This window comes from Chrysoperla carnea, chromosome 1 (assembly GCF_905475395.1).
Source record: "Chrysoperla carnea chromosome 1, inChrCarn1.1, whole genome shotgun sequence".
Classification (NCBI taxonomy): domain Eukaryota; kingdom Metazoa; phylum Arthropoda; class Insecta; order Neuroptera; family Chrysopidae; genus Chrysoperla; species Chrysoperla carnea.
The window spans coordinates 14,636,305-14,780,483 of record NC_058337.1 but is presented as its reverse complement, the minus strand read 5'-3'; the positions used below and the strand labels follow the sequence as shown (position 1 = coordinate 14,780,483).

General features: G+C 27.4%; 1 protein-coding gene across 1 annotated transcript; it reads left to right on the top strand.

Annotated features, from left to right (window-relative positions):
* The first annotated feature begins 45,274 nt into the window (after positions 1–45,274).
* LOC123300141 (tribbles homolog 2) lies at positions 45,275–130,101 on the top strand. The gene is made up of 5 exons (XM_044882635.1): positions 45,275–45,605; positions 45,669–46,286; positions 58,490–58,779; positions 118,367–118,558; positions 129,611–130,101. The coding sequence occupies exons 2-5, from the start codon at positions 45,777–45,779 to the stop codon at positions 129,876–129,878; spliced, it is 1,260 nt and encodes a 419-aa protein (XP_044738570.1). The 5' UTR covers positions 45,275–45,605; positions 45,669–45,776; the 3' UTR covers positions 129,879–130,101.
* The last annotated feature ends 14,078 nt before the right edge of the window (positions 130,102–144,179 follow it).

Below are 144,179 nucleotides of genomic sequence, written 5' to 3'. Positions count from 1 at the left end.
ACAAAAACATTAATTTAATCCGATGTTAAAAAAATTAAATGCAGGGGGTTTTATCTGCGAGCAATGGATGTTTCCGGAGGACTGCGCCCTTTCTAAGTCCCTGACTAATATCCTCAAGACTCTTTGGAACCAGATGCAAAGGGTTTCATCAAAAAATAAGCTTGAGTGAAAACATTCCGCAATAATTATTGTTGCTATTGGATTACTGGAAAATTTTCATTGAAATATTTCTTACCGAATAGAAGTTTCTTTATTTTTTTTCTTGTCACAAATTCATATATAATTGAAAAAATTATTCATCTAAAGTATACATAGTGTCCCCCCCGATAGAGGTAACTATACTGGTAAATTTCCATATTTTGCATTTTAAGAAATAAAGTCATTGTTTATAAGAAGTTTTGCTTATTCTGAAAAGTATGAGGGTATATTTAAAACTTCTTAATAATGTACAGGGTAGCCAAAAATTTGGAATCACTATTTTTATTTTTGGTAAACTACCCTTCTTTTTTATAAGTTGGCGAAATAATACCTAAGAAAAGTTACTCGCAATTAACAATTATGACTCTATACAAAATATCAAGAAAATCCGTGTACTTTAATTATAGCATTATTTTTTATTTGAACAAAAGCTCTAGTTATAAAAAAAACGTAAGAAAGAAAATAATAATAAATCAATTAACATGTACTATCCGAGAGTGTATTTTTTTGTGGACTAGTTTAGAAAATTAAAAAGAAAATTTATTTTCTCGGATAAACATTCACTAAGAATGGAATTGTCAAAGTTGGAAAGATCTTCTTGATATTTTGTATAGAGTCATAATTGTTAATTTCGAGTAACTTTTTTTAGTAACATTTTGTCAACTTTTAAAAACGAAGGGTAGTTTACCCAAAAAAAAATAGTGGTACCAAATTTTTGGCTACCCTATACATTATTTAGAAGTTTAAAATATTCCTACATGCATTTCATAATAAGCAAAACTTCTTATAAAGAATGACTTTTTGTCTTAAAATGCAAAATAAGAAAATTTACAAGTATAGTTACCGCTCCGTTGAGGCTGTGAGCAGATCTGTTTCTGAAAAAATTGTTTTTGAATTAATCTTATAGAATGCACCTGCAAAATTCAAAAATTTTCAGTAAATTGAAAACTAAGTAGTGGTTTTTAAAACTATCCGTTGTCCAGCGTGAAAAGGCTAGTCGTATTTTCTACTAAATTGTAAAAGGAGAAAACTTAATAAAATATTTGTGATGGTATTAGATCAATATTATATACCTATACCCGCTTAAATTTGAAAATTTTCCTACTTATATTAATTTTAAAATAGAATAATTGTTCCTTGTGTTAAACTTTTATTAAAATGTGTTATTTAAGTATATAAATAAAGGGCTTGTGATAAAAAGGGGCCTTCTTTCCTGTTGTAAAATAAATTATCTTTACCTAAATGGGACAAATGATACGGCAATGCTTTTATAAGGTGTTATATTATTGAGTATAAGTTTATGGTGCAAGGGTGTCTTAGGGCGACGATTTGAAAGGTTAGATGCACTTAACGTGTTATAAAACATGACTATTATCATCGTATACGATTTTATAAATTATCCTATACAATATTCTAATACGGGACCTTTATACAGGTTACATGTTATAGTGTTATTGTACATATTTGGGGTGCTTTGAACTTGTTACACGGTTACAAGTGCTTTTACATATAAAGTACTACCTATCTAATTTTTTTTAAATTAAACACAAAATTTACATCAATTTCCTGAGACTCAAAGATGAATATTTTTGTGTTTTTATGAGCAAATTTAATTGATTTTATATTTGGTTTTTGGTAGTACATACTAGAATACAATAAATACTTAAAAAATAATTTTATTATTGGTGTATGACTACAAGTATTATTATATTAACTCAAAATTTTTCGAGCTATCGTCCATTCTCAAATTAATTTATACAAAATTTGTTTCTAATAAATATAACAAAATAATAAATACCATGTTTTTTTTTTTAATTTTCGACGGTATTCTTGATTACCTTGGAAACTGAAATGAAAATTTAAAGAAAAATATTTGAACTTTAGACTCAAAATTGGAGTTCGCAACACATTCTTTTTATCGTTACAAGTTGATTTTAATTTTTCCAAACTTCTAACCCTTCTAAAACGTTCATAATCTTCCCTTTCTCGTATATGTGAACTTTTGAAATTATCATCAAATTTATGGGCATTTAGAATGCAAAGGTCTGAAAAAGCTGTTGCGCCAATGTTTTTAGTTGAATGGATGCGCTATATTTATCTATTCTTCCTTTGAGTGCGAGGACCGATTGCCCCACATACGCAACGAGACATTTTGCACAATTAATTTGGCAAATACCTGATTTTCTTGATCTAAAGTTTTTTGTTTATTATTTACTAATTATTTTGATAACTTTAAATTATTTGAAAATATAATGTTGTAATTATATTTTGAAACGAGTCTCAATTTTCGATCCAAAACTTGTATAAGGTAGAGAGGCCCAATTGCTTTCTTTACTTGTATCTTTTATACTATCTATAATCTTGCTTCAAAACTATTTTATCTATTTTCTTTTGTACTAATTTTTCTATAATTTTAGGTTTGTATCCGTTTTTACTTGCAATAAATTTGATGACATTTAATTCTTTTTTATAATTTTGATTATCTACAGGAATGTGCAAAAGTCAGTGTACGTAACTATTAAAGGAGGACATTTTAACAGGCCATGATTGATATGATGAATTTGATATGATTTTTAAATCTAAATAGTTAATCGATTCAATTTGTTAAGAAGTTCTAAAAAGTTGGATAATTGTCTAGAGCAAATTTATTTGATTATTTTGAATTTTGAATTGTATAGATACGGAAAAAGGCAATTTAGAGACAAAGTGAGATAAAGTGAAACACGGTGCCCCATTGAATCATTCAGCTGATAAAAATTTTCCTTTTGTAACTAATCCTTTTATTTCATGTGGTCTCAAATGATAACTGTGCCAACATAGTGTTGAGAATTTCAGAGCATCACTATTTATATTTTCATTATTTTCACCACATTTTATAAAAAATCAAACTCCAATAATTTTCTTAGCATTTCTAAAATTCTTCTGACCGAAATTTGAACCGAACCAATTAAAAATTTCGTTTAGAGAAAAAATCAATTTATATTTATAAATAAACGGTACTTCAATGTAAACAAACTGGCAACCCTCTGCTTGTACACAAAACGTAGCCATTTTTTTGAGTCTATCCCTTATCCCAATTATATAATACTGAAAGGCACCAGGGCTATAATTTTTAAGGTTGTATCACAACTTTTTAAATGGAATACAATTTTTGCTTTTAAAAGCCTAAAATATTTTTTTGTTTCACTCCTCTACATTATTATTATACCGTTCTCGTGGTAGCTTTGAATTCATCGCTCGATTCTTTGGCGATGTAAGTGTACTTATGTTTCTAATTAATACTAAGTAATAGTAAGGTTTAGTAAAAGTAAATAATATTTTAACATTAAATCGATATAATTATGAAATCAAATGCAAAGTTTATTTTGGAGGTAAGACGAGGTTGAGCTTTCGAATTCTGAAAGACGGATAATTTTAGAAGCGATTTTTTCTAAACAGTAGAATTAATATTATTATGGGTAAGGTGTCTTAGGTTGATTAAATGCCCTTTATATAAGACAAGTACTTATTAGATACCTGTTATGTTTTGATACACGCTTTTATATTATTAAGTATTCTAATACGGGACCCTTTCACAGACTACTGCAGCTGTAGTGTTATTGTATATTATTAATGTTTGGGAGGTCTTGAACTTGTTGCAGGATTACAAGTGCTTTTACATTTAACCTTCCTACACTTTTTTGTGATTTGAAACAAGTTTAGTGATTTCCTGAGACCTGGGATATGTTGTAGCATTTATGTATGAATAAATTTTTCAAGTTTTCTTGACTAAAATCACTTTATTTTTAAAATTTTGGAATATATTGCCTGATAATGACTCGTTTTTCCATAAAATATATTTAAAGTGATGAAATGATTGGCAATTGTGTGTTATTTCTTCTAAAAGCGATTTCCTATAAATCTTTAGGCATCGATATTTCGAAAACTATGTGTATATCGAAAAAAATTTCTCTTAACTTTCGTTTAATTTTCTCAAGTTCTAACAAAATCCATCCATTGAAACGAAAGTTTCAAATAATTTCATACGGAATTATTTCATCACTTAGTTGAGAACGTCTCTAATGGAAAAAAAGGCAAGTATATTTTTTATTCTTAAGAAGTCATTAATATACATAAAATGTGATAGTTTCATGTAAGAAACGGTTTGAGTATAGATCGGTATTTGGCTCGAAAAAAAGGTTGAAACTCTCAAAAAACAATTCTAGTCTTGGATAATTTTCATTTCAAGAATACTTTAACTGTTTTTGGAAGAATTGGCATCGAAGGCAGTAAATTTCATACCTAAAAAAGTACTTATCATAAATTATAATGATATTACATGTGTATCTATCTGGAGGTATTTTTGTTGGCCACTAAGCGAATAAATCACAATATTCAGCGGGAAATAGTACCTACAACTTCTTTTCGTATGAATTTTAGCAAAAAATTCGATAGGTCTATTTGCCTCCTTTTTTGTCCTTTAAAAGGAAATAGTTTCTTATCAAATAAATGGATGAAGATTAAATTTTTTTTTCATCTTCGTTAAGACTCCTTTTTTTAAAATTTTTATTAAAAAGAAAATGGTCTCTTATTTTTAATTTTTTCAGATTCAAACAAAAGATTGCTTCTGTCCAAAATATTTGCGATTTTAAATCATAAGGGTCAAATACTTGCAAGTTAAATCTTGAACGAATTAGACAAAGTTAATGCAAATATCTAATTCTCATTATAAACATAAAATTAATTCAAAAAATTTAAATCCAAAAAATTTTCACACACACGAGACATAAAAGGGTTACATTAAAAAAATTTTAATTTTTTTTTTTTTAATATTATTGTTACATATAGTTGTACCCCTTTTCTAAAAATGTATAGGTAAGATGGGTATCCGCTTAATATTACAGTATGTAATGTATTACTACTGTACAGTGGCCAGCATCCATTTAGGTCACTGTAACCTGTTTCATCACATATAGATGGATCATGGATGCTTGGACCTAGCGTGACCTTTCTCACACAAATTCTACAACCCTTTTAAAACTTAATATAAATAAATCATCTTCATTCTTGTGTATGTTCTTCTATTCCTACTGGACTTGTTCAAATAGATTGCTGTTTTTAAAGTGAGGGTTTGAGGAAGTCTAATATTAAATAAGACCAGATGCTGACCGCTTCTAACTAGTATTGACCCTTTCATATCAAAAAATAGGCGGTAAAAATAGTTAAATTCGTTAAAATTATCTATGAATTCATAGTTGTATTTTTATGTTTAGATTTTCATTGGAATAGGTTTAAAATTAAGGTTGTTACTCAACTTTATTTAAATTGCTTGAATTAAAATGAAATAGAAATAGCTACAAGTGTATGATAGAATGAAATAAATTGATTTTTATCAAATTAACTATGATTTAATAGATAATTTTGGTTGATATATTTTTTATTTGTTAGCTAAGGTTCTGGCAAATAAGTTGCAAATCGAGTTTGATTTAAAAGGACTATGTCTATGTTGTATTTGAAACATGTAAAATTAAAGGACTATGACTATATAAAAAATTGATTGAGTCATACTAAACAATATGACGTGTTTTTTAGATTTAGTTTCTAGTTTTATTTGTAAAAATACTGCAATAGTCAAAGTAAACAGTAGTATCTATGCGTTGTAAAAGGTATTTTACGATTAGATAGGTCAGAATAATATAGACTAGTTAATGGTCGAAATATTTATCTATGAATCTTTAATAATGGTTACACCATATTATTATATCGCGTTCTTTTAAATTGACCTATAATTTTAACTTAAGTTCTAAATATTGTAAATATTATCGTTAATTTAAAAAAAAAAAATTAGCTTGAAAACACGAAGCAGGGGTGTTATTGAAAAAGTTGCGTTTTTTAATTGCATTAAGTATTTTTGATTATTCTAAAATCAATAAAAAATAAATGCCAAAATCAATAAAAAATAAATGCCAAAATCATTTTGTCAGACAAAAAATGCTTATGTTATTTTTTCTTATTTATCTTCTTGAATTGCACAGAAACTGAAAAATTGTTATTCATCAATTTTAAGCCAGTGACATAATTCACAAGTTGATCATTATTTTTAATCTTTATTTTAAACTACATCCAATTGTACAATTAACTTGTTGATGTGGGTGGATTCGGTTACTTCGTTTTTGTCCAGGCGACGACAGTGTGTTAAATTTACTGTCCCATTAAATATAATAATTATTGATCAGACTGTCACTGTCTGAATTCGAGCCCACAACCTCCCAGTTAGTTTTCAAACGAGTAATATCGATTGCGCTTTAACTCGCACGGCCACTGAGCCGATTAATGCTTTCGAAAATATAAACAATTGGCTTTTCACTTTTACATTGAATATGCAAGGTGTCCATAAATTGAGAAAATTCGATAGGAATGTTAATGGTCGTTTAGAAATTTAGACCATTTAGAACAGATAATAAGGGAAACGGTTCAAGAAATCACTCCCGAGATATGTAGCTGTATTTAATGAAATTTGTAAAGGCACAATTATATGTATGGAACACGATGGTGGATACGTTGAGGCAAAAACGAACTGAAGATGTGTCGCTACAAGTAATAAATTTTTAACATTTGAAAATTGTGGCTTTAGAATCAAATAATCTTTAATTACTCTTCAGAACTTTATAAAAAATTTTCAAAGATGATTTTAAGATTTTGAAAATCTAAAAAGTTAAATTTATTAGCATTAAATATCAGCTTTGAAAATATCATTTCTAGTGTTTTCTAAACATGAGCGGTGAACTTTAGGAAAAAATCACAAGCACCCTTTTTATCGTAAAATTTGGACACAAAAATTGGATCAATAGGCTTTCTGGTAACATGGCTTTTCTGAGGAAGAATCCGTTGACAAAATGCGGTCCTCTATTTTTGAACACTATACTCTATTTAGCTCCTGCTCTATAACTTAACTAAAGCTTTATTTACTATTTTACCGTTAAAAAATTTGAATAATTTTTGATTAATCAAAATTATAAATTTCCCATGGTCAAAAATTTAAAGCTCGTTTTTATTAGATTAAAAAAAATTCGTTGATGTATATTTCTACGAATCTATTTAAAAAAATATATTCACCCTTATATTTAAATTAATATATTGGTCAGTAAAATCTTATTGTTTGCCAAAAATTAATGTATAAGACATTTTAAATACCATAATAATATTTAAAGAAGAGAGGGGTTGGTCCAGTAACCATTACCAAAAAATTGTAGCATTCCTTAATATATTAGAGCAATTTGAACTTGAGAATACGGTAAGTATCCCCTTATATAACATATTTAAATAATTTGTTTTTGTCTCCCTTATTATAAAGTTTCCTTGGGAACTAAAAGCGATTCCTTTTAATTCCTGTTATAAGATCAATCCGTGTTTGAAACGTAATTTGAATCTTGGTATGCCTTGTAGTTTATTATTTAAAAAAAAAACACCCTCTGATATTAATCGTCATCTAAAACATTATATTGACAAGTTGTTTTAGTAAATATATTTCTCGTCCAACTCGGTTATGGCTTATTGTATTGTATCAATGACCTGTGTGAAATAATGTTCCTCTAAATAGAAATATTTCGAACCAATTGATTTTTTGAGTTGCCTATTGTTTTACCGCTGGGTCTTAAATGAGAACAAATATACCAGAAAATTAATTAACGAATTACCTTTCAATAAATTTTCCCCACTTTTATTCTCCCTTCTCTCACGAGAGTCTATAATTTAATCAACTTCTGATATAAATCATCTAAAACATTATATTGACAAGTTGCTTTAATAAATAAATTTCTCGCCTCAATATCTTCAGAAATATTGATTTTAGAAAGAAAAGTTAAAATTAAAAGGTTTTGTTAATTTGTAGATTTAAAAATAAAGTTATTAGCATTTTATTGTTTAAACAAATATTAGCAGAGATATCGGTGATACAATAGTATATTACACGTGTAGGAAGCAAAAGTACAGAATGTCTCAAATCTCATAGCCGAGGGTGGCAAACACGAGATCTGAGACATTTTTTATTAGCTCTCGTGGTGTGTATACTTTTTTTCTCCCCGACGAAGGCGGAGAACGGCATTTAATTTAATCGAAAGATAAATATCTATTGTGAAGTTATTTGTTAAATAGTTAATACAAAACGAGCTTTTAGCCATAATGGATTAAAATGGTGAATCCTGTTTATGAAATATATATCAAGCTACACTAATTTTAGTCCCAAGTTTGTAATGCTTAGAAATATTACAAATAATAGCGAGCTGGAAAAATGATAATACTTAATACTTACAATCGTGCTAGCTTCGTTACTATTTGCATAAAACGTATTTTTATGTGCATAATATTAAAATATATGAGTACCTTAAAGTGCAAAATATTATTTATTGGCCAATTTATGGACGTGTCAAACTAAGCGCTGCGCGCCGACCTAATGCCATTTTTTTTTTTGTTTACAATTTGTTTACAAGTTGAAAGTTCGGATTCTGCGGGTCAAATTCGTCGAAATACACCTCTTGTTCAGTAGGACCTGTAAATGCATCCGAAACCCACTCAGTGCCTACCCTATGATATTTAACTCAGCCTTTATAGTATATTTAAACATTTAACTAAAGTCGTATCCATGAAAATATATATATTAATAAAAAAAAACTTTTAACAAAAAGAAAACCGACTTCAAAAGGAAAACTTTTCCAAAATATATTAAAATGCACTAAAAAGTAAAAAAAATAACGATAATATAATGTAGTTTAAATTATCGTGATTTTTGGAGTCGGTGTCAGCCAAGCTAATGAAGAAAACTGTTCTGTCAGAGTTGTTTCCTTGGCTGACACCGACTAAAAAATCACAATAATTTAAACTACATTATATTATCGTTATTTTTTTACTTTTTAGTGCATTTTAATATATTTTGGAAAAGTTTTCCTTTTGAAGTAGGTTTTCTTTTTGTTAAAAGTTTTTTTTATTTTGTGATTTTTAGTGAATCTGAAGTACACTCACTAACTTGTCACTAAAAAAAGAAGTGATATTGAGTTATTCGTCCTCTTGTCGTGCATAATTAATGCAAATTTAAGACTTTTATGGTTTTCTCATGGATGCCGTTGTCAGAACTGTACCAAAATGAAATGGGACCAAATGGGAAGAACCAGCTTTCGAACAGATAAAGAATCATCAAAATCGGTTCACCCAGTCAAAAGTTCTAAAGTAACAAACATAAAAAAAAAAAATAAAAAATTACAGTCGAATTGATAACCTCCTCCGTTTTTGTTTGAAGTCGGTTAAAAAGAAGTAATTTTTACAAATGAAGTTGGTGATCGAACAGCCTTAACTATATTTCTTCACTGCACAATAAAGTAAAATTAATCATTCTTTAAAAGTAAAAAATAAACTTAAAAAAAAAAATGTAGGCATCCGTTACTTATCGAACATTGATGAATATTTCATATAGATTTAACTGCTTACCTCTATTTTTTTTTTTTCAATATTAAATAGCGTAAATGATGTCATTATATTATTAAAAGGTTTAAAAGGTGGATATATTATTACTAAATATCTTTTTAATGAAACATCCCAAAGGAAATAAAACTACAATAGACTTCCTTTTTTAAAAAAATAAAAAAAAAAGTTATATTTTAGGTCAAAATGTTAACAATGCATCTAGGTAATATTACTAAATCCCATATTAACTAATTCTTAATAATAATTGCAAGTAAATAGCCTTGATTTTCTGTAAGATTTATTAAATAATAACATACTCAGGCAGAAAATGATGTTACTCATACCATGATCCAAAATTAAGATTGCAATTTTATTAAAATTTCAATGCATGGCTGTTTATTAATATTCTTGCAAAATGTACATAAGTTGTAGTCGAATCATGAGCAGAGTTAACGATTTAAAACACATGATCTTTTTTGAGATATGCATCAAAAAGGTTTCATAGCATTCATTCGTTTTCAGCAACATAAATAGTAGGTACTGCAGGACTCATATAAAAAACAAATGCTTAGCCGTTCAGTTAACAGCCAAGTCTTTTTACTAAAGGGCGCCGTCCAACTAGTGGCCTGAATGATAGTTAGCCGTGGTATCGAATACAACATTTAATGAACTGTTGATGGCTTTTGATTAAACTTTCCTGGCCTACAATTACATTTTCCGAATCCCTACCACCAAAAGATGACTGACTTGCCACAGCATCTCTGAAAGAAATTGACCATTCTGAAATTCCGTTGGCATAGTTTGTATCTGAGTACTGCAACTCTTATCGTGAAAGCCATTTTTTAATAATACCTTTTAATATACTGAATTTGTGAGAAACATTATTAATATTGTTGCTTGTCGACTCCATATTGACAGAATGGGTTTAGGCACCAGGTGGCAGAAAGTGTAACTAAATTTAAATGACTAGGCTAGGCAAGTAGTTAAACGATATCGATCCAAGTCATTTGACTAGCTGCTTCATTAAATTACTGTTAATTATCATTCAGGCCGCTAGTTGAACAGCGCCGTTCAGTTTAAAACATAGGCTGTTAATTTAACGGCTAATTGAGCATACTGACTTGATTATTGACCAATTATTCTGATACATTCTGTATAAGTTTATGAAATTCAAACTATGGGCTACAGATAGCAGCGTTAAAAAGTTACAAATTAAAAAACAAAAATGAAACTTTTTTCGAAAATTTTGCTTACGTGTTTCTCATCTCGACCTGCATTAATAGGTATAGCAATAATTATAAATAAAATGTACAATTACTAAATCCATTCACTTCACTTTTTCAATTTAACAATTGAATTGAACTGACTAGTAAATTGATAATTTACTTCCAAATAAATTATAACTTTTTTGTTTTATTATTTATTATAAGAATCAAGGACTTTTCAAATTGAGTAAAATCATATTCGAAATATTTTTATGATATAATAATTTTGTAATAAATATTGTTTTCATATTTGATAACGAAACGCTATGTATTACAATAAATTTATTAATTATAGTTTGAAGGGTTTAGCAAAATTTGGCAAAATTTTAAATAACAAGCAATGCGTAACATAAAAACTTAATACGATTGTTTATCAGAAGCAGGTGGGAGTAAAGTAAATTATAAAATTTTAACCATTTTCGATACGAAGCCAGTTTATACTTAATTAGTTTGTCTCGCGATCGCAAGAATTTTTTGATTGATGATCGTTTCCGTTTTATTGACAAACTGCACTCTAGTAATTAAAATTAATCCAATTACTTTACCGAGTAAAATGGTTTTCTTACATGTCTCTAACCCTTGCAAAACGATCTGTAATCATAACTTCTTCTTGAACGATCTGCTTTGGGTTAGTACTAGATATTAAAAAATAATTGTTGAATTCTGATTTCCAAACTTAAATCTTGTAATTTTGCCATGAAGAAAAGACTGTAGCCTCATTATCGACGCAATCAATACAAAATACTTTTTATCGGAATTAAAACTGAACTATTTTTTTATATTATCATTTTTTAAGAGTCATGTATAATATACATATATGTACTACATATAAAAATATGCCGTCACATGCTGTAATTGTTGCAAAAGAAATCCTTGAGAGTAATTTTTGTTTTACAAAATTGTTGCGTAATTATTGTGTATACAGTACTCATTGACATATTCAAGCGAAAATTATGTGTTATTTTTAATAGTTTTTAACGAAATCTCTGAAACGATTTTGTTTTTTTGTTTGTTTGAAAAGAAATTTGATCGAGAGTATTCTTAACTAAGTTCGAGTTTAGGGTTCCGTACCCGATAACGAGGTGATAATCTTCAAGTGTCTGAACAGGTTTTCTTAAAACATAGCTAAGAACACTCTCGTTTTAATTTATGAGGAGCTACGATGCCAAAACGAATCGATTATATCTGACTTCGTGTTTCTTTAAATTTTTAATTTATTTGTTATCTAACTATAACCTTTCCGACCGTAGAGGTGTGCTGAAAAAATGACTAATCGGATAGATATTTACATTATTGCAAATGGGTTTGTAATATTTGATATCAATTAAAAACTAATGAAATTTATGTGGTTTAAAAACTATTGGTTTAATAACTTATATTTAGCAAAAATATAGGTATATTTACCAAAAATATAAATTCAAATTAATTAAATTGTATATAAGGCTCGAAAACACACTTTAAAGTTCAAAAGGTTGGCCTCGATAAAACAACTCAAGTATAGTTTAATCCATTAAAACTCCCTTACTTCAAGTGTTTGCTCAAGAACGGTTGACTCCAAGAAATGGTTCTGGGCAGTAGAACGAAGTACATGCTCCTTTGGGAAATTTATAAACTCTTCAGCTTTATTATATTAGTTAAGAATAAAAATTAATATAAAATGTGATATATTAGTGCAAACAAAATAAAATTTAGATACTATAAATAAAAATATTTATTAAATGTACTATAAATAAAAATATTTATTAAATGTACTATAAATAAAAATATTTATAGATATTTTTATATTTAATTAATATAATATATATGAATTCAACTTTACTCAAAGGTTTTAAAAACAAAGATATAAGAAGGATTTATTTATTGTTATGATATTAAATATGAAGTCAAATGCTGTTGTTCCAATTGCTGGGAGCTTTAGTTTGTGTAGATATTATGGGTAATATGTATTAAAGCAAAATTTCAAAACAACTCACTTTTACAAAATAATTAATACGCATTTTTATTGTTGATATTTGCTTGGCAAGATGAATCCTTATTCCCATTCATGGTGCATCATAGGTTTGCTTAATTCTTAATAAATCCTCTACAAAAGGAATCCATGAAATCGCTATGTGCATTCATTTATTTGAAATGGACATTCAAAATTTCAAAATTCTGTGATTACCAGAAAACAATAATACAGGAATCAAGAGTTTTATGAAATATGTTCATATATTTAACCTAAAAAAGTTTAGATCAAGTCAACGATCCATCAATCAGGCTGTTGAATGAAGTTATAGATGCCTAAAACCATCGAAACGGTTCTGAAGTTTTGAATATATAAATTATTCAAAAAGAAATGGAAAAAGATTACTTTTTTGAAACACACTCGCACGCGCAATTTTTTCTTTGCAGAAAAATTATTTCGAAAATTTGCATTTATGGGCACTGGGAAAAACTCTAGAAAAATTCAGAGATAGTTTAGAAATGTTGGATAACTTCATCGGATACTTTGGCAGAAACCGATCCATTTCGGTCATCGTTTCAGGCATAAATTATGCGTTTGTATATGATATACCACTTCTTGAAAATCAGGAAATTTGACATGGAATATCTCGAAAAGGGAACGTTGGCGAGATTTGTGTCCATTGAGACATTTGTTCAGAATGACAAGCAGGTTATTTTCCCAAATTCTGGCGATATTTGTCCGAAAGCCATTCTCCATACATAGTGACCCGGGGTCCTTTATATAGATAATCACTTTTTGTTGTTAGATGACTACAAATTGCTCTGCAAAAAATTGTATTATGGATATATTTAGACGAATCATTTTAGACGAAAAAAGTTTAAAGTAAAGAATTTTTTTGTACTTCAAACTTTAGGGCCAATTTTTTTTAAATGTTCTGAAAGGTGCATCGATCAAAGTCTACATCTAACTTGGTGCCGCTAGAAAGTTTCAAGTTTGGCCATTGCTATTGGCCAAATAAGTCAATTATTGACATTAATTTCTGAGGTGATTTTTGAAAATTTTAAAATTTATATAATGCTGCTGGTTTGGGCCAGTGGAGGGGGTATTACACCAGAAGGGTGTAGCATCTCGAAATTCTGATTTCAGAATTGTGATCAAAATCTCCGAAAAACTTACACGTATACTTTTCTGGCCTATATTGTAGAATATTTTCAAATTTTTAAAATTTAAAACAATGATCTCAGAAGCGGATTCCATTGCCTATTTGGCCTATAGCACTTTCTAGCGGCATCAAGTTAGATGTAGATTTTCATCTATGCAGTTTCCTGAACATTAAAAAAAACTTAGCCCGATATGTGGAGGTACAAAAAAATTTCTTTTGAAATATTAAAATGTCATGACTAATTTATGTATATATATTTTATATATAGGTACTCTAATTTTAAGGATTTTCATCCCTTATTTATCTGACTTCTCAATTGAATTGATAATGAATAGTACATTGAAATTTACTTTAAATTGGTTTCTTTTTCAAAAAATTAATTTTTGTTTTTATTTTATCAGATATCTACCTTATAAGTACCATATGTATTCCACATCCTTAACCGACACTCACTATATAATACTGATACTATCGTATCTATGGTTATCTATGATTTTCCATTAGGTTTGCACAAGCTAAATACCAGGATAGTTCCTAGCAAAATCAGTCATACTCCCCGTTCTTTCATTTTTCCTATCCTATTTTATGACATGTTCTGTACAATGAATCGAATTGAATTGAATTACTGAATTACGATAATGCCATTTAATATTGTAACTGCAAAGATAAATAAATTTTTTTATACACTTGATATAATCATTATTTTGCAACATTTTCGAAATATGCGAACGATTTGTGACTGCAATAACGTTTATTAAACTATTTTTAAAAACGGCATATGAATCAACTTACATAATATAAGTGGATGATTGAAGTGAAAAAAAAATTGATTGTGAAAATATTTAAAAAAATATTTTGCCGTAAAAGACAGTGAATGCAACGAGTGCTTAAAATGTATAAAAGATAAATTATTAAATGTAATAAATATAACAAAAAAAACAAACATGTCCGAACACACGGTAGCTTATTTATTAATATTATACTCAAAAATGTGGGTAGGCATGAGATGATTACGTAATGTCTATAATATTATATTATATTTTTGATAAATTCATTATTAAATTTTTAATAAATTTAATAAATATATATATATTATTGGTGTTGAAATTTATCAATGAAATTACAAATTTGATAGTTTAGTTTGTAAAAGTTATGTAATATTTATTATTATTATTTTATTTTAGAAAATTATTTAGCTTTACGAAACATTTTATTTAATCTCCAAAAAAGGTGTGTATATTAAAAGCAGATTTGAATAAGTTAAGTATTATATTGCTACTACTTCAGACTACAGATAATTTTTTTCTGCATTAAAATACAGGAGTAATTTTTTTATTTACATAGGTTCAGTATCACTTACTGAATGTAAATGCACAAAATCCTTACAAAAATAAGCGAGGGAAGTGCTCTATTTCAAGGAAAACCGTTTTGGGCTATATCTCCATATCCGTGCACTTTAGACCAAAAATGGTAACAGTCTTTATTGTAGATAATTCAATTTGCTATCTTTTTTGTTAAATATTTTTATACCATGCATATATGTAATATGCAAGGTATACTAAGTTTAGTCCCAAGTTTGTAACGCTTAAAAATATTGATGCCACGCACAAAATTTTGCTATAGGTGTTCATAGAATCACCATTAATTAGTCCATTTCCGGCTGTCCATCCGTCTGTCCGTCTGTGGACACGATAACTCAAAAACAGGACGTAAAAAGTGAGGTCGAGTTCGTAAATGAGCATCATAGATCAATTGGGTCTTGGGTCCGTAGGATCCATCTTGTAAACCGTTAGAGATAGAACAAAAGTTTAAATGTAAAAAATGTTCCTTATCAAAAAATAAACTCACTGTTTACCCGTGAGGGCGCCAATTAGGCGGAAATTTTATAGTATGTACCATACTTGAATTTCAGTTATGTATGTGTCACATGTATGTATATGTTATGTGATAAAGAAATCAACACTGACTATTCATGGTATTTCAACAATTAATTCAGTCAATTGTTTGTTTTCACTTTTTTTTGTATAAGATTTCAACTCCTTGAACTCCTACTTACCCAGGTTCAACTGTATTCATATTTAACAACTGTGCAATTTCATTCCAATTCAATTAACGACAAACATAAAACTCAAACTTTTTACGGCGAGTGCACAAACGAGAATACAAATAGAAAATTTGCATCCGTAATGTATTAAAATTCAAAATCTCTAATTAGCAAATTAATTTTATTCTTTCACGAAGTATACATGATTTCCTTTCAAAGTTGTCGAAAAATAAAATAGTTCCATGTAACAAGTAAGCATATATGATTAAGTAAAAATCAAGACTCTAGACTAAAGTCTTGCTGCAATACCAAAACCAAAACCTTCGAATCTTGGTCTTACAAAATGAAAGACTTTCTTTTTCATTTATTTCAAGATCATAGCTTTAGTTCTTTTGGAGTTGTGGGTGGGATACTCTTTACTGTAGATAGAGGTTGTGTTATGATCGCAGTCGCACCATAGTTTTTTAACATCTTTCATATTTATTTAAAGGGAAATGTGTAATTAAGATAAGAAAAATGTAAAAAATAAATAAATTGATAACCATATTGTGCTTATTAGTAGTAGAAAAAATATTTTTACTATAAATAAATAAATATTATTGCAATATACAAAGTCTATGTTATGAATTAAAAATCAATCACGTGATAAGAACTCATACAGGATGTTTCGTCAATACAAGTTATCCAGAAAAAATTGATAGAGCATTTCTCAATTAATATTAGAAAATTATCACTAGCAAAGTTCTTGAAAATAAAATTGACTATCATTCGAAATGTTTTTCTTTATCTTATATATTTAAACGAGCAATTCTTGTATATATATATGTATCAACGATCTTGGAAATGGCTCCAACGATTTTCATGAAAATGAGTATCTTATATATTTAAACGAGCAATTCTTGTATATATATATATATATATCAACGATCTTGGAAATGGCTCCAACGATTTTCATGAAAATGAGTATGTAGGGGTTTTTTGGGGCGATAAGTCGATCTAACAAGGTTTCATTTAAAAAAAACGTCGTTTTATTCGTTTTTTCATGAAAAACTGAAACATACATCGCAAAATATGACTCTTCCTGACATCTATTGGTGTATATCGTAGTTAATGATTCAAATTGGTATTTGTGTGGAGGCATTTAAAACGGTCTTCTATTAGTGATAAAATTTGTGTCTTTTTAAGAATACCGAGCAAAGCTCGGTCATCCAGATATTTTTATATTATTATAGATATTTACGTATAATGTTCTAAAATACAAAATAAAATAAATAAAGTTCCAAAAATAAAACCCCGACAATTACAGAATCGCGCTCGACTGTAATGACAATTTTACTTATCATAACAATTTCAAATATTTTCTTGTTTTCATACTTTTAAGAACGCGATAATGTAATTGTCGGGGTTTTAGTTTTCGAACTTTATTTTATTTAAACAATTTTGGAGCTAAACCAATTTCGTGAGAAAGTATAACAACATATATATATGTGCTATCATAGCTTTATGTCCCTAGAGGGCGCCATATTTAATTTAATGTGCCTGATAACTAGTGTAGCCTATAACCAGTGGACGACCAAGATGTTTCTAACGATACCTCATTAGTCAAATTATGAGAAGTAGTTTAGAAGCTAGGTGGGAAAAGATGAACATACATAGATATAGGTCAAACACATAATCCTCGCCATTGTATAGTCGGGGTAATTACCATATAACATCTTGAAAACAAATGAAAATGGGATAAAAATATATGCTATTTCTACCCGACTGTTAATAGTGTAGGCGCTGGGTGGGTTTCATATGTATTTACAGGTCACACAGAACAAGGAAAGTATTTCGACGTATTTTGACCCACTGAATCTGAATTATCAACTTGCTTATCTTTCAGAATGGGGGAAAATTTGTTATAAACAAATTAATTCTTTATACAGCCATCCAGCTCCTAAACTCTTGAAAATTTTACGAGACAATTTTTTACGATAAAATGATTTGTTTTGAATTTAAAGAAATTAGTTTCAATCTTTTAGTTCAGCTAATTACAAAAGTGTATTTTTTAGTTGTTTAGACTATTATTTATTTATCAAAAATTCTGTAAAACTATGGAGGAGCGCAAATAAATATATATATGTATTTTCAGATATGGAAATCGTTGTTCCTGAAAATCCTGATAAACAAGATAATGAAATAAACTTATTGAATATTGAATTGTCATTGATCCTTGATAAGTGTGCCAAATTTCGAGTTAATCCAACGTTTTGAAGAGGTCAAAATCATTTTCAAATTTTCCGGTACATGCTAACATACTAACATACCAACATACTTACATACGTATGAAGCTAATAAAAGCGTGGTGAGGGGACTAATAAAAGGGAGGTGAAGGCTTTAACACGATGGTCTTTACCAATCTTTACTTTTATACCCACGCTAGTATAATATAAACCGCTTTTTTCTGCAGTATTTAAGCACAATAATTCTTAGTATCTACAATGTTTGAAGCTTAATAAATAAATTCTCATTAACATATTGTAATGATATTATAAAGGATTATTTTTATCAACTTGCAAACTAAACGTTTGACTAGCAACTGATACATGAATTATTTTGATCATCATTGGTATTGCATCAGAATATAGACAATTAAATATTCATCATAATTCGATACATTCAATATGATAATTGTTAACATGTCCAATATCAAGTTATTGATATCACCCCGAAATCGACATATGTGTATGTAAGAGCGTTTGCGTGTATGTGGGTGTGTAGTCTAGGGATGGGCGATTTACATCGATATTTTGACTATCGATGTTTTTTGGGGAAACATCGATGTTGATGGTCGATTTCTTTAAAAGTCGAAACATCGAAGGTCGATAGAATTTAATGAAGAAGTCATCGACATCGTCGAGCCGAAATTAACATCGTTGGCATAAATTACCATCTTTAATATAAATTATTTAATTTTTTTATTTGATTTTAACCACTGATTTGTAGTTATACTGCCTCGTACAGTGGTGGCGCTGGAATTTATATGTGAAATATCAACCAATAGCAATATATCATCAAAAAAATTCAATGTCTGCTACTGACAATATCATTAATTTTCAACAATAATAATTCGAAATTAAGAATTCTGGTTTAGATTTTTCTTTTCACATTGGTTATAACTATGGTTTTTCAAATTTTCGCGCTTATTCTTACCACTTATATCAACAATCGATGTTACGATGTTTTTTTTAAACATGTCCGTGGTATGAAATTGAATCAATCGATGGTACGATGTCGATGTTTCTTACCCACTAATGTCTAGTGTAGTCCAATGGTTTTGTCATGTCGTGTCGCTCAATAAAGGTTCGATCAATTTGAAATTTTGGCTGGTGGAGATTAAGATTGACACTTAAATTGAAGGCAAGAAAAGAGGGTGTTTGAGTGTGAAATGCACAAAATTTCTTGGTTTATATTTAAAAAATAAAGATATTAAGCAATCTTTAAACATTTAGTGCGTTCGGCACTAAATGAGTGCGGAGTTTCATAAATTTAATGAAAAAATTTTACCTTTTTTAACAGCAAATATGAATTACAAATATTTAATTATATTAATAGAAACATTAACATTAAATACTAATAAATAAAGCACAATCCTTCGACTTCAATATAAAAAATATCCTCAATAAATTGCACAAACACAGTAAACGTAAATTGAATAACACGGTAAATCGAGAGCAACAACAATAATAACATGCATCCGTAAGAGCAGGTAGATTGCGGCTTACAAAACAGGCGGGGGCGAGGTTAAGGTAGCTCAAGTGCCCTGTTTGTGATGGAGTGGTTATCTAACTACACCAAAAAACAACTTTCAATTCAAAACAAAAGAGTTGAGTTTTCTGACTTTTGTCCGCAAATAAATACCTAGGGGAAACAACAGCACTAACTTTAGGGGAAAAAATAATAATTTGAATTTAGTTTCCTTAGCAACAATAATATGGTTATTATTAGCTTTAATGTGTAGCTAATTAAATATTTGAATGATTATTTGTAAATTACCTATTAGAGAATAATAGAAAATAAAACCGAAATATTTATCATAAATTATATTAAATAAATTTCTACAAAAATGTATCAGTGAAAACAATAATTTAGCGAATAAGAAAGGTATTGGTTTGGTCCCAAAGTCCTTATTCATAATGGCTTGTTTTAACTGTAATTTTGTCTCAAGTTCTCTACTTAATCAATTACAAATTCTACAAGCAGACAGACAAAAGTTATTTTCATAAGGATGCCATAAAATAAATAAAATAATGTATACATTTATTATTACAATGCATATCCTCAATGCGTTTTATACACTCAATATTTTTGTAAATATCGTGTTTTTTTTTATCAAAAAAAAATTATTATTATTATTGATTTTCGTTTATTTTTAAATTTTTTTACAAACCAAATTAAGTAAACTTTTGAAATTGAATTGGAGTTGACAGTTTTAATGTACTAGCATGAACCTTTTAAAAGGATTTAGGAAAAAATATACTCGGAAAAAATTAATTGTGACAGGGTCACATTTTTGAACGCAAGGGCTAAAAACTTCAGAACCAAACAAACTCCTCTATAGTTGACAAACTCAACCCAACCAACTCTCAACTATATAAGGATTTAATCTTTAATCTTTTGAAATGCAATAATGAGATATTTTTAAGTCGCATTTTCCTCCGAAGCTAACATTTTTCGAAAAAATTTATTTAAACAAAAAATATTAGTCTATCTCTTACTCTCTAGGATCTAAGTTCAATCAGAACATGATGTCCGCCATCAAACTCTGCAATATACACTTTAAAAAAAATTTTCCCATTTTTTTGTCTTAAAAGTTAGTTAAGTCTAAAAAATGTCATCTAAGCTATCGAAACCGTTTTTTAATCGTTCATTTAATAAAAAATGTAATATTAAAGTTCAAATTTTGCAAGGTAATATAAACATTTGTTATGAATGGTTTTGAATCCAAAGAGTTTATATACATAGAGAACGCGATGGATCTGCTAACCTGTAAGTGGATGCGATATGATGAATGAGAGAGAAGACAGCCAGTGAGTTCCACTGTGTCCCTGTCATAGTCATATGTCATAATCATATGATGCATAGAGATTTTGTGCCTGCTATTATATTTGTTTTGTACAAAGAGGCTATACACAGTTTTGTATTATTTTTTTCTGAAAATTGAAAGTGTTTAATATGCAGACAAAGAGGTACACAATATACTAATGTACACAATTTGTTTAAAAAAAAAAATTGGTATATGATTGGTAGATGATTTAAGTGCCCTTAAATTTAAATAATAATTAAGCTCAATAAATACCAATAATGTACACAATATGTAGCCAATGACATATAGATTTGACAAGGACGTGGGAAGTTCAAAAAGTGCCACAGAAATTCGCAAATCCTTTATAAACAAATTAGTTAATTTGTTTAAACAATTGCAAAATACGTGAAATATAATTGCAAAAAAAAAAACTGCGTATTCAGTGAGCAAAACACAACATTTTGATAAAAATAAAATGTCCATAAGACCTTTTGTTGAGCAGAAAAACATTCAGAAAGAAATTGTTCCTTTTCGACCCTTGAACGGTCAAAGGTAAAAGATCGGTCAAGTTTTAAACGACGTATTTTCTTAAAATTTTAAGTTTTTGGCCCTTAACTTTTTGTCACTATTGTATTAAGGGTATTTTTTTTACATAAAAATAGTAAATAAACTGGCCTCAATAGTAAATTTCTGACGGATTTGACTTCAATACGACTCAGTGTGAAATTAAAAATTTACTATTTTAAGTCATAATGTTAAAACATGACCATTTAAAACAACGAATATTTAACGATATAATAATAAACTTTTGTATAATCAATTAAAGGGTTTTTTTCTTGCGTTTATAAATAAATATACATTACAAATATATTAATCAGTAAACATTTACACTTGTAGAATAGTATCGATAAGATAAAGTAATTTACAATTTTTTTCTTTAAATTTTTCATATACATCATTCTAATCACGCCTAAAGACTATAGACATTTTATGAAAAAATACTAAATTTTGCAACAGCAACGTGATCATTCAAAAATATTTTTAACAGAATTTTAACAAAAAAAGAAGTAAATTTTGAGTTAAAATACCGATTATTTGAGATAACGACAGATGGAATATTTCTTAATCGTAGATGGCGTGATGCGCTTGTCGCTCTTTCGAAAACTATTTTAATCGAAATTGGCGTTCTCTGAGTAATATTCGTCAGCATTACAAGTAAACGTAAAAGTGACCTTTTAATCCAGCGCCACTTGCTACTGGACTTGCTACAGCACCAATTACAGACTATTTTTTTACAATTTTGTCGCTTTGTATAAAGATATTTGATTTTGTATAATTTCAGTGACCGAGCGATATAAAATAAGTTGACTCTACTGGCAACCCTGGTGTAATGTGACAGAGTAATCAACACTGACAATACATGGTATTTCAACAATTAACTCAGTCAATTGTTTGTTTTCAATTGTTTCAAATCGGTTAAAAAAAATCAAGGAAAATATTTCCAAAGTTCTAAACGCCCACTAATCAAACAATGAATTATTTATGTACAATTTATTGACGATAATTCTTGTTGGGTTAAATTTGGATAAAGGCGTAAATAATTAAAATCAATAATTAGTGTATAATTGTTTTTGTTTTTTGATTTATTACATTTTAGAATATTACGGTTTTTGGTGTGCTAATTATTGATATGAGTTTAAATATAAAATAGCTACGCGTATGATTTCGAGCTTCCCAACCTGAATTTATTACCTGGTTTCAAACGACGTGCTAATTGAACCACTAGTCCATAATAAAGCGAACTTTCCATGACTATTTTTGTGTCACCACCCTTATATGACCACCCCTGCGCGATATAAAAGTAACTTTTTGGTTGTAATAGTCTTCAAATTATAGTAAATCAAATTAACAGAAATGGACTAATTTAGTGATTTTATTCGTTGCTAACTTCCCACTATAGGAAGTTATTATTGTGGGTCCGATCTTCGAAATCGAAATTTTCAACATATCTTTACATATCTTTCTTGTGTATTTTTTACATATCTTTCTTGTGTATGTGTGTGCACGTACGTATATGCGCACGTACGTACGTCCGTAGACATATTTTTCGTCGTCAATATCGCGCGAACAAAAAATGATATCGACTTCGTTGAGGTGTCGATCGATTCGTATTAAAGGCAATATTATCCGAAAAGAATTTCAAAATACTCGGTCGAGTCATTTCGAGTCGATCGAGTTTTTATTTTTTTATTTTTATTTTTATAACTTTTATATAACTTTTATACCTTTTTATTATGCTGGAAACTTTATTCGTGAGGACCTCAAGAGTTGCACCACACACTTGACTCCACGGCTTGTTTTATTATTTTTAAACGTTAAAAATTGTTCACTGTTGGATAGACGACGACACGTGATTCATGTCGAGACGATCGACAGGCAACAACAGTCATCTTGTAGCATACGGCAAAGAGACGTATTTTTTATCGCATTGTGTTTTTTCTATTGAAAGAATGCCGCATGCTACATATTGCCTAAAAGTTGTCTCGTCTTTAGTATACAGTCAATGTCCTGAAAGACCCATTTAAATTATTAAATAATTAGACAGATTATAATCTGGCTAAAATTAGAACCCGGTAATGAAATACATATCTACGCTAAAATTTCCAATGGTGTTAAAAAAAATAGTTTATAGAGATAACTTTATCTGTTTTTGAGCTTAAAGTTTTACAAAATGAATTATATGAGCTTGAGGTTATGGTTTTACAGCTTAACTAATAATATCCTAAACCCTCAAATGAGCTTTTTACAATTAGGGAAAAATTGGTTCTTAATTTGTTATCCGGTTCACTATATGAATAAAATAAGATATTAAGTAATTTTAAAAATATGAAATAATATATTATTTATATTATTTCATATAAAATATTTACATATTATTATAAAATAACAATATTTGAAGGTTATCAACAAATAGTTTGAACTTCAAATTTTTTTTTTTTGGAAAATCATGTAACATATATACTTAAAAGTTTATCTACTTACATGAGTATATGCTCTAGAAAATTGAAATATTGCATCATTAGAAATGAACGTAAAATTCCACTTATTTAGATATCGTTAGATAGGAGGTGTGGACAAATTGATGATTGATCGAGCTGAAGCCAAATGAAAGTTCGATATTTTCATACCCCGTATGCAGGGTGACTTAATTTTTAGGTTGACATATACTTGCAATTCGAAAAATAATTTTTATCGATAAAAATGCTTCAAGCCATTTTGCATATCTTACGTAGACATTAAACTTGACCTAGGTTTTCAAAAACAATGAACAACAGCTCTTTCTACTTCATAATTGGTAATCGATAACACTTTAAATTAGAAAGTTGTTGTTAATTAAAAGGGTAACATTTTTTGTTCGAAAAATGTTTCCACAAAACGTACAGTTTTGAAAAAAACGGACTGAATTGTAATTTCGTATAATAGTTTCTGACAAATCTATACACTCTTCGAAAGAAATTTTCCAATAAATCCAACAAAAGTGGGTTGTTTTTCTTTAAAGACCATTTTTGTTCAAATTGAATGAACAAACGCAGAAAAAAATAGATGTTTGCTATCAATAATTTTCTAACAAAAGCGTTCATCTAATGTTTGTCTGTTATGAGTGTGGTTTTAATTGAGCTTGAAAACTTCGAATCGAGGCCGGTATAATATGTGTGCCTTTGAAACAAGCATTTTTCGTTTTGAGCATTTCCTCGACTACATTTATTTATCGAGTTTCAACCATATGTCAACTTAAAAAAGCCACCCTGTACATATATGAAATATATATCAAAGTATAATAATTTTTTCCCAAATTTGTAACGCTTAAAAATATCGATATTACGAACAAAATTTTGGTAAAAGTGTTCATAAAAATACCTTATTAGTCTATTTCCGTCTGTCTGTAAACACGATATCTCAAAAACGAAAAGAGATATCAAGCTGAAATTTGTATAACGTGCTCAGGACATAAAACTGAGCAACATAGGTCAATTGAGTCTCGGGTTTGTAGAACTTATCTTGTAAACCATTAGAGATAGAAAAAAGTAAAAGAGATGTAAAAAATTTCCCTTATAAAAAAAAAAAATACAAAAAATACAACAAAATTTTTGTTTTATCCGTTAGGGCGCAAATTAGGACATAATATTGGTAACATTTACTCCAAAACCATGGAAAATAGGGAGTTTATAATTTGCAAGTAGCTTTAACTATTGGTCTTGTGAAACTTTCTAGAAAAACGACAAAAAATGCTAGAAAATATTGACGAATGAAACCAATTAAATGACGGCCGAAAAGGCCGCCATAATAATTTTTTTTAAACTTTTCTAATTTATAAAAAAAATAATGCAAGCACTGACATACAACACTTTGTATACAGGCTATTTCAACAATTAATTCAGTCAATTCTACTTTTTCAACAGGTAACCCAAAAGAATGGGATATACATTTATTATTAATATTGAAAAAATTATTATTAAAAAAAAAATATTCTTCTAATAAATCATTGAATAAAACAAAACACAACATGAATAATTGAAAAAGCCAAATGGTGAGGTCACATTTTAAAGATTCATGAGTTCATCACTATCCATTACAATAATTTGTTTTTTTTATTCAATAAAGCAGATAGATATTATGATGACCCAAGACAATGTGTTGAAATGGACAGATACAAATATCACGTCATTCTTTTTTTTCAATAGATTCGGTATATTACGAAAAACTATAGACACATTAATATTTTACAAGAATTATTCCATTATTTGATCCAAAGACCAAAGAGGGAGGGCACTGGAATTATTGGTTTAGAGTGGTGTAAAGGACCTCATACGATTAGATAGGAAAATGGCTTTCTATAAAACCTTTTCTAATCTTCCTCAAATTATTCTTCGGATCGTTCTAATCAAAAGCTCTCACGCTTACAAATTTTTTTATGGGTAATTTTCAAGCAACGGGTGATCACAGCTACTGGAACATTATAGTTAGAGTACATGACTACCGTCTTAATAATGATACATCGTACAACACACCAACTAACAACACAATATAATACAATTTGACACAAACAGTAGGTATAACAGTGATATAGTAATACGCACATACCACACACGGTAGTCATATACTATAATTATAAAATATGTGTAGCTTTGATCGCCCATAGCTCGAAAACTGCTAGGTTAAGAGGTTTAGCCATTTTCCTGTCTAAACGTGCGGGGTCCCTTATGGCCCAACAATTTCATAAATTCGACAGAATTTTAAACACATATTAGTCAACGAAATCAATAGAAAATCCTGGTCCGAGGAGGGGCAGCTACCCTAACCCCCTCCCATTAGCTTATCAAAATAAGCTAATGATCCGCTAGATGTACGAGAGAATTCGTGCACAATGGCTTCATTGAGGACTTAATACCAGTCAAAGACATCTTCTTACCTGCGGTTTTGTACTTCTCATTCGGTAAATATGAATTCATAAAGATAGGTAGCGATATGAAATTCACAGTTTTTTGTAAAAATTTTGCGCGAGTAGCAGAGAGGTCGCCTAATTTGTTCATGTTTTGCGATGTACTCATATTGAAAAATCGTACTCGGAGTTATTTAAATTTTCAGAATTCGAGTTCGCAAAATTTTAATAACTCGAATCTCCGGAACTAGGGTTTCTAGGGAGACTTCCGAAATGTTGTAGTTTCTCCCCACTCCCGATATCAAATTATCCAGAAGTAAGTAAGAAAAAGTATTTTTTGAGTTTTTGTTTAAGGTAAGATCTCTGACAATGAGTAAAAAAAGTTTTTTATTATTTTTATTTTTTATACCATGTATATATGAAATATACATAGTATATTAAGTTTAGTCCCAAAGTTGTAACGCTTAAAAATAATGATGCTAGGAAAAAAATTTTGTCATAGGTGTTCATAAAATCACCTAATTAGTCCATTTCCGGTTGTCCGTCCGTCCGTCCGTCCGTCCGTCTGTGGACACGATAACTCAAAAACGAAAAAAGATATCGAGCTGAAATTTTTACAGTGTACTCAGGACGTAAATAGTGAGGTCAAGTTCGTCAATTAACTCAGTCAATTGTTTGTTTTCACTTGTTTTATTTATATATTCAGGTAAATTAGACCATTCTGAGCAGCATTTAATTTAAATTTCTTGAAATATTATTTATTTAAATATTTGATTATGGAAAAACTAAGCACTCAAAGCATCAAAAATCTATCTCTGGACTTTCTGGACTATCTCTGGACTTTCTGGTTTATCTAGCGACTTCGCGGAACTATCTTGAGGTGGTAACCCTATCCGGAGCTTTAATATCTATATTCCGGGCTGGAAAATATAAGTTAATGATTTTAACATTGAATCTCGTATGTTTGTTCTAAGTTTATTATATATCTTAAAAAAAGGACATTTAAATACGTGATGTATTAACAAAATTAATAATTTATTCATAGGTCATTTTACTACACATTGTAAACAAATGTCCATAATAAAATGAAATTTGAAATACATTTATTATGATTTTTGATTGAATTTTATCAACAAAATATAATAAAAATTGTTCATTTTTATACCATGTATATATGTATATGTAATATATATCAAGGTATGCTTAGTTTAGTCACAAGTTTGTAACGCTTAAAAATATTGATGCTACGAGCAAAATTTTTCTATAGGTGTTTATAAATCACATCATTAGTCCACTTCCGGATGTCCGTCTGTCTGTCTGTCCGTCTGCCATCACAATAACTCAAAATGAAAAGAGATATCAAGTTGGAATTTTTATCGCGTGATCAGCACATAAAAAGTGAGGCCGAGTTCGTAAATGAGAAACATAGGTCAATTGGGTCTTGAATCCGTAGGACCCATCTTGTAAACCGATTGGGATAGAATAAAAGTTTATGTATAAAAATTTCCTCATTAAAAAATAAACAACTTTTGTTTGAAACATTTTTTCGTAAACATCACTGTTTATCCGTGAGAACGCAAATTTTATAGTATGTATTATATGGGAATATCAGTTATGTATGTGTGACATATATGTATGTGTAATCTGACAGTGTAAATAACACTGCCTTTACATCATTTGCATGGTATTTCAACAATTAGTCAACAATTAGTCAATTGTTTGTTTTAACTTGTCTTGGTTACCTCTTGGTTATCATTTTAATGTAACTGCATTTTGAATGACTTTCGTTTAACATAAACAGAAGACAAAATAATCGTTGAATTTAATGTATCCCAATCACTAATCAGTACCTCCTATATTTTAAATAATTAAAATCCTGAAGATCATATGCCATTCGATTGACACAAAAAATCTGTTAGTCGAAAACGGGACAAAGAATTGTGCGTTACTTTAGCTAATTTTTCTTGAATGCTAATTTTTCGGTATTTAAGGGTTATTATATATATTTTAGGATACTAAACAAATTTTGGAAAAGTTGATGGGAGGCTTATACAATGTTTTCAAAATCTCACACATTTCTGTCCACAGCTGACTGGCAACCATATACAGCAGGCTGTCTACTACGCTCATTAGAAATCGGATTAATCGCTTGAAGATTACCAGCCCTTATTATTAGTGGTATAAGGATGGGATGTTTGATAAAAATATGAAAATTTGATAAAATTATTATCTTGTAGATTGACATGATTGACACAATTTTTTTAATCAAAAAAGTAATTTTTCACTATGCCAATGCAACATATTGTAGAATTATACATTCTTTAAATCAACAATTTTCACACTTGTCTAATAACTAATGACTACAAGTCGATAACGATAGTAACCATAAACTATTAATAACTGTTATTAATGACTATTTCTAAAAAAGATATTTTTACATGTGAGTGTTTATCAATATTGATAAAAATAGTTTCATAAATTATTCAATATTTATAAAATAATGCACGCAAACAAAAATATTTTAAAATAGGGGTACGCAGAATTCAAACTAAACATAAAGCCGAAGAAACACATGCCATACAAAAGCATTAAACTATTTTATGTAGGTATCATAAAATAATTTTTTTGCATAGCATGTGTTTCTTCGGCTGTTTACAAGTATACATATCAAAATAGGTAATCAAATTCTCAGAGCAGCACATATTTGCCTTATCAAAATATTGATTAATGAAAGACATATGCTCAGATTTAATATGAAAGTTGTATTTAAAGTGAAAAGTACTTTTGACAGCATAGGTTCGTCTATAGTATTTTGCCGGACAATCATTGATTAATAGTGCTTTTGACTGTAAATTTGCGATCAAAAGCGGTCTCACGATTATCATCAAAACTAGTTTTAATCGCTAGAAAGGAACCGTCATGAATAACTCTGGTCAAAACATTTAATGATTACAACTCCGGTAAATACAAGTCGACACAAAAAGTACCCGGTGCCAAAACAACTCCGATCAAAACAACTCGGTAAAAAAGCAACTCCCGTTAACCCCGTTAACCCTGCGTTCACAGATTGATCCACACGTTGACTTTGCCTTAAATGAAGTTGAGTTAGCACGAGTCTGCGGGTTTCATGACCCTTGTGGTAATCTTGTGACTGCATCCAATCAGAGATTCGCGGGTTGGCCTTGCCTTTGATGGGGTTGAATTAGCATGGGTCTGCGTGTTTCTAGTTCTTGTGGTAAACCTGTGATTGCGTTCATTTATTGATCCAAGGGGTCGGCCATGCCTTTAATGGAGTCGAGGTAGCACGGGTCTATGGATTTTTTAGCTATTTGGTTAACCCTATTTTTAAAGTTAGCCCTATGATTGCGATCATTCACTGATCCACGCGAGAGTCGTTTTTTGTACCGAGTTGTTTTGGTATCAATTAGTCTAAACTACTTTTCGCCAGTTTCAATGGTCAATAGTATTTTGACTGTAATTTCGGTCCAAAACACTATTGTCGAAAGCCTGCGGTCAAAAATACTTTTGACTGAATTTACGTCTTAAAAGTACTTTTGACCGGTTAAGAGTTTTGATTATAAATTAAATAATAATTGGTGAAAATTTGGACAGTAATAATCAAGAAAGTATTCCAATTTGAGACTTACCAAAACTAAAATCAGGGAACTTCAATTTCCTCTTAAGGTAACTGTTAACTTACAGCATGTGTATGCTTAATCAAACGTTTACTAAAAACATGTCATCTTAAAACTGGTAGTCCATTACAACCTTCTTTAAACAAAACAAAAAATAGAAAAAAACATTTCTATAAATTGGACTGCAACTGACTTTTTTTTTAATTACATCCCGCTGTGTTTATTTTAAATTAGTGTAACAAATTTTTATGTCATAATATATTTTGACATTTTACAAGTATTTTGAACAATTTTTTTTATGAACAAATATGTACATATTTATATAGTTTATGTCCATTTTTTATACCAACAAAAATATCGAAAAACCACATGATACTATTCAAGAAAAGGTCTTAATTAAAGAATGTTTGTTTCGCTTTTTGTGCAAATATTTATTGAAAAAATGAATATGGTCTTTCATTTATTTATATTCAGAAAAACAATATTTCTATTATTGACCATAAAAAAACAATTTTTTTCAAGTACTTACCTTAGTTTGTACCTACAGATCTTAGAATGATAATATTGAAAAAAAACTTTTTATGTAACCAAAATTTGACTTTGTATGTCATAATAATTACAATTAGTTTCTGAGAAATATAAACACAAAAATCTTAACTAGATATTATTCAAAAAACAAATTGAATTCACAACAATTTTGCTTGAGAATGAGTAATAAATTATTTCAAAAAATATTTTACATAAAATAATTGCATCTCTTTGTAGCTTCTTAGAATCTATAGTGCCTATCCTAAGCTTTACGTATAATACATCATCTTATTAAATAAATACATCCAAATATACCAACATTTAACATCGTTTCTTAAATGGAGAAATCTTATACAAAAAACCATTGATATCAAAACTTAAACTAAGTTGGACGGGTAAGCCGTCCCTACAATTTGGATTACATCTAATCAGTTGTAATTGACCCAGGTCGTTGGCCCAGTTCGTTAATTTTCAGGAAAGGATTTTTGCGGGATGTTTGGAAATAGGATTTCGGAATGGTTTGGATGAAAGCTCGGATTTTGAGGTGCCCAGGTTCTCTGTGGAGAAATACAGCTCGATGTCAAGTTAGGGCAGCATACGTGAGTTCGGGCCGAATACATGACTTGTAAAGTCAATGTCTCATTCATTCTTCCAACCTACTCCTAATGTTGAGAGCTACAAACCGTTCGTTATATATTCTGGAGAATCCAGATTTTTCGATTCTTTTGAAAATAATATACTTTTCTATCCCGAGAAATTAATATTTATTTATATTGCTCTGAAAATGGCTTAGGTAGGCCTGATAGTTTCAAACTTCTAGAGTTAAGCGTTTTTGATGTGCAGATTACATATGTTTAAAGGCTGAGAAATACCAGACTCACTGACTGATTGACTGGCATCAATCAAAATTTAGAGCCGCTTTTCGACCAGGTAGAAAGTTGAAATTTGGTAGAATAATAGGTCATTATGTAAACGTGAAGGTAAATAGCAAAAACCATCAAAAGTTTTCCTACGCCCTGTTCACAAATTGATTTTAGTAATACCTGTGATAATTTCTTTGATTTTATATCTAAGGTGGAACAACAGTCATTACTAAAAGCTAATAAAAAAAGCTTGAAATATGATTTTAATAAAAAAATTAAGCAAAGTTGCTTTGTATTTATAGATCAAATAAATTAATGAATAAATTCGGAGGAATAAATTGTCAAATTATTTTGAATTATTTTTAAATACCCACGACAAAGGGCCACTTTTATTAGTATTTACATGTTTGTATAAATATCTCCAAATTAACTAGAACAATGTCGATAATTTCTCAAATTTTGATTTGGAAACCCTATCTCCTTGCGAAGAGTACATTTTATCCAATTTAAGAAGCAACTTTAAAAAGTTTGGAAACGACGGACAAAAGTAGCATCTACAATTTTATATTTTGAATTTTTCGGAGACAAAAGTTTCTTTATTTTACATGTTTTATTTATCTTCTATGTATGTGACAGGATTGACAAACATAACAATTTTTGAGGTGTCTTTTTTTCGTAAAATTTGTTTTAAGAACACATTCTACCTTTACTACCCAAAACGTCTTTTTAAAACAAGTTTACCTTAATGAGAAATTAAAATCTATCGAATTATTTTTTGCAAAATAATCGATGATTGGTTTATTACTTTTCAACTGAATATTAATGATCAAATATTTATTTTAATGGAACCTAATTTCAAATTGATCAAATCCTAGAAAAATAAATTCCATTTTAATATTACCATGCTATTTTTTCGGGTACCCCAAAAAATAATATAAGCTGTGAAAAATCAAAAAATACCAATTTGACTCAAATTCTTCAATTTTCTATACCTACAGAACCATATTTTAGGTGACAAGCAAGCACCTGGCTAGTATCTATTTTTTAATATCTGCACTTCGCTATAATTTTTAAACCTGCACTGTTTGTTCGTCTTTGCAATAAATAATGAAAAGAAATGATATGAATGACAGCCATCGATGCACATATGCTTCTTACAAGGCCACACTGTTATTATATCACATGTGTATAGAAGAAGGTGGAGAAATGGCACAAGTAGCACAAAATAATTGTCTTACAAGGATATATCATTCTGATTGTTGCAAAAAATAAAAAGATATTCAATGCATTATAGAAACAGCTGTACAAAATTCAAAGGTTCCTATAGGTACGCAAGCTGCACGTCACATCCAAAAATATTTATTTTAAAAAATAACAATAATGATCAATAGACCAGGGCTTTACAAATTCATACATTGTAGTAGTTTTTTTAGAGACTTTAAGTTTAAAATTTTTAAAAAATTGGATTTGTGGTTTAATAAGAGGCAGAGAATAAATTCTAAAACATGTATTTATGGTGCGTCACCCACCAATGGTGACACGGCGAATTTATTTTTACCTGACGGTCGAAGAATAGTTATGTTTTTAGCCCCCGAACTAAAAAAAGGGTGTTATAAGTTTGACCGTTATGTGTGTGTGTCTGTCTGCCTGTGGCATCGTAGCGCCTAAACGGATGGTTGGTTTTGTTTGAAAGGTCATCTAATGGAGAGTGTTCTTTGTAATACTTCAGGTGAGAATTTAAGGTTTCGTACCCGAAAAAAACTAAAAAATCGTCTTAATTTGAAAAAGGTTTTAAGGAAAAAGGCAATTTAATGGAAAGTTTTCTTAGATATGTTTCAAGCGCGAGTTAGGGTTCCGTACCCGAAAAATTTGTCTGGGGTTTTTTAAATTTTGTAAATTTCACTTGTATATGTTTGTTAGTAAAGTTTTTTCTTACCACGTATCTTCCAAACGGCTCAATGAATTTCGCCTGTTAAGGTATCCTTTTATTCGTCTTAAAAACTGTGTTAAGTGTTCTTAGATAGGTGCTTGAAAAAAAAATCGGGTTTATAGAGCGAAATATTAATACGTTGACAAAAAAAAAAAAATTGACCAAACCTATCGAGTGTGATATCAAAATAAGGAAATTAAAAGGGGATTAAAAATATATGTTTAAATATAAATTGGTTTAAAAAGTTTTAATATATAATATTATAACAGATTTATTTTAGTTCCGGGACACTAAAAAGTCTAAAATAAAATAAATAAATAAAAAAAAAACGCGACCGCGATAAATAAAATCTGAAAAGAAAGAAACAAGTCCAGTTGTTAACGCAGCAATTTTAACAGACGAGGCCCATTATTGGAAAGACTTGAGCTACTCTACACTTGAATAGGCTCCTTAAAATTGCTATGTAAATAACCGGACTTGTTACTTTCTTTTCAGATTTCAGAAATTCATTATTCTATTTCATTCATTGTGTTCAACAAATCCATGAATGAAATTAATTGGGTTTAGTTTGATTCATTTCTGTAAGTTATTTAGAGCTTCCAGAAAAAAGTTACATTGAATACGAAAATTTAATCAAAATTTACTTTTTGTGTTTTATGTGAGAAATAAAATGCAAATCATTGTTGACTAAATTTCGACAGCCTCGGTTACAATTATGTAGAACAATTATATAGTTTCTTCATAGCTAATAATTCTCTGACGGTGTTGACATACCGTCTGACAAACGCAGTAATTAACAAGTAAAATTTTCAAAATTTAAAAAAACCCGATAATTTTTTCGGATACGGAACCCTAAACTCGTACTTGAAACATATCTAAGAACATTATCCATTAAATTACCTTTCAAACGAAACAAAAAAAATCACAATCGATTCATTCTTTTAAGTGCTACGATGCCACAGGCAGACAGACAGACAAACACACATATAGCGGTAAAATTATAATAACACCCTTTTTTGGGTTCGGAGGTTAAAAAAAACTTTTTTAGATTAAAAAAATATTTAAAAAACATACTTATGACTTCCAAGCAGGAACGTTTATAAAATTATTAGTACTTTTGTCCTAGAAAAAAACAACTCGTATCTATCATATGATTTCCCGAATTATCGAAAAAATTTTTATTCATATTGGTAATACTCCCCTCTTAGAAGGTAGAAGATATGAAACAAAAGTGACAATTTTTTTCCCATATAAAATTAAAAAACTTGAAATTTGTGTACAAGGCCGTCAAGGGCGTCATCTAGTTTCTTATAAAAATTAATAAAAAAACAAGTGAAAATAAACAATGAACTGAGTTAATTGTTCAAATATGCATAAATAGTGTTGATTACTCTATCACATTACACATACATATACAATTTATGTAATACATACTAAACAATTTACGCCTAATTTGCGCCCTCACGGGTAAACAGTGATATTTACGAATAAATGTTTCAAATAAAAGTTGTTTATTTTTTGATAAGGAACATTTTTTACATTTAAACTTTTGTTCTATCTCTAACGGTTTACAAGATGGGTCCTTCGGACCCATAGGTCAAGACCCGATTGACCTATGTTGCTCATTTACGAGCTCGACCTCACTTTTTACGTCCTGAGTACGCTGTAAAAATTTCAGCTTCATATATTTTTTTCGTTTTTGAGTTATCGTGTCCATAGACGGACGGACGGACAACCGGAAATGGACTAATTAGGTGATTTTATGAACACCTATACCAAAATTTTGTTGGTAGCATCAATATTTTTAAGCGTTACGAACTTGGGACTAAACTTAGTATACCTTGCATATTACATATATGCATGGTATAATTAATTTAAAAATTGTGCGTAATATTGTGAAATTAAATAAATTACTCATGCATGTATTATTCTTATTAGTACCACTAATTCTAATTGTCACTGTATAATTTTAAACTTTATTTAATCGCCGCAATGAATAATGCGTAAGAAATTGCTAGCATTACACTGCGTAATCCGGATCTCATGACCCATTAAATAAAAGTCAAACGAATTCATAATATCAAGAATATGTGATATTGGATATAGAATTATAGATAATCACATACTTACATTGTTTAGATTGTATCACAGAAAAGGTACAACGGTTAAAAAAATCGCTCAGTGCATATTAATCAAGTAAGCAAACGCCGATAAAAATTTAAATAAAAAATTTAATATATAATTGAATATTTATCTACACCAATATACGAAAGTAAAATAACCCATGTATCTTCAATTTTGCGTCCGGAATTTATAGTTTCTGGCATAAAAAAAGCTTTTTAATGTGTAAATAAACTCAATACGGCGTGGTATGGCTAGTTGAGAAGGGGAAATTCCGACTTTTATTTTGGGTTAAAAATGGGATTTTCGATATCAATTAGAAAGTTTAATTTTTTTTTGTGATCGAAATATTTATTTTGGATTAAGCTTACAGAACCTTAAAAGGTGCCTTTTTATACCCTGTATATATGAAATATATATCAAGGTAGATATACTAAGTTTAGTCCCAGGTTTGTTACGCTTAGAAATATTGATGATGTGAAAACAATTTTAGTATAGGTGTTCATAAAATCATCTAATTAGTCCATTTCCGTTTAAACTATAATATACTTATTAATTTTATCATTGAATTCAATCGTCTTTTAAATTTTAGTTATTTTTTAAATTTTGGCATCCCCCAAATGATGCTACCCTAGACCCAGCCCTCAAGAGCTTAAGCCTAAATCCAGTTCTGTCATTAAACACCAATGAAGCTGTGTTTCAAATTTTGCTGGAATTATATTAATCACACAAGTAATCAAAAACTAATCTTTCAATTAAAAAGTTTTTATACCTCACACACAAATTGTTCTTATCCGATTGTTCTTAAACCTTCTTATCCGATTGTCAAGGTTTGTCTTGTTTGTAAATTTCTTATTACCTACCTCGTATCTTCCAAACGGCTCGATGAACATTTAAGGTATCGTTATATTTGTCTCAAAAACCGAAGTGACCTGAGATAGGTGTTTGAAAAAACAACGCAACAAGAGTCGCGTAAAAGTAATACGTTAATAAAAAAATTAACCAAATCTTTCGAGTATGGCATCAAAATAAAGGAAATTAAAAGTTTATTACAAAAATATGTATACGTTATATACTAAAATTTAATTTGGAATAATAAATTGATTTAAAAAGTTTTAATGTAGTATAATAAGAGGTTTTTTTAGTGCTGGAATTGTAAAAAGTTTAAAATAAAAATTATTAAAATCAAAAACCAGACTGCGTTAAATAAAATCTGAAGAGAAGAAAACAAATCCAGTCGTTACATAGCGATTTTAACGGGCGATGTCCATCGTTGGAAATATTTGAGCCGGTCTAGATTTTACTTTAGGATCCCGACTGTTCAAGTCGCTGTGTAAACTACTTTAATTATTTACTTCATCTATAAAGTTAATGTATTTACTTTCTATGTATACTTGTGAACAAAAAAATGCGACACTTTGCTGTCATCATATATATTTGGTGGCATTAAAACACATATTAATTAATGTATATTTTTCAACCACCAAATATATCTGATGTACAGCAAAGTGTCGCATTTTTTTGTCATATTGCCATACATATATAACACAAATAAGCAATTACGAATTTCAGTTGACACTCGGTATATAGATATATCAAAAACCTTACTCCATGAGTAAGGTATTTAATTGAATTTCACAATATTATTCACAAAATTTTCCAAGTTTGAAATTAAAACATCATGTTCCAATCTCTAATAAGAACTCATTAACCGTGTGTGTACGTGCAGAAGTCTAATATTGCACAACTTGTTTATTGTCTTTGTAATGTTCCGTTCTTTGTAAACAATTGATTGGAAGATTAATTACTTTTAATACTTACGCTGCTTTAGATAAAGATAAAAAGAATTTATAGGTCATTTTTGTGAATGTAATTACAGCAAAAGTTACTTAATTCCAATAATCATCTCTTAATAACAATTATAGGTAAGCTCCAAATTTATAACGTTAAATTCAACATTTGTTTTGTAAACAGCGAATTCTAAAGAATAATTTCAGGGGACCAATTGAAAACAAACAATTGGTTGAGGTAATTGTTGAAATACTATGTATAGACAGTGGCAGATTACGCAATTGTTTGTTTTTTACGCCATGTAAGTAAAGACTCCCCTTAAATTATTTTCTACTTTTTAGTTCATCTAGTTACAAAAGCGTGTTTTTTACTCTTTGTAAACTTTTATTTAATTTCTACTTTCTAGTTTAACTAGCCATACAAAAACGTGCTTTTTAATTTTTTAATTTATTACTGGTTAAGGTAGAAAGAGGACCAAGGCAAGTTTAGATTTTGGTTGAAATTTTTGTTTTATCTTCATGATTGTAGACGAAAAATAAGAATGCAATATTTTTCTATATCTGCCTTGGTTCACGAAATATCGAAATAAATAATCAAACAGGTATTTATGATTATATTTTATAAATTGTCGATATTTTGAAAATTACCCCAGGTGTCGAAAAATTGTATTCTTACTTTTGTCTTATACTGTCAAGTTATAACATAATCCACCACCAAAATTGAAAATGTATATACTTTTTTTAATTTGTGTCCCCACTACCGTGCTTATACATCCTTCATAAGTCGGACGCAACGGATTTTTATACCATGTATATATGAAATATACATAGTATATTAAGTTTGGTCCCAAGTTTGTAACGCTTAAAAATAATGATGCTAGGAAAAAAATTTTGTCATAGGTGTTCATAAAATCACCTAATTAGTCCATTTTCAGTTGTCCGTCCGTCCGTCCGTCCGTCCGTCCGTCTGTGGACACGATAACTCAAAAACGAAGAAAGATACCGAGCTGAAATTTTTACAGCGTACTCAGGACGTAAAAAGTGAGGTCAAGTTCGTAAATGAGCATCATAGGTCAATTGGGTCTTGGGTTCGTAGGACCCATCTTGTAAACTGTTACAAAATAAAAGTACAAAATGTTCCTTATCAAAAATTAAACAACTTTTGTTTGAAACATTTTTTCGTAAACATCACTGTTTACCCGTGAGGGCGCCAATTAGGCGGAAATTTTATAATATTATGTACTTTACTTGATTATCAGATATGTATGTGTCACATGTTTGTATGTGTAATGTGATAAAGAAATCAACACTGACTATGCATGATATTTCAACAATTAACTCAGTCAATTGTTTATTTTCACTTGTTATACCATGCATATATGAAATATACATAGTATATTAAGTTTAGTCCCAAGTTTGTAACGCTTAAAAATAATGATGCTAGGAAAAAAATTTTGTCATAGGTGTTCATAGAATCACCTAATTAGTCCATTTCCGGTTGTCCGTCCGTCCGTCCGTCCGTCTGTGGACACGATAACTCAAAAACGAAAAAAGATATCGAGCTGAAATTTTTACAGCGTACTCAGGACGTAAAAAGTGAGGTCAAGTTCGTAAATGAGCATCATAGGTCAATTGGGTCTTGGTTCCGTAGGACCCATCTTATAAACCGTTAGAGATAGAACAAAAGTTTAAATGTAAAAAATGTTCCTTATCAAAAATTAAAAAACTTTTGTTTGAAACATTTTTTCGTAAACATCACTGTTTACCCGTGAGGGCGCCAATTAGGCGGAAATTTTTTAATATGTACTATACTTGATTATCAGTTATGTATGTGTCACATGTTTGTATGTGTAATGTGATAAAGAAATCAACACTGACTATGCATGGTATGTCAACAATTAACTCAGTCAATTGTTTGTTTTCACTTATTTTTGCTTTGGTTTTTAATAACTTATTATGATTTTAACTTTAATTTAAATAATTTTTTTTTAAATTTCCACCAACTATTTTTGGAGAAATCTATGAAAACGTATCATCCATCTGCCGCTTTCCCATAAGACCAATGTTAAATACGCCTAATTTTAAGCCATCTATTTATTTAAATAATCGGACAACTCCCTCTTCCCCTACCTGAAATTTTCAGAAATGATTTCAAGCCTTTTATCCAAAATTTCGCTGGCTTAATTAAAGATTTGTTAGTTAATCGTTGTTAAATTATTGTATTATCATCGGTCCTTGATAAGCGTGCGAGGTTTAAATTCAATCCGGCATTTTAAACTGGTTGATGTTACATAGATACATAGGAAAAATATGCCAAGCTAATAAAAGTGTGTTCATCCTCCGAACGCGCAATAAAGAACATAGTTTCAAAAAATAATTTAAATGCTTTCGATTCCATGTTGTCATATATTAGTTCATGCTTTTTATCGATGGGTATTTTAATACATTAACCGGAGAGGGAATCTTGTCTCTAAACACTAGAACTGGTCTAAGCACTCCCCTACCGCCTAATATCGTATACATTTCTTTATATACAATTTTTTTTTTCAAATATATTGTACAATCCTGTTTACGTTCAATAATAATAATCCTTATATAATACAACAACAGGAGGATAATTTACGTATAGTACAAGATGATGTAACGCGTAGGATAAGCGTATGAATTGAAATTGTGCAATCGTATAAAAGAATATATAAATACATAATACCTGTACAGAGTGGACCATTTTCATCTATTAGGTTAAATAGCTTATTTTGCGGTTAATCAATCGAAAAATTTCTTCAACATAAGTTGCAGAATTTGTTGGGGAATATCAAGTACTGACATCAGATTGGACCTAATTGTCCGGGTTGCTTTAACAGTCAATTTAAATCCTAAAAAGTAAGAGATAAACTAACATTTTAAATTAAAATGTTGATCCTCATAAAAAAAACATTTCTTATGTCAAACATTTTTTCGAAAATCGATGAATTTCGGAAAAATATGTTATTATTGCATTTAATCGAGAGAAAGATCTAGCTATATTTTTCGGTAGCTTTTAACCAAAAGTTGTCAAAGGCAATAGAAGTCCTTCGCCTGTATCCATGGCTTTGACCTGAAATTTTAGTTTCAAGTTCATTTTGACATTTATCTTCAAATGATCTTGATAATTTACGCAAACTTAAAAGTTATTAAGATAGACGAATGACTTTTATTGTCCTTGACAACTTTTGTCTGTAAAATTTTTCGATTTTCTTTCGATTAAATACAATAATGGCATTTTATGAAAATGTTAGTTTTTCATAGAGATCAATTTTCTAATTTAAAGTGTTATTCTACCTCTTATAGTACAAGAGACGATATAAGGTCGTTTTTCACCCACCATATGGGACATATTTTTATGAAATTTTGTTGATTTATATACCTACACGTGATGTACATACGATGGTAACTTGCCTGTCGAAAGTGTTCATGGCTATTTTTAATGAAATTAAATTTTTAAATTATCTTTCTTCTGATACCAATTTCGATTGGTTGACAGATCGGTGTAGATCTGTTCATACCATATGAATAGGTAAGTCCGATCGATTAACCAATAGAAATTTGATCCGAAAGAAAGATAATTCAAAAAACCGTTCATGGAAAATAGTGATTAACATTAATTTAATTAAAAAGTGAAAACAAACAATCGGCTGAGTTAATTGTTGAAATACCCTTTATAGAAAGGGTTGAATATGAGTGCTTGCAATCAACACAATAATGGCGACCTTTCAGTCGCCATTTATTAGCGACTTTCTAAACTTTTTTTTTCGTTTTTCAAGAATGATTCACAAGACCACCATTTGAAGCTACCTGCAAATTTTCAACTCTCTATCTTTAATAGTTTTGGAGAAAATGGACACCATAGTTTTATCCTTCAGGGATGAACAGTGACGTTTACAAAAAAATGTTGAAGACAAAAGTTGTTTATTTTTTTATAAGGAAAAGTTTTTATATTTAAACTTTTGCTCTATCTCTAACAGTTTACAAGATGGACCCAAGCCCCAATTGACCAATATTGCTAATTTACGAACTTTTTACGTCCAGGCTATAACAATTTCAGCTTGATATCTCTTTTCTAATTTTTTTTCTAATTAGGTGATTTTATACCAATACCAAAACTTTGTTCGTAGCATCAATATTTTTGGCCGTTACAAACTTGGGACTAATCTTAGTATATCTTGATAAATATTACATATATATACAGGGTATAAAAATAGCCATGAACACTTTTTGATAGGCTTGTAAATCAATCAATAAATTTTCATAAAAAATATGTCCCATTTGTTTATCAGATAGAGGAAGATCGGCCTTATACCGTCTCTCAGATCATTTGATACCTTTCAGGATATAAATGGATTATTAAAGCAATCCAGAGAACTAAGTCCAATCTGATGGCAGAACATGATGTCCCCCAGCAAATTCTGTAACTTTTGTCTTAGTTAATTTTTTGATTGGTTAACTACAAAACGGGTTATTAACAATAGCATATTAAAATGGTCCACCCTATATATCTATCTTTTACTTAATAAAAAAATACAGAAACCAGGTGATATAAGAAAAAAAATAAAATGTATAAGGATAATAGGAGTAAAACAGCTGCTCCTTAATATCATATACTTACTATAGAAGTATAGATAGGCTGCAATGTATGCGTTTTGTATTTTAATATGTCCTTTGTGTTCACAAGTTTTTTTTTTCTATATATGATATTTTCAGTTTGCTTAGTAAATAAGTTTGCAGGCTCTATAATATGATGTATGTAGGAGTTTGAAAGGTGTATGTTTTTGATGCAGGTTTTTCAATACTCAGGTATATACATAAGAAGGATAATCATTTTGATCCTTTTTCATCTTTTATCTTTTTTTTTGTGTGTATATAGACTTTATTGTAGACCAAAAACGAGAACCTGTGTTATCACCGGGCTTGTTCTACTAAAATATATGGCTTAATTTTTGATAGATACAAAATATTTTAATAAGCGTAAAAGAAAATACGCTTTAAATTACTTATCAAAAATTGCTGAGTTTGATGGGGGCTATCATTTTCTGACATCAAATTCGACCTAGTTCTCCGGAGTTTCTTTAACAGTAAATTGAGATTCTAAAAGGTAAAAGATAGAATAACATTTTATATTAAAAAGTTAACCTTCATAAAAAAATTTACATTTTTTATTCAAAACATTTTTTCGAAAATCGTTAGCTTTCGGAGGAAATGCGACTTAAAAATATGTCATTATTAAATTTAATCGAAAAAAAAGACTTAGACAAAAATTATCAAGGGCAGTAAAGGTTGCTCATCTATGTTAATAACTTTTAAGCCCAAGTAAATTTTCAAGATCATTTAGAGATCAACTAGAATTTAAGGACAAAGTCATGGACAAAGGCGAATGTATTCTATTGCCCATGACAACTTTTGACAAAAGCATTTTTCTGCAGCTACCGTATTTTCTTTCCATTAAATACAATAATGACATACTTTTCAGTCGCATTTCCTCCGAAAGCTAACTATTTTCGAAAAAAAATTTTAAATAAAGAATTATTTTTTTATTAGGATCAATTTTCCAACTATTGTCAACTGGAACTAAGTGTCAGTTTATCTTTTAGCTTTTAAGATAAAATTGACTATTAAAACAACTCAAAGAAGAAGTTGTACCTTGTTATATTTTAAGAATACCTTGTTATAATTTAGCCAAATTAATAATATTTTTTACATTAGTACGGTGCCATTTGTTTAAAGATAGGAATAAATTAATTCAATTTTCTAAATATGTATGCGTCCACCATATTCAGTTAAAAATAAATAAATATATAACAAGCTTGGGAGAGAGTCGATCATTTAAGCTAGATTATAAATAAGAATAAGTCCTCAATTTTTTTAAAGCTTTATCTAATTACGGATAATCAGAATTTTTTGTTCTGGTTTTGACATTAATAAATAATATTTTGTTTTAACAAACAAGTAATAAATAATCTTTTATTTTGCTAAGCCTTATTTACTATCCGAACCTATGAAGTAGTTATTGTTCAGCGTTTGACGATTACATATTATTTGTAAGTAAATATTGCACCATTCTTATGTGTTTCATTTATTTAAAATGAACGTTAAGAATATCATTTCTTTTAAAAATTAAAATTGAATGGAAAATAAATGAAAAGTTTTCTTCATTAAAAATTTCTCAAAAAATAAAAATTTTTGTTACTCATTAATAAATAAGCCATTTCTTAAAACTAAACAATAAGCATTGAAAAAAACAAAATAACAAAACAACAAAAATTACACAATAATGTGCAAAATATCGATTAACAATCGTTGCCTAATTCTAATGAAAGTTGATGATATATCATTATTACCCAAAATGACACAACTCTATTTAATTTTTAAACGAGCAAATTCCCAAATTAAATCTTTTTAAATTAAAAAAAATTGAATCAGTTATAGATTTAAAAAGGCATTACGTGACATAATTTTCAAAATTGAGGTCGATGCCTTACAACTTTGAACTGGAGTGTTTTTCCCTAAAATGTATTTTAATTTTTGAATGAATTCTAAAAAACTGCGAAAAAACGCGGAAAATTTTCTGTAAATATCGATTTTTCCAAAAATTGCGAAAGATTGGCAACAAGCAAAATATACAGATCGGTTGGAAATTTTTTGCTGAACAACTTTTATACAAAGTACTTTTTTCTTAAAATGCACAGATTTTACGAAAAAAGTACAATTCGATCGGAAATTTTACAACCGATAACTTTGAACTGATTTATTTTTCTCTAAAATGCATAGTTTTCCAGTAAATTCGAGTAAAATGTGGAAAAACTGCACAAATGAAAATTTTCCTTCTACAGGTAAAAGCTAAAAATTGGCTTTGATACGCTCTAAACTTCAGTTGATCAAAAGAAAATACATCTAATTTGATGGGAAATATATTGCATTATAACTTATAACCTATAAAGCAAGGTCTATTCATTAAAATTTAAAAAAAAATCTAAAATAAATTTCTTGGTACCAGATCCCTTTTTACATCTACCAATTACGCAATATTGCAATGTGAAAATGTCCATTAACAAACGTTGCCCAACTCTGATAAATCAGTATTATTCAAAATGGCGCAACCCTGTTTAATTATTTATTCGACTTAATAAAGTCATTAAGTATGATGCAATATGAGCAATGAAAATGAAATTTACCTCTAAATCAAGTGATAAATTCGTAATTAATTCTTTATTAGACAAATTATTCTAACCAATTAGCATTTATTTCTGAAACAAGTGCACATCCCAACAACCTTCAAGAGCAAAAGTTAAGTTTTTAGAATAATTAAGCCAAATCAGAATTTTATACCTTTAATATCTACTAAATCTTTATTTTTAACCGCTTTCAGAAATTATCGTGTTATCGAAATCAGATATGATAAACAAAAATTAAAGGTTCTTATTTTTTATCTACAATTTATAATTAACACGAAAAAAAATTTCAATGCAATTAAATTCATTGTCAAAACATTTAAAAAAGAATTACCTGTGTGTGTGTGTGTGTGTGTTGTTTATTGAAGAACCTAGAAGCAATATTTTAAGCAACACGCAAATGTGACGCATATCTGAGTCTGCGCAAATTAATGTTATTGTGTATGTGTATTTTACTATGAGTCGTCCACCGTGTCATCTACACACACATACACATACATTCAGCAATATGTATACTACTAACATAACCTAATAGTACGTACTATACTTTACCCCCACTCCTGATTAATTCCAGCAGTAATAGTATAGAGAAATACACGGATCCAAGTATACACAATATTCTTTGCGATAATGTTTGTCAGTAGCGCTATGGCGTGCTTGGTGTATTGTTAGGTTATATGATACATATCACTTGTATAAAAAATCTCTCAATACCCTTCATCATCAATATTATACAAATAATAATTATTCATTTATAACATATAAATTTAATTATTTAACCTAGTTTAAAAAAATGTATTAATTAATGAAAATCAATTATTAATTTAATTGAGCGGGGACACCGGTCCAAAAATTGACACCGCCGATTTTCTTTTATTTTTCTTTCACATTACACAATTCATTTGTTTTTTTGTTTTTTTGACGGTCCATTTTTTGGCACGATTATCCTGCTCAAATTAAAATAATCTTTTTGGTGTGTATACCAAAAATATTTCATTAATTCATAATTAAAAATTAATATTTTTTTCTTTTACAGATTGTAATTCAACATTTATAATTTTTACAACAATTGGATTATATACAAAATAGTGTGTGACTTTTTTATACCGAGTGTTTTAAGTGTTTTTAAGTTGAGTGTACCATAATGAATCAACAAGAGTCGACGACTATGTCAACAATGTTAGTACGTGTTAAAGAGGACAACAATGGACAATTATTAACAACAAGTGTTCCACAGATGTCTCCTCCATCGTCACAACAAGGATTATTAGTGCGACATTCAAATAGTGAAATAATTAGCGAGAAAAAAGTGACACAATTTAGTGGTTGTACAAATAGCAACACCCCATCACCTCCAGCATGTAGTGCACCGGGTTTAATACCGTGTCGTTTACATAGATCAATTACAGTGCCAACTAGTGCTACATCAAACAATAGTGATAATAATAATCCTAGTTCCTCGAGTAATAACGATAATTGTAGTGTTGTACCATCTACACGAAGCGATTATGATTTACATGAACAATCCGATGAAAGTTATCGAGTTCAACCATCGAAATTATTGGGTGAAAAATATTTGTTGTTAAATGTTGTCGAAGGAAGTTCTTTGTATCGATGCGTTAATGTTCATACGCACCAAGAGATGGTTTGTAAGGTAAGAAATAGTCAAAATTAACTTTTTAAAAGATACGATTTTCACGCCTTTTTAATGCGGTACCTGCATATTTAAATAAATAAACAAGTGTAGTCGTCGGTGCTTCCAATAAAACAATTTTATAGTAAACAACAGGTATATATTGCATCAATTAGCATTATCCCTAAAAGTAGACGATGTGATATTATTAGCATATTTCTATTGATTCTTTTACCTGAGTTTTGGCATAGACATACCTTCTTTATCGTTTTTTTTTATTGTTTAAAAGAAATTTAAGTCATGGTGTATATGACCCTTAGAAAGTTATTGTTTCTTGATTGTATGATACCAAAATTAATTTTACTCATACCATAATTAATTTTCTACAAATAAGATTTTGATTAATTTTTTCATTTTAATATAATTAATGGCCCTTTTACACTAAAACAGACCTTAAACTTTTCGAAAATTATTCTCCGGGTCGAACTCGTGAATGGATACACACCTTGAATTGCATATTTTGTATCACAGATCAATAAAATCGTAATTATTTTAAATTTTATAACAATTTATTTTTTGCAACTTACAATAAATATCTTAGTTTATTTTAATTATTAATCGACGAATCTCAAAAGATGATTTTCTGTCACATTAACGTGACAAAATTGGCTCAAAAGCGTAAATATACACACATGCACATATATGGGTGATACCATGAAAAATTGCACCGCGAATGGGAAAAAACTATTACCTATTGTTTTTGATAATAAACACACATTTTGGGTCCAAATTAGTATCAGTCACCCGTGGAATCACCCATATATTTTATTTGAAACCGGAGAAAAATTTGATACATGATAAAAAATAAATATATCATAAAAATTTTGTTTTTGATTTTCCAGACTAATAATATAGTTTTCGATCAGGCAATTAAAAATCTGCTTTTAAAATTATGATGCATTTGGTTGTAGTTTAGCCCCAGACTATTTTCTAAGAATAAATCATCAGAGTTTTGAATCAAATCTCACGCAATTTTTAAAATTACTATAAAAAGGCTTTATTACTACCCATACAGATACAGTTAGGTTTATATTTACCTGATTCGTTGAGGTTTAATAGCTTTTTTTTCTCATATTTTTGAGGGATGATTTGGATTGATAGGTCATTAACACCATATGATGTCTTATTGCCTATAATTTTAAACACATGTGGTATGTACTTTGCTTGTAAAAAAAGGGATTAAAATATTCAAATTTTTACAATATCATAAAAATTTTAGAGATTTATCTTATTACTAGCTGTAACCCACCCGCTTTGCTAGAAAATTATTTATTGTAAAATTTTTTTATTATTTTTAATATGAAAGCCTGGATATAACACTTGTGAGAGGAAAGGAGATTTATCAATTTTAAGTTACTTTCTTAAATTTTTGCTATCGTTTGGCTTGTGATATTGGTCCAGATAACCCCTAAAAAATAGAAATATAATTTGAATTTACAATATTAAGATTAAGTAAATATAGAACCCCTTATTTCAAGTCATCACTTAACCGGTTCTTAATAAAAAAGCATTACTCATAAAATATTAAATGACGCACACGGACCAAATTTTATTTTAAAGTCGTCATATCTCCTCTCGCTATTTCAGAAGTACAATTAAATAAAAACTTCTTTTTTTTTTTTTAAATAAGTTTGTTCAAGTCTAGACAAATTTATTTGCTTTTAAATGTTGCTACAAAAATAGTGTGTGTAGTATATGTTTGTGTGTTATATCAGTAATAAAAGATCGCAAAGACCTTGTTGATGTCGTTTTAACTCGCTTAGTAATAACATAAAAATCTCATAAAAATATTGGCTATACTTTGGTACTGTTTTTATCTATCTTTGTTTAATATATGCCAATATTAAATAGCATGGCGTCTTTATAAAATATTCAATTTAATCAAACCACTATTATAAAAAATTTATTCAATTAATTATTTGCGTTCTACCTAAATTCAGAATAAAATAAACAATTGACTGAGTAAATTGCTGAAATACTCAATTCTTTAGAATATTTTTAATAGATTAAGAGAGTTGAAAAAACCAACACAATTATGGCGACTTTTCGGACATTATTTGTTTTGGTTTTCGAAAATTTTCGAAAGTATTTTTTAGAATTTTTTCTAACTAACAACTAGTTGAAGCTATCTACAAATTTTTAAATCCCTATCTTTTATAGTTTTGGAGAAAATGGACACCAAAGTTTTGTCCTAAATTGCATCCACACGTGTAAGCAATGATGTTTACGAAAAAATGTTTCAAATAAAAAAGTTGTTAAATTTTTTAAAGGAACATTTGTTACATTCAAGTTTTTGTTCTATCTCTTAACTTTTTACGTCCTAAGCACGCTATACAAATTTCAACTTGATATCTCTTTTCTTTTTTAAATTCTCTTGTTTACGGACGGACAGATTAACCGATAAACGGAAATGGACTAATTAGGTGTTAAATCAAAATTTTGTTTGTATCATCAATATTTCAAAGAGTTACAAGCCTGGGAATAAAATTAGTATACCTTGTTATATATTTCTTATATACAGAGTATAATTACCGTTTTTTATTTTGTATTGTGAGGCTCCTGATTTTTTTTATGTCTATTCGACACAAGGACGATGTCAAAATTAATAACGTCTCGGACGCATTTTAAATTTTAAATTAATTTGTTTTTAATATAATTATATATATGATGTTTACTGTGAAATTATTTTCAATGTCATGCAAAAATTAAGAAATATTTTTTTAAGAATAATAGCTTCTGTACTTTTTTGAGACATGAAATACCATTTAATCTTGAGCAATATCTCTATAATTTTCAAAAGAGTATAATTATTAGTAATCGAAAAATGAAATGCGTCTCAAATTAAAATTAGTTTATATTATTGCAAAAATGATTTTTTGTGTAATCGAGTTTTGACTAAATTAAGCTAATAATAAAAATAAAATTTTGTATCGAATTGAATTACATTTTTTACATACCACAAGTGACATTAATTTCGATATTAAATTATAAACACGGTTTTAATTGCAAAATTGTAAATTGAATTCATAAAAAAATTATCATTTAACTAATATTTCGCCATACTTTATTCATTAAGTTTATTTGAATGTTTATATTTCAGGGTTGAATTTTATCTAAACAACCTATACACTCATGGATTATAATTACATTCAAAAAATAGCATTGAAAATTATTTAAGAAGTATAAATTCGAATGGAAAACCGTTTTAACACGCAAACAATATCTATTGAATATTTCTAATAACAAACGAATTTTTTATTTTAAACTAGCTAATAAAAAAACTACTAAAAACCGGAAATATGTACTCGTAACTAAACAGAAAGAAATAAAATTATTGACCTTAATTGGATGTCCATCTCAAAAGCATATTTACACATAAACAGGGTAGTAAAATTATATTTATATAGGGGGAAACTATAATGATTTTTCAACCCTCTAAAGAAATGTACAATAAAAAAAAAAATTATGCGTAATACAAAAAAACCTGATTTGTGTATCGGAATTTTACGTTTTTATAATTCATTATTCAAACCTGCTGCTACACACGACATTATTTATAGGGACAGAAATAATAATCACAACATAACAACATCTATCAGCTTCGTATCATTCATATTCTATCAGCTTCGTAAAAAATCATAAATTCTTTCGTTATCTTAAATATATGTACAGTTTTCAATTTTTTTAAAAGTTTAAAATAATCATAATTCATTGAGTATATCAGTAAAGATGGCCATGAATACATTTAAATTCATGAAGAATTATATTAAATTTAAAAAAAAATGTATTTTTAAAAATTATAGCCCATGTGTTATTCTGATGTATGAGCTATATTGTTCTACAGTTTTATTCAAATCCATTCCGTAGTTTTTACGCGAAAGCGTAACAAACAAACATTTATAGGGAAACATATAAATTATATAGGGATAGCAATTGGTTCGGATTGGTTAGAATGATTTATACAACCCGTTAAATTATGTATAGAGGCAAGCATAGCCAGTATATAATCGGGATTTTAAGAATATAGTTCAGAATTTGAAGAAAGAAATAGCCCAATTATTTTGACATATCCTGTATGTTTAAAATATACAACTGAGCACTTATAATTAGTTTGATACCTTCAATCATCTTCACAAAATTTCACATTTATAATATATTAGGATTGGCGAAAAACAAAATACCTTTGTTTTTCATCTTGAATTGTTTATAAACTTCAGCAAATTTTAATATGCTTAAAAATGCTTCTAGCTTATTTTTCTAAACATTCTTCCGAATCTAACAAGCTATCACACGTATTTTTTTAAGACCATTATTTCTATATTTCACCAGTTGGAACTTGTTAACTAGACTAGTGATTAATCCTAACAAATTATACCGTGTGTACTATTAGCAGATTTAACTTCTTTCACGTGTATATGTTCAAAGAATTATATTATATTAAATCACTGCTGATGATTGAATACGTAAAGAAAACAATCGACATGAGGCAACTATAAAGCAAGGCTTTTACTCATTGTCAGTGGAAACATGCTTGTGGCTACGTTGTTTTTTTATAATATGTATAAAATATGCTATAAATATATACGTACTTAAGGTACCTCTCTCTATATAGTTAGTCTATATATTGTTAAAATAATGCAGTGTGTACGCTTTTAAATAATCATTTCTCTTTAATGTTTATTCATTTGTGAGTTGTATGTTCAACTTCAAAAAGAATTATCGTGCACTTTTTTATTTAATTATTATTATTTGCATATTATTTTTTGTTTGTTTAACTCTCTAAGGCCATATTTAAAAGGAATCCAATTGTTTCTTTCATATTGTTACACAAAAATTTGACATTTAATATTACTATATTTATGGGTAATTTTTATTTTCTTTTATATTACACCATAATTTGTAATTTTTTTTAATATATTCTTAAAACAGTGTATTTATTCTTAAGGCCATACTTTTTTTGCATTTATGTTTAAAACATTACTTATTTTTTCCTGTGTTAATTCTTAGAAGTGTATTATTATTTTGAAGTTTACTTATTTTTGATTCATCGAATTTGAAAATTAAGAGTAAAATTATTCGATTTATACCATAGTTTTTTAAATATTAATGCCTAAAGATTTAGAGAATAAATATATTAGATATTTATGTTTAATGATTATAAGAACTGATACGAAACATCCGATGATGTGTCCAATTTTATTTCAATGAATTTTTCAACGGGTGTTACTCATAATATGGTATAATTACAAGATAACAAATTAACAAACTTTATAAAAATTTTTAAATTACAACAATTTTCATTATAAAATTAAGGTAATTCTCGTACTTTCTGACGTTACTATAGTAAAATAACCTGTAAATTTATTTTGTGAAACTTCAAATAATAATAATTATCCTGTTAACATTTCACGTACTTTTTTCCGAGTAATTTTTAAGAAATCGCTTTATATTGACCATGAATAACCAAGATTTTTATCATTTTTGTTCGAATACAGTTTTTAAAAAAAATTACCTAGGATCTCCTTAATTTATTGTATAATATTAATAATATTAATAATAATAATATAAAAATTATCAAAAATTGATCATATACGGGATTTAAGCGAAAATTACACAGATGTGAAGATGTGTGTATACCCACACCTTAATTAAATATTAAAAAACCCGGACGATTATAAAAATTAACACATGTTTTTTATTTCATTATTTTTTTATCAGCCATTTAAAATCACTTTATTTAACGTCATAACAAAACAATTATTTTTATAAATTATTAATGACAATTTATTAAAACATCCGTACTTAATATCAACTCCAGAAAGTCTGCCATCAATATGTTGTTATATAAAAAAAAAACCACTAATGCCGATGTTCATATGTGAAAGTATGACGCAATTAAAATGTTTTAATCCGGGTTGAACAAGACAGAATTACTCTGATGTTAATAAACGAATGATGAGTCATTTCCCATAATATCGTAATGGCTTAAATTTTTGAACAATGTGGTACCGTACGTACATACATTTTTCTGTTTATGTAATTAAAATTGATGTAATTGTATTTTATTTATTATTGATAATACACACAATTAGAAACAGCTCTGTAGCTATCTCGCTTGTGTAATGATACAAAAAAAAAGTTGATTACGTGATTGAATTATAAAGAAATTATTTATTGTGTGTACAATTTTTATTGAACGTTGGACAATAAAAAAGTGTTAAGTCTGCATTCGTTGTATTAATATACTTATCATAAATTTGGATGTGTCTTGATTTTTTAAAATTATTTCTTTGATTTATTTCGTGTCTGCTATTTATTATTTCTTCTTTAAGAGTAACAAATGAATTTAAATTTTTAAAAAGGGAACAGTTTCTAGTTTTTAGATTATCCGTGGGACAAATTTGTTAAATGATTAATACATACTTGAAACTTCGTGAGTCGCTTCCTTTTCATGAATCTTCCAAACTTCATCTAGGGTTTTTTTCCCAAAGTGTTGCGTTTTAAAATGAGTATGAGAACGGTTTATTTATAAGCTATTATTTATAGTTATCATGCTCATTTGAAAACGCATCACTTTTGGAAAAAGCCGTAAAGAGAAAGTTTGGTAGACTCGCCAAAAAGAAGCCACTCGCGAAGTGTCAAGTATGTATGATTCTCCTTCAAATTATTTTGTTACTAAACAGTTTATTGATTATTTTAACTTTTTTTTAATGATAAAACCCAAATAACTGAAAAATTGGAATCGATAAATATTTCTTCTAAATGTTTATTGAAAGCAGTCGTATTAAAATAATTTTACTATATCAAGAATGAGTAATGAGTTCTTTTGTAATTCCTAAAATGGTATTAATTAAAAAATTATTAAATCATATTAATTTGTTCATAGCAAATAATAATTTGCAATATTTATTGCAGCTATTATACCTATATTTCTTACATTGCAAGAATATTTTGTAGTATTGGTGCCAATTTCAAGGTAGTCATATATTTTTTATATTTTACAATGTTCTGCTTTTGTTTTTTTTATTCTGTTAAGTGATGGAATAGTAACTGTACATAAAAAGAAATGTCCTGAATAAAAATTATATGCAATTAGACAAAGACAGATGGTATTTTATGTTTTTGTAATTTTATTTTTTTGTAACTACTGTTACCGTTTTTGTTTACTCATTATAAGTAATATTTTTTTCTTGAAGCAATGAGGGGTGTGTAATGTTGCTAAAATCTTAACACAGAAATTTTAATCCCCCAAGTGGATTATTATACAATATATTCATAAGTTATTACAATCAATTATATAATAAGAAATTTTGGGGTTGTTTGTTATTGGTTAAATACCCTTAAAAGTGGCCTTTAGTATTTATCCACTATGCTTAAATTTACCTTTCATTTTAGTTCAGTAAATCAACCTTTTCATTCATTTGAGAAAATCATTTTTAAACAGACAATTAACTGAGTTAATTGTTTAAATACCCTGTATAGAAAGTGTTGAATATCAGTGCTTGCAATATTTTTAATGAATTAGAAACTTTTAAAAAAACAACACAATTATGGCAATCGAAAGGCTGCCATTTGTTTTGGTTTTCGAAAAAATCAAACCGTGGTGCCTCCTTTTGCATAGGATAATATAATATACCTTAGGCCGGGAGCGCCTGCTTCACTTACCCTACCCTTGGTCCGGCTCTGCTCACACCCATACTGCATTGACTTGTGTGCCATAACTATTGCTAATATTCCCTCAATTATCAAATAAGTATGGCGTTCACATCGATACTGACATAGTGATATCCACAAAAAATTTCTTACCGTGTACCAACACAGTAAATCTGGTAGCATATTCGATACAATCAAATATTTCAACACACAAGTAATATAATCGCTTGTAATCGCACACACAAAAAATACAAAAAATAAACAAATAAATTTGTTCAACCTTCGTATTTACCCAATAAAACAAAAACAACGAATTCAATGTAATAACAAGATTCCACGTGTTTGAATTGTATCTCAAGTTGATCTAGTTAGCATACACACACACACACACACACACACATTTATAAAAAGATGCTGTAATAATAATAATAATTTTAAAGTAATATTGTTTTGCGCTGTTCACCTTGTTTATTTTACTTGTATGTCTGTCTCTGTGTGTAATCTTATCTCTCACTTATTTACATATAAATTATATATATATTCGAGTGAAAGATAAAATAATTTTTTATTAAAATTGTTAGTCATCATATAATAGTACAGTTAAAGAAGTTACTAATAAAGGAAAATGAAAGAAACCGCTTTGCATTTTGATAAAACCTTATGGAATGAGTTTCTTAAGGTGTCAAATATCATTAGTAACGCATGATTCTATTTGTTTATAAACAATAAATTGTTAATTCAATGAAACGGTTAAAATTGACTTACAAAATGAATAAATAGGCAACTTGAATTACGTATACGTTATACATGTATAATAGTTTTCGATTATTTGACAAACACTTAACATTTACGTCATAAAAGTTGCCTATTTACTAATTTTTTAAGTGAACTTCAACATTGAACATTTCATTGAGCTAACAATTTATTGTTTATTAACAAATAGAAACATTTGGGCCACTTACTCATGCGTTACTAATGATATTTGACACCTAAAATGCAAAATGCGAGTGGTTCCATTCATTTTCCTTTTTAGCCGATTTTTGTAACATTTTTGACTGTACTATAAAGTATGTTTGTGTATGTATGTTTGTGGTTTATTCAAGTGTATTAGTTTTAATGTATTTAACAAACAACAGATATTATGCAATTTTGCATATAATGATTCTGTCAGAACTACGTATATAATGCAATCATTTTATTATTAAAATATAACAGTACTTTAATATGGTAGTAGCTTGTAATGTGTATTTAAATGGATGGATGATGCCTGCTTACAAACACAACAAAAAAAACACTACCAATGATAACATAAAATTTTATTATTATATTTGTATTCCAAACTTGGAGGATGTACGAGCGTCATGGAAATATTGGATAAAAGGCTTGATTTTTTAATCAATAATTTCAGGGGACGGGGTTGCAAGGTCTAGACTCTAGAGACTCCAGACCTTTGTTAAAGGTCGAGTCCGTCGTCCGTCTGTCTAATCATCAGGATCTCTTCTGTACACTTCGAGAAACAAGTACATACCAAGAAAACCAGAAGAAAAAAGATAGTTACATAGTTGTTCGGTATTGTATCCTAAAAGAAAAAAGAAATAAAAAAATAAATTGAATAAACGTTGTTTTATGTAAATATACTTATAAAATAATTTAATGATAATTATTTTTTTGTTTTGGAAATTTTTTTTTAAGTAATGAATGTTATTGATAAAATTTTCCATAATTAGTAGGAAATCTCTTAAACAAGACATAAGAGGGCTATTTATTTTGTAATATTAATTTTAATTTCATAATGTTTTGTAATTTTATTGCACCACTGTGCTTTTATTCGACTGCTTGCATACCACGTGATATTTAAAACATGTGTTTTCATAATACAATCATTTATATTCTAATTTAAGCTTTCATACAACTTTAATTTTCCGTTTTATTAGGATATAACCACATTGTTAGTACAGTAGACAGGTTAGTAGAAAGGGGGCGCATATTTAACGAGGATGATATGATGGTGGCGCATGTGTTCCAAACAGCTTACAGTCCAGTCACATGTGTTCCACACTAACTACCATAGAGATAATTCCATAGAGCAACAAAATCGCCAAAAAACGGTTGATCGCGGTAGAGATAAAACGGATAAAATTGGTGCGTAGAGGTGTCTTCGTCTCTTTTATACACCTACAATTTCTGTCTCTGTTTACCTCTCTCACTGCGGTCAACAATTCATTATGTCTATACAGCTCTATGGTATTATAACAATGATCCCTACTCTATACGTACTATTGCGATTTTAATCAGAAGCGAATTCATTAATTAATCACACCAAGTTTTAATTTTCTGGGTTTTTTTTCGATAATTTTGATTAAAGGAAAATTTAAAGAATAAAGAAAGGACAAAGAAAATTTGTATGAAATTCAAAAATGAAATGTTTGTATTAAAAAAAAATAAAATATTTATTTAAACAAAATAACACAATTTTCTGAAATAATTACAAAATCTTGTTTAAAGTACTTGATAAAAGAGTTTCTCTGTTGAAATAATACTGTAGTAAAATTCAATGAAATTTTTAAATAAAACAAAACTTGTTTGTACATTTCCACTTGCTACAATGACGAAATTTCATCATTAAAATTATAATATTCAAATCATTTTTTATTATTAGGTCATTAGATTATTCAGTAAAAATTTTAAAATCACAGCTTTAGTAATTCTTGGTAGTTGATACATGAAAAATGGAAAATTTCATGAGTTTCAAACAACAATTCAAGTAGATTTTCCTTTTAAACTTTTTACCTGTATACTTTAAGTTTCTGTATTGGAAATATACAGGGTAGAAATAAAATTCATAGTATCATCTTATTAATTTATTTCTATGCCTGTCTTTTAACACAACTAAATTTTTGCAACATATTTTAGCGATTTGAGTGACATCCAGTTCCTGAAATTAACTGAGTAGTGAGTAGACAACTTCATGGACTCAAAAAACCAATCTTTGAAACCGTAAAATATGAAATAGAGTTTGAAGTCAAAAAATGTAAAAAAATAAATAATTTGTACTTGAAACATTTGTTTCTGTAACTCATAATCTCTATATATTATAAATGCGAAAGTAAGCATGTTTGTTTGTTTGTTACGCTTTCACGCTTAAACTAGCGAATGGTTTTTAATGAAACTGTACAGCAATATAGCTTATATATCAGAATAACACATGAACTATAATTTATAAAAATTTAAAAAAAAAATAAAAATAAAAAATTAAATTTAATTTGATATTTGAAATTACCATAAATTACAGATTTCTGTAAAAATAGTCAATATTAAATATTTCAAGGCCACCTTCTCTGATAAACTCAATGAATAATTACTATTATACATTTAAAAAAATAGAAAACCATACATATATTTTACCTGTGTAAAACAATATCCTTACCATTATTTCGAGTGTTATAGAAAGGGAATAAGCGAGAACAATCTTTGTCAATCTTTACTTTTAAACCCAGCGAAGCGGGTGGGTATAACTCTAGTTTGTAATATTTTTGGGTTAAATTATAATCCTTGATACAATTAATAATGTCCCTAATTTGAATAAAAATTCAGCTATATGTGTTTAATTATTATTAAAAATTAAAGATTAATAAATAAACAGTTTTTTTCTTCTTAAAATTGTATGCCCTTGATAACATGTTATAATAATTAATAATTAATATTTGCATCCATAATATAAGCAATTTTTTAAACAGATAATTGCATAAAAATATAAAATTAATTATTGCTTAATCAATTTTTTTTATACCTATAGCTATCTATAAATTGACACGTTAATATTATATTATTATCTGACAAGTTTTTTTATTTTAAATATGTGAATTAGTTTTCTATGCCAAGAATAAATTAAGGTCATGGTTTCATCTTCATAAATATTTATTAATAATAAAAAAAAGTTAATATTCACACTTTTTATTAATTCTCTGTGTAATATTACATCATATTTTTCATTGCAACATTCTCTAGTCGATTAAAAATTTTTGTTTTAAAGGACTTTAAAAAAATGTACTGGTTTGAAGTATCTGTCAACTCTATTCATGTTTATAGGTACTCTCTCGTATTGATGTTAATTGTATAAAAATTAATCGATGATTGAGTTTCATGTTTTCATCATGAAGAAAAATTATATCACAGATTCTTTTTATGCAAAAAAAAAGCAATACCTTATGGCGCTTTCCAAAAAGAAAACAGTTTAAAAGTAAAAAACTAGTCAAATTGACGTATAAATCTTATCGTTTACGATATTTTTAAAGCATTAAAAAACATTTACGTGATACAAATATTATTTTTATTCTTATTAATTACTAACTTGACAAATCATATGACGGCCGAATTACTTTAATGACGTTGTTTAAGGATTTAAAAACTAAAGAATGATTAAAACTTTAAAATATTTATATCCCTATCATTATAATTTTAATGGCATTTTTTGAAATTAAAATTAATTTAATGTTGTTTTGTTTTTGCAGATAGTGACACGTGACAGTAGCAGCTTATTATCAGCACACTATCGTTTAGATGGTGTGCCACACATGAACCCACTACATGAAGTATTAGTTGGTGAACGTTATCTATATTTAGTATTTCCAAAATCTCATGGTGATTTACATTCGCATGTGCGTGTACGACGTCGGTTACGTGAAGCTGAGGCACGTCGATTGTTTCGGCAAATGGCTGAAACGGTGAAAACATGCCATGAAAATGGTATTGTTTTACGTGATTTAAAATTACGAAAATTTGTTTTTGCTGATCCCCAAAGGTACGTGTGTTTAATTATTTTTAATTATAATTAATAATTGAAATTGTTGTTATTTATAGTTTTATGTTCGTACTGTGTTTAATTGATCACACACACACACACACACACACGAAAATTGAAATTTATTAATATTCAAACGATATATTATTATGATATTTTTATCAAATTGAAAAATTTATTTTAGAAATATTTAATTTCATATATAAAATGTTTTATGTGTGATTTTAATGAAAAATCGTAGGTAGTCATGGAAATTTTATTGATATTATTTACAATCAAAGACACGTTTTCCAAATTTTTCAATTCAATTCAACACACGTGTGTTTCGAGATTATTTTCTATTTTTATACTTGACTAAAAAAAAAAAAACATTAAAACTGAGAATAGTAATGGGGAGGGGGGGGGGTATAAAGAAGAAAGGTTTTAATAATTGTAATATTTTTGTTGAAATATTTAAAGTAGGAATCTTTATAAAAAATAAGTTTACTATCTTATAATCCCGTTAATACAACAAAAATTCTTAGCTATAATAAAGATTTTTATCATTTCACGATTTTACTACTTTTAAAAATGTTTACAGTAAAATCTCTTCATTTGCATACTTGTTTTTTCGCATATTCTATTCCAGATTTTTTTTTTTCTTATTTAAATTAATGTATTATAGAATTGACCTTATAAATCTGTCTGTCTGTGGCATCGTAGCGCCTAAATGGATGAACCAATTTTAATTTTTTTGTTTCGTTTGAATTGTAATTTTGTGAAGAGTGCTCTTAGCGATTCCGAACCCGAAAAAACTAAAAAATTGGCGATGATCTTCAAAATCGGCTCAATTTGGAAAAGGTTTTAAGGAAAAAAGTAATTTAATGGAGAGTGTTCTAAGATATATTCCAAGTACGAGTTTAGGGTTCCGTACCCGAAAATGTTGGCAGGAGTTTTTTAAATTTTGTAAATTTCTCTTGTTAAATGGTATCATTACCGAAGTATATATTGATTAAAATCCATAACAATATGATACACTATTTCGAAGATCAACTTTTTTTTTAAATGAAACGAAGATAAAATGAAACCAAATATGGAGGAAATATAGTTAATAAATAAAACCATTTAAAATTTTTAAAGGTTATTGTATGGGTCCACTCTGTAGCTTAATGCCATGCCACATGTAAATAAAATTATTAGTTGCAATAAAATTTTAATAACAGTACCCATCAAATTAATTAAAAAAATGAATAAAAACTAATAAAAATACTTATTTGAATGAAGCAAACAAAATATATAGTCTAGGCGCCCGGCAACTTTCTGTACCCGATTGATACCATGACTGCAAGAAAGTTTTTTTAATCAAATTTTACTTCCTCAATTCATTTTTCGAAGGTGATTTTTTACTTTAATTTTATAACCAAAAATTTGTTAGAAACAAAAAAAAAAACATTGTTTTGGCTTATTTCAAATAAAAAAGGGCCTGCTAATTTTGAGTTTGAGAAAAAAAAAAAGAAAAATATAAAAACTTTTAGCACTAAATTTAGAGTTAAGTATCTTCGAAAATTTAATTCTACGCAAAATTTGGGTGCAACCATGATTATCCAACTAGATATAGCTTTGCGCCTAGAGTAAGATTGTAAGTACCCTTTTTAATTTAACAACAAAACAAAAATAATTATTTTAATATCACAAAAAAAAAAAAAAATATAATTAAAAAATTCAAATAATAAAAGTTAAATACACAACAATTTAAACAAAGGTAATATTTAATAATTATTATTCAATAAACATACCTCTCTCGTATAGTCAATTTAATTTTTAAAATATGCTTCTAAATTGCATTTAAACCTTATTTCCATCCTTGTTCTATACAGTGTAAATAAAAGAAGATAAAAATATAATAAATGTAAATAAAATTCATTGATTTATTTTAGATGAGGTAGACAGTGAAATGAAATGAAGCAGCAGCTTGCTTGTCTGCCTTGTATTTTAAACCAGGCCATTTGTTGTACAATAAAGCCTTTTTTTTTATTATTAATTAAACATTACTGGGTGAACATCTATTGTATGTTAATTATTTTTAAAAAAAAGTTTATAATTACTTATTTTTAAGGACCTTTTTTTCATCACAAAATATGTTTTATTGAGAAATGTTTTTTTTATAGCAGTTGTACACAATAAAGTTAAACACAATGTTGCTATGCTAAAGCCTACTTAGGTGGTTGAATACTTAGTTGATGGATGAAGAGACGTGAGAAATATTTATGTTACAATTTTATTACTTGTAATATATGTTTTCAAGTACTTGCGATTATAATAATTGTTATATTTTTTTATGTTCAAGTGCCTAGCTAGAGCTAAGGCATTATTGTTGTGTTTCTGACACATATTTTGTTAAGATTAACGTAGGTATTTATAATTTATTTTAAGCAGCTTTAGGATTATGCTGTCTTAATGATTATTTTTCAGTTCATTTTAAAAATATTCCATAAACCTCTTTGTATGTAATGAAAAATATTTCTTAGGGTTGACAAGATTGTTTTAATTAACGAAACTTTTATAAAAGAGATATACAAATTTATCCGGCTTTATTTAATTTAAAAATATTCAATAATTGGGAATTTTTGTAAAACATCTTTAGCGCCGGATTAGACCGATTGTTGCCGTGGCGACGCATGGCAACGTTTTCAATGTTTGCTATGATGTCAATGTTTGTAAGGTTTTTTTTTAATTTCGTGTTATAATATTTACAAAAGAAAATTCAAAATATTCTTCTCACAAGCAGTATGTTAAGAATGTTACTTTATAATACGAAAATCTGAAATTAAATATAATCGTTGCAAGAATAATTCGAAACAATGGCCGTAAAATTACTAGCTGATCAGTCAGTCAGCCACAGTTTCAATGTTTCACATTTACTAGGTGTCCCGCGTACAGATATTTATTTCCTGATCAGATTGAGAAATGAAAATTTCAGAACATGCTTCAATCGGATAACAGTAAATTGTTTTTTTCCATTGCTTTCACCATATTTTATGGTTAGTTCAGAACAAAAAATTATGTTTTACTTTTAACTACAATAAAAGCTTATTACTTTGACTTTATTTGTATGAAAATTAAATTTTTTTAAAAACATATTAAAATGAAAATTTGCAATAAGACCGTACCTAACTATATTTCCTCATATACATATTTATGACCATTTAAAAATATTACTATTCTTTTAAAATAATTTTATTTTTAATTTCAATATTGCATAAAAAAATAATAATTATCGTTAACTAACTATACACGCAATAAAAATTATATTTCAATTAAATAAAATTAATTGATTACATAATTAAAAACAAAAATCTATTGAGTAAAAATTAAAACAGTTTGTTTACGTATGTACCTCTAACTAATGAAATAATACATGTGTGGTAATTTAAAAATAATAAAACACTTGATTCAAATTAAATGTTGATTTCTTGCGGCATTGCTGAGTACTTTTTAAACACATGGTGCTGCTGTAAGCTGTAACAGTATTCTATGTATTCATATTTTAAAACAATCTTGAAATAGTTACTAAAATTTTTTGGTGGATGAAGTAATATCTCTACATATAATATCATAAATTCAATGGAAATGATTTCTTAAATATACTATTTATTACCTATAGTCTCTAGTTTTTGGGTTATTTTTATAGATAACTATTTAATCTGTAACTTTAAAGCACTTGGACTGGAGCATTTCAGAGAATTATAATTATTCTTCTCACAAGCAGTATGTTCTCTATAACTCGAAAATCTGAAACCACATTTAATCGTTGTAAGAAAAATTCCACAGAGAGAGATGGTCAACTGACTTCAAATTTTTATGGTTATAGGCCTTTGTCCTGATATCGATCTCAATGTATCTTTCGTTAAAATTTGAAAATGTGCGAGAATAGATGACAAAATCGCAAATTAAATCTTATTGTAAAAAATTTTTGAAATGTAGTCTCAATGATAAAAGCAGGTTGTGACGTCACCAAGTGTTATCTTTTTTTTTCTATTTGTACATTTAAATCCTTCATATTTTCGTAGTTATTGATGTTATCCAAAAATTGATTTCACACGATGTTTGCACACGGTTTTAAAGCAATAAAATTTGAAATTTTTCTGAAACTATGTCCATAGCGAGACAACAACCTTAAGTAACAGAAGTATCAAAGCGCGCATACACACACACACATCTCGTAATAATTATATTTAAAATTATGATAGAGATTAAGTAATGACCACGAAATCAGTAATGATTTCATCAACATTTGTTTTAAAAAAAAAACTAATTTCGACAGTACCTATTATATTTTGTGTGTTGTTAGATCGTGGCAATGGATTTATTATATGAGAGTGGTAATATTATTATAATTCCCCACCTGCTGCTGTTGTAGTTGTCCTCCTATAAACAACATTAACGTATACATAGAGTTGACGATGGTGTTGCTATAGTAGTGCTATGCCGCCGCGGCCACGCTGTTATAAATGTATTAGTTAACATTTTAGCTTAGATAGCGGCCGGTATTTGATGCAATTGCCCTCCATACGAGTATACCTACTATTATAATATCGTGGACCGATTTGCTTATACACATCAAGACTATATTGGATTGAATATGAGGACGTATGTACACTTGTTTCTGTGTAACTATGTGCACACATAAATAAATGTATATTTATTTAGCCAAGCTAAAAAGGTGTATTTCTGACATGATTTCATCATTTTTGAAAATAATATTTTATAATTTATTTAAATCATTTTATTAACAAATATCTTGACAAGATTCAAATCAAAATGTGCCAATGCTACTGATACAAGAAACCGATTTTTTGTAATCCTGGGTTTTTCCAGTATAAATAATCATTTTCCTTGGAAACTTTTTTATTTCTTGTTATGATTTTCATACAGATAATTTATGACTAATATTAATTAGTGGTCAGGCAGGTAATTGCTTGCATATTGGACTAAACGAAAGCAATTATAATTAAAAAAGAACGAGGGGTGTCATAGGACACTTGGTAGGAACGATCTTCTTTACGTATATTATAAATGTAGCGCTTACTTTTTTATTTAGAAGATATTTTTCTGAAAATTTATTGTATTACTTTTAGAAGTCAAATACTTGTTTTATTCTTTAGTGAATTTAATTTTATAGCTATTTTTACCTGTATGAATTAGTTGTAATATTAGTTTAAAAAAACCTAGTTATGAATCGTCGTTCTTTTGTTACATTTTGTTTTTCGGTTTTACCTCCCAACCAGCAAACAAATTAGAACCATGGCGTATGATAAGGAACATAATTCCGATAATGCGTGATCTTTATGGCAACTGGTATTCAAATCTCTTGGATATTCACTGGAGATATGAAGTGTCACTGTTTAAACATAGGTAATTAATTTTATTCTCTTTTAGGAGCATCCTGCGTGATCTTCACCTTAAAAGCTAAACTTTAAATTCATCGTTCGAGGCGATAGTCTGAAATGAAATTAATTTTAGAATTCGCTTCTCCGATATTCTAAAATTAAGGCCTGATTCGATTTCCGTGATTTTGGTATGGCCAAATGGTCGTATTACCTTGAGTGACTGTTTTAACATTTAAAAATTTCAATCGGTTTTCCGAAAAACTTGTTGGTAATTGTTGTCGGTAATAGTTATAATTAAGAAGTTTTATAAAGCTCAATACTTTCAGTAACAGACTGTGCCACGCACTTACGAAGCCATTAAACTATAAATATTATCAAGTGTCGTGTGATTTGGTCTTTATATAGAAATACAAACACCAGCTTACACACACACAAAGGTGACCTTTTAATTTAATATTCTTTGTGTTTCCAAGTAAATTTATAGCTGGTAATGTTTTATTCTTTTCACCTTCGTTCGCATCATATCATCCGTCGTTTACCATTTATTAAAAAACAAAAAAAAACACTCCCACTGTTCTATTTATTATTGTATTACAAAACTTATTGTAAAGACGTAATTCAGTAGCAAACACACCAACTTTACAAAAATATTAATATAAAAAAAAAACCATAATAATTAATGATGATATTCGCCAGAGCAAAGATTTATCTATTTAATTTTAAAAAACCATCAAAATAAAAAATAAAAATAAAAGAATTTTGCTAAGTTGTAAAACAAGTTTTATAAGAAACTAAATAAACAAAAATAAATCGCAGTTTAATCCAATAATAAAAATACGTACACAAAAAAAATAAAACAAAAAAACTGCAGCAAAAAAGATCCTCTTACACAAAACCTATAAATTAAAACAGTTATATTCGGCCATACCCACTTCAAGCGTATATAAATTCACGAATACGTATAACATTGTAAAGGTTTTACGTAAAACGATTGCATACATCTGAATCAAGTACCCATAAAATTTTTTTTAATCGTACATTTTTTTTTAAAGTGATAGTCTTTTAAGGTTCTATAACCAGCGGTGAACTTTTGGCAATATACAAAATAAGAATATAAAAAACAAAAAACATTTATATGTAGTAAAATGGTTGGGCCAAAGAAACCACAATCAAGTAACAAGTAAATATTCCGTGCACATTTTATATCTTTGTCTGTGCAGAATGTGTATCGTGTCGTCAACTCTAGGAGGCAGCGAAAAAAAAAACCCGTTATGATAGTCGCATTTCGCTTCTGACCATTTGATTGTCCAATACATATTTAAGTATATTTATACCTATAAACATTTTATGTGCAAAATTTTGTATTCAGTCCAAGAAGTCTTGTTCAAAAATATTCTTTCAAGTCCTTTACGCCATCGCTTAATTCGTAAATTACAAAAAAGTATTTTCATAGACTCGAAAATCAAACTTTTTCTTGGCTGTTTCTCGATGTGTAATTCGAAATCGAATGGAAACTTAATATTTTCATAAATCACAGGTATTGTACTGAATTAGACACTCACAAAATGTGTCAAATTTATTCCTATTTAAACATCCTACAAAAAATACTTTCCGTTTGTTACCAATCATACTGAATATCTATTCAATTGTTAAGTTCGATGGTGCTGTTTTCATGTGATAAATATATGAAATAGGTTACTCTAGGTTATGTATAATAAATCTGAATGAAAATGACGTGTAAGATCTTTTTACTATCTTTTACTATACTATAAAACATTTTGATATTATACAAAATATAAAAAAGAAACTTGCCAAAAGTTTTTAGTATTTCTATTTCTTTGTCTACTGCCAACATACTAAACATAGTAAATTCAATCAGGTTAGAAAAGGATATAAAATATCTTAAAGGTTTTTTTTCTTTTTGCAAAAAACAAACTAACCAAAAAGTTGTTCTATGTAGACAAGCAACAATTTAAGGTTATTGTCTTCTATTGTATTAGTTCATCATAATATTAGTTTGACTTTGAATTAATTTACCTATCCAGATTTAATTAAATTTAAAATTAAAATCTTTCAACATGGCACTATATTTTATCAATTATTTTATGGTTTTCAATTAAAAATAGAAATCGATGTATCCATAACTATAATTTGACTCTTCTGTATTTAAAGCAAAAAATTCTGGTTTAGTATCTTGCACATGAAACAGAATGCGGTCTTGGGACCTCCGTTAAAAACGAAGTTTCTTACGAAACCAATACAAAAACAAATGAAAACGTTGAATAATTACTTGTATACAATTTTATTCTCTTACTTTTCTAAATCTGCATTATACATATAATCTCACATCTTTTGATAACTCACCTAAATAAAGATATGAAATAATAATTTATTAGTTGTTCGTTTGAAAGCTAACACAATAATGTAGTAATGAATTTGGTTGATGTCAAGTTGATTAACATATAGTGATTGCCATGGATATGGCACACACACATATACATAGATATCTCACATGCTTACGTGACGATTATGGTGACCAGTTTGCGCACCATAATAAACCGCGTTAAGGAAACTTCCGAAAAAAAATGTCACAAACATGAAAAGAAATATTTCACCATAAGCTATTTTTTCGGGGGCATATGTCTCTGCTTGCTTATTTTAAATTTTTAACGAGTGCAGCAAAAAAGCACTGTTGTTATCAATCAACTTTCGTAAAAAGCAATTTACAATTTTTATTACGATAGCAAATCATTCGTTATCAATAACTTTTTCAATTCTATTACAAAATAGCTATATAGCGTTTTGAAACAATATTTTTTTTACATGGAAATTGGAAATTTTGTAGGTTTGTGGACAAATTGAATTTCACGCCAATTAACATAGTTAGTTACTTTTTTTGTTATATTTGATCAGTAACAAAATTTTGTACAATTTCAACATACCAAAATTCTTTTGTGTACATATTCTGCAATAATAATAAAATTGATTAAAATCTTTCAAAAATTCCATTTAAATAAAAAGAAAAATGAAATGACGTTTATATTTTTCATTTTAGCAGCCAGACAAAATGCAATTATGATATTACTAAGAAGAGAATCAAAACATAGCATACGGTAAAAAAATAAAAATTAATGTCAACCCAAACAAAGAATATTTAAATATGTGGGTGTATTTATATTTTTATTTCTGTTTACATTTTATTTTAAAACACGAAAATATATTTTAAAATCATGTTCCAATTTTTGTGTCTTGCTATTAAATATACGAATTTTTATATGAATATAAGAAAGAAGATACCGCGACCTTGTTCGTTTATAAATTATATTTAATTTATAGTCTTATGCGAAATTATAAAATTTTTTTTTTTTGTTATCTATAAAAAATACGAAGCACTTAATTTATTATCATCGTCTTGATTCGACATTCACGTTTTTAAATTCTGTCATAAATTTTTGACTTGACCCTAATTTGATTGATACTAAGTCCACGCGAAAACCACGCAGTTAATCCATAATCTTGTATCATTATTTTATTATTATTAAATTAAAAATAGTTTGAAATTAAACCAGGAATTAGTATGCAATTAAAATAAAAATTTAAGATTTGTTGAAGAATTTTCTGGATTAGAGGATTAATACATTCTTGAAACTTCGTGAGTGGCGAGTCTACCAAACTTTCTCTCTACGATTTTTATCAAAAAAGGTCTTAGTCCGATAAATTTCCAGCTGCGGTTTCTCAGACCCATAGCTTCAATATGACGTTATCTTGCTCATTTGGAAATGCAGAACTTTCGAAAAAGTCGTAGAGAAAAGGAAACCACTCTCGAAATTTCAAGTATGTATTGATCATTTAACAAAAAGAGTGCTGTACCGCAGACTAAAATGCTTCTGCGTGTGTGATCAATAAAATTGGATTTGGAATAACAATCCGAAAAGAAAAATTTAGTATTTACTGAATTTTATACCATGCATATATGTAATATTCAAGGTATATTAAGCTTAGTCCCAAGTTTGTAACGCTTAAAAATATTGATGCTACGAACAAATTTTGTTATGGGTCTTCATAAAATCACCTAATTAGTCCATTTCTGGTTGTCCGTCGTCCGTCCGTTCGTCCGTCTGTGGACACGATAACTCAAAAACGAAAAAAGATATCAAGCTGAAATTTTTACAGGGTACTTAGGACGTAAATGAGCAACATAGGTCAATTGGGTCTTGTAAACCGTTAGAAATAGAACAAAAGTTTAAATGTAAAAAATGTTCCTTATCAAAAATAAACAACTTTTGTTTGAAACATTTTTTCGTAAACATCACTGTTTACCCGTGAGGGCGCCAACTAGGTGTAAATTGTATAGTTTGTATTATATGAGAATATCAGTTATGTATGTGTGACATGTATGTATGTGTATGTGATTGAGTAATCAACACTGTTATTTCAACAATTAACTCAGTCAATTGTTTGTTTTCACTTGTTTTTTATACATTGTGTGACATATTCTTTACAAAGCTTTATTTATATCATAAAAGTAATATTCTATTTTCATACAAAAATAAACAACCACGCAATTTTTTTTTTGTAAGATGTAACTTTTATCCAAGATTGTGTACTCAAATTGTACTTATGCATTTTTTTTTTCTTTATATTTTATATTATATGAAATGTCAAACAATAAATCTTATTTTTATCAACAATAGCCATTTGTGACTGAGCTGTGGTAATTTTTAAAATGACCAGACAAACATTTTACCATTATATATATAAATAATTTTTAATCTTCGTTCTTGGTTACAATGTTGCAAAAAAAGAAAAGAAAAACAGATTATAATAAAGTGGACAAAAAGATTTATTAAATTTCTTTTTTTATTTACAAAAAAAAAAGCAATTTATGTTGACGAGGTGTAAAAATCTAACAAAAATTTGTTTTCAAACACATCCGGATTATTATTACTATAAACGATCATGTATATATCTTTTTAAAGGAAGTATTATAATTATAATTTTTGGAAGGTAAATCTTATTACCTGGTGAATATTTTTTTTTTTGGTTAGTTGTGTTCATCGATGATTGTGTCAATGACTAATACTTATTTCCTTTCATAACTTTTTTGTTTGTTCGATTTAATGAATGGTATTGTTTACATCCGGCATGATGTATCTATGAATAATTTTTTTTGTATGTATACTTTAATATATAGTAGTTTCACTTTTAAAGCATTGATCTTAAATCAATTATTTGATATTTATTCCGATTGTTTATTTTGCCTACATTTATAAAGCAAAATATAGGCAATATAGTTATTTACATAAGAGAATATATTGTGGGGGGGGGTGCTTTGGGGGAACACGGAGCACAGTGGAACAACCGTAACATGTTATTCCAAGAAGTTATTAAAAGTATTAAAAAAAATTAACTAAAATTATTCATCAAAAATAGCAAGATAAATGGTATATATGGTTGGAACTTTTTCTACCTTCGTATTTTCAAATTTATGAATTTTCCAATTTTTCAACCTATTTACAGTTTTTACAAATTTTTTGTTTTCAAGTTCAGAAATTGGGAGAATTTCTCTCATCACCAGAGTAAAGGTGTAAAAAAATATTAACTTCGGAAATTTTCGGGATTGTTCGTGTTTTTTTCGTTAGTTCAATTTAAGTACTCGGTAAGTTAAAAAAACTTGTGATTGAAATATGGCGAAATAAGTTAAAACAAGTTTAATTATTTAGATTATTTCCCTGCTATAATATTTTCACTCTCAAATTATGAAGAGGTTATGTTTTAAAAAGTTAAAGAAATAATATTTAATTCGCGAAATTTTTGACGCATGGGCAGAACTTGTGAGCCAATCTCCCATTACGCGAGTAAAGATTACCGAACGCTTCACGCGAGAGCTGAAGGGATAAAAATTTGCTTATCTTATAATTAATCGTACTATAAAGCCATAAATATTACTGCGAGCTAGGTTATGTGTAGAATTTTATGCGGTATTTGTTAAATTTTCTCAACCTCTGAATTCCGACCTCCCCTAGGTATTACGAACCGATTAAAAAACCACTTTAAGAGATGACTAACCTTAAGAAATAACTTGTAGAGTATAAAGAGTAATGTAGTTTATGAACTTATTTTTTCGAGCTGAATATTTGCCATGAATATACCTACATACTACATATACACATATATGTACATATATTCAATAACCATTTAATACATTATTTTACACAGTAAAAACCTGTTTCAAGGTAGCCAAAGAGTCGCATATATTATTTAAAATTTTTAATTTAAACTTTTTTTTTACATAAAATGTATTTACAGATACATCGTAAAATTTTAACCATATATTTATAAATACAAAAATTCATTTATTTCGTTTATGTTAAACGATTTTTCAAATAAAGTTTTATTAATACCTTTACCGAAAGTTTAATTTTCGTGCCTGGTATAGTTTTGGCAAACTAATCAATTACTGACGAGTACAACTTATGAATATAATATATCGTATATGCTCGTGTATTCTTTGTTATTTTTATACTCATTTTAACGCAAAGTAAGCGTGTCGTAAATTTCATTTCATCAGAAAAACTAAACTTTTTACACTGGTTATAGAAACTACTTACTATTGTTTTTGTAAATATTATAAAATTTAAAAGTAATTTAAAAATGTTCCTATTAGAATCAATTTAATATAATTGTAAACATATATATTATATAAAGTTTTTTATGTATTGATTATAATTTTACTATTAAATTGTACTTATCGTTATAGTAAGTATTATATTACGTCCTATAATATCATAAAACTATTATGATAAGCAAAATATAATGACCAATAGTTCTCCTATAATGGTTTAAAAAGCAAACAACTTTTTGAAAAATTATTAAACTAATAAATGTCTGGAATACAAACTAGTTTTTTCGTCTATATATGCACAAATGGAGCAGGCAGATACATTTTCTTTTTAAAATAATAAAAACCGATATAATTAGAAAAAGAAAAGGGAGTGATAGTGGGACACCCGTTAGGAACTATGCCCCTTTCGATGAATGTAGCGCTTAATTTTTTATAATTACAAGATATTTTTCTGCAAATTTAAGGTATTAATTTTAGAAGTCAAATACTTGTTTTGTTCCTTAAAGAATTTAATTTTATAGCTTTTTTTAGTTTTTACTGTATGAAATAATTATAATATTAGTTTAAAAAAAGACATGTTTTTGATTTAGTAGTCAACCCAATATGTGCGTACATCACCTATATTTAGTTTGATCAGGATATTTATTATGACATATCATAAAATTTCCTCGTACTTACTTTAAATTATCTCTATTATCTTTAATTAACTTCTCATAACTCATTTTTCCAACTCATTTTAATGAAAAAACATAAAATTTTGACAAAAATATAAAATTATTAATATAAATTGACAAATTATAAAAATATATTTGGATATTCTCAAAATTCATGTAAGCTATATTGCTTGAAAGTGTCGTTGTTTTGTTTCACTTTTTTTGTTATTTTACTTCTCAACCAGCAAACAAATAAGAACGATAACGGGCGATAAGGAACATAAGCTATACATTAAATGATTTTTGAGGTCGATACATTCAAAATTCTAAGTCAGATTACTCATCTGAGACGGATATCGTGGTTATAATCAACCATTTCTTTGTTGGTTTTTCCAATTATCCTTCATTACCTATTATGTCGTAACAATATTCTGGGCTGTATATGTTCTAAGCTGGCTAACATCAGATTTTTATTATTTTTCGTTTTTGTGATTAAACAAGTTTAAAACCCCACACGTGTGCTATTCAAAATTATTAAGGGTCCATTAAAATTAACATTAAAACAAAACAAAAAAAAAAACCTTTTGAATCACACACCGGTAACGCTTGTGGTTTTTGACTATTCAACTCATTTTGTATGCATCACATTTTTTTTATGTTCAAAATAAACATGATTTCAGTCTTTTTAGAAGATTGTTGTTAACATACAAAAAAAAAAAAAAATTATATCGAGATATGAAAGACTTTATTTCAAAGTCGTGAGTCGTGTGCCAAGAGAACTAAACGCATTAGTATACAATTCAATAATGCCCCTAAGATGACGAATCACGTTCTTTTTTAAATTGAACAATCGATTGTATTTATAGTCCATGTACAAAAAAGTGTGTATTCCATAGGAATTTACATAAAATAGTTTGGAGATCAGTTTCAATTAATTGGAAAATTGGAAAACCTCAAATAAACTTTGTTTCAAATAAATTTTTAAGGGCGTTATTTTCAAAAGATTTCCTTGTATAATCAAATGCATATGTTTGTGTATGCATTTTCCACCTTTTTCATTTTTTCTTGAACATAATACTACAGAATCTTCTTATTTTCCATTTTGTAATTATTCTAAGATTCGCAGTAAAGGAAAACCCAAGCTTATTAGAAAATTAAAAAAAATTAACGCAAGATTATGAAATCAAAAACTTTTATTTCGTTGACTATCTTCATGATAATGGTAAATAAATCGCAGTTGAATAATATTAGTCCCCTCTATTTTATTCTATACATATACACAATCATAAAATCCCGTTTATAGTAGATTCCCGGATATATATTATTCACCCAAAAAGGAAGAAGGAGCGTGCAAAAGACAGGAAATTACAATATATATACAAGCTACTAACTAAATTATAACGCGTATTTCAATTTATTACATTAAAACCATAATAAATGATCGAAAGAATTTTGGATAAAGAAACGAGACTATTTACAAAATTTTCCGTCGAAAATTTACAAAAAAGTTGTAACAATTATTCCTTAATGAAATAATTCAATTCAATTTTTCTATACATTCGTAAATTATTCTTAAAACTACAAACGAAAAAAAAATTTTACCGGAAATTTTGTGTTTAGTTGCTGTATTACGTCATGATTCAAATTTTTGTTAAATAATTAATATAATCAAAATTTTACATTTTATTTTTGGTATTTCGAAATTGCACGAATAAGCTTGATTTTTATTAGGTTATCTAATAAACGTGCCAATATTAGAAAATAAATTATGTAATCAACCTAATCAAATTTCTTACAAATATTTGCTATTTATAAAAAAAAATTTTCAATAAAATATATGACGCAATCAAAAAGAAAATTATTAAAATTTTACTGAAAAAATTTTAATTTTCCACACACATTTTACATAAAATTATTCATAGTCTATTCTTAAAAACATTAAAATTTCGCTGACGTCATTATAATAATTTTAAATAAACCTTGATATTGTGTATATTATGTCCATTTGGTCACATAACTTAAAGGAAGAGCTATTCAACTTTTGTGACTAATAATATGTTTTTTTAATGCGGTGACCATTTATAGAAATCCTCCTTTGCAAAATAACAACAATATATTTATAAGATCATCAACGTACTGCGTCGCGCAGTTATCACCGAGTACGTGAACCTTCTCGTGTTTGTTTGATATTTGTGTGGTATATCTCGACATTTATGGAAACAGGAAAATAGAAATTACATCATTATATATTTTTTCAAGTTGTTTTAGAAATCATACTCAAATGTTTTATTGATTTTATTATTTTATAAAAATAATATAAAGTAAAACCGCGATATTATTTGATTATAGTTCTTACTAACATGCGAAACTCGAGTCCAAGTTATACATTTTTATATTCACCAATTAACAAACCGCTATAACTTTCATGTGTTAATTACTTAAGTATTGTAGCTTCTTGACTTGTAAAATCATCACTAATTTCTTTCACTTTTTAATAGCGCAAGTATAAGTAACATTTAATGAAATCCAAAAACTTTGTTAATCTTACCAAACAAACTTTTATCAATCCTTCAAAAGGTAATTTAAAAAACTTTTCGTTTCATAACGAACTCCCTGTCAATTACCAAATTGTATAGATTTTTCTTTTTATTTTTAAAGAATTTTTCTGTTTCTCACGAACAATTTTTTTGCAAGATCGATTGTAAAAATTAGACTCCTTAACCTGAATATATATCCAGTTATTGTCAGTTATAATAAATTATTGCAACAAATTTTTGGCGTCTTTATATTTTAGCCGTTCCAACGCTCCAAGGGGTATATCATTTTGTAAATTTCTTACCTCTGGTGTGTAATTACATTCCTCGATTCCAGTTCTTTAAACTTTTTACCATTTCCTGTCCTAGAAGATTGCACAATACAAGAAAAAAAATGTTATTGTCATATTAAAAGGTGTAGAAAAATATCTCTTATATCTTTCTAATGGATATATTTTCTCATGAAAACAAAACGAAATTTTTGCATATGATAAAACCATACAAAAAACAGGATGCATATGGAAGAGTATAAAAATAGGGATCAGCAGGAAAGAGGTGGAGATTTATTAGACAACCCTAAAGACATTGACAAGAATATATTAAAGGGGTTGCAGTTATATCTCTTATATAAAAAATGGGTGCGGTTCTATATGATTCTTCAACAAGGGTTCTCTTCATTCGAAAAAAACAAACAGACATGATAAGTGTGTCTTGTAAAAAGAAATATGAAACTTAAATTAAAAATTGATAATGAATAATGTTAATTATTATGAAACTTATGATTGACTGAAATAAAGGCGGGTGAAATTTGATTTTTTTTTTTTGAATTGTGTAATCAACAAATTTCTAACATTTGTTTGTTATGTCAATTATAGAGATATTCTATAATTTAATAGATAAAAACATATTGTGATGGATTTGACATTTAACTAAACAACACTTAATTAGTATCTATTATTATTTTTAAAGACCTCCCAATATTATATTTAAATACATTAAACTTTCCATTCATTAACAACAAATTGATACGTGTAAGGTCTACTTTAAAATTACTTGTAAACATGTCTGGTTTTTTGTTGTCTAGAGGTAAAATAAAAATTCAGACTACACACAGTAGCGTGTTAATTTAATAACATACTTTTAACTTAAGTATAGTTTTTTACATAATTGTTCTTAAGTTAAGAATATAATTAACATTGATTTAATTTTTTTTTTAAATATCTTGGTATAATTTCATACAATTATAACATTTATGCCCATAAGTTACCATAAAACTCCCTAGTTAGGATTCACACGAGCGTTAAATTTTTCATGCATATTCATGTGTATTACACGGAAAGAATAATACTAAAAATAGAATCTTACACTGTAAGAAAAAGTCAAGTACATTATTATTAAAATTATTTTCATTGATTTTTATAAAAAACAAAATAAATTAAATTAAATTTGTAATACCACTCCGCCCCCCTTCCATTAATTCTTGAGATTTAATACAACGGATATACAAAAACAAACATTCTTATAAAAAGAAACAAAGATACAAATAATCTTATAATATTGATCAATATTACAAATTTATTTACAAATTATGTACTATTAGTCCATGTATACTTACATCACTCTTACCCACATGCTAGTTAAATAATGTTTAAAAAAAAAGAGTGCGATCGTGGGACCACCGGTAAGAACGAATTTCCTTACGAAATCTGGACAAAAATAAATGTAAACGTTAAATAAAAACTTAATTTTCTAAATCTGTATTATACGTATAATCTGTTTTTGATTGCTCACCTAAATAAGGGTATAAACTAATTGATTATAATAATTTATTAAATAATTAACGTTTATAAATTGTTGTTCGTTTGACAGCTAACAGAATAGTAATGAATTTGGTTAGTGTCAAGTAGGTAAATATATGTTACATTACATATATATGTAATGGATACGACGCACACACATGGCATACCTAACACGGTTACGTGACGACTTATACCTGTTAGCTCACCATGGCAAGCCGCGTTAAAGATTATCGTTCCAATTCGTCCAAAAAGAGGGGTTTTATAAGCTTGACCTCTATCTTAGTCTGTCTGTTTGTGGCATTGTAGTTCTTAAACGAATGAACCGATTTTGAATTTTTTTTAATAGATAATTATCGAACGGTTCTTAGCGATGTTTCAAGAAAATCGATTCAGTTTGGGGAGAGTTATTAGACCTACCCATTTGTCGGGGATTTTTTAATTTTGTAGCTTTTACTTGTTGATTATGAGCGATTAAACACTTTACGGTTTAATGAATTACATTGAATAAAAAAGGTAACAAACATTTGATAAGTAATAGACCCATTCAAAACGTATATAATCCAAAATATTTATAAACATTTTGTAAAAATAACAACAGCTTAGTTGTTGTTATCGTTTCAAAACAGTGTTTTTTTTTTCTTTTTCAAAAAATAAATAATGTTTATGATAAAAATATTGTATAGTTGTTACTAACGCTTGCATAATATTATTGTAATATTGACATAATATCCTGTGTTTTCGATATCACCTCTATATATGGTTTCACATATACAATTGTTATCGTTATCACGTCACATGTATATTATTATATTAAATATGATTGTCTCATATTCATATACAGTTAATCATATTCTGAGTAATATTATTGGGCGGAAATTACAATCTAAACAATACCAAAAAAAATAAAATAATAAATAAAAAAAATTGTATTTTAATGTTATCTACACTTTGTCAAAATGCTTGATGCCATTAATCTTAAAATTGTGATTTATTTACATATAAAACATACCACTCATTCGAATAGGTAAATTCGATAACAATATGAGTGTATTACAGTGTTTGCCATCCAAAATGATACATGCGTTTGGAAATATTAAGGATGTATGAGCATGATGACAATACTTGATTTAAAGGCTCAAAATTTGTATATAATAGACTTTTATTCAAATAATATGTGGTTAAAATTTGAGCTTAGGTATCCATGCAAATTTTTAAGAAAAAAATCATTGAAAATTGATATAACATACTTAGTCTTTATGGAGAAATATAAATAAACGATATATCTTGAAAGTTTTTGATAATTTCCCCTTGGAACGAATGAAAAAAAAATTAAAAAAACTTTTTAATAGAAAGTAAACATATTAGCAATGACATAGAAAAGAAAAAAATCAAGTTTCTCCATTCATATAAGAGATGTACGAGCAGGGTTTTAGGGTTGAAATTATTTTTATCTTATTTTCAACTTTGATGGTGAATTTTATTATAACGTCATGAATGTAGACGAAAAATAAGAATAAAATTTTTCGATATCTGCTTTGGTTTTCGAAATATTGAAAAGTGAATAATTAAAGAAAATTATCTCTTTTCAATATTTTGAAAATTACGATAGATACCGAAAAATTTTCATCTTATATCGTCAAGTTATAACATAATTCACTATGAAAATTGAAAAAATAAATTTTTTTGAATTAGTTTAGTTGGAGGTGATTAGTGTTTGCTTCTTTTGATATTAAACTCATATTTGTCAATCTGCGATTACGAAACACGAAGAAAATTAAGTTTTAATGAAACTTATTTTTTTTAATTAAAAAATATTTAATAGTTATAAAAACTAAAAGATTCTCAATAATTAAACAAAATATCTACTAAATTGTATATAATTATTTTAATTGATTTATTAAAATTAGAAGAAAAGAAAACTCAATTATGTATAATAATAATATAATTTGTATGTTAAATATATATATAGTCATGTGATGTGGGCACTAATTGGACACTACTTAAAAATAAAGTGAACTGTGCCCATTTTACGCCAACACACGCATAACGAACAAACATTATTGTATTTTGTGAGTGTGTGTGCAGTCATTCGCTTCGTTCAATATAATTATCGAGGTATTCTCATAAATCATTTTTAATTAATGTCCAAATATATTTTAGAATGTAGGGGATCATATGCCATCATATTTCGAAATAATAAATTCAATTTTTGAAAAAACTTTATGGAATTATTAATTCTAAACGAATTCATAACCAACAGCTTATTGGCCTTCCATTACAGATTTATGGAAAAGTATTGTAGGTATTTCCGAATCAACTATATGTATTATAATATATTGCAACAAAAAAGTCGATATAAATATTATCAAAATAATCTTATCAGTAAATTATTTTTTTGAATGTGCGATAAGAGAGAAGGACCCATCCATAATAACACGTCTCAAATAAAAAAATCACATGTTAAATTATTTTGACATTGAAATTTAATAGTACAAATATCACGTAGTATTATTATACACACATGACAAAAAAAAAACTGATGATGAAATAAATCCAGCTAAATAAAAAGCTGAATAATATAATATCCGTCTATAGTTCGTGTTAATACCATTAGTTACGAAGATATTATTATTTTTCATATGGTGAATGACACATTATCGAAAAAAAATTGAATTGTATTTACATTTAGAAGTCATGTATATATCATTTTGTTGTTTATCCTATGTGCTGCAATGCCCTTTCATATCCCAACACACTGTCCTCTAAATATTGCAATCAAAGCGAAATAGCGAATAATCATATTGTAATTTCTGGCGGACATAAACTTGAAATTTTGGCATAACATTGTCAGTTTAAACCAAGTATATTTAATGATGATTTTTTCAACGAGTTTCCCAAGTTCGTATATTCATATTTACGATGTAAGTAACATCATATGCTACGTGTAATTGTGTAAAAATATTCAAATTTGTTCCACATTAAAATATTATTAATATAATTACAATATTTTTTGTCACGGAAAAATTAACTCTGATACGCTTTTTTAAACAATAAAAAATTATTTACATAAACATCGCTTATTTTTTTAACTTCACTTATTTTATACTTAACGAGGTAATCTTTTGAAATAAGCGTTACTTCCGCGACGAAATTTTAACTGCCGATTAACTGTTTCATCAAATTCGTAAATACATTCCAAAAATTAATAAATATAAGATCCAAAAATTAATTGGTCCTAAATATCTAAAAAGTAAATCACACACATATTTACAATAATGTTCACATAACTGTGATTTTAAGTCTTGATAAGGTCTCCTCTTCCGTGCTGCACGTTACGCAAAGACCATGACGATTATTACACTGTTAATTTTCAATGGCGTCTTTTTAAATTTAAAATATGTTATTCATTTAATTCTTTTGTTATTAAATAAAAAGATTAAAAGTATAAGCAGTAATATAATAATACCAAATATTACAAAAGTATGGACCGTTTTTATTCTATTTTTTTTATTGGATAATCAGTTTGTTCCTAATTGAAATAGAGAATCATACTTCCTGATTGTAACTTAAGACGAATTATTCAAATGTGAATTACAGAAAATGTATAATTATTTCATAATAGGCGTAAATTTTCATAGATGTAAGGTACAAATTGAGGAAAATTTCTATGGTTATTGTATTCGGCCATGTTCTTTACAAATTTTTGGATACGGAACCCTAAACTCGCTACAAAAAACATATCTAAAAACACTCTCCATTAAATTACTTGTTTTCCTTAGGAGTTCTCCAAACTATTCCGATTTTGAGGATCATGACTTATTTTTTAGTTGTCCCGGGGACGGGCCCTAAACTCGCACTTGAAACATAGCTAAGAACACTCTTCATTAAATGACCTTTCAAACGAACCAAAAAAAATCGAAATCGGTTCATCCGTTTAGGCGCTTCTGCTGCCACAGACATACAGACAGATACACACACACACATGGTGGTCAAACTTATAACATCCCGTTTTTTTTTTCGTTCGGTGATTAAAAAGTAAAAGATGTCTTGGGGAAAAATTCATTTTCAAACCTAAATAAAATAAAGATTAATAATTTTTGTTTCTAATTAAATTTTTGAATACTTTGTGTTAAAAAAATGAATTTTTGATTAAAATACAAAATTTTCTATGTGGTATTTTTTGGAATATTCAAAGAAATTCATGTGAGATACATTGTTTATTTTAATTAACATTAAGAATTAAAAAAAAAAAATTAAAACTGATAATCAGTCAACTCAAAATCCGCAAATCACTGTGGTGTATAAAATCTTTCTCAAGAGAACTTACAAATTTCAAGGTTTTTCTAATCATAAAAGGTTAATAAACCTAAATATAAAAAAAAAACTTATAATTTCGTTCCAAATAAATAATTTTTGTATTTTTTTAAATAAATAAACTACAATTGATTTTACCACGCAGAGTATACAAAATAAAATAAAACACTTTCAATTTTTATTTAATAAAATAAAAATAATACTAAAAAAGCCGGTTTTTTTTTATGAAGTATTATGATTTATTTTTTCTTTTTTTGAATGTCTGCTGGTGATGTTGTGTTCGATTGATAGTAATATTAAGTGGTCCAAACATTCAAGTACTTATTGTCGGATTGTCCATCATATCCACAGTAGCATCTTATCTGACCTAACTCTCTTTTTGTATCATGTATAGAACACAGATCGGCTCGGCTCGTGCTATAAGTGGAATGGAGTTCTGTAATTAAATACTATGTTTTCATATTAAATTACATACTTTTAAGTAAGGATAAAAAAACTGGATTTTTTTAATTTCATTAATTATTTTTAAATGAACAACCCTCTTTGATTCTCAATCGATTCTTAATAATATGTAATAGACCTTCGTAATTACACAGTAGGCAAATATTATTTTGATTTATGAAACCAAAGAAAAAAAATCGAAAAATACAAACTAACATATGATTAGTTAAATATCTTGTATATACTAAAATCTATTTTAAAAGTTTCTTTTTTGTCCTCTCTCAACGACAAGTAAAATTTACAACATTTAAAAAAACCCGGCAAATGCGATATATATTCCTTGTAAACCCATTTTTGGAAACTTTGCTATAAAATTTTCTCAATCGAATTGGTTCGACCGTTTAGGGGCTACCATGCCATTGGAAACACACAGACGCACAGATAAACACTTTAAACTTATAACACTCCTTCTTAAATCAAAATCAAAGTGATGGTCAAGGACATCAGATGAGATGGAAAGGATACTTAGAGCTATCATTTTTTGGGACAAATTTTTGGAAATATTTTAATTGAAATTGAAATATTTGAATTGACTTTGTTCTATTTTACCATTTCACTTTTTGAAATGAATTGAACCAGATGAATTATTTATGTCATGTCATGGCTTTTCCAAACTGAATCGATTTTGAAAATCATCGCCAATTTTTTAGTTTTATCGGGTACGGAAACCTAAGCTCGCACTTGAAAGAACTCTCTCTGTTAAATTGCCTTTTAAACGAAAATAAAAAAATTATAATCGGTTCGTTCGTTCAGGCGCTACGATGCCACAGACAGACACACACACATAGCGGTCACACTTATAAGACCCGTTTTTTTAGTTCGGGGGTTAAAAATCAATTTTTTGGGAAAAAATTGCATTGTAACAGTGATTAAACTTTAGAAATCTTTCTTTGTGGAAATTTTTCATTTCTATCTGTTTACAAAAATCGAGTTTTTAGATTTAACGACATTCAATGATGATAAAGCAGCTAATCTGGTATTTTTAGATATTGCTAATCAACGTTAAAATTTTATATATACAAAAAAATTTTAACTGAAAAATATACAATATAGGAATATTTTTTTGTACGTTACAAAAATATGTGTAAATTAAAAAATTTTTGTCAAGGATCTTTTAATTTAAAGGTCAGCCACCGCGCGCGCAAATTAAAAGAAGCGCGGGCGGTTTTTAATGTTTATAAAATGATGATTAAATAAGTATTATTCATATCTAATAAAAGAAATTTCGTTAAAAATTTTTAGTTAAATGACCGATGTTTGAATTCAATGACTTTTTATGGTCGTATACCCTTGTTTAACATTTAACACGGAATATCAAGTGATAAAAAATCGTTACAATTAGTCATCATCACACTATTAGAAACAATTTCTCTTCAATTTTTTTACTTTTTTTTTTTAAACATTTATGAGATCATTCCTACCAGACGTAAATAATACTGCGATTAAAATTTAAAATATTTTTTTTTCAATTGAATTCTTAAACATCAGTAATATTTATTTTAATCGCCTCTATAATAAATCGCGCTAAAAATTATCTATAAATTCAGACATTTTATTCTACAACCTAAAATGTGGAATTTCCCGGTAGTATTCAATTCTAATGAATGAAAATTCTTAAAACAAATGCGCAGTTAAATTCTTTTGATAAAATTTTTAAAAATATTTCCCCCAATGTCAAGGTCTTTTTTTTATTAATTTATTTTTCTACGTATTTTTTTTTTACTTTCATTTTTTTTAAATATACAATTAAATTTTTTATCGTTTATTTTTGAAAACAGTAAAACTTGATTGTGTTGAATTAATTTTGCTGTACGGCGTAGAATTCTTAGAATGAAACTCATTATTTTGTAGGATTTTAACATATTTGATACTAAAAATTTCCAATGAGAGAAATTCAAATTTCTAAAGCGGAAATTCAAATTTTAAAACGGACGTGCCGTCATAGTATGTGGCTTGTCAGACTTGTTGATGTACTGTATGGAATTAATTACTTATATTTTGTATGGTATAACCATGGATATATACTATAATTACTACATTCGTGGATATTACACCTTTATTAATACGTCATGAACAGAGAGCGTCAAAAGGACTGCGTTTAAACATCTCAAAATTATTCTCTATTTTAAAAATTTTTTTACACTCAATTACAGCATTTTTAAAAAGTATTTATATTTTTTACTATAGTATAACGGTGTAAACAATGAATTAAAAATATTGAATATTTCCTATTGTTCTGATTTGAAACTACCGATCTTATACCATTTCGATGACGAAACTATCTTATTATTATAAATGTAGCATTTCAACATAATTGAATGATTTTAAAGGAAATTCAAATCATAAAAATAAAAATCTTTCACAAGAGATAAGCACTAAAATTTCATATAAATATGACCTTTTTGACAGCAGTATTGCTTCAAGATACATGACAGAATGAAATGATAATTTGATTGTAATGTCAACAAAAATTTTATTTTATCTTTTCAAACATATTATTATAATAAAAGATGAATTCATTTAATATTAATATATTGTTTATAATATAATGATTTTTTATTGCTTCATAGATTTTGATAAGTTTGATTTTGTAATATGATATTATTTTATATATTTTAATATTGAGTGATTACAAAAAAATATATAATTTTATGCTCAATATAACACGAGATTTTTAAAAATCTTCACTCACTAGAGTGCTGTGATTTACACAATTTCTTTATACTTACACTGTAAAGAGTAAAATTTTTCTGTTACAAAACTACAACACTCTTTTTAAAAAGTACCTAAAAGTATTGTAAATATTGTTAGCCTCCAAACATTTTTTATATAACTGAAATATAAATTTTTGAGTCTGTGTTCAAATTGATTATGATACTCAAAATTTTCACCGCCGAATTATGAAAACCTTTTTGTAAAATAACAAAAGTATAATATTTCAAAATTTGTTTGTAGTAAAAAAATTCAAATCTTTTGTAAATATAAGCGCAAACGAAATTATTTTATTGCATAGATTTCATTATGTAGGCGCAATTTGAAGATTAAATCCAAACCGTATCATCTACATTAAAAAATAAATTTAAATAAACACCAAAATTAAATTTATTTTGTTTAACGTCACGAAATTTTATCCAACATTCAATTAAGCTTAAAAGAATACATGGGTTTCTTTTTATAAACATTTTACTGATATTTCTGAATGGAAAATATTTACGAATCATTTTATGGAAATATTAGTCAACTTTTTATTGCTACAATCAATACTTGAACAAAAAGGAATGTCTACGCAATATTTAAATTATTTAGAATTTAAAGGCTAACTCATATCAGATCTTTTTAAACAAAATTAAGAATTTATGAGAAAATGTTTCAAAGAAAACTTTTTTGTGTTTTAATTTTTCTTATAACTATTTCTATTTGAGGTCGCTATGTCTTTTGGTTACAATTTTTAAACGAATAGCAGTGAGGACATGGTCTTGTTGCTATGGTGTCCGCCTCTCATGCAGTAGGCCGTCCATCCACGTCAAAAGATTTTTTTAATTCTACTTTGTTAAACAACAACTGTTTCCGATCTTTGGTAACTTCTGATTACTGTCCATACATGGCTTTTGATAAACATCTTTTCTTTGGCATTTTGTTTGGATTTTTTTTTACTTACTGAGGATTGCGACTTAACACTGAATACATATTTTTATAAACTTAACGAAAACTTGAAAAGAATAATTAAAATACAATTTTATTACCATTCCTTCATCGTGCTTGTCATTAAATTATACATAATTTATAACATTAGGAACATAGTTCCATCCGGGTGTCCCACGACATCTCTCGTTTTTTTTTATACAGATTTGACTAAATACGGTCAAAAGATTTTTTAATTTCAAAATAAATAAACAAAAAAGTAACCTAAGGCTATAGAATATTAAAAAATCTCGATTTAAAAATTAAAAAAATATGAACATGCAAATCTGGCATTATATTTTGAGTAATATCAAACACTCACACACACACACACATAGCAACGCAGCACAAATTTTATTTATATGGTGTAATAGTTGATTGTATACATTTTATTATTGTGTATTTAGAAACAATTCTGTCGCAATAAATTTTATAAGAGATAGATTGATTTAAAACCTAAACAACAAATTGTCCGTCATCGCACCGTCACAAATATACCGTGCTTGGCTTGAGTTGTCAGTCTGTATTGACTTTCAGAGATCCATTACTGCATGTATACGAAATGGATTTTTATTAGAAACATTTATTTTAAAAGTATTTTTATACTAAGATTGCTTTTTTTATATATGGTGTGCAGACATTGTAGAAATTACACTTGTAACGTTTGAGATTGAGGTGATTCAGTACTATTCAATGATTTTCATTAATGTAAACTCTAAAAGTCAAAATAAACGCTAATGTTGAAACATTCTAAGTGATATTACTATAACAGTACATGTAATTCGCATGAACTGTTGTAGCTATCGCGTTTTCCTTCGTTAAAATCCAATAATCACATATTTTTAAGTTCTATTTGCTCCGAAAGCTAACAATTTTCGAAAACTTATTTCAAATAAATAATGTTCGTTTTTTTTATAAGAATAAACATTAAACATAAATTTAAAGTATTATTCTATCTCTTACCTTTTAGGATCTAAACTGGTGAACTAGGTTCAATCAGATGCCAACTATGATGTCCCTCCGTCAAACTCTACAACTTTTGTTTCAGTTGTTGGTCCACCCTGTATACCTACTCTTGATTACTTACATGACCTAGCTTGGTGTTCCAATCGAAAATAAGTTTTTCGGTATCTTTTATCACAAAATGTTTTTCTTTTGTAATCATGTGGGAGATACAAAACTATAAAAATTGGACTTAAAGGTACTGAAACTCCTTAACTATCAATAATATGTTGTTGTGTTTATTGTATTACTTTTAAAACGTAATTGAGAATATTAACAAAATGATGTATTAGGAAATCATCATCAGTATAATTATTATACTTAGCCGTCAAGTTCACCGAACTTTTGAGAAGTTCTTTTTCAATTGTATGGTTTAAAAAAACTAAAAAGAATCGTACACAAATCATATTCAAAGACATGTCGATGAGGTATCATTGTACTTTAGTCTATCATGATACGTCATCTTGATTTTGCAATAACCAAAAAAATAATAAAATGAATCTTTATTTCATTTAATCGACAAATGCGGTTCCAAGAGAAAACCATCTGAAATATACAGTGTGTCGTATTTAAGATGGAGATACCATCATATTTTCGTTATTTATAGGAATATCGATTTGAAATTTTGAACAGTCATATAAGGCGTTGGGTCACATTTTTTAAGGTATTTAACCGAAATATTAACACTATGTAAATTGTGTAAATAAAATTTCTGGCCAATAAAAAATTTTTATGTTTAAACATGGTATTCAAGTCGAATACTGGCTTAAAATGAGTACTTTATTTCTGCTGAAGAAGCATACAAATTTTGATAAGAATTATTCAAAATCTCATTAAATAAAAATATCGTTTAAAATAATTTTTTTTTTAAATCTTACTAAAACCATTTAAAAGATTTGAGTAATTGAAATATGTAGATCTAATTTTTACATCACATATGCAGGAAATGTTGAAATCATCACAGTCTATCGTTGAATATAATAGGCCGACAATAAGATAAACAATCAAGTCAAATATCAAATTACTATGTAAATAAATAATAATAATAATAATGTCCTCTCAACTCAAACTTTTCAAAATAAATGGACTCAATTTCAAAAACTATATTTCTTGTGCACACTTGAGTAAATTTTCATAATCATACTGTTTTGAAAGAATCAGATTAGTATATAATTATTTTATATTTTGAAATACAAAACCTTTGAACAGATAAGTAATATGTAATGTCACTCACTTATGTTTTTAGGTGACACGTGCCTTAATTTTTTTTGCATATAGAAAAATAAAAACATGTCCGCCTGCCTATAAATATCATATATTTATAATTTGTTTTATTTTTGTTTCAGGTAAATTTTCTTTGAATTATTTTTGCAAGATTTTTTATTTGTAAGTATCTCTTTATCAGTTATTTAAGATAGCACATAATTTCCAGAAGTTAATGAAGTATTAGAAAACTCCAAAATTTTTTTCAAGTGCAAACTATGCATAGGGGAAGCGGGTTCGATTCCCGCCGTCACAACAAAAATTAATTTAGTTAATAGTTATGATGGGCTTAGTTGGGAATAATTGGTAAAAGACATGTATGCCATCACAATGGGCTCTATAGCCTAAGCATGTGTTTCGTGGACAGCCAATGTAACCTTATCTTACCTAAACTTTGTAACGATGAGATCAAATATATTGATAGCATTTTCATAACAAAATGAAAAAAATCAAAAAATTTAAAATTGCTTTTCAAGTTAAAATAAATACCCTTCATTTTTAACCTATTTATGATCATTCCAAAATGTGTACTGCTTAGAATTATCAAACAAAAACTACTATTATTATTTTTTATTTGAGTCCAATATCGCGTAAACTGCTTAATTTTCGTGAAAAATTCCTTTAGAAATTTTCAATTCGCAGACCAAATTAATGATTTTATTGAATTTGCCTAAGAACTAAGTAATAGAGTTACAGCGATCACTTTTCGGTTAGGTGACATGCATTTATATAATTCGATAACTCGATTTTGGTTCATTAGATAAATTTCTCTTTGAATAAATCATAAACTCAAAAAGTGATTTATAACATTATTTGATAATTAAAACAATTAAATAAATTCAATAAAAAGTTTAACCCATGCGCTCTCTCTCTGAAACCGTTTTATGTTCTTTTAAAAACAGAGAAGATAATTAAATTACTATTATAGTACGAGAAATGTATGAAATATTTACATGAGCCCTGACATTTTATCTAAGATATTTAAAATAAAAATGTTTCAGGGTCACTGCACTAATATAAACACATACTATTATAATAATTTATATGTCGAATTTCAAAATTTTATATTATATTTATTACCAAATAAATCTAAACAAATTAAAACTATTACATAAAATTAAAAAAAAAAAAAAATGTTAGAAAATTATCTTTATGTACAAAGTGTTTTAGGGTAAAAGTATTTACGTATACAAAAAAATTTCGATTCGAAAATTTGCCATCGTGTTACTCCAGAAACTTAATGTGTATTTTTCGTAACTCATAAATATCTGTATTAGACTTTTAATTTTTATGATTAACTTAAAATTTTTGAAATTTCAAATAAATTAAAGAAAGTATCTGTATTATTTGAATGATTGCACAATATTATGTATTTTTCTTAATAAAATGATTATCACGTGAAAATTAAATACTCATTATTTGGTATATTAGTGTACAATTTTATAATTGCCATTAACAAATAATACAGTGGATAACATTGTTTGATTCTATCTTTCAATTTTATGGCCTTTGTTTAAATAATACAACAAATGGAAATTTTTTTTATAATTACTCGTTTTTGTATCGACTGAACAGTCATAAAGTTTTTACAGAATAAAATTGAGTTAAAAAAAATTTAATTTATTGAAAAAAAAAAAAAAAAATAGAAATCGATACGTGAAATGCTGTCTCAAAAAATAGCATAATATTTTTTCAATTAGACAAATTGTTTTATACAATTAATCGATTTTGAACCAGAAATCTCTATATATTATAAATGCGAAAGTAAGCATGTTTGTTTGAATAACACATAAGATATAATCTATAAAGATATATTAATAAAAAAAAAAATTAATTTAATTTGACATTACCATAAATTACAGATTTCTATAAAAGTAGTCATTTGACATTATTATAAATTACAGATTTCTGTAAAAATAGTCACTATAAAATATTTCACGGCCATCTTCTCTGATGTACTCAATGAATAATTACTATTATACATTTAAAAAAATAGAAAACCATACATATATTTTACCTGTGTAAAACAATCCTTACCATTATTTCGAGTGTTATAGATAGGGTTTAAGCGAGAGCAATCTTTATCAATCTTTAATTTTAAACCCAGCGAAGCGGGTGGGTATCACTCTAGTTTAATATATTTGGTGCTTTAAAAGTATCAATTTTAGGGAAAAAAGTGACTGAACAGTTAGTTTTAACTCAAAATTGTTAGGTAATTACAGTCATATACTTTCAAATATTTATTGATGACAAAAAAATTACTTTTGTATAATTTTAAACGAAATAATGACAGCTGATAATAAATTGTTTTGCCCAAATTTTTAAATCCACCTACAAAAAATACGAACTTTATTCTTATTTTTCATGTATCTGTTTTTATTTGAATTGGTAACAAAACATTTTAGTTACACTGCGTTGGTTGATTGTTTGCTTTTTGCCATTCAGGACTTTTTTTTTTTGGACGATACAAAATCTTTTATTTACCAAAACTTACAAAATATAATAAAAGTTTTATATTTTATGTATATATTTCATTACTATTGAAATATATTTGTTTTGTTGAAATGTAGTTCTATAGCGTACAAAAATCAACTTTTGGGTTCTTTTTATTCTAGAGCTAACATCTGTGTATTTAATTTACCTGAGTTACACTTAAATAACGAATATTGCATCAACTTTTTTTAAATTTAATTTTTGTCGTTCCAAAATTAAATTTAATCTAATGCTATCTAATTAATCGCTCAGTTGTTTAAGGCGTCACCAATTCCGTCCGCGGTATACTTAGGGTAGCGGATTCGATTCCCGCAATGCAACAAAATTAATTTATTTAATAATTGTGATGGGCTGGTGTAGTGCTGGCTATATGCATGAAGGAGGTGCACTCAGCCTCTGAAATTGAGGAGCTGGTAATGAAATTATCAGCGGAAAGGTGGTAAAACACATATATGGTATCACAATGGGTTCTATAGCCTAAGTGTGCCCTTCGTGGACAGCCAATATAACCTAACCTAACCTATCAAATTAATTCATTTGAATTTACAAGTTACAAGTTACATTTACTTAAGATTTTTAATTCTAGTGCCAAAAATTAAATAATTTTCTAATTATTGACGTACACTATCAGTCGTCCAATACTCTTTTTCTTGCGTTTGACACATCGTCGAATTAAAGTGAAAAAAAAAATAAAATTTTAACAGAAAAGCAATTTTTTATTTTCTTTATTTCTATAACGCTTTTGTGATAAGACTAAAAGAATTTGTTTTTCTTCATAGACATAAATTTAATTTGAAAAGCAAGATTGTATATACATATATGCCGTAGTATGTATACCTTACATATTATGTACATATGTATCTACTTCATAAAATAAGTATTATTCCAACATCTATGTAAAATTGTATTTCAAAAAGGTAGTAACAATAAAAAATTGTAATTTTATATTTTTATACATTACAATAAAAATTTTCAACAACAATTGCCAATAGTAATGAAATAATAATACCAACTGTGTATTATTGTATTTGGAATACAGTATGTGTAACGAATCATTGCTGTTTACTTGGTTCTACTCAAAACTTTCTTAAAATACGACACCTTTTCGTGGTATAATAGTGATTTTCCAAATGTCATCAGTAACTGTCTGCTGTTTGTCTTAAGGTAGTTCACTTGTTGTAGTTAAGTCCATAAAAATATGCTCTTATAATCGTGCACTATTCGTGACCACAAAGTGCACTACTAAGACGTTTTATCTATACATATACTCAATAAACACACACAACTGCTAATATACAAGTTTTTTTTGCTAACCTTGTCAACAAATCGAGCAAATGTTTTTGAAAAAAATCATAAGCACTGTTTTATATATTTTTATAGGTTCTAAATATCTCATTCCACAGTCGGTGGAAAATTTCTTTTTTTTTAACAGAATACTTATTAATCTTATATTTCAATTTTATTAAATTCCTAAGAAAAGGCATTTCACGAGTGAACTATTTTAAACTTATCATATTCTACTAACAGTTTTGAAATCGAATTGTATAAGAAGTTATCAAACGTAAGGAGCTAAACTTCTAAAACACACCTTGTATTTAAAAAAAAATACAATATATGTAGTATGGTAATAAATTAAAACGATTGCCATATAGTGAACTGTGAATCCACTTGAGTTATGAATAGAAACTTGTAAATCATTATTACTTGTTCTATAACTTTTAAGACCTTGAATCCGAGCAAACAATGAAATGGAAAATATTTCATTCTTTTCTTTAAAATCGTAAAAATGTTATGAGATGAGTTCTAATTTTTTTTTTGTCGTAAAAAATATGTTTTATTTATGCATAAAACTATTTAAATTTATTTTAAATGATAAATCATCTGAATATAATTATTATGTATATACCATTGTTTTTTCATAAATAAGTTCGCTACCGCTTATTTTCTTATGGTTCCGTTTCAATGTTTCATTAATTAATTAAAAAGTTTTTATGATGCTAGTTCTCTCTCACGATGAAGTTAAAAAAAGTTTTTAATATCCGGTTTAATAATTATTCTCACGATTACTTTGACTATTAAGCTTTTTTTTAATGTAACCGTTTTTAATTTAAAAAAATCAAATAATATTTTTTTTATTTGTTTTTTAAACCCAGGTGAAACACGATTTTTATACTTTTTATTTGTCTTATGCAACCACACAATATGTCGCTTCCTTAAGTACTTGCATACAAAAAAATCATTATCCATCTGACATCTGTTGAATATATTTTGTGGGGCGTTATTTATTGAACATGAAGACTTTGTACTTTGTCTAAAGATATTATAATGTCGAGAAAGTCTAACATCATTATTTTGATTTATCAAACCGTTTATAATTCATTTATAAATTGGACACAGAGGAAGAAATTAAGGATAAATCAACTCATTTTATTTTTAAAATCAAATAACTAAAACTTAAATGGATTTTATCCTCATTACTTCCATATTTTTATTTGGGTGTTTAGATAAGCAATTTAAACAAATGTTTTTGTTCCTAAAAAGTTGATAATACTAATGCATAAAATATTTGATAAGATAGTTTAATCGTCAATATATGCGTAATTATGCGTCATTTGATGATACCACTCATTAATTAGTACTTATTTTTCATTTATAAAAATTTACGAGCCATGAAATGAATTTAATTTAAAAAAATCAGTGTTTCTATGTTTCGAACAATATATTTATTTATCTAATATGTCACCTTAAAAACGAATTTTCCCTTTTTTTCAAATTTTAAATATTTTGAAATTTAGTTTCCAAAATGATTGTCAATTGTTGAGGTGGGAGGAAATAATACTTTAATGAATCAAAAAATAGTAATAAAAGCAAACAAACCTTTAACAAGACTTGCCGCTATTTGTTAAATTTTATAAAAATTAAATCCAAAAACATTGACAGCCAAGTCCTTTTGTTGTCAAAATGGTAAACTTAAGTATTCTGAGGGGCATCCCTTATCTATATTTCAAGCTCGAAACTTTTACTATAATGTTTCATACCCAGCAATAATTAATAATGATATTATTTAGTTTCACCTGTCCCGGTGCCTGTAATGAAATCTTGCAAGTATTTGACCTACTCCTCGATTTCCGATTGAGCTGAAATTTTGTATGCATATAAGCATCGCCTGATTTGCAAATATCTTCCACCTAAGTTGATATACATACGTTCTTTTATTTTTAAATTTAAAATTTCAATAGAAAAAGAACGAGAAATGTCTTGGGCACCAGGTAGGAACTATGTTCTTTTTTATATACAGATTTTACAAATAGTCATGTATTAATGACTCATAGAAAAAAATATTTTAAGCGCATAAAGACCTTGTACGTCAAAAAGGAGTAAAGAATAATGATAGAAGTAAATTATGATGTATTGTAACACAATTTTATATTTCGAATCCCACACTTAGGATGAATATAGAATGATATAACACTCATACATATTTATCCTTGTTAATATACCAAATCTCCTTCCTCAATCATGATGTAAAAAAGGATTTATGAAAGATAATTATAATTTTTTTTACCTGAATCATATAAAATTTTAAATAATGTCGATATAACAAACATTACGATGGATGCGGATAGCGTGTAGTGGTTTCCGACCTATTTTATATGGTGGTTGTACACTTCGTTCGCTATCATGATTCTGTTGTATCCACGTATCCACCCTCCACTCTTATCTTACAATGCTATATTTTGATGTATAGGCGGAATAAAACATCTGCTACATTTTTAGTCAGCATCTTCTATTCAGATAAAGAATAAAAGATCCTTTTTATTATGTTTTTTTTTAAAGGTTTTGCTCTGACTGGTTGGTGGTTGGGTCATATTTTTTTTAATACCTCTACTTCACATCTGTTGCCACGCGTCCTTTTTTTTTGGTTATTAATTGTAGTCTTTTCAAGGTTAAAGTTGTAAGTTAATTTTTATAAAACTTAAAAAACAAGCATATGTCCAAATTGGTGTAAGATATTTTTTAAATCATAATGAAAGTTAGTTGACAAAAAGGTTACTTAAAAAATATTTAATGTGGACATCGCATGGCATTCCACATACGGCAGAGAAAGGGAAGATCACAAATATGGTACAATTGTCCTAAAAATCTAGGATCCAACATTCTACGGTTAAGGATGTATGAGCATGACAATAATGTTTGATTTAAAGGCTCCAAATTTTTTCTGTAGTAAGATTTTAATCGAATATGCGGTTAAAATTTCAGATTAGGTATCATTGAAAATCGACATAAAATACATTGATCTTATGGAGAAATTTCGAAATGTTTTGAAAGTTTTTGATAGTTTTCACTTTAACAGGGTAGATTTAGAGTCGAAATATCGAAAGCTGAATAATTGAAAAAAAATTTCAATATTTTGAAAATTACGCCAAATAACGAAAAATTGTATTCTTACTTTTCGTCTTATATCGTCAAGTTATAATTCACCATCAAAATTGAAAAAAATATATTTTTTAAATTTGTGTCTCCACTACCGTGCTTATATATCCTTAATCATTTTTTAGTTTTCTTGAAATTTTAACACCGTATTTTTCTGCGATGGTAAGTCATCCTTTTATTTATACAAGGAAATAAAAATAGCCATATGTCACTGTCATGATTTATTTTCTTTGCAATAACTGTTTGTATAATGTTTTTGAATAATCTTGTAAATTTATTTATTCTAAATTCTGCAAGTTATAACTTGTAAAATGACTGTTAGTATTAAATATTGTTAATAGATACAAAGACTTGAGGTCACAGAAGTCCATTTGCATTGATATTTAAATTGTAAAATCAATATGTAAAGAATTAAAACAACGGCTTTAAAACAATCCACCGTTTAGTGACAGGCATTTTTGTAGTATATACTTTTTGTCTTTTCGGTTTTTAAACTCGGACAAGAAAAAGGAAGTTTCGTAAGCTTGATTACTCTGCCATCTGATTGGATAAACTTATTTCGATGCGCTTTTAGGCTTTTTAGATATGTTTGATGAAAGTTTTATCCGAAGATAATCAACACTTTTTCTAAGTAAAGGGGCAACTATTTGAATTTCTATATTGTGCATTTTAAATTCCATGCGCTTTCATAATAAAAATGCAATAATTTTTAACATAGTTCGCAAACTTTACCTTAAGAGAATTAGAACTATAACAGGAAATCTGAAATTCTTAAAGTAGGCTAGTTATACTTTGTAAAAAAAATATAGCCCTAAATTTATTGATAAGTACCGTTTTACCATAAACTATTGACCTAAAATTTTTTTCGCATCCCATTAAAATTTTTATTTAATAATTAAAAAGTAATAAATAAATCAGATTATTTTTAAAATATATTTAAATAGGTAATAAAAAATAATATAAAAAAATTGAACATAGACCAACTATATTATAATAATTTTAGACCTTCACTATATTAAAATTAAAATAAAAATTGTGCCGGAACTATGACCATGACATCAATAATAAATAATAACTAATAAATGATTTTTGTTAAAATAGATATTTTACAATATTTTTTTGTTTTTTGCATTCAAATTTATTTTTTATTCATTTAAATAAATGAATATTGTTTTGTAAACAATTAATAAATTAATTATTTCATTATTTGCAAATAAATATAAAACAAATTAAATCTAATAAATACTAAATGAAAATTGGCTAATAACTGATGCGATGATGTATTAATTATTGTTTAGCTGTCAATAGTATTAATATAGTACAGTATTACTAGTATGGTAATATATTGCAGATGTGTGTATTGTAGGTATATTGTTTCAAGGATGTAACTCAATATTATTCTGTTTGGAAGTAGAGCACAAAGTATTTAGTTATTTTTTATAAGGTTATTGCAGATATAAAAATATATTTAATTAATTGTATTATTTCTTATGCATTTTTAATGTATACTAAAATTGGAAAATTGTTTATTAAAATTAACCAATATTTTTGTGAAAATAGTAAAAAATTAACTAATAAAAAAGTGCGGTCGTCGGACCATCGCTAGAAACGAAGTTTCTTACGAAACCTGTACCGACAAAAACAAATGTAAACGTTAATTAAATAAACAATTTTATTAACTTACTTTTCTAAATCTGTATTATACATATAATCTGTTTTCCATTGCTCACCTAAATAATGATATCAACTAATTAATTATAATAATTTATTAAATAATTAACGTTTATAAATTGTTGTTCGTTTGAGACAGCTAAAACAGAATAGTAATGAATTTGGTATCAAGTAGGTGAACATATAGTGGTTGTCATGGATATGATGACAAACACACAGAGCGTACCTCACACTGTTACGTGACGATTTCCACCAGCTAACTCTCCATGGCAAGCTGCGCTAAAGAATTTCTTTTCAAAAATAAAAGTTTTACCCAAATTAATTATTGGAAAACAGAAATTGTTATTTATACTTATAATAAAACATTCGTTTCGTTTTAACATAGCTCGGGGTAAATTTTGAGTAACCAAAGTTTACAAATGCAGAAATACTTACCGCAAAAGATACATTTAAAGAATATTAAATGACGATCATAAAAAATCATGATTGAAGAGATTGCCATTAATAATTTGCTCTATTCAAAAATGAAAAATATGACCCATCCGACAATCCACACGACAAGATGCATTTTTTTTACAAATTTACACTAGGTGGTACATTTATTTAATGGGAGGTTCAACATCCTATTTTAAATATAAAGTTTTTTCGAAACAGGGTATAATATTTTGATTAATTTAATATAAAATTAAAGAGTTATATCAATCTTTCAAATTTATCAGGTAACTTTTTTTTATAATTTAATAAATACGGAAGTTAAAGTCATGGTTGGTCTCTTATGAGATTTATTTCCAAATCATATTCACAGCCACCTGTGGATATTGATAAATTTGTCATAAATAAGGGATTAAATTTCTCACCCTTATGTACAGAGTCAAACTGCGATACTTGTCATACCACCATGTCATATCATGTGCACCTTAGGGGCCAAGAGTAAATGTTAACAAAACCACACAATGTGCGAATGTAAAAAAAAAAAAATTATTTTGGAACTTTAAAAAAAAAAAAAAAAAAAAAAAATGAAAAAGAAAGTAAATTTAGAAATTAAATAAATAAAATTTGCAAACACATTGTTGGCATTGAAATGAAAGGAATTGCTTAAATTAGGACATCATTGCTTAAAATACGGTCAAGTTTTAAATTAACCTTTTGATTAATTTGTAAAACAAATTATATTTACTAAAAGAATTAAAAACATAAGTTACAAAACTCTAAAACAATTTGTAACTTCACATAAAATTTAGTAACTTCTTTGTTTAGTGTATTTATATATAAAGAAAAAAATTTTTTATTGTTTTACATTCAAACAAATGATAATTGTTTTAAACATATATTCAAGGAACTATCGATTAAGTGTACAAAATAATGGAATATATTTTTATGGGGATGAATATCAAGAATAGCACAGTTAGTAAATGATTGTTTGAAATTATAACGAAATTTTACAAATTTTCTACTGAAAACAAAATTAAAATAATGACAACCACATCCCGAAGTTGGCCGTTTCATATTGAACTAAAGTAAAAATACGTTCAAACAATTTTCTAATGATTAGAACTAGTACAGCTAAATATTTGTATTTACAATAGAATAGGATTGAATTTAAAATATGAATTCATTGATACAAAATCACTGAAGTTAAATAAACAAAATCATTACTTCTATGAAAGAGATTGATTTTAGTTTAAAGTCATGCATTTTATTGATGGAAAATAAAATTGTATTTGGTTGAAATATATAATCGTGTTAATAAAGCGATCCGATGAATTAAAAGAAAATTTCTTTGCGTTTACTCTAAATAGAGGTTTTGGTTATGATGATCGCATATCTATCATGTCCAGTCTATATATGATTGAGTCAACTACATGAGGATTGTTGTTACTAACTTACAGAAAGTTTGAAATAAACATAATTGATCATTTTATAATATATACCATTTTTTTTCTCAAAAATTTGCAAGAGCACTTTTTTGCTGAAATTTGGCCAAAGTATCTATAATGATTATAATTTTCCGAGTCCAATTGTGAATCTAAACCATTTTCAAAGATATTTTGCACATTTTTTCTTAAAAAGAGTATCGTAAATATAGTTTCTTTAAATTTCCTGTAAGAAGTCATTCTAAATAAATACAACACATTCTGTTGTTTATTTATTTATTTATTGGTACTGCATCCTAAATGTAGGTGTAGATATCTTATACATTTGTAAACACCATTATATTATTGTGATGTCTAAATAAAATACCATAACAATATTTTTTACAAAATTGATAATAAATAATTTTTAAATATGTTGACTTCTTATATATTTTTGAAAAGATAATAATTAAGTACCCCATTTACTTCGTAATTTTTGGAATTTTTATTTTTTTGAAAATGAATAATAAGCAATAATAATAATGAATTTTTAAATATTTATTTCAACAAACAAACAAAAAATTAACAGTAAAATCTAATAAGTGGGTAATAATCATAATTTTGTCTAGACATATTAAAAGCTTTTGTTCATGATTATTGTTTTTAGAGAAATAACAATTCTATCAAATAATAATTTTGAAATGGGATCAATTTTGAAACAGATCATCATGACGTATGCAAGTATACATTGTTTTGCGCATATAACTTTATTTTGATTGATTTAGTTTCATACACTATTAAAAATTTATTTGGTGATTTTAAAGCTATATAGGGTGTCCCGTAAATACCGTGCGCTTTTGTTGTATCCGGGAGAAAATAAAATTCTAAGCCGAAATGTCATCTTCCTTATTTTGATCCGATGCTTGACTCGGGCGGTTTTAATTTTTAGTTACAATGCTTCTGATTGGCTGCTTATTTTAATTAATAGCTAACTGCCCGTCTATTGGATTAAAAAATGAAAGAGGACTTTTCATTTTAGAATTTTATTTTCTACCGAATGCAACAAAAGCGTGTAGTACTTACGGAACACTCTGTATATTTGAAGTTATTATATCTGAATCACACAACCATTTAGAAATAAATCTAGGAAACTTTGTTAAATCATATTAAATTAAATCTTTAGATTAACAACCACTCTTTCACTAATCGCCAGAGGCGATTATGTCTTAACTATTCAAATCACATAGAATTTTGTAAATTTTTAAAGTTACAAAACATTTGAGAACTTTTATAATAGTACAAAAAATGAATTTGAAATTAAAATTGATATATTTTGTTTTTGAAGTGTCCCGTGTTGAAATTGTTTAAATAGGTTTGGATATAAAATAAACAGCGATTGATAAAAGTGAAAATAATTCATTAAAAGCTAATTATAAATCAAAAGACAATAATAATAATAATAATAATTCATTTGTTTTTGATGTTTGTATTTGTAATAATAATAATAATAATATTCTATTGACAAACATTAAATAAATCTAATAAATATAAAATAGTTACTTACTATAAGTACAGTAAAATAACGGGACTAGGTGTGTGCTCAAGCAGAGTAATCGCAAAGTATGTTAAGAGACATTATTATTACATACTAGGTAACATATTTATCTAGTTATCTAGTCTTGTGTGCGACTAGCGACTACCACTACGAGCGAGTTTGTAGCTTTTTAAACAACATCTAGTTAGAGTTACTTACTTAGCTAACGTAAGCATCTTTCTACATCTTAAAGAGACGCTATTATTTACTAGGAAACTAATAAAAGTAATACTTGAAATGCTGCGCTTGTTAAATTTATTGTTTTCTTTTTATACAAAAAATTATACTCATCGTTTAGATCTGTTGTTTTTTTTATTTAATAATATACAAGGTGATCTAAAAGTCAACGTACAAATAATTTTAAATAATCAGATGTAAAGGTAGATGTATTGTCCAGCCGAAAAATTATTAATTTTTTAAAAACTTTATGTTTTAAGCCCCCCTCCTGCTTTCAAAGATATATATAATTCGTATCCGTTTTTCTTTTTAATTTAATGAGTATATAATTTTTTGGTCATTCTGTATTTAATAATGAAACGAGATAGAAACAATGCAAATTATAATCAATTTATTTGTGTAAGTTCTTGCATCATTAAGAGTCTCATTTTTTTTTAAAATCTAATTACAAATGAATTATTATTGTTGGTAATATGGTTCAATGATGTCATGTTATAATTAATTTAATTAGTTTTATTAAAATGTAATTGAAATTTAAGTTCAATTATATCAAGCAAAATTAGGATCTGATTTCACAAATACCCATGAATTTAAGAATAAATTACGGAAAAAACACAATTTGTCACCCAATTAAAGTGTGAATATACAGTTAAACTAAATATTTAAGAACAAAATTTTTAATTCAACCTTCAAAAAAGCCATTACAGTATGAGAATTGGGGTTTCCTCATATAGCTTTTTAACTAGTATCATCATTAGAATTATCAAAAACTATCTTTGTATTTCGCAGCCCTTGTAATTTGATATGTCACGTGAATCTATCATAATTCCGCGTTTTCTTCGAATAACAAACTGTATAGTTAAGTAAAATTATATTTGCGTTTAATTTTTAGTAATAAGAAACAAATTTTTATTTCAATATCACAAAGTTCGTAATAATATTTAACTAAGTATCTACAATGACGTAGGTACAATTATCTAAGAATAGTGATGATATAATTTTGTTCATACGATTAAATTTATAATCAATAAAATAATATTTCTCTCATCGACATTCGACAAGAGATTTGACAAATAATAATAAAATTACATAAAAAAGTCGTAAGTTTTCCTACTAAACAAGTTGGTCATCGCAATGGTATTGGTTTAAAATGTTTAAATAATGAAAAATGTATATTTGAACACAAAAACTAATAATTTTTATAACAAAAATATTCATAAAATATTATATGTTTCAAAGCAGGTATAATACATATAAGTTTTATCTAAGTAGGTTAACAAATTCAATTTCGAATGGTGATAAGAATACTGCATAATATATAGTAGAAAAGCTAATTAATTTATATAATCAAGATAATCAATTGCGAGGTCCAAACAACATCAATATATAAAATGCATAAAGCAAATAAATTAGATCAGTGACACACTTTTGTGTTCATATCAATATTAGTGCAGCCGTTGAAGGCTATTCTTCTATATTTATTCATATCACACCAAAAATCCAATAATTTTTAATGATTTTTTGCCTTTCTGGATGAGAAAATTTTATTTCGATTTATAATAATCACTTTAATTCGATTTTGGATGACAAGGATCATGATTAATGCAACAAAATTTAATGTTAGGTTCATTCAATAAAATTGAAAACAAACGCTCATTGAAACCTATGGTCAGTGTAGTTGAAAAAGTCTGTATTGTTAGTGTCTGCTTAAAAAAAATTATTTTGAAGAAAAAAAATTGCATTGTCCTAATAAATTGGTGTATTGTAGCGCCTGCGCTATAACATGTTATTATAATCAATAAATAATGAAACATTTTTTGATAACGAGTCCATACAATATATATATCTTATAATTCTTTTTAATATCCCAGTAACCCAGCTTTATAATTTATTTTTTATTGATAACAAAAATACTACCTCAATTTTTTTAGTTTAATATTTATAATCAATTGTATCAAGCTATGGTTTGTTTTTATTTAAAAGTTACAGTAAATGTTTGTTTTACTGAACTATTTAAAGATGACGTACCTTATTGAGGCTTTTTACTATGTAGCCTATGTAGGTATAACAAAAGATTTAAGTAAAGTTATCAGGAAGTACACATAATTATTATCAGATTAGAATTTTGTAAATTTTATACTATTTTGTTTAATTTTGTAAATTATGTGTCATTTACATTACGTCATCATTAGTAACTACTTAAAAGAAATAGAATTTTGTTGTGAAGGGGATTGGTTTATCTATTTGAGACACATTAAAAACATTTTTAAGGAGTTTGATAAGGTTCCGAGTCATTTTAAATGGAGAAATGTGTTCATCTTCAAAAATAAAGTGAATAAAAAGTGAATACACCTCTCCTGATAAATAATAAGGATAAACCAATACTTTTTATATATTTTAAATTTAATCATTAAAAAAACTATGAATTTAAACGTCTCCAATAATTAATTAATTCAGGTAAATTGATTTCAAACTGATTGTTATCAAGATTTTATTATAACCATCAATCAAAATATACCTTTAATAGAAAATAATTGGAAAAGTTTTGTTTAACATTGACCGCAAAAAAGTAAAAATAAAGTTCCTTTATAATGACATTGAAAGGAAATAGATAATCAGGTCATATTAAGCGGATGCCAAACTTGTGAAATAAAATAAACTATTATATCGTATTGTACTATTTTTATTATATAAATACTAAACATTTTCTTTAAAACCGTAAAAAATGCACAAATTTATTATTTTAAACTTTGAACGTTAATTAAGAGTAGTAAAATAAAAATTTATTTTGTACAACTATGCTTGTAAATAAAAAGTGTATCAAATTGAAAAACTACTCTGAACTAAATGCAGTTATTAAGGAAATTATCCTTCGTATACTATCAAACCTCTCAAACAAAATCGAAAAAATTTCGTAAGAAATAGGTTAATTTTTTAAATAAAATATTGTCTAAGTTTGATGTTAAAACTGTTTGAACACCAATTTTTATAATAATTACTAAACACTATATATTTGCAAGAAATTGATTAACAAATATTGAAAAAGTGTATATACACAAATAATTAATAAATTATTATGATTTCAATATATCTAATAATTTTATTTATTATTTCTTTATGATTACAAAATAGGAAAATGATTACACAAAATTTTTGTAATTGTAAAACATTATTACAATAAAAATTATGATTTACAAATCATATTTATTTTATATATATATTCAAACACACGTTATTATGCAAAAATAAATATTAAAAAAATGTTTCATCCTACATAAAAATTAACAATTCAATTTGTTTTTGTTTAAAACAATTTAACTTTTCAAGAGGTGTTAAATTGTCATGCCCGCTATCAAATTTATAATGGAGTAGTTTTCTACTTTTAATAACTAAATTATTTTAATATACGCTTGTTTAACACTATGTTTTAAAAATAGTATATGACAATTTAAAAAAAAAAATAAAATAACTTTATATTTATTATTATTTATATCAAATGGCGTTTATTCTGTATAAATCATAGTATTTTTTTATTACAAAGGGATTATTTTAAATGACATTTACAACATATTAAAATATATAAAATGGTATTTATACCGTGTGTTAATATAAATAAATTTTATAAAAAAATTACAATAGGGTACTTTCGATAGTGAAAAATGAATTATAAAATTTGATAAAAATTAAAATTTATGTAGAAATATACTTAAATATTCTGATTTTGAGTCATAAAAGCACAAAATTCTTTTATTATAATAAAATTAAAAATAACTGTATATCATGTGACCTAAAACACGAACGAGCTCTGATGTGATGTCATATAGGCAAAGACTGTCAGGCAAAAGTATTGATACAGTGACAAGTGTGGTAGAAGATTTTTTGACAAAGTAAAAAAAAAAGAAAAATTACCAATGTCAATACTTATAACAATGAAAATGATTTTGCTTGCAAAAAAAATTAATATGCTGTCATTACACTACCTAATGTTTAGTAAAAAATGATTGATTGTAATCAATTTTTGAAACAAATAGCACATTTTTTTAATGACATAAATATTAGAAATGCCGAAAAAGAGATCAAGAATCAACAGAGAAGTGGATTATGGTACGAGTTCCGCTATGGGAAGAATTACTGCTTCGAAATGTTTTGAAATAATGACTATTGATTTTACCAATATTACGTCATCAAAATAGATGAAAGCGTTTTTGACAGAATAAAAATGGTTTAAAATTAAATTTAATTTTATGGCAAGAAAGCGTGTTAATTTTGCCAGATTTATTCGGAAAATCAACATTTTGAAGTACTTTTTAAAACATAGTAGAATACCCTATTCAACTGTGATAGATACTTTGTTCATCATTGATATACACAGGGTATATCGACGAATAGAATCATAATGAATTGTCGTGTAAGAACACCTTTATGTAATAATTACATACTTAAGTGAACTATTACATATTATTAAATGCGAATATAAATAGTAAAAATAAAAATGTTAGAAGCGCGCTTTAAATAAAACTATAATAATCTATCTTATGGCTTATTTTTATCATTTATTATTGCCTTACCTATTTGTAATGTACATGTAATCATAATATAAATGTACAGTAATTCGCGCAATAGGTTATTATTACTTTAATGTACTTTTTTATTTTATTTTTGCAAAACATTAAGCAATTTTACCATTTGTATAATTTTGCAAATATTTCAAGGTGGGGTATTTAATTGAACAAAATTAAAATCTTTTTCTATTTGGGCTTGGCGTGACATTTTTTCATATAAGTGTATCACAGAAAATTGCATTTAAAATTTCCTTTTTGTTTTTTTCTTTCATTAAAATAGACGCCAAATTGTCGGCTCAAACAAAATAATTATAATAGTGGGCAGGTAGCGCGTGTGCAGTTTGTTGCGACAAAAATATTTGTATGTAATTTGAATTTAATGCATTTTACATTTTAAAGGCTATTGATATGGCGCCTACAGGTAAATTTTCGACACTTATTACAAAAATTGATGTCAGATGTTTTGCAATTACGTATCAAATATTTTAAGTAATCAATTTAATGCTATCCAGTTGGTATTTCGATTGTGATAGTGGGGGATTTATAAATTAAATCAACCACCAACGTGAAAATGCAATTTATATAATAAAATTATGGTAGCAGAGCGTTGGATACTGCAATTTTGTTCCAAATGTATAAGTATGCCATATTAATTTACATGAACTCTCACTTATATCTCAAGATCGCTGAATTACTAAGAGAATCAATTCATTAGAAAATGTAGATTTCAAAAGATGTAGCAAAAACAGTTAAAGTCAAATTTTGATTATGCTCGACGCTTCGGACTGGAGTCTTTTAAAGCTTTTAAAAGAATATGTTCCGATTTAATTCTTCAAAAAAAATATACTATAAGAATACATTTTATGAAATTTTTGATACAGTTTCAAAAATCATAGAAGGTACGCCTATGTTTTAAGAATTTATCACATCGTATGTGTGATTACATCCGGTATTGTTTTATATATAAAACAGATATGATGAACTTGTTTATGAGCCAAAAACTAACGATTCTGTAATAAAATTTTGCAATTCATAGCAGAAAATTTGTTTTAGTTTTAAAATAAATATACTTACAACAGTTCAGTTCATAATATTTATAAAATAGTGTTGAATTGAAATATTTCGATTCGCTTGATTCAATTTCATAATTATCCCTATTTAAATACAAAAAGTTTCACAAGACAAATAGAATTAGTTCTTTGAATCATTTTGGGTGAAATCACTCACTATTTATAACTGGGAGTTGCAACCCACCAACTGGCGATAATAATTCGAACTAATTAAGACAGGAAACCCGTTTTCAGTAGTTCTAGTTTAAACTACCTGATGCCAATACTTGTACTTACCATTTTTAAAGGCCAATCAAAAAATTAAAATTAAAATAAGATAAATGCCGCCATCTGGCGATAAAAATTCTACTAATTTAAACAATATGTGGACCGCTTTTTTAGTATTTTCAATTTGGACCACCTGATTACTTACCATTTGTTAAACTTACGTTTATCACTTCTCTATATTCTCCAAAAATAATCATACACTTTTCGTTTCATTATAATCTCGTAACTTTATTAAATCAGTCTAAAAAACTGACCTCTACTTGTTAAATATTTGCCACTGTTTTTTCGGACTGTTTATATTTATAAGAAATTTATTTTTACTAATTTACTTTTATAACTTCCTGGATCTGCAGTAACATTATAATTAATGTTTGTAAACTAATACTGCACTGCAATTTCTCTGAACTCGGTATGTGAATGACATAATAGTATCTCCTTATGAAGTTTTATAACAAATTATTTAAACAGAGGTTTATAAAATATGTACATAATATAACTTATGTTATTTTTTATTGTAAATTATTTTCATAAATATTATTTTTATTATTTTGTTTCATGTAAGAAAATTAGATAAAGCCTACTCAGGTCCTACGTGCTAAATTATTTATTGATTTAAAATTTTAATAATTACCACTGAATGGAAGAAGTAAAATATACAAATTAAAACGTAAACAGAGAAACAGAATACATTTTAATTTTAAAAAGAAAGTAAGTAATTGAAATAAATGCAAATGAATTAATTTAATACTAACAAGCTATTGATAATGCAGGAAATGTTTTTCTGAACCACAAAGAAAGTTTGCAAAATACAATTCAACCTACTACTACTTCTTAAAAGTATTATTATTATTATTATAAATATGTTGATTGGTGAATTTATTCATACAATACTTGGGTCGTTGACTTATAAAATTGAAATTTTATATAAATTATCTATACATTTTAAAATTGCAAGTTGCACCTTTATTATTGCGTAAAACTATAGGATTGTTCTTGCTCTTAAATATTTTTTATTTTTACACGAGGGTATCGAAAAATTTATTAAAATAATTGACTGAGCCCAGGGATGATTTATAGATATGTGCTACCCATTAAGAACAAAAAGAAACTCAGTTGGCTAAGGCGTAACCAATTCCGTCCGCGGTATGCTTAGGGTAGCGGGTTCTATTCCCACCGTCGCAACAAAATTAATTTAATTAATAGTTGTGATGTGCATGGTATATGCATGAAGGAGGTGCACTCAACCTCTGAAATTGAGGAGCTGATAAATGAAATTATCAGTGGAAAGGTGGTAAAACACATATATGGTATCACAACGGGCTCTATAGCCTAAGTGTGTTCTTCGTGGATAGCCAATATAACCTAACCTAACCTAAGCATAATCAAAACTTTGATAATTACAATACGATAATTGATAATCGTATTGCCTTTTTACCAAATTAAAAATAAAATCACTTATAGATTTGTATTAAATCAACTACATGTTATCGTTTAAATCACACTACCCTTTGGCATTTTGATGTCATTTTTACAAGATTCTTAAATAAAATGTATTTACTTATATTTATTAAAAAAATCTAAACTTCCGCATTTATAATAAATATTTTTAGAGACATAAATTAATAAAAATATTAAAGCATTATAATTATAATCCATTTTGTCATATAAAAATATATTTATTATTGTTCAGTGGGTTTATTATTCTATTTAAAGAATAATAAATTGTTTAATTGAGCATATAATTAAATTATCATTGCTGACATCTATACTTGCATTTTTATACTCATGTATGTTAAGTATATTTATTATGTAGGGCTTCCGTAAGATATGTGTTTAAATTATAACTAAAGGCGAAGATATTTGAGATATTTAGGTCAAAAATATTATGATATTATAGTATTACATAATCATCTTATTTTTAAAACTTAAACATGCAAAAAGGTGTTTTTTTTTTTTAATAATTATTTTATGAGTCATTAGAAATTTTCAAAATTAGAAATTTTTTATTCTCGATTAAAATTTAAACCATTTCTACTTAAAGCAGTCAAATTTACTTGTTTGCGCAACTCCCTTACTCCTCAGACTTTAAAATTCTTTCAAAACAATATTTTGTAACTCAATTTAATTTAATGATTAAAATTTAATTGAATTGAAACTTGTAAAATAGCAGCCATATCTATTTAAAAATCGCAATCTTTTATACGTAAGCCTATTTGCCGTTATCCATTCATTCCTCTTCAACTTTCTCCCATAGCACATTGATTGCTATGTTATCTGCTATCTGCTATCTTTTAGCTGATTTTATTTCGTTACAATATAATTTTATTTGCACTTATTTATTTGAGTAGCATAAAGTACCTATTACTTTATTAATTTCTTTTTTTTTAACTAATAAATTTTAATGTACAGTTAAAATAACATGAAAAAGTTACATTTAAAATTATAATGTAAACAGTATATCTAACCTCAATTTAATGAGGAAATAATAATATAATAGTAACTGTAAACAAAAAAAAAGTCTCTTTTATTGGCAAATTTCCTGAAACAAAATGTAGTTATTGTGATTGTATTTGTTATGATGATAGAAGTTCTCAAAAATTTCTTAAAATGTTTCAATTCTGAACGTTGATTTGAAATAAAATGATGAAAATATTAAAAATCTTTGCAACTATATTTGGTGTCTAGCTTAGGTGGTTACATATGAAAAACTTTTTTATTTTAAGGTTTACGAAAAAAATTCATTCTTTATAAAAAGCTCTGCTTTCTAAAATATTAACATTCAGGTATTCACTTTTGACTTCGAATATACAGGGGTTCACAAATTGAGAAAGCTCGATAGGAATTTTAATGGTCTTTTAGAATTGAAGACCATTTTGAACAGATAAAAAGGGAACTGGTTCAAGAAATCTCTCCCAATATATATGGAAATGTATTTAAAGAATTTTGTAAAAGACCAATTACATGTATGGAACGTGAAGGTGGATACGTTAAGGAAAAAACTGTTTGATGAATTCAAAATAAGCATAACTTTCCAAAAAAAAATTGTAGTTGCAGCTAATAAAGGATAATCTATTTCTCTATAATAAGACTGTTCTTGTCTATCTATACTTAGTAAAGTACATCATGGCAAAAGATCATGTCCAAAAATAAGTCTTACTTCAAATATCCAACATTACTTTATCAAATGATTGTATTTCCAATCCGTGTGTTTGTTGGTATCAAAATCAACCATGCGCATCTGGAATAAAGTTAAATAAAGTTCTATGAACTATTTTGTACAATTTTTTACACTTGTATTATCAATTTAACACGATTCTAAATCAAGAATGTTTCATTACAAAAAAGAAACCGTTATAATCATAAAATAATTGCTAAATTAAAAAAAAACGCATATTACCGCTAAGTCATCATTACAAAAAAGAAAAGAATATTATTATGAATGAGGAATGTACGCCATCGCACTCAACAATAATAGCGCTGTTTAACAGGAGGCTTATGACGATGAAGATGAAGATGACTGTGTAATAGTTGTACTTACACACATAAAGCCTGCACATCTCATAATAATATGGCATCTTCATCAACAAAACGTAAGGCGATCACGACTGACATGTCGTAGGTATACCTATACATATATACCTAAGAATAAGAACGCGGCACGGTATTACTTTTAGAGCGATTTAAAGTTGTTTGTTAATAATAATAACCCACAGCATCAAACAAACACATCAAATCATCATCATATACAATGTTTTGATGGATTATTATTATTATATTTATGAAAGTACCACATCATATACAGTACAAGCGAGACTCCGTTGTCACGTGACACGGAAATATATTTTTAAAAACATCCACTTTATATACATGTGTAGGTTTTGACGTATACCTTTATTCAAATACACACACACAAAATTTATACATATTGTAATGATAAATTTTATATTTATTGAATTAAATTGACATCAATAATTGAATGACTGGCGTATACCGAATGTGTTTCGACTCGATGCGAAATATTAACGAGAGTATTTTGTGGACAATTTTCCAAAGTCCAAAATACCATATACAGTTTTCAAAACTTTATAGTTTAGAAGTGATTATTACGGTTTAAGGATGTACGAGTGCCAGGGCAATTTTGGATAAAAGGCTTGATTTTTTTGTATATATAGTTGGACTAAGTCTAAATCAATTGTGAAAATTTTAGGGAAGGTTGCCCGATTATTTAAATAAATGACTTCGGAACCGTAAACTCGCACTTGAAGCATATCTAATAACACGCTCCATTAAATTTTCTATTTCCTTAGAGCCTTCTCCAAACTGTACCGGTTTTGAGGATCATTGTTTATTTTTTACTTGTTTCGGGTACGGAATTCTAAACTCGCACTTGAAACAGAGCACTCTCCATAAAATTAGCTTTTAAACGAAAGAAAAAAATCAAAATCGACCCATCCATTTAGACGCTACGATGCCACAGACAGACATAAACACAGAAATAGCGGTCAAACTTATAACACCCCTTTTTGTTTCGGGGGGTTAAAACGGTGGATGATATGTTTTCACAGATTTCTCCAAAAGTTTTATTCTTATTTTTCGTCTATGTTCATGAAGTTATAACAAAATTCATCATCAAAGTTTACAAAATAATTTACAAATAATTTCAATCCTAAGTCTAAAATTGCCTTATTGGCGCTTGTACTAGCTTAAAAAATATCAGAACTTTAACAAATATAAACGAATTAAACTGATGTCACAAGTCAGTAATGCCAACTTTACCAACTTTTAGGTATCTTTTTCAAATCTACTAACTCGCAAGGAAAATCTACCAACTTTTTAAATTTATACAAAATTAAAATTTTTGTCTCATTATATTATGTTTCTTTACTTTTTATCGACGATTCTATTGTCCTTTCATTAATTAAATACTTACCGAAGAACAATTCTAAATTGTTTAATCAAAATATGAAGTGAAGAATCTAGTTTTGGTACAGGACGACAAAATGCCACTAAAGTGGTTTACGAAGAAAAAAGGAAGGCTCAGATTTGTCAATTTTTAAGCAAGATTTGGAAAATTACCTACTTTTTAAATCATATCTAATTTACAGTAAATCATTATTTATGATTTCGTCATACAGGGAAATGATTTCTTCTTGTGAGAGAGTAATTAAAAAAAAATATTAACTATTATTAAGTAGATACTTAGACAACTATTCTTATATAATTTAGAGTGAGTGCATTATAATTTAATATTAGAAATTTTATTAACTTTCTTTCTTTCAATCAACAAATATAATGCAATTATTTTAATATAATGTCTTGGATATTAACTAACTAACAATGGTAGGCGATCTTTTATACAATAGGTACTTTTTTTTAAATTTATTTATAAATAATTATTTATGACTTTCTAATTAGTGAAAATAAATGTAAAAAAAACTATTTCTTTTCATTTAAAAAGAAATGTAATGTATACATAAAGAATTTTATATCATACTATGCAATGTTGCTTATATATATTTGTTTAAGTAAAAAGGCTATTGACTGCTGATAGATCAAAACTTTTTAAGTATAGAGAAGATGTTGCTTATAAAGTGTTTTTAATTCTTACATAAAATTGCTTGAAGCTATTTTACAAAACAAAAAAATCGCGTAACATCACATTTTTGACATCTTTTTAATAAACCAGGTTGTACCAATCTTCAACATTTTTATACCATGTATATATGAAATATATCATTGTATATTAAGTTAAGTTCCGAGTTTGTAACGCTTAAAAATATTGATGCTACGAACAAAATTCTAGTAGGACAGGTGTTCATAGAATCACCAAAATAGCCCATTTCCAGTTATCTGCCTGTCTGTCAACACTATAACTCAAAAAAGAAAAGAGATGTCAAGCTGAAATTTTATAGCGTGCTTAGCATGTAAAAAGTGCCATAGATCATCAATAGATCAATTGGGCCTTGTAAACCATTAGAGCAAGAACAAAAGTTTAAATATAAAAAATATACAACTTTTGTTTGAAACATTTTTTTGTAAACATCACTCTTGTATTAGGTACAAGTTGTATAGTATGTATTATATGGGAGTATCAGTTATGAATGTATCTATCTAAGAATGCATATCTTTCTGTACTTACGTGACGTCAAAAAACAAACCATTACGTAATCATAACTGTCTATACCTGGTATTTCAACAATTAACTCAGTCAACTGTTTGTTTTCACTTGTTTAAATAAATGTTAAGTACAAAGACATATTATACACCTAAGGTGTAATAAAAAATTCGACCTCCAGATGGATGAATGGTATAGAGCTATTAAAAATTAATGCATTGAATTTTTAGTTTATTTTCAAGTTAATTACGTATTGTTAATTGCGTTCATAAATTTTGTGGGTTCAATTCTAGTTTAAGTGTCTGAGGTTAAATAGAATAACAAACAATTATTATGAAAAAAATCGCGGAAGCGTTGGCTAACTAAATTTAGATTTTTCTTCCCGCTTCCACCATAGTTTGATATGTATAAGCGCTTCATTTGAATGATTTATGAAGATCGTGATGCTGAAACTTATACTAAAAGTATTTTTTACTTAAATATTTTTTATTCCTTTAATTTGAAATTATTTATCTGTATATCATATCATATTTTCCCTTATAATGTCAATATTGTATAGATGATATCTTGTTAAAAATTTTTATATAAAAATATATTTACACATGACAAAATTTTAAAATAAAATATTCCTTCACACGAAAAAAAAAACATTGTTCAATGAATTGTCAAATTAATATTCAATACACACCAACAACATGCAAAAAAAGGTGAATAATCTTTCCAAAAACCAAACTATCACGCCACCTCTATCGAACAATCAAAACAAAAATTAAAAAATACACCTTTTGTTTTTTTTTGGAATTTATGTACAATCAAAATTGACTATCAATTCGTATAGAACAGGCGCTGGATGGAGTTGAGTGTGCAATTTTAGAGCTTATCAAAATTCTAAAATAATGTTTGAACATCCTTTATGAAGTTCTGAAGAGAAATTACAGATTCTTTAATTCTAAAGCCTCAACTTTTAATTCTTTAAAGATGTTATAATTCTTATTAATAACAGTGTGTAAGACTGAGATATTTTGTATCTCTGTTTTACTCATCTATAAATATATAGGAGACTTTCTATAGATATAGTAGATAGATAGATAGATAGATAGTCACTCATCACGATATCTCTGTAACTATAAGACCTAGAGACTTGAAATTTGGGAGGAATATTCCTTTTGCCAAGTAGAGGTCAGCTAAGAACGGATTTTACGAAATTCCACCCACAAGGGGAGTTGCGGGGGTGTTCATGAATAAAAAATTCATATTTTTCAATTATGGCTTTTAATAGTTCAAAACTTGGTCAGAATGTTTTAAATTACATTTAGAAATTTTTGTAACCTTCGGAAGGTAGAAAGATGTAGCGAGAAAGTGTTAAGGAAATATCGAATATTTACAAATATATCTAAGTGGGGTATCAAATAAAAGAGCATGACGTGTACATTACAAAAATGTTATCCAACGCAAGGAAATGTGGGGGGAGGGGTGCAAGTGGGGATGTTGCCCAGCAAAGCGGGCGGGTAACAGCTAGTTGTTAATAATGGGAATTAAACATCAATAGGGTTTCTGACAAGAATCAATTGACAAAATGCGGTACTCATCTTTTGCACATTCAACTCCAGCCAGAGCCGCCTGTTCTAGTATATGTATTTTATTTTTGAATAAACTATGTAATAAATTTATCACATTTTCTATCTAATAAACATAATTTTTTTTACAAACGATTGTAAAAGAAAATACGTGCCGATGAATAAATTATTTGAAATTGATATCTCGATGTATTTTCAATAATTATTTAAAGATTTTTTAATTATTATAGCTGCTGAATAATAGACGTGTATAGTATTGTAACTTGTATTATATTATCTCATTAATAGTAACTTGGATACCTATTAAATTGTAATAAAATATTACTTTATAAATTATACCTGTTGTTGTGTTGTTATTAGATATTATACCGATATATTTATATATTTTGCAATCAATTTACTTATTTTATTTATAAAAGTTAGGTACCTACTACTTAACTTTTAAAAAGATTGTCTCATAATGTTAGAATTTATTGTTTAATGTACATTTCACTTTCTTTAGAAACTTTTTAAGTGCCTTCATTTTAATAAAGATATAAATGAAGTTGTACAAATATTGCTATAGAATAAACAAATGATAGGAGACAAAAGAAACTAACCTATTTAATTGTTTATATACTTTATATGTACTGAAATCTGTTGAGTTTATGAAAAAAAACTTTACTGGTTGGATATCTTTTTAATTACTTAAAATTAATTAATAAAAGTACAAATTCAGTGAGAGAAATTCAAATATTCTAAACGGAAGTTCAAATTTTAAAACGGATATGACGTCATAGTACGTGGCTTGTCAGACTTGTTGATATACTGTATGGTATTAACTACTTATATTTTGTATGGTATTACCATAAATATATACTATAATTACTACATACGTGGTAATTACACATGTAATAAACAGTACATTGAACTGTCACCAACAGACAGACCACATATTAATACGTCATCAACAGAGAGCGTCAAAAGGACTGCATTTAAACACGGTGTAAACAATGAATTAAAAATATAAAAAAAATACATTAATATTCCCTATTAATAAACAAAATGGAATTGTTAATGTTAAATAAAAATTACGGATACTTAAGATGAATTTTTCTTTCATTTATATATGAATTGGTGGCCAAAAATATTAATACATTTTCTCTATTACTTTTTATTAAATTAAATTTTTTAATTGTAATTAATTATAATTTATTATTAAAACTACAAATTCTCATTTATTTTCTTGCAAATTAACGATATTGAATTTATATACAGTAAATTAATGTGAATGTTTGGGCAGCATATTTCTTTATCAATTTTCAGTCGAAAATACTTAGGCTTTTCTTTAAAAGAAGTATGAGCAATATTTAATTTAACAGTAATTATATCTAGTTGGTTGTTTAATTTAATAAATAATGCTGATTTTAAATATCAACGATATCTTATTTGCCGTAACTCATAAAACTAGTATTTTGTTTTGAACAAAAGTTTATAAGGTGTTTTTGGGCTTAAAATATAATCAAAGAATACACGCTAAATGTTTACGTATATTTATTTATTGGCGAACATTCTGTGTATTATAAACTGTAAATGTTTTGAAGTAATAAACAGTAAAGTTTATTTAGACAAGAATACAATTTTTAAGATAATTCGAATTATAAGATAAAATATAATGATAAAACAAATAATTTTACAATAATTATTATATTATACAAATAAAATAAACGACTTTTAAAATCAAATTGACTTATAAGTCGTCAACAATTGCAACAACTTTTATTTTTTTGTTTGTTTCTTGTAAATTAATAAATCATATGTATTATGTATATATAGGTATGGTTTAGTTTTAAAATATATACTAGATACGTTGAGTTAAATAAAGTTAAAATTGAAACATAATAAAATTATACCTACATTAATATTGTAAGTTGTAGGTAATGATTTCAAAATATATAAAATACTACACAATCTTTTCAAAATATTTGTATTTACTTAAGATATATGGAAATATTGCATCAAATTTATTAATGCAATCATTTTTCTTTCTTATGGTTTTATAAAATAACTTACAAACATTTTATTTCATTTAATACAATCTAATTCGTATTTTTTATTTTATTTTAGCGAATCTAAATCACTTAACACATACATATGAATAATTCAATTAATAAAATTTATCCTGAAATATAAATATTATTATCTACTTTAGAACAAAGAAGGGAATCGGATTAAACTTTTTTTGTCACTTCAGAATTCTTACTTCACGAAAAGAAAATTGAAGTTGGTTGTTTAAAAATCTTCACTACTATGCAAGATATGAACGTTTAAAATTCCTAATTAAACAAAGAGGAAGATACCCGCCGTAGTGACGCTTCTACATAGAGATTACATATAACACTTTGTCTTGTTAAAATTAGATGGGTAATTTTTGAATGCAATCTTTGATTGCTTATAACTTCTTCGTTTTTTAATCAATATTAATTTCACTTTCAAATTTTGTCATGGTATCAAATCTAGTTTTACATTGTTATGGGTAATATGGCCAATTCGACATCAGGAATATCCCCCATTATTAGGTTATAGATTAAATTAGATAAAACACCAAACATAGTTAACTATTTGAAAATACTGTTAAATAAAAATTTATGAAGTTCTCGAATAAATGCATATTGTTTTTCCTTTTAAAAAACTTTAAAGAACGCTGATAGGAAGGCGAAGACGAATATTTTGCTCGGGTCCCCCTACATGATTAAGATCGAGCTGGATATTGAATTATTCTAATTTAACTGTGGTTTAAAAATATTACTCCACGCTCTAAGAACTCCCACTATCAATTAGAACTTGAAATGAAACACTTTCAAAATTCAAGTTTATCCAAAAAAATACTAACTTTTCGTACTAATCAAAAATAGTTCAATAATTTGTTACAATGTTGTGTTAGTTAGTGCAACGCCCATATACGTAAAGTGACTGACTGAGAACAAATTATACATAAATAATATTTTTCAACAATGTATAATATTATGATGAAATACATACAATTGCAACTTTATTTGTTCTCGTAAAAGTTGTCGTAAGATTATTATTAATTTAAAATATAAAAAATCGAAATACATAATAATAATAATAATAATAATAAAATATAATCGTAATCACACTTTATAATATGTTATAGGTAATATTTTTATGATTAAGTAATAAAAATTTTTAAGGTGTAGCTTTTTGAAAAATTCAATTCATTTCTTATTTCTTATAAATAATATTATATTGATTACACAATTATTTCATATCATATAGTATTAATCATGTATATACATATATACAGAATGATTTTGTTAAAGTTTCCACGTTTAAAAGAAACGGAAAACACGTTGCTGCTCATTTTTTGGAGGAATAAAAATGCATTATTTAGTTATTTTTATTTGGAGACGTCTTCATGGCCAAAGAGAAATCAGCTTCGTTTATTTTAAATGGAACACATACATTATAGGAGGAGGATTTTTAAAGAAGTATAAAAATTTTTTATTGGATTTGGTCTAATTATCCCACTTTTTATATTTTTATTTTGAGAAAATAATAATAATTGTGAGTAAACATTATACCATTGGACGTAAACGCCTTTTGTCGCATGGTTTGTTTGTTTACGTAAAATAATTTAATGGTTTCTCACAATAATTTAATAAAAATACAAAAAGTGGGGTAATTTGACCAAATCCAATTAAATAATTTTATACTTTTTGAAAATCCCTTCCATTATTAAGTGAAATTTACTAATATCTACTGATTATCATTGGCTACTGGTTATCGAATGATAGTCAGTGAATGAACAAATTTATCAATTTTTGCCAAACCCGTATCTCCCAAATTAGGCCTCAAATCCAAATTTGGAAAATATTTTTTTTGTTGCTCTTGATGAGCTTATTTTGGTAAGCTGGGTTTCTGCAGTCAATAACGGAACATGGTGTAGAATAACTTGCATCTGCTGCATTGAATGTTCGCAACTTTAGTAGCGTAATTAATAATAGTCACCAATGAAGAAAAAGATAGAACTTTACAAAATTGAAATTGGTTGTGTTAATGTATGCTATTCTATAAGTGTATGTTCATACAAATATCGTAATATATTTGAGAAACTTTTAAAATACACTTGTTGTAGGTATTTGTTATAATATTGTTATAGTATTTCATATAAAATAAATAAATAAAATATTGTACAATAATTTTATATAAAATTTTTTTATTTTTAAATTGTCTTTAAACTAAATATTATCAATAGACTTACAAAATGCATATGATTTCATTTCATCCACATCATTTAAAGTTATCTTTAATTGTACGTAATTATAAATTTTAATTGTTGAAAAACAATTGAAGGATAAATTGTCAATGTAAACCATTTATTCAAACCATAAACTTATGTGGTCATTCAATCATAGACTTATATGTCCATAAAAATTATATTAATAAAGTAGTTTATCGTTACCATGGAAACGCCTGAAATAAAAAACATGCAGGGTGTGAATACTCAGGATTATTAACGTACGCTTAAAACGAATTGGGCAGTCGCAGAAATACGTTAATAATTTTGACAGTAGATAATTTGGAGTGTGGTCATGAGTTCATTACGACACTAGGGCGGTAATGAACTATTTTTCCCACGCATATATAGTGAGAAATGTAGTTTTTATCTCACGAGCGTAGATAAAGAACATAAGTAATATGTAATCTTTGGTTTGCTATAAATTTTATAAGTTTATGGGTATTTAAGAATAATTTCTAGAGTGAAGTTGATGTACATTGAATCATTGGTACATTATGATTATTATATTATGTACACTTAAAGTTCACAATCATATAACATTACTTAATATTTAATTCTTGCACTAAACAACACACAAATCTATCTATCTCTCTCATAAGTACCTTACTAGTTACCATACCTAGGTACACTCAAACACTGGCTTTGTAATTGGTATGGCTATATCATGTTTATGTATTAATATTAAATACGATATGATACCTTTATGGTAGTTTTATTTTTCGTAATTTTTTGTAATATCCAGGTGTGGCTTTCTTCAATATATTACACTACACCTTACATATGTGTAATCAGTTATAAAATTCTCACATCAATTTTTTTTTTTTAATTTCGAAAATATGAAATTTTGTAACTTTTAAAATTACGTAAATGTTTTTTTTTTTTTAGTATTTCAAATAAATACAATTTTTGTTTTTAAAAATATTTCCGGCAATTTTTGTTTTAAAAAACAAATTATTTAAAATAAACAATAATAAAATTTTGTTTATATGCATTATTTCCTAACAATGCAATGGATGGGCAAACTCAATAAAAGTACCCAACTTAAAAAAAGTAAAAAATACTTAAAAAATAATTGGCAGTCATAGGGATTGTCGACAGAATTGAAAACTTAAAACTTTGGAATAACTGTGTTTTTTTGTCGTTACTAGTTCGAAATGTAATTAGATGACAACATAAATGAAACACTTTTTTTCAAGGGCAGGTGTATTTTTCATTTTATCTCTTAAACAATGTGCAATATATTGCAATGTTAATTGGCCAACAGTATATCGTGTGTCTTACATGCGCTGTTATAAACAGTGGTATGTGTATAAGCCATACATACAAGGACAAGTATATTCTTGAAAATTGCCTCTCAATTTTTTTTCACCTATTACCTTCACACACAAAAATCTGTATTATTCTAAAAGAGTGTTGTATCTAGTTTCAGAAAAATCTTATAAGTGGCGAAATTTATCGAAAGTTATTCAAAAATAATTAGATAATAAAAATAACCCACGATATGGAGAATAATTTCTTCATACATAATTGACACAATGCGGTCTAATATAATTAATTTGAAAGGTCGACCTCTTTCAATCAACAAAAATTAAAAATAATATTTAAGACACCCACTTCAGTCAATATTTTTTTACACTTACATTTAAATTTGGAAGGTTTTCAATTTTTAAAATTTCTTGTTAATAACTAAGGACCCTATTAAAACAATTCCTTTTTATTTATTTTTACAGATCCGAATTAAAATTAGAATCATTAGAAGATGCCGTTGTATTGGAAGATCCAGAAGATGATATATTACATGATAAACGTGGATGTCCTGCTTATGTTAGTCCTGAAATATTACGCGCTGGCGCTCATTATTCGGGTAAAGCAGCGGATATGTGGTCGTTAGGTGTTATTTTATATACCATGCTTGTTGGAAGGTTAGTATTATTATTGTTCTTATTAATTTTGCATATTCATTTAAAAAAAAAAAAGGTCAATGACGTAATTTAAGTTTGGTCATGGTTGTATGCGCATGAGTACACATTGAATATGGATGGAATTAAATGCAGTTAGATACGTATTGTTTACTGCATTTGGACTAAGTGTGAGATATCTGTTTATGTGTACAGTTAACCTTGTAACAGTTATTTTTTTTAATGAAAGATAGGGATGCTTTAATTTGCCACCAATCAAGTGTCAAGATTTTATTTCCATTTAACTCATATGTACGTATAGAAACAACAATGTTTCAATAAAGAAGTCAAATTAAAAACTAAATAAGTAGCCACAGAAAGAAAATACAAAAAACAGTCAAAGTTCGGAAAATTTGAACAGTAAATCGGGTTTGAATGCGGTTTTCGGCATTCGATTCGTTAGAGCGTCATTTTGTGAAATAAATAGATTTTTAACAAGGTAAAAATATGCAATTTGCATAAATAATATGCATTTTATAACTGCATTTTAAATTATAAATATACTAAAATCACAATTCGATTAATCGTGATGAAAATGACTCCAAACTTGTTACTCGGGGATCAGAATTTATTTCCGAGATACCTGGTGCCCAGGGCAAACGGTATACCGAGTTTTCGGAAAATTCGTTATATAATCGGTTCAAACTCGTTACTCGGGGTTTTTTTGGGTCGCTTAACACAAATGTGACTTATTATTCAAATTTTTCGAACTTCATTACATTGTTTCTGCGACTAAAGTACAAGTCTTACATTGTCAAGTTATAACAAAATTAAAATTGAAAAAATATATAATTTTTAATTGCTTCATAAATACGCTCTTATTTCCTTAAATACAAAAAATGCAGACAAATTTTCAAGTGATATTATCAATTTAATACTTTTCAAAAGTTGAGACGAGAACTTACTATTCCTTATTATATATTTTATTAAAATGCATCATAACTTTTTATACGAAGTACGTGATTTATTAATAACGCCTTAAGTGTATCACATACGAGAGTATAAAGCCCAACAACAGTAGCCACAAATGCAATACAGAGTTCACAAGTAGGCGTTTTATATTCAGCAATACAACTTGTATTTTTTTTATTTTATTTTTTATACATTTTACATTTTGGTTTAAATGTCTACGATATTTCATCTTTGTTTAATTGTAGTTTGCATTCTTTTTGCATTTGTCTTGAGGAGTTCATTGTCAAAGACGCGACGTAAACTTTGAAAAGAGAGTTCACGTTTCTTCTTATATACAATCTCGATAAGTGAATGGACTCATAAAAAAAATATCGCATTTACAAGAAGTAGTCGATGGTTGTGGTAGGGGTCGCGGGGGTGTGTGTGTCCAGAGGATTATTACGATCGAGAAAGTATTCAGGCATATAATACGATTTAAAAAATAATGATGGTAAAAATCACATTTATTTTTACGATACGAAATCTACAGGGTGGCTTTCTTTTTTTTAAGTTGACATATCCTTGAAACTCGAAACATAATAATTGTTATTGATAAAAATGCTTCATGCAAAACATATTGGGTGTATAGGCGCACATCTTGCGATGACATTAAAGTTGATTTAAGTTTTCAAGCTCACTCTACTCCATATTGAAAGTAATCACTAGACGAACACTTTAAATTAGGAAGTTGTTATTGATTATAAAAGTTACATTTTTTGTTCGAAACATTTGTCAGCAAACCGTACAGTTGAGGCAAAAACGGACTGAAATTTTTTATTCAAAATCACTCTTTCAATATCCAATAAATCCAATAAAAATGGTTTGTTTTTCTGTTTTTGTTCAAACGCAGAAAAAACTAGATTTTTGGTATCAATTTCTGTCTCAATTATTCACTTTACAAACAAATGTTTCATACAAGAAATATTTGTGTAATTATAAAGAACAACTTTCATATTTAAAGCGTCCATCTAATCTTTGTCAGTTATGAATCAGAGTTTGGTTCTAATTTAACCTAAAAACTTAGATCGAATTCAATGCTGGTATAAGATGTGTGCCTTTGTAACTAACATTTTTCTTTTAAAGCATTTTGCTATATATATATATAAATCAACCTGTATATATATATATCTATAACAATGTTTAAAAATAAATGTATTTATTACTGGTTTTACCACAAATAAATTACTTCTTAAAAACGTTTCAAAGAAAATAAATTGTTTTTCTTATCATCTTGAAAACATATATAAACAGAATTCCTTAAAAGGTTTTCCAAATTAATTTAGCAGAAAAAAATATTCTGTAATAATCCAAAAATTCCAATTAATGATTAATCGGTATTTATTCTCCCCACCAACGTTTCTATGTCAGTTGCAAAAAGGATTTTAACTTCATTATTAATCATTGGTAGCAATTTTTTCGGAAAAATGAATTTATGAAATTTTTTCAGATATTCTAATTCAAATAATTTTACTTGAAGTGTACAAATTCCAAATTCCAAAGCTTGTCGGATGTAACGCCTTAAATTTTGAACAACCCTGTGTGCATACAAATAAAAAAATTTAATATTGAAAAAAAAATTTCAGCGAATAATTTTTACAGAAATGGTTTGGTTCATAAACTGTATGTATAAAATAAATTCAAAAATAATCGCTGTCGTTATAAATATTTAAAATTTATGATCGTATTACATAAAGCGGACAGACAAACATATACCTTCGAAACAGTAACTACCTACAAAATAAATATATAAGAGATAACGCGTAAAATTATTTTTATTTTTTTTTTAAAACAAAGGTTCGTTTAAAGATTGTGCATTTTGCACCTGTATCGAAATTTAAAATAGGCTCAACAAACCAGTTATATGATTTTTTGTGATTATACAAACCGTGAATGTAACCTTTAGAGGCTAGATCCATAAATTTATGATAGAATGAAATTATTGCTAATATTTGAATTTAACTGGTAACGCGTATCAAGATATTCTAAATTTAATATTTTAATATTGATAAATTTGTATAATAATTTATTTTCCAAAACTTAGACTATGATAAATATTTCAATTTTGTTGAGAAAATGTAAAATTTAATCTGATTATTTAGCTACTGTAAAAATTTTCAAAAAAACATTTTTTTAAAATATCTTAAAAAATGATATTTTGATTTTCGAGATGAATAAAATAACTTTTTATCAAAATATAAAAAAAGTATGCCTACCTGCGTTAAAAAAATCGTCAGTGTTTTTTTAAGAAGGTTGATTCCACCAACCTAGCGATTTATTTAAATTGTATGTAATCAAGTTAAATAGTTTTAGTTAACTAAATATTACGAAGCAACTGCCATCTGCCCTAAAGTAATTTTTTTTAGTTTTTAATTTATAGCCTTTGATAATTTTTAATTTTTTTTCAAAAATTTGATATGGGGATGACATTTTTCTTCATGTAATTATTCTTTTTTATTGCTACTAAACGAATTTTTATTCGATTTCTTTATGAAATTAGTTCGATTTCTTTTATGATCAATTTTTTAAAAATAGATTCAAGTTCTTTGGTTTTCATATTAAATTTTTTTGTGTATGAATTAATTATTCATTCAAAATACTTTTTAAAGGGTTTAAAAAAAATTATTGATCGAAATAGATTAACATTTATAGGCCCTTAAGATAATTAAAAATTCACCTGTTTGTTGCATTGGTGAATTATAAAAAATAGTCAAGTCATGTATTATACGAGATCAAACAAGGTTCCATACAATTTTTATAATTAAAAAACTATTTAAGCCATCTTTAATGATTTGACCAAATATTTCGGCTCAAAAAATGTTTTAAAAATGAAAACTTTGGTTCAAAAATTATTATCCGATTTTTGAAATCCGATTATCCGTTTCAAGGTTGGAACAAGGCATTAACACCAATTTGGAGAAGAAATATCTGTGTGTATGAAATTTGATATCTACTTCATTGAGGTGACGATCGAAACGTATTAACGGCAATATGATCCGAAAATAATTTCATAGCCTTCCGTCGAGTCGTTTCGAGTCGGTCGAGTTTTTTATTTATTATTTTTATTATAACTCTTTATAATACTGGGAAATTATTCGATTGGGCCTCAAGAGTCGCACCAGTCACACCATATGGTTTAATTTAGAAATAATCATCAACTACTATAAATCTCTTGGAATAATTTGTCTAAAAACTTCCATTCTAGTAATTTAACTTCTTCAATACTTATTTTGACTAAAATTTTGAAAATTAACCTTGTCTTTCTAACTTTTTACTTGATATATCTTTTAAAATAAGGAATACTCTATCTTAAGATACTCTAAAAAGATGTTGAACCAACGAATTTCCAAAACGGGATCCTTCCTGACTTTGATAAATCTTTTCAAATAAGGAATACTTGATTTTGATCTAAAGATACTTTCAAAAGTTGTTGAACCAGAGAATCTCCAAAAGGAGATCCTTCCTGACTTTGATGTATCTTATAAAATAAGGAATACTCGATTTTGATCTTAAGATCCTTCCAAAAATATAATAATACTTTGAAAATATCGTGTAGGGCTAAAAAAAAAAAGATACAAAAAAAACTAAGATATAAAAAAACAGGTAACAAATTATTTTGTAACCAATGTTCGTGTATTACACCGTCAAATTTATATTGCATTCTGCACCTGCCCAACATCTGTGCAGACTGCGTTGTGCTGATGATGATTGGAGAAAAGGGTTAATCAACAAAAAATAAAATTATTACTTAGGGTGGTATTATCATTGTGGTGGATCCCATCAAAATGATGCACCTTAAATTAATAACAACCAAGCCATCTATATTCTATATATGTACGTTCAAATTCACCTGCTCTCGGTTGGACATATAAAAAAAGCAATAATCTGGTAGCACAATCAAATTTTATATCAAATCTTTTTTTAATATTTTTATTTAAATCTTTGACAATAAATTAATAAGGTTTTTTAATAGGAGATTTAGTGTCATGTTTCAAGTATGTGTTGAAATTCGATTCTCTAAAACCCTAAGAACAATAATCTTAAATTGATTAGAAAAATGAAACTTTTTTGTAAATCAAGTTTTTTTTATATCCAGAGATATTTTTAAATCGACGGGAATAAAGAAACCCAAGATTTCAATTATGCCAAGTTAAGGATGTATGAACATGACAACAATGTTTGATTAAAAGGCCCAAAATTTTTATTGGTCGACTTTAACTCAAATAGTAGGTGATTAAAATTTCAGCTAAAGTATCCATGCAAATTTTTAAGAAAATGGTCATTGAAAATCGATATAAAATGCATTTTTCTTAAGAAAATATCTTAAAAAAAGTACATATTTTGAAAGTTTTTGATAATTTTCACTTGGAGCGAATGGAAACAAATAAAAAAATTACTTTTTAATGGAAAAAAAAATCCCCCGACAAATTTTTAAGATACCTTTAGAATTCTCAACTCGCATTTGAAACATATCTATAAACACTTTCCATTAAATTACCTTTTTCCTTATAGTTTTTTCTAAACTGAGCCGATTTTGAAGTTTTTTCAGGTACGAAACCTTTAATTTGCATTTTAAACATAGTTTAGAACACTCTCCATTAAATTACCTTTCAAACGAAACAAAAAAATAAAAATCGGTTCATGTATTTAGGCACTACGATGCCACAGACAGACAGGCTCACACACATAGCGGTCAAATTTATAATACTCCATTCTTCGTTCGGGGGTTAAAAACCAAGTGTCTCCATCCATATAAGGGATGTACGAGCAGGGATATTTAGAGTTAATTATTTTTATCTTATTGTCACTTGAAATTTCTTGATTATACATCCTTAACACATTAAATCAGCCTCTTTTCAAAGCTGATGGGTGCATCATATTTAGTATTTTTATGTGCTGAAGTCAATATTTGAAAGTCTTGCTTGACTTGTATAGCAAAAGCTATTAATTTTTTTAGGTGGAAATTCCTGAAGAGTATTTACAAATTATTTCATTTTAAAGCTTTATTTGTTTAAAAACCTCGTTGATAGTAGATTTATTAAAACAAGACGTTATTGAAATTATTATAAACGGCTTTTCGAACATGATAACTATAAAGAAAAGTTAAGTTTTTGAATAAATATGTTGTTTTAATAAAATACTTAAAACGTGGTTTGTTATTTTATGTAACTAATGATGCACAACTGTTTCTTTAAATTGTTCAGTTAGATTCGATAACAATAGTATAGGTAATATTATAATTAAAATATGATTACAATTCACCTGTTACAACGTCCACGCTATAAGAATTATTTCTCAAACAACTTACAAAAAATAATAACATGTGGTAAATTCGTTACAAGATGGAAAAAATAAACACTTGTGTCTTGTATATGTTTTTTTCTTATGATAAGAGGGTTATATGCAACGCGCAATGGAATAACAGAGAATCTTCTTTGCATATTTAAATATTCTTGTTCGGAACATCAAACCACGCTGTTTGTTCGTTTTTTTTTCTTACTTCTAAAAAAAAATTAAAGGGGTTGTGATCGTGAGAATTTTTAGGGCAGGAAATTCATCAACCTGTTCCCATATTCTTAATCATTTAATTTTAAGGGTTTTATTATAATTTCTATATTTTTAGGGTGTCTTATTTTTTTTTTTATAAATTCACGAAGAATATTTAACGATGCGATTAAATGTGTTGTATGCAAAATGAATATGGAATTGTAACATATTTTTACAATTTAAGGACGCTTCCAAAAAAATGAGTCTAAGAAAATATTTTAGACTTACATTTCAAACTTTGAGGGTGAATTCTGTTAGAACTTGAAAGAGTTTTTGAAATATTGAAGACTAAAGATTTTGAGAAAATCACTTATAGAAGAAATAACACATAAATGCCATTCATTTTATCACTTTAAATGTATTTTATGGATAAACGTGTGTCCCCTCCCCCCTGGCTGGTTATACCTTTCTTTATAGGGAAATATTTGTCATGCTTTTAACCATTGAATATTAGTTTTCCAAATTAATCGCCTTGTTACATAATAAAGCATACTTTTAAAAACACTTCAATATAGGATTTATATGTTAAAAACGCAAAAACAGCTTTAATCTGTAAATTTAACACCGTAAGCGAAAAAATTAACCTGCTTATAATTATGGCATTAATGAGAATACATATACATGATTTAAAGATGATCCTAAGAAAACAAATTTTTTGTGAACGTCCTTAAAGATAATTACTTCATCTGACACTCTTGTTTCAGATAAAAATTAAAACTCCAATGTATTTTTTAACAGAAAATAATGTTTTTTAATATGAAAACTAGAACATAGCACTTTTGAGAGGGGACAAAATTTAATTTGTTTAAATTATGCTAATGAATGCCTGTTTTTTATCGATAATACTGAGTTTTACCGAAATCAATCTCCAAAAACGGTAACTTTTTCTTGATAACTTAAAACTTTTAATAATAATATAGGTGGTACTGGCATAATTTGAACAATTGCAATATAATAAAAAAAAATTTATCTTAAATTAAAACAACACGAGAACGAATTAAATTAACAAACAAAAGAATCCATAATTATTTATACTTAAAAAACAATTAAAATGAATTATAAAAATAACGTAACATAATTTTATTTAGCTGTTCTTGAACTAAAAAAACACTTAGAAAATTTTGTAGGTCAAATTTATTATAATTGAAATGATTTTTCTAAAAAAAAAAATAATAAAAATATACAAAAATATTGAAGTAAGTAATTTTTGTATTACAAAAACAAAATTACCACTATAATAAAATCAAGTAAATTTTTTTTTTAGTTCAGTATTAAAATCGTTTTATTTAAACTTGTTGTCCTTGTTGGTTTTTATTTAAAAATAACATACAAAAATTGCAATTTTAAATGAATGTTATTATTAAATCAAAAAGGATTATTTATTTTATCTCTGTATGCTATGCTCTCTGTATTATTAACATTTGAAAAAGTCTTTTTTTTTTTGTTCATTTGACGTCAGATAACTTAATGTGTTGTTTTTATTTTACAAGTTTTAATCATTCGTCCAATTTTTTTACTGAATAACTAATAGGAAACAAATTATTGTTATTGCGTAATTTCAATCTTTTCGAAATATAATAAGACATATTATGTAATCATTTTTGTAAATATTCATATCATAAAAATATGATTAATTATTACTGATAATTAATTTTTTCGCATGTCTGAAATGAATGAAACTGCTCACATTTTGCAAAAAACCTGATGGAATGTGTTTCTTAAGTGTCAAATATCATGGGTAAGGCATGAGTTAGTTGCACAAATGTTTTTATTTGTTAATAAACAATAAACATTTAATTCAATCAAACGATCAATGTTAAAGTTCACTTAGTAAATAGGCAACTTGTATGACATAAATGTGAATTGTTTGTCAAATAGTCGAAAACTATTATACATGTATAACGTATACGTAATTCAAGTTGCCTATTTTTTAATTTTGTAAGTCAACTTTAACATTAACCGTTCCATTGAATTAACAATTTGTTGTTTATTAACAAAAAGAAATATTTGCGCCACTAACTCATGCCATACTAATGATATTTGACACCTAAGAAACACATTCCATGAGATTTTAGCAAAATGCAGGCGATTTCTTTCATTTTTCTTGATTTGTAATCATATTGGCCGTAGACTAAGCCTCCTTTCTTAAAGAAATAACACATCATAATTTTAATAAAAAACTGTTTCTTTGAAATACAACTTAAGCTTGAAACTATTTTGTTTTATTCAATTTCCTTTTTATTTAATTAAGTTTAACTTTAATTAATAATGTTTTAATGGCTTCTTTACCATACTGCATTGACAAAAAATTTCTTACCGTGTACAAGTCGTATAACACACAATAGATTAAATGCAAGTATGTAATTTCAAACGCTTATTTCATCATTTATAAATAAAAATTTTACGCATTTCAATTGCAATATGTGCTATGCTGTCGTGTACAGTTTTAAAAATAAAAATTAATTGTCAGAAACATACCGCAAGTCTTACTCACACACATTATAAAATAGAATTATTATGAGACGAAACAAATAAAAAATAAAGTAAAAATATTTTGAATGAGAATTTTTTTTAAATAAAAGTTATCTTTTATTAAACATTTGTCGTCAATAGACGATTGTGCGCGAAACACATACAAGAATTAAAAATGGAATTTTGAGTCAAAAAACCAATGTGTATATGTTTTCTTGAAGACAAGTTTACAATAAACTTGTATGCGTGTTATTATTGCTTGCGTTACTAGACGATGATACATACTACATACACATACCTACATTCAATACAGTTTTGTTTTTTAAATAGAACGAACGTCTTTCTGATCATTGAAAAAACAAACGGTCTGGTTTTCCATATAAAGAAATTTAAAACTATATATGCTATAAAAACTTTTAATATCTATTTATAAGTTGTTTCATTTTATTGTTGTTTTAATTGAAAAAAATCAACGTACTTGAAGAGTTTCTGTCTCTGATTTCAGTTCTTTTTAGAGTTGTATAGTTTTAAAACAAACATTAAATTTCGAGAAATTCGACACTATTCAATAACAAATTATAGAAACTGGCAGAAATTATTGATGAATCTGTAATATACAAACAACATGACGATATATTCATTCAACACTAGAATTCTAGACAATTTTTAAAAGAAAAAAACAATATCGTTTTATATTACTTAAACAGAGATAGAAAACATACACAAGTAAAATATATGCAATAGAACATACGTGACAGTTTTAGAATTTGAATCACCCATTTAGTATCATTGACTAGTAAAAGAACCTCCTTAATATTGACGACAAAAATAACAAGATAAATATGAATGCTGAGAATATTCGCAAAACAACAGACCTTAACAGTTAAAATAAAAAGATTATTAGATTTTAATAAGGGTCGTATTATTTATATAATTTTGAAGTAAATATATTATTATTGTTATTATTGTAAAAAATAAACCACCATATGGTAAATGCTGTTAAGTTAAGCACTACTTAAAAAAAATAAAATTCTTTTAATATTTTATTTATTTCCTTGACGAACATTGAATGCAGGTGCACAATACAAACCGCTACTAAAAACATTAGATAATCATTGTCTTTTTAAAAAAATGAATAATAAATGAATACCCACTTGAAATTAAATTATTGATAATGGAGGTTATTCCTTGCAAAAAAACTATACACATACTTAACTCACACTTACCATATGACGTTTTTTATTTTATTTTCGCGGTTTTACATGATTAACTATTGTTGTTATTCGACCGTTAAATAATTTTATTAATCAAATTAACGATTGATGTAAATATTACAATAGAAGTTTTTGATTTTTAATCAATTTTTTTAGATTTTAAGGGATTTGTAGCATAGCTCATTTTACGATAAGGAAAATTTTTAATAACAACAATAATAACAATAATAATCGGGTTTAACCTTCATTTTTCATACCACACCTATAACAGAAGCCACTCACATCATTATTTGTAATCTTTATTTATTTCTTAGGCTACTTTACTTTACTTTCTTAGAGAATTTACCGCTCCATTAACTTTTTTTTTTACATTACCGCTGGCTGAATTCGAACCCCCAACCTCCTAGTCAGTATTCAAAGCAAGTTAAGACGCCTCAACAAGCCCGGCTACTAACCGGCTTTTTTTTTAATTGTGTACTACTTTGTTAATGAATACAATCGAGAAATTACAACTCGAGCTTGAAACATGTCTAAGAACACTTTCCAATATATTATCTTTTTCCTTTAAGCCTTCTCCAAATTGAACCGATTTTGAAGATCATCACTTATTTTTTAGTTGTTTCGGGTACGAAACGCTAAACTCGCACTTGAAACATAGCTAAAAACACTTCATTAAATTACCTTTCAATATTGTACTCAACTCTATCGCATATCAACTAATATTGTTATTGTAACTTAAATAATCTCATTGGCTAATAAATACTTATATAAAAATGTTAATTTATTTTAATTTGTATGAATGATTAATTAATAACATTTTCTTTAATTGTTACAGATATCCATTCAACGATTCAGAGCACGCATCATTATTTGCAAAAATATCACGTGGCCATTTTGTGATACCTGAATGTTTATCATCACGTGCAAAATGTTTAATACGATCGTTACTACGGCGTGAACCATCAGAGAGGATAGCATCTGAAGATGTTCTCTTACATCCATGGCTAGTACGAGAAGATCGTGATACTTATATGAGTAGTAGTAATAGTCGAAATAATGATCAACAAGTTCCCGATATTTATTTTGATGAAGAAGATGATTAAACAAATTTACCACAAGAATATATTAATTAAAAAAAATTATTTAAAAAAAATATACAATATTAGACTGTGATAATTCCTTCCTTACATTATTCCTCCCTTCCATTCTCTTACTCCTATTACCTATTTTTTCAAAATGTCATGAATTTAGATGTAAAAAATTGTTTGGTGTGAGACTTAAGGAAATAGGACAGAAAAAATTAATGAAATTGGCCGTGTTTTTTTAGAGAAGAATTTGTTTTTGAAAAGACAAAAGTTTTTGTTTTTGTTAAAATTTGTTTTTAAGATTTTCGGGCATCAAATCCATCGGAATAGAAAAATTTTAAAAGGAGTACAATAATTTAGTTGCCTGTAATTTATAGAGCTACTATTTTTACGTATTTATTTATTTAAAATGATCTCAAATCAATTCAATGTATCATTTTGTAATTTTATACAATTAATTTTCTTAATTTATTTTCAAAATTATTTATGTGAACAAATTTTAATATATTCAATTATTAAAATTAATTTATTTTGTTAAGTTTGTATTTTGTTAAATTAAAAAAATGATACTAAATATTATTCCGATGGGTTAAATAGGTTATTTAAAAAAAAAAGTTAAAAAAAATTCCTACCGATTAAATAATAAGTTTAAATTATTAATTTTTTTTTTTTTGAGTATATATTTTTGTAAAGAGTTAAAAAAAACGCATCACAATTTCGACAAAAAATATTGTATCCAATTTATTATTTTTTTTCAAGTGCCAAGTTTATTTTATTTTTTTCATATTTTATGTTTTAAGTTGCAATATTAAAAGAAAAATATTTTAAAAAATGTTTCTATGTTATGAGATGATGCAAGAAGAAGAAAGACTGAAGAAAAATTTGAAATTTTTGTGATCCACCTAAATATATTATGTAAATTAATTAATATTTAAATTATTTATTATCGTTTCTTTTTTATCCAAAAATTTCAAATTCATTTTTCTTATCATTAATTTAAATAATTGTGATGCTTTCTCAAAACAACCAATCTCCTATAGATGACGTGTGAAGTTATGTAAATGTACAAAAAAAATTAAAAATAATTTAGATTAGGTGATTTAAATCCTAATTCGTCGAAAAGAATTCGCATTTAATTTTTTTGCTGGAATTACTTTGTCGGTAGATACTGAGAATGGAAAATCCAAGTCGAAAATGATCTTCATTAAGGATGTATAAGCATGACACAATGTTTGATTTAAAGCCTCAAAACTTTTTTATAAGTAGACTTTTCCTCAAAGAATATGTGGTTAAAATTTCAGATAAGATATTCGTGGAAATTTTTAACAAAAAAATTATTGAAAATCGATATAAAATACATTGCTCTTATGGAGAAATATTAAAAAACAACATATTTTGAAAGTTTTTGATAATTTTCACTTGGAACGAATGAAAACAAATTAAAAAGAAAAAACTTTATAATAAAAAGTAAACATATTAGCAATGGCATATTTAGGGTTGAAATTATTTTTATCTTATTTTCATCTTTGATGATGAATTTTGTTATAACTTAATGAATGTAGACGAAAATTATGAATACAATTTTTCGATATCAGCCTGGGTTGTCCAAATATCAAAAGCTGAATACTTAAATTTTCAATATTTTAAAAATTATACCATATATCGAAAGATTTAATTCGTCAAGTTATAACATAATTAACTATCAAAAATGAAAATATATTTTCTTTTAAATTTGTTTTCCTCAAATTACTTGATTATTCACGCTCATACATCCTTAATTAATTAAAAGTTGGTATTTTTTTAAGTTAAAAATTTTTATGATAGTTTTATCAATCAGTTGAAAATTTTATTAATAATAATAACAATGGAAAAATCAAAATCTATTTAAATACTCTAAAAGAGTTTGTTTGTCTGCTAACATAAATTTTTATAATCAGTACCTTCTGAACTGACTGATTCCAGTAAAAAAAATACAGCGTCTACATCACCTAGTCTAAATTAAAAAAAAGAGTTACTTTTTAAAAGAAAAATATGTACAAAAAAAATTATGAAATAAACAAATAATATTTATTTTCATATCTCACACATTCACAGGCATTTGTTTAAAGTTTTCACTGCCAAAAATAATAACAAAAAAGTCTATGGGCCAAAGTTTGTGATTAAAAACGAAAAAACGTTTTACATATAAAAAGTTTGTATTTATTTCAAATACACAAATAATAAATATAATTTGCTGTTTTTAATATTTTTGTGAGTTGTAAATGTATATTTAACAAAAATATTCATGATTGAATCGGGAATAAAATTTATTCCCGGTTAATCTAACATCTATTTAAATAAACTCATGCAAAATGTTAAGTGTAACTTATAAACTAAATGTTTAAACATGAAAAAATTATTTAATTTTTTATTATTTGTTAAATATTGTACATAATTTTTTTTTTCATTTATTCAATTTTTTCTTCCAACATTAATGTGTAAAAAAAATTCATCGTCGTTATCGAAAATATACTATTTAATTATAAAACATAATATCTGAGTTTTTATTTTTATTTCCATCAGATTTTTTTTCAGATTTAATGGTTGCCACTTGCGTATTAATTGAGTGAAAACTATTGAAGGTAGGTAATGAACTATGACACAGAGTGTTCAATAACACTGAAAGATATAATTTTCGAAGAAGTATTCAAAATGAATTATGGAATATATACAGAATGCTTTACAAAGTGTTCTCTGTCAGATATTGATAACTGGGAGTTGTAACTCGCCAACTGACGATAATAATTCGTACTAATTAAAATCAGGAGAAGCCCCCGAACTTAGTAATTACAATTTCAACTACCAGATAAAATATTCAAATTCAAGTCAGAAAAATCCCGCTAACTGGCGATACAAATTTGTACTATTAAACAGGAAGTGGACCGCTTTTTCAGTAATTCCAATTTAGACCACCTGATTACTTACCATTTATCAATCGTATAGTTCAAAATAACTCAAATATTTTTTAACTATTCTGGCCTTAGTACCAAGTTTTGTCGTTTGGAAGCTAGGAGGTCCTAAAATTTACTTTTTTGTAACTCCAAACGTGATATACCAATTTGCTAAACTTGGGTATATTGACATTGTTTTATGGATCAAAAAAGTCCACATAAATTTATCACCAATCCATTGGAGTAGAAAGTGGAGCTTTTAAGTATTAATTAATCACTCCCTCCCTGTATTTCTACAATTATGGAAACAAAAGATTGAAAGTATCAAATTTGGATTCAGTAAACTTGTTACTGCAAAACAGGTACTCTTGGTAAGAATCGTTTATCATCACGTCTTACTCGAAATTTGCAATTTTAATCATTCAAAGCCGTTTCATAAGAAAAAAAAAACTACGTTCAATTGTTCCAGATGTTTGAGTTTCCATACAATAAGCACCTAGTTCAAAATCTCTTATATCACGATTCTGAAATTCACCAAGGCTGCTGCAGCTGCATACGCATTGTCAACATTCTATCTTTCACAGTTTCGGAGAAATTTTAAGAAATCGAAGAATCTCGTTGAAACTTTAAGTTATTGGTTTATTGTGCCTAATTTCATACCAACTTCATCATAAATTTTTTTAGATTTATCAGATATTTTGAAAAGTACATGCTTCGAATTCGAAACCAATTTTGGCATACCAATTTTGTTCTAAAAGCGAAGTTCGAAATTTTTATTTTAAGTTTTTTTTTCTTGTTAATTAAGATCAAAATACTTTTTTTTAAAGTTGTTTTTTTTACAGCCTTTCCAAAATCGTTATTTGCTCTACCCCTTCTTTATATTGAAAGTAACTTCAGTACAAGTAACCATGTCAGATATTCACGATAATAGCCGGTGTCGTATTACTACAATTTATCAGTTTTACACTCGAAATGACAAAGCAAAAAAATTATTATTTCATGCTAATTAAAAATTCAGTAATATTTCTATCACAAAGAAATTTCAATCGTAGGTATATTGTTTATGAATTCTTGAAATAATTTTGGCTCACATAATGCAGCTAAAGTGTTCGTAAAAGTTAAATATAGGCACTATAACATGCATGAGTAATGTTTCATAAATGCGGATATTTTTAATTAAGATAGCTATTTTTATAATCGAAATTTAGCGATGAGACACAATCTATTTGTTGGGAACAAATGGATCGTTTACTCTTTATGGGATATAGAGATAAATATAATAGATAAGTAATGACAGAAATAACACATTACACATAATTATGAGTGGCATATAAATAATGGGAGGTCTCAAAATATTTCCAAGTGTAACAAAGTTTTCAGGACCAAAAAATTTATTAAGTGATATTTGTTTGACCTTTAAATGGCCATTAGTCAACTTTAAGGTTAATTTCAAAGGGAAACCCCCGCTTTTTATTTTTTGTTTTACATATTCGAAAATCCTACTAAGGAACATTCTACTCTGCCTAGCGATTTTAATTGGAACCTTATTTTAGGTCACTTTAAAGACATATAATATTATACAGATGTATATATATACTGTATATACTATTTATTGTGATTAGCTACGATTAAATAATTTAATGGCTATGTTTTGATAGATATATTATTTTTAAATATTGCTGTGTAGCTGAATGTAATTCAGAAATGTAATTTTCACGAATTTCCTAAGGTAGGGCAAAAAGTACAAAGGAATGAAGGGAGTTTCGGCAACAATGCTCAAGAATGAAATTCTGTTAAATCCATTTTACAAGAAAAAGATAATACTATAAAGTAGAAAATTTACAAGAAAAATAATTATTAAAAATTACAAATATGAACAACACAGGAGAGCAATCTTAGAATCTTACTTCTTTAAATAACGATAGGAATCAGCTGTTCAAAGGCACGCCTTAAACAAAATAATACAAAATTTCTAAAAACGTAGTTAGTTCTGAGACTGCTCGCTGCTACTTTTGTACCCGGCATCCCCCATTTTTAAGCCTACAACTGAGGATAATTGTAGGTTTCTTTATTTCATTAAAAAAATTTAAATTACCTAGAAACTTACCTAGATTAGTAGCAGCTTTCGCGCGCAAATACAGTCAAAATCATTTGCACTGACATAGCTTATAACTTCGGATTGGTTATTATGACGAGTTGGCTAGCTGAATCCAAAAGTAAATGTAAATGTGAACATACCATCTAGGACAATATCGGATATTATGTTACTAGGCAATAAAATGGCGATACTTTCTATATATACGTTAAAACGGGGGCGTATTTGTGTTCGGGTATGATTACCTCTTTGTATTCAATGCTTTTATTTTTTGTGGACTATCATAGGAACTCGGGTCATCACCGATTCCACCACTACATATACAGTGGACCCGCGATAATCCAACCAACATTTTCCCAGGTGATGTCGAATTATCGAATTTGTCGGACTATAGAGTACTGCCACAAATCTCCTGGTAGTCCGGAACTTTTTAAAAAAATACCTTGTAATCCGACAAATTACATATCAAAGTGATAAGATTTCAATCATTGTAATTGCCGTTATAGTTATTTTGGATTACAAGGAGTGCTGGTTTAGACAGGAGCCGGATTACCGCGGGTCCACTGTATATATATATATATATATAATAATCCTTCTTTTCCTATAGTTATCCTTTTCTGAAAGTTGAAGCCTTGGTGCTAATGGACAATCCGACCCTTTGGAGAGTGTCACCAAATAAACTTGTCATTGTGTCATTTCACTTTGAAAATAATTTTTCCAATTTTTCTATAAAAAGTCTATTTTTATCCTTAAATATTCCCTCTGAGCATTTTTGCCCTAAGCATCCGCTACTGCCGTACAGGCATTGTTTAATGCAACCTTCAACGTAATCTTCATCTGCACTTTAGTACATGACACACTAAAACATAATGAACAATAAAACTGTTTATTTATTAGTTATTACATCAATTTGTACAAACAATTTGAATGAATTAATTGTTACAAATATTTTCAAATAATAGATAACAATTAGTAAATTAATTTTGTACTTTTTACAAAAATTTCATCATAATTTATTCATAACATAATATTTTATTAATTAACAATAAAATTTAAAAAATACATGTAATGTACACACACATTAATAGCAAATGACATTAATAAAAGCAATGAAATTATTTTAAATTAGGTATATTAATTAATAAGTATAGTTACAATGAGTCTCAAAATTCTTAAAACATCTCTATATATTATAAATGCGAAAGTAAGGATGTTTGTTTGTTTGCTACGCTTGCACGTTAAAACTAGCGAATGGTTTTTAATGAAACTGTACAGCAATATAGCTAATACTTCAGAATAACACATGAACTATAATTTATAAATACTTATTTTTAAAAAAAATTAAAAAATAAAATTTAATCCTAACATTTACTATTATAAATTTTTACAGAAATCTGTAATTTATGGTTCAAATTGATGATTATAGATGGAGCAGATCTATAATCATCATTTTGAAATTAAAGTATTCTGTAAAAATTTAAAATACTCAATATCAAACCATTCATGGCCAACTTTTCTGATATACTCAATGAATTAAGACTATTTTACATTTAACAAAATTGAAAACTGTGTACATCAAGAGAGGTGGAGGCAATAAAGCGGTTTTTTTACTTTTAAGCACAGTGAAACGGGCGGGTATCAGGCCAGTTACTAATAAATGCTAGGTAATAGGAATATCGTGTGACCTTCACAATCATATTTTAGAAAGATTAAAAAATTATGTGGTCCTAAGAAAATTGTATAAATATATCTATTTATACTTACTGAATCTAAATTCACCACTTCCAAATCCTTACCTCTATGGGTGTAGGGGGTGGGGGGTGGTTGTGAAATCTTTTCTCATACGACAATGGATATCAATCCATATGGAAAAATATTTTATTAAAAGGTTTATGAAAAAAGCCATTTCTTTATAAAAATCTCTGCTTTTGAAAATACTTATTTACATTGAACTATTCACTTTTGAAATCGAATGTACAGGTCTACAAATTGAAAAAGTTCGATAGGAATGGTTAATGGTTGTTTAGAAATGTAGTTCATTTAGAGCAGATAATAAAGAAAACGGAATCACTCCTAACATACGTAGAAGTGTACTTAAAGAATTTGAAAAAGAACAATTACATGTATGGAACGCGAAGGTTGATGATATGTTGAGTCATAAACGAATTGAAGATTTTGAATATTTTAACTAAAAATATTGACTTAATAAAACTTTTCAAAATCAGATCTTTTTATTAGACAAATTACAACATAATGTATTCTTTTTTCGAAAAAAATGTTTTGAACAACCTCTCATTCTTATCAATTTATTTTATTTAACCTTCAAGTTCAACTCTTTTAGCCCTAAAATTTTTTTACAAAAATAAGTTTTGCTAAATAATTATTTTTCGAGTTTTTTTGCTGTTCCGGTACTTTTCTAACATTTTGCGCATGTATATTTATAAATTCATATATTCCTTAATAAGTTTTAAGATATTGTTAATTAGCATATAAATATATATATATATACTAGCGGCCCCGACGGACGTTGTCCCGTAAAAACGTAACTCCAATTCATGAATACCTATACTACGTTTAGCCTGTCCGCTAAACCCATCCCGCTAAACCCCAATTTAACTCCTATTTATTGGAGTGGCCTGACCTTCGACCTTTGGCCTGACCTTTGATAGTAGAGCTCGCTGCGCTCGCATATGGCTCTAATAAATGCCTATTGACAATACCTGAATACTATTAAAAATACATAGTACACATAGTATACATAATGTGATATGATTTATATGCGCTCCCACCATTTAATGAAATTTCATTTTTTTGGTACGGAGCCCTCAAAAACAGTTGTACTGGACCAAATTGTAAATCTAAACCATTCTCGAATCTCCACGAACACACACAAAAAATTTCATCAAAATCGGTCCAGCCGTCTAGGAGGAGTTCAATTACATACACACGCACACAAGAAATATATATATTAAGATATATATATATATTTGGCCGTTTTTCCCGATTTTCGGGAAAATGGGTGAAGATATCAAAATTTTGGATTCGACATTTTTTTTTAGGGAAAAAAATTCCTGACAATTTTTGTTTGAAACCTTTTTTCATAAAGTTGATGGTTCCCGAGATATTGACCAAAAATCGTTTTTTTATGTACACAAAGCGTCAATTAACGCACTAACTAACACTTCTGAGATTACGCGCCAAAACCTTACTTTTTTAAATTTTTTTTTGTCTTTGAATAAATCCATAAAATCGCTTATTTTCAGTTACTTTGAACTGTGCTAGTTTTGCAAACACAAACCATTTCATTTTTTTTTTTGAATAATTTTATTAATTTTTCTCTTAAAAGGTACGGTAAAGAAAAACTAAATTTTTTCTCGCTTAACGTTAGGAACTACTACTATTTACTATTTATTACTATACTATTTATTACTACCTAAGACTTTACTTTTTAAAATTACCTGTCTGTTAATACCTATTAATATTGTATAAGCAATATATTGTATCAATGAATACATAGTTAGTTTATAATATAGCTGAACTGTCATTGGTTTGCATGAAAATTACATTTTAAAAACAAAATAACCTTGACAAAAAGAATATTTCGACATAGTTTTTGTTGTAATTATAGTTAGTACATGCAATTTCGATTCTCGGCATTGAGATCAGGGTCATTTATTGGTTATGTTTTGCGGTGTTTTAAGTATATGCATTTATATGTGTTTATCTCTGTAAGATTATGATATTATTTTACTTGTCTATACAATATGTATATAACAAATCTGGTGTCAAATACTCAAATAACATTCATATTCAGATACTATAAAATTTTCCTGCAGACCTCACTTAATAAAGATGAATTAGCACTTAATTACCACGCTTAGTTTATACCTGACTAAGCATTCATTCCAGTTTTAGAGAGACCTTATTTTTAGCGTTGTTTTTCGAAATTCAAGACTTTCGTTGTTAATATGACAATTTCAGGTTTCTCTAACATTCATTATTTCATTCTTATTTTCATTGCATTAGCAACGCAACTTTGAGTTATTGAGTTACGGTGTAAGTTACAGAGCACCTAATTTCTGACTTTGATATCTACTTAGTACCTAAAAAATATTTTTGAAATTCTTTAAAGCTTTGCTACAGATCCTCCTTTTTATAGCTATTTAGTTATAGCTGTTAGCCAAATTGGTCTTCGAAGTCCAGTAAATTTTGACTTTTTCACATTTTGACTCTTCCGTCATTTGTAAAGGTTAGGCTAGGCTATAGTGGCTACCCTGAGTTGGGACACACCTAGCCCATAGGTTCATTTGTAAATATTATACCAACAAGTGAAAACAAACAATTAACTGAGTAAATTGTTGAAATACTATGTATAGGTAGTATTGATTACGAATAGTTTATTTTTCATGTTTGTAAAGAAAGATGACCACTCTTAGATAGCCACTCATACATACATGTCACATACACACATAACTGATATTCTCATATAATACATACTATTTAATTTGCACCTAATTTCCGCCTTCACGGAAAAACAGTGAAGTTTACGAAAAAATTTTTAAGCAAAAGTTGTTTATTTTGTTATAAGGAACATTTTTACATTTGAACTTCTACCTCTAACGGTTTGTAAGATGGGTCTTACGGACCCAAGACCCAATTGACGTATGACTCATTTACGAACTTAGTCCCACTTTTAACGTTCTGAGCACACTATAAAAATTTCAGCAGGGGGCCAGACAGACGGTCGGACAGTCAAAAGGAAACCGGAAATAGATTTTATGAACACCTATACCAAAATTTTGTTCGTAGCATCAAAATTTTTAAACGTTAAAAACTTGATACTAAACTTAGTATACCTTGATATGTTTCATAATATACATTATATATTGTATAAAAAATATACAGAGTATATTTTTAAGGTCGCAGCGCCGCGATAGTGAAAAAATGGACCTTTTATTACGTCACCCAGCTGATCATTTTCTTTGAATAAAAAGATTAGTCACACCTTTTTCATTACACCCCTTCAATTTTAAAACTTTTATTCTTATAGAAAAGTGAGTCATATTTTTTTTTTTCATTATCTTGTATAAGATGCATGAAGTTTGGTGTTTGAAACGATATATATATTACAGCCACCGAAAACCATTTCTCCTAATAATTCTACAAAGGTTCCATAAAAAATTGTATGTGGAGGTAAAATTCTAAATTCTCTATCTCAATCTATTTGTTAGTCTGTCAGTCTTTTCAAATTATAATTTTTAACAAGAGATATAAATCATTTTTTATTCAATGTGAATTTTGAAATTGCAAATTGTAATATTATCCAAAAATAGATTGTTTCATAATTTTTGAAATATTTAATATATAGAAGAAAAACAGTTTCGTCAATTTTTAATAGGTCGTATATTAATTAAAAAAGGTTGATTTAAATATTAAATATACCTAATATCTAAATCACTGATCAGTTTAATATCAAGTGCTTACATCACAAGGATACAATTATAACCAGATACTCTTGGGTCCCGACTGTTAAAGTCGCTATGTAAACTGTTGGACTTGTTTTTTCTTTTCAGTTCATTTTTTAAGAAGTTAGGTTTACTTTTTACTCAGTCGGATTTTGTATTTTTTTATTTTACACTTTTTAGTTATAATTAAGATGGTTAATTTCGTAATCTGATCATTTCATTGAGGGAGTTTATATCATGGGGATTATTAAGTAGCTTACAGTGATCTAAACTACTGATTAATAGTCCATCTAGAGATCTAACCCGGTTCAACGCTACAAAGGCTTGACATTTTGCAAAAATACGTGAACTTAATTCAAGTACAGCTTGATCTAAAGTAGTTCCTTGTAACTTATGTACAGTAACACCCCAACAAAGTATTTGTATTTACATAAATTTACATAAAATATTTACAAAAACGACAGATGCGCATGCGCTAGGCATGAGCATGTTGGTGACGCGAAATTCATTTTCCCCTACCAAAAAGTGCTCAACGTCGCTAAAGAAGTTTTCACTGCAAAAATTGAACTTGTTCTATATGGTAACACATTTTTGAAAAATACGACACGAGAATCTGAGTCAGGCAGATAGGAACGCACATATATAGCTGTGCACACAAGTATCCTTTCCACATTCTCGTTTCTCGCCCAACTATGTGCTACTTCGTAAGAGTGTCAAGAAGGCTAATTTAGTAAATTAGGTGATCGAGTTTTCGAAGTCTAAAGATTGGAGTACATTACAGTTCGTCACAGCGATGGTAATAATATTCTATAGGCAACCCATGCCTATCGCCCTCGACGGTAACCCATGAATTAAAACCGGCTCTGATCGAAGCTTTTCATATTTAATTATCTAATAAGATAATAAAATGATTATTATGTAAATTTATCAATTGAACATAAAAAGTATTTTAAAGTAAAAAAATTACAATTTTTTAATTGTCTGTGTGAATATATAATGTACCTATTTAAAAATGATGTAATTTTTTATTGCCTAGAATTGAAGAAATTCTTATTTACAAAATAATATAAATTCCCTCAAGCAATATGAGTGAATATTATCAAATTTGAAAAATATTACAAAATTATGTAATTTGTACCAATTTCTGGTCATTTTGATTAAGCAGATTTTTTTTAAAACCCCCATAAAACACAAGAGAAAAAAATAAACAATTTAAAAAAATTAAAAATCCGACTGCGTTAAACAAAATCTGAAACGAAAGAAACAAGTCCAAGACTTTAACAGTCGAGGCCCATTATTGGGAAACTACCCTTCGTTTTTAAAAGTTGACAAAAAGTTACTCGAAATTAACAATTATTACTCTATACAAAATATCAAGAAGATCTTTCCAACCACATCAAACAATATTTATAAGTTGTAGAACCAATCAAAAAAAGATTTTTTAGAACTATGTTATATTTCCAAACAACAATATTTGAAATTTTTTAGACAGTATATTACTTTCATACAAACAACTCATGCGTTTGTGCCAACTTCACCACTCAACCAGGTAAGGTAGTTGTATCTCATTCGTGACACCATTCGCTTCAGCCCTGTGAGTGGACTTTACAACCATTAAAGTCTGGTGTTAACTTATGCAACCTTTAGATCATAAGTTAACACAAAAATGTTTATAAAATGGATTAGTTACAAATGGTAATGGAAGTGTTCTTAGAATCATATACAAAATAGACAGTTCAAACATTCTGTCCCTTGTTTCTATACTAAGTTGTCAATCGAGCCATGGTTGAACTTAGTTAATTTTATTTATTACTACTCCTACTCAAATTTTCTTTATTAAAACTCCAAAAGGAAGGTTCACGATCTATAATCTGCTGCAAGTCATACTTTTTTTTATAAGGTCATACCTTTGAAAGAGTCTGATTTTTCATCCCTTTGATAATAAAAAATTGCCGGTTTGCACATACTAAGAAGTAGGTTTCAAAAGATATCAACGTTATAATGAGACCGCCAATTTTTTGTTGGAGCAATTTTTTGGGAAAAATTGAGAAAAATTGAAGAATTAATTAATTGATATTTTTGCTACGGAACACAAAATAGCTTATACATCGTCATCAGTTTTTGTTGAACGATTAGTTTGATCACGTGGACGCCACCTATCGATAAATATACTAGATGGCTTTAATGGTTCACTTAAAACAACGAGGGATCATTTCACCCAGAGATATCATTATAGAACACTTTCCCCTATATGTAAATTCCAATTGTTCTAAGATAGTCATAGTTTAACCTTAGCGCCGTCTCTAGGCAGTGTGGAAAATGCAAGAAAATGTCAATGAAGTAATAAATCAAGAGTCAATGATTCCACCCACCAAGGCCTTTAACGAAACAACTAAATGTAACATAGAAAATGGATGTAACATTGAAAATAATAAAACAATGATTATTGTGATATAGGTTAGATCGAAAAATGATAGCTAAAACTTGAAAATTAAATTTGTTTTTTTAATATCAATAATATTAAAATTAATCTTTTTTTTTTAAATAGTATTTTATTACGCAATGTTATATTAATTTATATTAATTAGTACTTTATACAAAAATGTTTCATTTAAATTATTTACTTTTATTAAGATAAAGAGGTTTTCAATATTTATGAGCTAAATTTTTATAAATAAATTCATCCCTGTTAGAAATACTTACATTATCCCTTCCCTATCTCTTTCCCCATTTATATTATAAAAGTCAAAGTAAGATTGTTTGTGAAAAACTATTGAAAGGATTTGATTGTAACTCTACAATAATATAGTTCATACCTCAGACTAACACATGAGCTATAATTTATAAAGATATATATTTTTTAAATAATTTAAAGATAATATTTACTCTGACATTTCACTGCGCCATCTATGAGCATTATTTTGAACCATAAATTATTTCTGTCAAAATGCCAACGTAAAAACATAAAAAAAATGGTAAAATTACAATTCATGGTCATCTGTTCTGATAAACTCAATGAATTATGACTATTTTACACTTAGTAGAACAGTACATTGGAAATTGTAGTTATATTTTACCTATGTGTAAAACAATCCCTATCATTATTTCGAGTGTTATGGAAAGGGGATAAGTGAAAGTAAGGCAGGTGAAGGCTATAACGCCGTTAAACCCAACGAAGCAAGCTAGTTTCGCTATAATGTTTATAGATTATATTAAAATTTCGCCATTTACAATTCACAGGACATTATTTTTCTGTTAATAATCACGCATATGATACAATTCATCCGTAATTTATCATCAAAATAAAAAATATATATATATTTCTTAAATTTGTTTATGAAGGTAATGAAAATAATAAGTAAGAATCATTTTTTTATATTGATAATTTCAACCTTACTAACAAAAGTTTGTTTAATTTTTTTTGTTTCTGATCCTGTCGCGTAGCTCGCCTTGGAGGGGCCCCGCATCAAAATTACTTGTAGGGCCCAAATGATGGGTAAAGATTTCTCACAAAAGAAACCAAAATGCTTGCTTGCATTAAATTAAAATAAATATTTATTGATTATCACTTCCTCCTACAAATTGAACTACCCAAACAATTCAAATTTAATATACACTTTTATTGCCTTTTTTCGGCAAATTAATTTATTAAATCATCTATATCTGAAAACTTCAGTTTTTCTAAAATTTCTGCCTCTATAGACAATAGTGATAAGTCTGATAGCATTTTTCTAATTTTTGCTTACATCTGTTAGGGGTCTCTGTAGCCCGGGTGCCTTGTATCATTGATGCGGCTGATACGGCGGAAACTACGCCCCTGTTCTGATCA

Excerpts from the sequence above, each read along its gene's own strand:
- LOC123300141 (XM_044882635.1), top strand. The coding sequence starts at position 45,777 with ATGAATCAACAAGAGTCGACGACTATGTCAACAATGTTAGTACGTGTT. Across the intron at positions 46,287-58,489 it reads ACCAAGAGATGGTTTGTAAG|ATAGTGACACGTGACAGTAG; the intron begins GTAAGAAATAGT and ends TTGTTTTTGCAG. Across the intron at positions 58,780-118,366 it reads GTTTTTGCTGATCCCCAAAG|ATCCGAATTAAAATTAGAAT; the intron begins GTACGTGTGTTT and ends TTATTTTTACAG.